Genomic DNA, 144,179 nt, shown 5'->3' with positions numbered 1-144,179 from the left:
TTATTAATTATATTTTGGTTCTTTGACAATTATGAGATTTTAAAATCTTGTGCAACTAATTGAGATTCTTACTTTATATGAAAAGGCTTCTTTTGTGTTATTGGAGCTTTTATTATATGCTAGAGTTTCAACAATGCCACAATATATCTCATCAAATCTGGGCAATAGATTTTACAGGCCAAACCCTAATTTCACATCACTTGAAAGCTGCGAACAAAATATTTTCCTTATCCAATTTCTGGCGAATCAACATACACTTGACAATTAACATGTCATCGCATTTTATTTCTAAAATAAAATATTATTACCTTTCACGGGTCTCTTAAGTGGTTATATCTAAATTTAAGATGTGTTTATTTCATGGAAGATGATTTACAAAAATTATTTCTTTACATTTTCTATGCTTTTTTCATGAAAAACAACTTAATTAACGAAAAATGAGTTATATATGTCAATGGAAAATCATTCGTTTTCACGTAAACCTGATTCACTTATTTAAAAAGTGTAAGTAGTTTATTTTTAGTAATTTTATTTTTATATAAAAAGTAACTTGAATCAAGCCTAATATTGTTATATTATTAATATCTTTTTATTTTAATTTTAAAAATATTAAAATATTGATATCAAATATTATATTGTTCAATATTATTTAACATACATATTTAATTATTTATATCTAAAAATAATAAATATAAATAATTATTTAATAGTAAAGTTTTATTTTAATATATAATAAATATTGAAAATAGTAATTTTAAATTTTAAAGGATATTTTAATATATTATTGAAAAATATTTTATATTAACATTTTAATAATAAATATATATCACAATTTATAAATATTTAATAATTATTTTAATTGAACATTTGTTTAAATCATTCTTAGCTTCATTTATCCTTCCAACTCTAATATACCACTATCTACTCCCATATATGAAATATATGTAATTTAAATTAAGTTTTAATTAGATTTTTTGTTATTAAGTTCATATATGATATTTATTATAAATTATCTTGTTATGAAATAAATTTCGATTTGTTAAAAGGAAATGTTACTATAATATTTGTGTTTATTTTACTAAGAACAATTTTAGAAAATGATTTCAGAAAAATTGTCAAACAACGAAAAGTATTTTACGCAGGATTATCTAAACACCATAAAACATTAATTTTAAAAAATCAATTTACTTTCCCAAAATCATTTTTCAAATTTATTTTCAGTGAAACAAAAACAACTTTATTAGAAAGAAAAACCGTTTAGAATGGTGTGGTTGAAGGAAAAAAGAAAAGAGAGTGGAATAGTACCATACAAAATACATTTTCCACAACATAAAATTGTATGATGATGAACCCTACTTAAATTAAATCTATTTACAGTCAGAGTTTTGGTAACCACAAAGCATGGATACTAACATAAAATAAATATTTTAAAAATAATAAAACAATTTCAACCCTAATAATAAATATTTGCTTTGATAATTTTAAAATATAATGAATATAGAAGGAAAGATATATAGGCCTACAACAATAAGCACCTTTGATATTGGTAACTTTTGACATTTCAACGGAAATAAGAAAATATTTTAAACGGTAGGTTTTTCTTTTTAAGGAAAATGTGCATCAATAGTCAAATCATTATAAATGTATAACATAAAACAAGGATGAAAATAGGTTTACATTATAATATTATATATTATTATAGGTTTAATTTCTTGTGTGATAAATTACATCATATATTACACAATTAGAAAATGACTCAGGCTAGACCTCGCTCAATCTTTGAATGTTTAAGACCAAACTCGATTCATATTTTAATCCAACTTATTTGTTTGTGTGCAATAGTTCATTTTTTAACCTAATATTCCTTGTACAAATGCATGCTTACTTTCTTTCCCATATGTCAAATTTTTATAATATAAACATATGTTAAAAACATTGTAATATATAAAAGAGATAAATTAACCATAATCCAATATTAAAAATGATTACTAGGACAAATCTCCTTTTTACCAATAAAGTGAAGCAGCAAAAGGTGGAATCAATTTCTAAAATAAAAATAACGCATAATGAATTTGAATGTGGAGTTCATTTTCAGAACATTAAGACCTACCCTTTGATACTTTCCATTGACCTACTTCTTCCGAGATTTAAGTATCGCTTTCAAACAAAAAAAAGCCAAAATCATTAGACTAAGATGTGTTTCCCACTGCGCTATGGTTCACGCATCTTCCCTCCGCTACCTAACCAAGAAAGCAAATTTGAGGAAGCATAGAATATGGTACACAAGTGTAACTCTTAATTTAGGTTAATTGCGTAACTCTATTAAACTCGCTAATTAATTTTCTCATTACATCCCACCATAAATCATCAATAAAATAAAATCTTACAGATTATATATATATATATATATATATATATATATATATATCCTTTTCTTTTGGTAGTGTCCATTTTGTGTGGTCATGGAAGGTGCCTATGCTTTGAGATGAAGAATCTCCCTCTTTAGGAACCTATATTTGTCTCTTTTGACTGTCTTTTGAGTTAACCTGATAATGTTGGCTTTGATTTTTCATTTGTTAAAACGAAACATTCATGGATTCCCTCTACACATTAATTTCCTTCTAATCTTTGATTTTCTAGAAGAGTTGAAATCTCTTTCACCTGTCATAAATCTCAAGAACTGCTACCTGGATATCAGGAGAAAATGGAGGATCCCTTTTGCCCCTTACCTACTTTTACAATTATGAAAAAAACCTACCTAATATCTCATCATTGTCAAGCCAACCAAGTCTTTGTAGGATTCACAAGTGTTGAACTTTAAAATCGATTCCCATCAGGCATAAATATCATGTGTGGTTATTTATTTATTTTGAGTTGAAGCTTTTATAATAAAGACTTAAAGTATATTTCAGTTTTTATTTTATTGTACTTTATATTAACTTAATTCCAAATCTAATTGATTGGGCACGTTTTATTCCTAGTTGTACTTATAATTGAAATTATATTTGTGGTCGTACTTGTAACATCTCATTCCCGAAAATTCATGAACTATACATGGGTAATCCATTAAGAAACATGAAGGCCATATCCAGAGTAGTTAGTGGTCGGCAAATTCGACATTGAAATGCATCATTGAGTCCCTTGTAGCCCAGCATAAAGTTGGGATTTTTCTTCAAACATTTACAAATCTCTTCCTTCCATGAAAAATTAAGCAATACTGATAAAACACAACCAGAATTCACTCTTCATTTTGGTGATTAATATTGAATGGAGTGGAGAGCCATTATTGAGTCCAAGCATCACTTCATGAGATGGAACAATTGTCTCCAAATTATGAAGCCACTTGGTGGATGGTGGGTGTCAGAAGCTAATAAAGATAAACCGGTCAGTGTCTCAATAAAATGTCACCCCTCATATCTTCCCTCTATAAGACAGAATAGAAAAGGGTCGTCCTTCCCTTCCTTTCTTTTTCTCGTCCTTTAATTTGTTGCTTCATCAAATTAGATTCTTCAGGACAGAAAGCAATTCCAACTAAATATTAATTAATTATTTTAAGCAGAATTGTTCATATATCAGCCCGAATTACAGAAGGTTTTCTCTGTAAATCCAACCAACCAAGTTGAAAGGATAATTAAAGTTTGGAACATGTCATACAAATTGCCAAAATTTTGTAGATGATTGAGGATGCCACTCAATAGTAAACTGTCATTAAATGCATCCCGTGGGGAAGAAAGTCTTAAATTCAGCAACTTAATTATTATGGATGGACTTTGGGTTGGGAATGACCTGAACATGGTGAACCTGCAGGACAAGTTTAAAGCAACTTGCATGAAATGACATGAAATTAAATGCAAATAGCAAAAACTTTCTATATTGAGTTATCCTTGTAAATAACCTAGCTACACTCCTCCACTACTATACCATCTTGATATGAATCCAGTTTCGCAATTAACAAAAAGAGATTATAATAAAGCCTTTAGAAAAAATGAAAGAATGTGCAATAAAGTTTCTTTGAAAATATCTAGGTTTTAAAATGTTTAACTTCCATGTCAACATGGATATGAAACAAGTTAATGATACCGTATTATTAGTACAATACAATGCAATCACTAATACATATTCAAACAACTATAAAATCAAATTAAGCCAAAATATCTTAATCTAAAATAATTCCAACAAAAGAAAAGCTGGAATACAAAATATATCTAACATTTTATCCAAAATAGCCCAACCTGATTTGACATAATCCTAACATCTCCATATGACGGAATCAAGGCTCCTAGCGCTCAATTGCCCCCACAACTGAAGATACTTTTATGAAGATTGCAAGGAGCGGTTGAAAGAGACAATAAAAGGAACAAAACTCCCAAAACGAAATTCTTTCGGTTTCTCAATTATTCTTCCGTTCTGTTTACCAGGAATTAAGAAACAACAAAAAGCAAAGGGAGAGCGAAAAGGGTATTTAATCTTAATTAAGAAACCAATCTAATTCCCACTTGCTTTCCAATTTTGGGGCATCGTTTTCATCCTTGTTTGTCCCATGTCCTCCGGGAGCGTCTGGAATTGATTTCCGTATACAACCTCATTCGAAAGCTAGAACATGATACACACTAAACTCCAAAGGGATATGGTACCATTACCCACTTTCCATCGCCATCTTTATTTTGGCATTAATGTCATCACCTTTCAGCTTGAATGCGACTGTTGTGCATTGCAAACTTCATGGTTTTTCGCATAGATTGTTATCAGATGGGGGGACCTCTGGACAAACTCATTATTTTGTTCTTGGCCTAAACATCCAAAATTTTATTATCCTAGCGATACTACAAAATATTGGACATAAAATATAATACAATAATCTTCATAATCGATAATGTTCAAGATATGGATGACTTAAAAGTTACTCTAAGATATTTAATCTATTTTTCAAGATCATGATTTATATATTAGGAGTTTTAACTAATTAGTTCATATGTTAAAAAAAACGAATATTTAGTAAATTTAAAATTCTAATTTCATCGTTAAAATCTCTTTTGTTTATCTAAGAAATGTAGTGTACTACAAGTCCAAGCATCTAATACTTTGTTTGTGTTTAAGAACCGACTTTGAAGGTTAGAATTTTTAGAAACTCAATGTTAAAGAGGATAAACCAGACAATGAAAATGATTGAAAGCTTAATGTCATATTGTAACGCCAACGGGGTATGAAAATGATAACATGCGGTCTCAATATCAAGCCCCCTTTTGGTTGTCCATCACACAACAACGAGTGATTCCTACCATATCGTACGGCATGTATTAGAAAGATTATGACTTGAAAAGCCAAACAACCAAAAGAAATTTCGAGATAAGCGGTGGACTTCAAAGGATTTAGATGGAACATGTGATAGTTATTTAATTTTATTTGTTGAAGGAATTTTGATTGCATGTAAAGTGTTGTCTGTCAAAGGTTGATGGACCTTTTGAATAGGTTTAGTATTGAAGTTGAAGTGTTTATGTTCGACTTTATCTTTATATTTTGTCTCCCGCTTTCATCGAGAGTCGTAAGAGTTCATACATGGAAACACTTTCACCCACCAAAAAAATCTCTAAATGGGTGAAATTGTAAGTGAAGGCGCTCTCCTTTGCAAAGTCAATACCTGGAGGTCAAATTAAACATAAAAATGCAGAGTCTAATATCAAACTTGTTGAGAGGGTCCATCAATAGATGATACTCCACATTCTTTTTCCCGAGCAATCAAAATCCCGTCAATTATATTTATAAAATTATATAACCTTTAGTGTCTATCGAAACTTTTAGGTACCATAGGTGTGGTTAAAAGAACGATACTTATCAACAAGTGTTGTATACAGTGATAAGACACATTGCATTCTGAAGGGAAGACGCATGTTTATACCTTAAAGACGACATTATTGGGAGAGTCAGCCATGAACTCCGAATGTATATCATAAAATAGACAAGAATGGTACCAAAAGAAAAAAGAATGATAATGATACTTAAGGATTATAAAAATGAAAAGAATCTAATGTTGGAGTATCAAAAATAATCTCTAGAGAAAATATTATATATGCCCTTCTCCCCACTTTAGCTATAGTTTGGGTGAATTCCGTTCAGTTTTTAAACAAAAATTGAATTGAACCATTCCATTCGATTTTTAACTTTTGAAATCGAAACCAAAATCGTATGGGATAAAAATCGAAATACCTGAAACTGAATTTAGAAAATTTGGGCTTTGTCAAAAAAAGAAAACTGTCACCTTGTTTTGAGCCAAAAAAAATCTAATATTGCGATTCTTTATTTTTTTTATGATAATCATAATAAATACTCTAGATTCATTTATAAATTAAATAATTAAATTAATATCATAATCATTCGTAACACGCCAATTAAAAATCATTTTGAGTTAAGCTATTAAGCTTATAAATAATTTAAAATTATTAGAATTATTGCGTCATTTCTTTTAAATAATTGCTAACTTTAATTAGTTATAATTGAATCATTACATATCTAAAATAATAGGCCAATACTATCAAATATATATATTTGAGAGTTTATGTATATTAATATAAATGTTTTTCATTTGATTTTATTTAAATAAAACGAGTTTTATATAGAAAAATGGGACCCGAAACCAAATCAAATATTACAAAAACTCAAACTGCATCCAGCCAAATACATCGATTTCTTTGCTAATCTTGTATGGGTTAAATAAAATTGAGAAATGTTCCCAGTAATTGGCTTCCCCCATCAGTTTTTGTCTTCGCTTATACTTTTTGGTCAAAAATGAAAAGTTAAAATTGAGATTATTCGATGACAAAATCTCAGGCAATTTCGTATTTGAATTAGCTTACTTCATCATTTTTATTCTTTGAGAATATTAAACTAAAGAAGCTTTGGTGTTTACAAAACTTAGAAAGCAGTAAAATCTTGATTTCATTTTTACTTTTTAAACCTATGCATTATTTTTCTTTTTGAATATGTTTTCCTCTTTCTCTTCTCCGTCTTCCACTTGAAGAGGCTCCCGTTTGATTGGAATTTCCAATTATTTTTTCTGCTTACGTATAAGTATCACATGTAAAAATTATAACGTGAAATCATTTAATTGGTTGAGCTCAAAGTTAAGGTAAGTAGAAGGACGTATATAATAATTTCTCCCATATTTATATACTTAAATGGCATATTTCATATATTTAAATTATTTAGTAAAAAAATTCTATGAATATTCATGAAAGCTCCCCCAAATAATTATTCAAAAATTATTTTCTTTCAGCTGGACAGAATTAAATAAGAATAGTAAAGAAGATACATAACCAAATTCCCCAAACGAAGCACGACTATGACCATTATTTATTAGGGCCATACGACGGCTGGAAAAGTTAGACCAGAAAACATAATTGGTAAACCTTGAAGAAGAGGGAACCGTTACTGTCCAGATATTACTTGGAAAAGGAGAGACAAAAAAATATCAGGGTGTTCAATAATTTGATTTTGGGGGGGTCGGAAATCGGTGTTAGTCGGAGACAAAGGGAGGAGAACATGATCGGATGTTGATTAAGGGAGGGGCACTGACATTAACCTTTGCTGGAGATTATGGATGAAATACGCATCTTTCATGAAAAAAAATAGACATGACCTATTAATGTCTTTACGAAGAGGATGAGGGAGTGCATGAGAAGCTATTATATATATGATGTGACCAAGATTTCGTGTGGTTGAGAAGGGGTGGGAAGAAAGGCCCAGTGGGTGGAGTGATCGTATCAGTCGATGGATTTGCAACAAGAGGAGGGACGCCGACATAGACTCTTACAAAATTATTTACGTAATTGTATGTTAATATAGGCTCTATGATAATGAAATTATAGGATTAATAGAAATAATATAAGCACTCCCTGTGTAAAACAATAATATATAATTTGACTATTAAATTTATTTATTTGTATTTAATTAATCTTCAAAATAATATTTCATTAATCAGGTTAGTACTTCTCCACAAATTAAAAGTATTAATGCAGAGATATTAACGTGATTGTTAAAATACAAGTTTAAGTTTAAGGACTAACTAAATTCAAAAAAAATATTAGAAACCAACTAAATACAAATAAATAAGTTCAATGTCTAAATTATATATTATGGCAAAAAAAGAAGAAGAGAAATGTATATTTATAATTCTTTGTGATCTCCTATTTGCTTAAAAACAAATTTAATCAAAATTTAAAATAATAATATGCATAAAAAAAAAATGAGATGGGGTGAGGTGAGGTGAGGTGAGGTGAGGTGACTGATTTGATTTCACTCCCTGCCTTTGTGTGCGAATGAGTGTGTTTCTGAATCTCATCTCATTTGGTCCCTAAATTGGGGACCCTTTGCCAAGCAAATATTATTGGGTTTGGCTCTTCAGATTGATGCATCTTCTAGTAATTCATAAACTACCCTTATTAATTTTCCTCTTGATGGGATACTCTGTTTTCTTCGGTCTACAACAATATCAGCAATTGGCAATCAATCACAATAAAGGAAGTGTATAAAATAATTACGTTGCATCACAGTATATCATTTTCAGCAAGCAAGTTATGTAATCTGATTTCAACAACTTCATTAAATGACATAATTTAAACGAAGATAATATAGATTACTAACTTAAGTAACTAGCTGATACAATAATTTCTTATGGATGACTTGGTGCCCATTGCACAAGTTCACCACGTGCCCATCCCTTAGATGTCTGGGATAGGTTTAGCCATCCCCCCACTCTATTTATACCTCCATTTTCTCTTCTTTCTTGCCCCAAAGCACACTCACTCATTCTTTCATCTGAATCTGTCTCCTTATACACTTTCTTTATCCCAAGACCAATCACAAAACGCATTTTTGAGTTCTGCCTTCTACCCTTTAAAAGCTATGGCTTCTTCCTCATGTAATTGTGCCAAACCCCAGATTTCCCATCCTCTTTCCTCTGCCTCCTCATCAACGGTACATTTGGGCCACTCTCCAACATCCATCTCCTGGAACAGTCGGCAGCCCAACAGAACCCACAATATCAGCATCATTCACTCTGCTTTGCACTCTCCTTCAGTCCTCCATTTCCCAAAACAACCCTACCAAAACCCCTTAATCCCCATAGAAGACGACTCTGTAAATGTACAAGTACAACCTAAAACCCACCGCCACCCACAGTGGAACCTCCTCCAAAGAGCTGCAGCCATGGCACTTGACATGGCTGAAAGCGCCTTGGTCTCACTTGAGCTTCAACACCCACTTCCTAAAACCGCAGACCCACATGTGCAAATCTCCGGAAACTTCGCTCCCGTCCCTGAACAGCCCGTCAAGCAGGCCCTTCCTGTCACCGGCACTATCCCTTCTTGCATCAACGGCGTGTATCTCCGCAATGGAGCCAACCCTTTGTTCGAGCCCGTTGCAGGTCACCACTTCTTCGATGGTGACGGCATGGTACACGCCGTTACCATTGATAATGGCAACGCCAGCTATGCTTGTCGTTTTACTGAGACACAAAGATTTTTACAAGAGAAAGAGTTGGGTCGCCCTGTTTTCCCTAAAGCAATCGGTGAATTACATGGCCACTCAGGGATTGCCAGACTCTTACTTTTCTATGCCAGAGGCCTTTTCGGCCTTGTTGATCACAAACAAGGCACTGGGGTAGCTAATGCGGGCTTAGTTTACTTCAATAATCGACTTCTAGCTATGTCCGAAGATGACCTTCCTTACCACTTGCGCATCAGTCCCTCGGGAGATTTGGAAACCGTTGGAAGATACAATTTTGATGATCAACTTGAATCTACAATGATTGCACACCCCAAAATCGATCCTTTTTCCAAAGAACTCTTTGCTTTGAGTTACGATGTTATCCAAAAGCCCTACTTAAAGTACTTCAAGTTTCAACCTGACGGCACAAAATCACCGGATGTCGAGATCCCTCTATCCATGCCAACCATGATGCATGATTTCGCCATCACCGAGAATTTCGTTGTGATCCCCAATCAGCAAGTGCTGTTCAAGCTGCAAGAAATGATCTTCGGTGGCTCGCCAGTAATTTACGATAAGAACAAGAAGTCTTCCTTCGGGATTCTTTCTAAAAATGCAAGTGATTCCAAGGATATAATATGGGTTGAATCCCCTGATACTTTCTGTTTTCATCTATGGAACGCTTGGGAAGAGCCGGAATCGGATGAAGTTGTAGTGATTGGTTCTTGTATGACACCTCCCGACTCTATTTTCAATGAATGTGATGAGAGTTTGAAAAGTGTGTTGTCCGAAATTAGGCTCAATTTGAAGACAGGTAAGTCCACACGTCGCCCAATAATCTCGGAATCGGAGCAAGTGAACTTGGAAGCTGGAATGGTGAATAGGAACCGGCTTGGAAGAAGAACACGGTATGCTTATCTTGCCATTGCTGAACCATGGCCAAAAGTGTCGGGATTTGCCAAGATTGATCTTTTTACTGGGGAGGTAAAAAAGTACATTTACGGCGATAAAAAATTTGGTGGGGAGCCGTTTTTCTTGCCTCGAGACGATAATTGTGAATCAGCTGAAGATGACGGTTATATTATTTCCTTTGTTCATGATGAAAATAGTTGGAAATCAGAACTCCAAATAGTAGACGCCATAAATTTACAACTTGAATCTTCGATTAAATTACCATCCAGGGTTCCATACGGGTTTCATGGAACGTTTATAGACGCCAAATCCTTGATCAATCAAGCTTAATTAGACTAGGATTAAAAAAACTAGTGTACAGAGATTTTTACCAGGAGGATCTTGATTCTTATAGAAATTTTACCCTCCCCTAATCTTTTAGGTTTGAAAGGAGCAGCCTATAGCTTTTCAGCATTGTAGCTCAGGTGGATTCTGTTTCCCTCCTCTGCATGAGTATCATTTTTTATCTGTTGAACATTTGCTTCTCTATTTACAATTTTAGAGTGTAGAGGAAACAAAATAAAATTGGACCGCTTCGATTGTCCCCAATTTTTTTTTTTAAATTAATTAGGTTGCATGCTTAATTAATGAGTTTTGAAAATGGAGTTCACATTTCTGGTTTCCAATCCGAATCTAGCACTTTTTGTCTTCTGATTTTGGCGGCTATAATCGACTATATTTTGTTAAAAGAAGATTCTTTTGTCTGCGCATATGGGAAGAGCTCTTTGAGTCAAAAAGGCACATGATGTATTACCTTCCAATTCCATGGTCGGTAGAAGACTTGGAACTTGCATACCAATTTTACAAGAAAAAGAAAACAACACTAACTGTATATTAACAGAGGGATGAATCGATGGATAATATGGCAGGTTGAGATACTGAGATGGATTCTCCAATAGCTTATTTAGTAATTAAAAGTTACCAAACCAAAGGAAAATCCCAAAGCAGCGATTAACGAATCCGCCTTACATCACTCGATTGTGACCGTTGCTACGTCACCTACTGGGTGGCCCTCGGGGATTTGTGGGAAGTTACGTAATTTTTCTGTCTCATGCTTCATTTATTTATCAATTAATTTATTCCAAATTAATGATTTATCTTACCATTTTCTTTGTTCTTTAATTATTCCACCCGAACCACTATCAACTTTTTCTTTTCTAAATTTGGGAATCACATGTACTAGTAAAATGTGAAAGCTCCTGAAAATCTATCTATAAAATAAAATAAGAGACGTAATTTTTTTTTAAAAAAATTAAATTAAAATTCCAACCGTCCATACATCAACATGTTACATAATTATAGAATTTTAGGAATAACAAATTAATTTTAAAAAAATGAATCTCCATAAAGCTAAAGCATGACAAAACCCACAATTTTAAAAAGTTTTCTTCGCTTAATTGATGGCAAATAATTCGGCAACATAAGGATGAAAACCTGTTCAACGCGAGATGTATGTTTGGTTGGCGCACTCACTGGGACTTAAAATGCAAAGAAAATAATAATGTAATATTTTAAAGTGTAATGGTATGAAAAATTTAAAGTCAACAGAAAAATAAATAAAGAAAACTGTCCAAATTGCAACTTATTTTCATCACTAACATGTTTCTTTTTCTGGTATTTTAGCTTTTTTTTAAATGTAAAATTCCGTAATTTGCCGGAGAATGGATATAGGCCATATGTTTTTATAAGAAGGTTGGTTAATTGTATGGAAGATGACGGGTTGATGTTTTAGGGTTTCAGACTTGGCTCATTGAAAAAAATAGAACAAAACAAGTGGGATACCAGACCAAAGTCCCACTTAACTTCGTTGTAAGAATCTCTATCCCCAAGCACGCTTGAATATGAATATAATATATCAAAATTATTTAAACACGGTAATAAAAAGAAAATTCCAAAAGAAAAAACAGTTTTATAAAGAACAAGAGGAACTTTTTTTACTTTTCGTTGTCTCTAGCTTTCTCTTTCCACCGACTTTTTTTGGGGACATATCATGCACGAAAATTTGAGTTGGGGACATAAGCAGTAACTTTAAAAGGATATCAGAAGCTGCTGTTGTCGTTTTTTTTTATGCTTTTGAAATATGTATAGGCCAAGATTTAAGCAATGGTGTATTGGGTTTATAAGTTGTTACAATTTTGTAGCTACATTTTCCTTTTTATATCTTAGAATGCATCTCTAAGAAAATGTGCACGGCTGTTGGCTCTCATAATTATTCTTTTCCGGCTTTCATAACCTCCTACAATGGAATCAAGTCCCTTGAGCACTGAGACATCCATCAATTATCCAAAGCATATATTAAAATTAATAATAAAAGTGGAAAACACAAATATCATGAAGGAGTCCCTTTTTTGGGTGTCAATGTCACTATATTTTTGCACCATGACGAACTGGATGATGCAAACTTGATTCTTTTCCTTTTTTATTCTAATAAACTTCATCTTCTATATTACTACTAGCACTTAGATTGGATATTTGTTTAACTTAGCTGCATTTACACCTAAGCTTATATCACTTTTTTTTTCAGGGAATTCTCAGATTAACACCTAAGTTTATAAAATAGAATATATTTTACTATTATATAGAAAAATATAATTGCTAATCGAACTCTTCTAGAACATCATCTCTTTAATTTCTTTAATTTTTTTCCTGTTGTTTTGGAAATCAATTACTTGAATAACTAATCAAGTTGTAAAGCTTAATACCTTGTTAAAATATAAAAAGTAAAAGGCAGCTTGTAGTAGCCGTTCACGTTAGGAGAAATTCGGAGAATCGTTAAGTCGAGGGTGGTCACACTGTGAGAGATTCAGAAAATCACTAAATCAAGAAATATTCACACAGTGAGAGGTGTAAATTATAGAGAGTTGTTAGATATGTTGGTTGAAGAATGTTGAGTAGATATAGAAGTAGAGCTTCACTGCTTGATGCTTGCTTATCCCTGCTCTTCCGAGAAATGAGGGTATTTATAGGTAGAAAAGGGTTTGAAGTGGGCCCTCGTATTATAATTGTAACAGCCCATTTTCAGTGAAATCGGAACAGTGGTTTCAGGACCATAAATTTGAAGTTGGAAAAAGAATTTATTTTATTATTATTTTATGGTCTACTATATGATAGAAATACAGTATAAAAATTTGATGAAAAGGACTAAATTGCATTTAAGTGCAAAAGTTGAGTTCTAATAGCTATTGATATTAAATAGCTATAGAATTTGAAATTGGAGGTCTGTATATAGTAATTAACTCATTAAAATTCTTAGTAGTTAAGCATGAATAGTCATCATTGGAAATTTCATGAAACATTAGGGTTAATTTTGGAAATTAAGAATAAAGTTATAATAAATCAAATAAAAAATCTATTATCATCATCATCTACCAAACATAAAAAACAAAAAAACAAAACCCTAGCCATGGAAGCTTGAGATATTAGCAAGCTTATTTTTCTCAATTAGGTATATATCATTGTCCCGTTTTTTATGATTTCTATGTTTCGATATCATAATAGCTTAATCTAGCTAGCTCGGGATTAATTTGCAAAATCATTAAAGTATTAGGGTTTTTCCATTGATGAGTATGCTTGAATTTTGAAGTTTTATGATAGAAAATGAAAGGTTGTTGTTAGATAAACAACTTTTGTAAAGAGAATTTTGATGAAATTATCAATTAGGGATTAAATTGAAAAGATGATAAATTTATGGTAAAATTGTAAATTTTATGAAATATATGGGCTGCTATTAATGTGTATAAAAATTGACTAGGCTTGAGTAAGGATTAAATTGTATGAAATTTATTTTCCAAGCCTAGGGACTAAATTGTAATGAATTAAAAGTGTAAGGGCAAAATAGTAATTTTCCAAAAATATGTGTCGAAACCATTTTTTTGATAAACGGGGTCGACTTGGATTTTGAAATGAAAAACGAACATGGGAGTCGCCACCAATCTTTTTTGATGAGGTGTGATCGGGTCACCTCGAAGCGTTGTTATTAACAAACGGTTTAGATTGAAAACTTTGAAGAGTTTAAAAAAACGATCCTTAAAAAAAATTGAATAACATGGATTGAAATTTAAGACTCTATTGTTCTGAAGGAATATCACATCCAGCACGTTAGGATACGATACTTTAAACCCTCGAAACCAAGATCACCTTATGGTTTCAGAAACCCATATTTTGAAGTTTTAAGAGAATATTTGGCTATTTGGTCAAACGAGAAATCGAAACCCAGCACGTTAGGGCACACTTTCTCGAATTTCAAAATGCAAAATATTGCCTTTATTATTTTTTTAGAGAAATCCTCATATCGAGAAAACAACATGTCATATCCAATGCGTTAGGACACAACGTATCGATTTCCCGATACGAGAATACATGCTGAAAGTTTGCTTATTTAAAAGATATTTAGCTATCTAGGGTTTTAAAAAAAGGGTTCATGCCCAGTAAGTTAGGACACGAACTTTTCTTAATTCCCGAGACCGTTTAAAACTTGAGTTTGAAAAGATTCGTGTATTTGGGTTTGTCGAGAAAATCGAAAACCCGTAAGTTAGGACACGATCTTTTCGAATATCAAAATACAAAGTTTTGTTTATTTTAAAATCGTGATTCATGCATCGAATAAAATTGATCTAACACGAAATGGTAGAAATGAAACTAGGTGTTAATATGCGTAATAAAACAATATTGAATACGATGATGTAAAAAAATACGAGCAATAGCAACAAAATAAGATAAAATAAAATAAAAAGGACAAATCAATAACATACAAAATAACAAGTATATAAGTGAATAAAATTAAAACATTCTTCCAAAATGATAATGAAAACGTAAATAAATAAATAAAGAAGATGAATAAAATTATAAAAATGTAAAACGATATATGTGTGTATATATATATGTATATAATAATTATAAAGTATATAAAAATATAAGTATGTATGTATATATTCATGGAAGTAAAGTAAAAACCATGTATATAAATATATATAGGCGTGTATATAAAAATATAAAAAATATATAAGTACGTATGTATATGTGAATAAATTATACAAAAGTATATATGTGTACATATATATATTATGAACATGTATATATATATAATTAGATTTGAAATAACAAAAGGGTATGAATGAATAGATAAATATAATAATAATAATAAGGTAAACAGTAATGATAAACACAATGAAAATGATGGTAATATTAAAAATAATAGCAATAGTAAAAATAATGACAATACCATTGAAATTAATTAATTTAATAGCAAAAACAACAAAAGGGACTAATCTGAACTTAAAACAGAACTTCAGGGGAGAAATCCGTAAATAAATAAGGGGAAGGACTACTCTGAACACGCGTATAATATGGGGGACCAAAATGGAAATTTTCCCTCTCCCCCAAAATGATGTAGTTCGAGTAAGGACTGAATTGAAAGGGTGACAAATAACGGGGTAAAATTGCAAAAGTAAAGAGTACTTAATTGGAAACACAAAGAAAAGTAGAAGGACTAGGGTAGCAATTATACCCTAGTCACAAAACACGCGGATCCTTCAGGTAAATGGGTCGGGTAATCGGGCAAAGTTAAAACGACGTTGTTTTGGCGCCTGAGACTGAGGCCCAAAACGACTTCGTATGGATACACTATAAATAGAATTTTTTTTAAACCCAAAAAAATCATTTCAGCCCTATTTTAAAAAAAAAATCTGCCAAACTCTCTCAAATACTCTCCCCCCACATCCGGCAATAGGGTTTCGGCCATGACCACCGCCGCCGTGGCCGGTGGCCTGCGTTGCGCAAAGGGCGATTTTTATGCCCCTGTTTCAAATCCCTTCGAAGGCCAAACTTCCTTGGCCCGAAGGCCGAGAGAAAGGACCCCTAAACCCACCTTTTAAGGCCGATTTCGGCGACGGAGAGACCTCTGACGACGCGGCCGAGGGGCATTTCAGGTAAGTTTTCCTTCCTTTCTCTTTTTATTATTTATTAAAATAGATTTGTAAAAGAAATAAAAAATAAATAAAAGGAGAAAAGAAAAAATGAAAAAACAACAAGATCTCAACCTTTTAAAATTTCTGTTCTCTTTTGATTTACTAATGCGTGTAAAAAATGTACAACGAGAATATTTTGGCTTTTATAGCCATATTACAACCGTTGATTTTCATCTTTTTTTGTTTTTTTGCTCTTTATTTTGCTGGCTTCTTCTATTGCTTTGCATTCATTTTTCTCTGCAGGTGTCAGAGGCATGTGATGCGTGTGGATGGTCGGTGATAGGCGAGCGGTGGGGGCAGTGGACATGCGAGGAGGCAGAGGCTAGGGTAGGAACGGCGGCTAGCTAGGGTTTTTGCTTTTTGATTGGCTGAAAATTTTTAGTTTGTTGGGCCATTAGGTTTGGGCTTAGGGTTGTTGGGTTTGTTTAATTTTAGGCCTGGTTTTGTTTTTATTTTGTGTTTGGTTTTAATTGGTATTTGGGCTGAGGTCTGTTTGGGTTTGTATTGGTTTTGGGCCCCGGCAGAAATTGGGTCTTACAATATATGCTGGACTAAATTGAATATGAATTATATTGAATTGAGTTAAATTTATTTGTATAGATCCTGATAGACCTAGCATGGAGTTAGATCGAAGCAAAGGAAAAATATTGGATTAGTCGCCTTCATATCTACGTACATTTTTTGAGGTAAGTTCGTGTAATTAAATTGTACATTTATATGTGTTAATTTGATTTATTTCTTATGAATTGTACAATTGCCAAGAATAAATACCGATTGCTTATCCAAAAATTACCGAGTCTCGTTTGAACCTTATGAAATTCGTAGGATACAAATGACATGTCATTAAGATTACCGATTTGGTTGTGGTCTTGCATGTGTTGCGGATACACCACAGCTCTTATGAGCTTCCCGATATTTAGCTCACATGAGTTTCCTGATACTTAGCTCGCATGAGCTTCCCGATACTCAGCTCGTATGAGCTTCCCATTATACAGCTCACATGAGTTTCCCGTTATTTAGCTCGCATGAGCTTCCCGTTATTCAGTTCGTATGAGCATACATGAATATGAATTGACGAATTACAGTCCAATACACCTCGTGTGTACTACCCGTGTATCCAACCATGAGTTTGATATGAATTATTACCGGTATATACATGAAATACATGATATATGATTATTTGATGAATTCAACCATGTGTGTTGGATTTTATATGTGATTTTCATGGCTAATATGTTGGTGATCATGTGTTTAGGCTTTTGGCCAAATTGATTGAGATATGCTATGTTTACTTACCTATTTTGTGGAAATATGGTAAGTTAAATTTTGTATTATACGAACTTACTAAGCTTAAATGCTTACTCTGTGTTATTTTCCATGTTTTATAGTAATTCGGAAGCTTCTTCGGGTTAGAAGCTGGTCGGAGCTATTTCACACTATCCATCGGCTGTTTTGGTACTTTCAGTAAATTAATTCCGGTTATAATAGCATGTATAGGATATTTTGGCCAATGTTGGTATATAAATGTTTTGTTGAGGCAAGCCATTTTAATGGCTTGTGTTTGATATATTTTGATGTGTTTATATATGTGGCCTTAACATATTTAATGTGTACTTGATATGGTTGAATGATGGAAAACTTATAGGTATATTGATAATAGGTTTGAAATAGTATATTTGGTACAATTATGCATATATGCATTTGAATATCTAGGTAAATTTGGATATTTGGTTGACATGTTATTAAGTTATCATTTGAGGTGCCTAAAGGCATATTGGTTGTATGTTGTGAAAATACATGTTTAAGATTTGATTTTGGCTTGATTTGAATACCTTGTTATGACTTTTTGATATGCAAATTGTTGTGTTTAGGTTGGTCCCAAATTGGGTGAGAAATGTGGCTTGGAAATGACCTATTTTTGTCCACACGGGCGTGTCACACACGGCCAGGTGACACGGCCATGTGTCCTGTTGTAAGCCAATTCAGCCCGGGACCAAATCAAAACAATCAGTAGCCCAATTTCCCACGGCCCAAAATACAAAACAGAAATAGCAACCCTAGCCTAGCGTCATAGTCTTCTGGTCACCTGCCCTCTGCTGCCACCTACTCCTCCATTCGCCTGCCACTTGCACCACTTGCTCCTGCAAGAGTCAGAGAAATGACAACAAATATTAAAAAAATCTTGTAAAAATGGCTATAAAACCCTAAGAAAGCAATTTGTAAGGGTTTCTTTTTCTTTTTTGAAAAAACACTGATTCTAAATACAAAAAAAGAAGAAGGAAAGTTTGAAACAGATTCAAAAAAACCAAGGTGCCTTTCTTATTATTATTATTATTATTTTTTCTTTCCGAAATAAATAAAATAAATATTATTGAGTAAAAAAGGGGTGAAATTTGTTACCTTTGGGGCGTAATCGGAGACTCCTCCATCTTGAGGGTGGTCAGGCCAACCGGCTTGCCGAAAGGACCCCACCGGCGGCGAGGGGAAACTGAAGGGTTTTTATTTTTTTTTCTTTTTTTTCGCTTTTGGGAGCCTTTTGGACTGTTTTAACACCAAATCGAGGCTTTGCTCGAAAAAAATGAGTGAAAAGGTCTTTTTTATTTTTCGGCCACCGTGAGCGGCGGCACCTACGCCGGCAACCGGCAGCCGGCATGGTGGCCACAGATGGGAGCCGTGGCCGGATATGGGGGAGTGTTGAGAAAAAAAAAGAAACCTTTGATTTTTTTTTAAGAAAACAGTGGCAGAAATGAGTAAAAAGAAATTTTTTTGACTTTTATAAGGATATAAAACGGTGCCGTTTTGGGCTCAAACCACAGATGCCAAACCGATACCGTTATAGGCCTATCCGTGTGTGACCCGACCCGCTCCAAGAGAGGATCCGCGCGTTTTTTAAAAATGGGTTATTTGCGCGTGCGATCCTTCCACTTTTGCGACGTGTTGCAATTTGGTCATTTCTCTTTCTTTTCTTTTATTTTAATTTTGCCGCATAATTTTAATTTTGTTTCATTTTGGTCCCGCGCAAAGTGACGCGTTTTGTGTGTAATACCCCCTACCCATATTCATCGCCGAAATAGGGTACGAGGCATTACCGAAGTTTACCTAATTAATTTTTCGCAAAGTCTCAAAAATTTTTTTTAATAAAAACTCAATATAATCCCTTTATAAATATTCAACCTTCCCTGTAATTTTTAAAACTGGAACCAATCCAAACCAACCAATCTATTTCAATTATACTTCAATTATAATTATACTATTTAGCATATTCATCACACTTTACTTTAATTCATATTCATTAAACAAGTTTTAGTATTTATATTATCATCAAACTATATACATGCCATATAAATCAAAAAGGAAATTTACAAAAGCTACTAGAGAAAATCTAGATAGTGTGATCCTCAGTGTTGATCCGATCCTCTGTATATTTTCACGTCAATCTACAAGAGACATTGAATACACTCAAGTAAGCTTATAGAAACTTAGTAAGTTCATAGGCATAAAACATAAATCTTATCAAACATTTATACACTTATACATTATACACCATTACTAAGTTTACCTGTCAACCACAATCACTGGTGAGTCCCTTGGTATAAACTCACTACTACTTATCCTTTTACTATAATTCTTTTGGGCCCATTTGTCACTTACCATCCTTAATCAAAATTAGGGAACGGTTACGGAAAATTGAGTACTTCACTTCCACTTGGCCATAATATAACTATGGTCTTACGTATGATCACTTATCACTTGTCCCTGATCAGATAAGTGTAGCTAAGCTACCACTTATCACTTGCCACTTGTCACTGATCAGATAAGTGCAACTGAAGCTACTACTTATCACTTGTCACTTGTCACTGATCACATAAGTGTAGCTGAAGCTACTACTTATCACTTGTCACTGATCAAAAGTACTCAAATCCGACGTTCCGCTCAATTTGATCATTTATTCAGTTTTCAAATTTTTATTTTATTCTCATTTCAAAAATAAATATACTTCATCATACATTATATAATTCATGAAATTAACATTTAATCATTAAATTTCAGCCATATGAACTTACCTAGGTCGATTTGCAGAATTTGTAAAAGTTCAGGGACTAATCAGCTACTTTTTCTTTTCCTCGGCTTGGTTTGGGTTCTCGATCTATCATTTTAAAATCATTCAGTTATCAGTATTAATTTCAACTTCACTCTATTTCACATCCTTAATGTTTATAACCTGCTTATAAGTAACATTATCCATAATTTCACTATTTACTTATGTGTATTCAATGCTGTCCATCCGTGTCATAGTCACTAAATTATTTTTATCTTGAGCTAAAGAACTCCACATTAGGATTCGTAAATTTTTCCTGAAACTAGACTCACATATCTTCTCACCATAAAGTTTTCAGAATTTTTGGTTTAGCCAATAAGTACAGTTTATTCTTTAAAGTCACCCCTTTTCTAATGTTTGACAGTTCCGACCCTTCTTCATTAAAAATTAATTATATCCTCGTACGGGATTTGAATGATGTTACCATTTGTTTCTCCTGAAAATAAACTCATTCAGGATTTTAAATATATAAATTTGATTCTCTAATTATTTTTCTTCAATTTTTTATGAATTTCCAAAGTCAGAACAGGGAAACCCGAAATCATTCTAACCTTGTCTCACAAAATTTACTATATCTCATGATTTACAATTCCATTGCTTACACATTTCTTCTATGAGAAACTAGACTCAATAAGTTTTAATTTCATATTTTATTAATCCTCTAATTCAATTCCCACAATTTTTGGTGATTTTTCAAAGTTAGGCTACTGCTGCTGTCCAAAACTGCTTTAGTGCAAAATGTTGATTTCCATTTTGCCCCAAATTTCACAGTTTATACAATTCGGTCCTTTCTCAATTAACCCCTCAATTGATCTAATTTTTCTCAATTAACACCTTGTACAACTATTTTACACTACTATATAGCCTTTGATATTCAAAATCGCAACACCAAACCCTAATTCTAAACTTTTTCACAACTAGGTCCCTAATATCAATTTCTATCAAAATCACTTAATAAAATCATCATATAATAAAATTAAAACTTTAATTCCATGTTCATTCATCATAAAAATTTAACACTCATCAATGGAAACTCTCAAAATCAGCCATGAAATCAAAAACTAATGAAATAATTAGTTGGACCTAATTGTAAAAGTATCAAAATCACAAAAATTAGAAGAAATAACCAAGAATTAAACTTACATGATTCAAATATATGAAAAATAAGCTTGGAGGGACTCTTAAATGGCGTTCTTGGCTGATAAACATGAAGAACTACCTAGAAACTCTTTTAATTAAGATTTTTATTTGTTAATTTTTACAAAATTTCCAATTTTGCCCTTATTACATCACTTTTTCAGATTTTTTTCTTCTCTTATGCCGTCTCAACTATCCCATATTGGCATGTTTATGCCTTAAGTCCCTCCTTTTTTATCACTTAAGCTATTTAATCACTTTTTAAACAAATTTTGCATTATTTTCAGTTTAGTTCTTTTTAATTAATTGACCACCCAAACGTTAGAATTTTCTAACGAAACTTTAATACCAACTCAATGACACTCTATAAATATTTCTAAAAATGTTTATGGCTCATTTTATGAATTTAGGGTTTCGATACCTCATTTTCGATTCTAATTATTTTAATATTTATTCTTAGTACACTATTCACTATTTCAAAAATTTTCCTAACTTCACATTTAACTTATACTCACTAAATTAATAATATTTTCTACTCACTTGTCGGATTTAGTGATCTTGAATCACCGTTCCGACACCACTGAAAATTCAGGCCATTACATTGTGGGGTGGGATATATTCTATTTCGGTCCCTCCGTTTCATTCGAGTAGTACAATTCGGTCCTTTGCCTTATTTTATTTCTGATTTCTCCCCTGGGATTTTGTTTTATTTTCAATTTAGTTCTGTTGTTGTTATTATTATTATTATTATTATTATTATTATTATTATTATTATTATTATTATTATTTACTCATTTATACCTTTTTAATTTCAAATTTTGTTACATATATATACTTACATATATTTTTCTAATATATATACATATTTTAATTTATATACATACTTATATATATATTTTATATTTTAAAATATATGTATTTTATATATATATTTTATATTTTATATATACATATATATATCTATATACATTTTAAAATTTTATAAATATATATATAAATACTTGTATATATTTTTTATAATTCATATTTTTATATACATATATACATATTTTAATTTATATACCTATATATGTATATACACATACTTACATATATTTTATATTTTATAATTTTAAAATATATATACATACATATATTTTTCATATTTTTATAATTTTATGTATATACACATATATATATTTTATATTTTATAATTTTTATTTGTTTCCTTTATTGTTTCGTTGTTTCGCATGATGTTTACTTTTTGTTTATGTGCCCATTTTATTTTAAAGATATTTTAATTCAACTTGTTTATTTACTTATTATCTTACATAATTGATTCGTCTTTTTATTTATCTTTTATTTGTTGTCATTCGTGTTATTTATGCTTGTATCATCGTATTTATTATTATGTATACCAACAATGTAATTTATTTTCACATTTTTTACTGCAACATCGTGTTTCATTTTTACTCGATATATTAAAATTTGTTTTAAGTAAATAGCATTTCGTATTTTGAGATTCGAAAAAGTCGTACCCTAACTACGGGATTTCGATTTTCCTTGATAAATCTAAATATACGAATCTTTTCAAACATAAGTGTTTTTAAACGATCTCGGAAGATTAACAAAAGATCGTGTTCTAACTTACGGGACATGATCTCTTTTCTAAACCCGAGATAGTTGAATATCTTTTTAAATAGCTAAATTTTGGCATTTATTCTCGCATCGGGAATTCGATACGTTGTGTCCTAACGCATTGGATATGACATATTGTTTTCTTGAGATGAGGGTTTTTCCTAAAACAATAAAGGCAATATTCAATGTTTGGAATTTTGAGAAATTGGGCCCTAACGTATTGGGTTTCGATTTCTTAATCTAACTTAAACAATTGAATATCTTTTTAAATTTCATTGCATGAGTTCTTTTTAAAGGACAAGCTCATTTTTGAGGATCTGAAATATCATGTCCTAACCCATTGGGTGTGACATTTTCTCTCTCTGAAATGAGAGGGCCTTAACATATAATTCGATTTATATGAGTTTTAAATATAAAGATCGTATTTTAAATCTCTTCAAAATCTTCAATTTTCGACACCAAGACACTAATTAATCAACTAGGTACCAATTTTAGGCGTTACGAGGGTGCTAATCCTTCCTCGTACGTAATCGACTCTCGAACCCGTTTTTCTAAATTTTGTGGACCAAAATCGTTGTTTTAATAAAATCAAATCGTTTATTAAAAACAACCACTTTTCGAGGTGACCCGATCACACCTCATTAAAAAGGATTGGTGGAGACTCCCATGTTCATTTTTAAAATCCAAGTCGACCCTGTTTACAAAAAAATGGTGTCAACATGTCCCCTGTATCTTTTAATTGCGCAATAGTATGCTCAACACGGCCTAGCACACGAGCGTGTGACTTGGCTGTGTGACAGGGGCATGAACATGGGCAAGTCAGAGAGTTACACGGGCATGGACATGACCGTGTGTCCCTATTTGGAATGCCCACATGGCCTGAGACACAGGCATGTCTCCTAACCATATGAGTCACACGGTTATATGTCCCCTGCAACTTTGAAAACTTTCAACGTTTTTTGAAAAATTCTTTGAGTACCTGATCTAGTCTCGACTTATTTCTAACGTGTATTTTGGGCCTTGAGAGCTCATATAAGGGACAATATGTTTGATTTTGATTGGTTTCTGATATGAATGCTATATTATATGAAATGTCTGATTAATTGATCTGTAAAGTCTGGTAATGCTCTATAACCCTGTTTTGACGACGAATTCAGGTTAGGGGTGCTACAATAATGGTCTTTTGGTAGAGCCAAATCCTAAGCTCAATTTAGGGTATGGATAGGATTTAATCATTTTGAGATTTGTGAATACGAAGAGTAGAGTAGATGTGACTTTTCTATGAGTTGGTGACCTTAAAAGAGTTAAACTTATTAAATGAGATTAGACTCGATATGATAGTTGTCCTTAATGAGATTTGTGGCGATAGTGTTATGACATTACGCGCTAAATATTCAGGACAACATAAACTCTATTCCTAGAATGTAAAAAATGTTGAAGCGTAGTGTATCTATTTATTTAAGGCATAATGTCAAATTTAGCTCTCAACGTTTACATTTTTGTTAATTTGGTCATTACTTTTTCTTGAGCTAAATTTGACTTTCAACCTTTCAACAAAAGTCGAATTATTGTTTTTTAAATGGAAATATTGACGAAAACGTTAAATTTTTAAACATAGTAGCTCGCATGGAAATCTAGATGTACTCCATGCTAACTTTTTGAATTCTTATGACCTTTTTATAATTTTTTTGAATTTTTTATTATTTTATTATTCTTATAATTTTTAAATTATTTGTTGGAATGACATACAAGACATAGTGCCATGTTAGCATGAAGTATACACGGGTTTTCATGCCAACATCATTAAAAGAATTCAAGATTAATGGTTAAATTTAATTAGAAGAAAAAAAGAATAAAGACCAAAAATGATTAAAAAAATGTAAATATTGAGGGCTAACTTTGACATTAACCCTTTATTTAATCTAAGGTTTCCAGTTAGAGAAAAGGGAGTGGCCACCTTTGCTCCCTCCACTTCCATTGGATAATTTGTATACCCAACCTTTCCTTTGGAGTTTGGATTCTAAAGGATAGGTGAAAGAAGAACTAAAAAAGAAAACCCACTCAATCCTTACTACAATTTCCCTTAGGTCATAGGTGGCCACTGACAGAACACCATTAAAGTTGTTTAAAATACCAAAAAGAAATAACCCAAAGTGTGCCATGCTAGAGGTGGATCAAATTTTAGTTTTATATTCATCTTCATCCCAACTTATTTAGCAACGTTGCATAAAACTCTTTTTTTATTTAATATTATTGTGACGTCTTTAAGATCACTTACAAAATACTTGGAAATATCTTAAGTGTTCTTTCTTCTTTAATCCAAACACTACTCCTTAAATTGAATTTTTAAACTTACATACATGCTTGGCAATGTTTTCTTCATCCACTTCTAGCATTAATTTTCATTTCAGTCGCTATGACAATAAGCTTTTCATTGTGATTAAAGATTTTACTTCAAAAAATAATATAAAATATTAATTAAATTGAATCTATAGACTCAAACAATCTCCCAAATCACACTACATTACATTTGCATTTATCGGAGGGTACACGTGTTTTTAGTGATAAAGAACACATAAAAAATTTGAAGGCAAAAAATCAACTTTTTACTTGCACGTATTTCAAAGTTCCACTAAATTTGTCGACATCTAATCATATAATTCTGACACATTGGTCTTCTCTCCTTACTTTGTTTAGGAGTTGACCTCTGTTATTTTAGCGCAAAATGAATGTCGCACTATATTAGTGCTAGGAATTAAGAAACACTTTTGAAGCATAAATAAAATAGGACTAATCAGAAAAGATTTTCCTCAACCCCATTGTCAAGGAGCAGCCCCCTAGGGTAGAAACTAATGGCATAAATTTTGGTCATTCAAACAAATATATATTAAAATTTCAAACGGGTGATAATGAGATGATATAGTTACCTATTTTACATAACATGAGATTCATCCTTAAAAACATGCATGCGTGGTATCCGAGCATCATTGCAGCATGAAGTGACAGGTGCTTGAAACTCGATTCATCGACGTGCATGCATGCTACTATCCCCTTAACCCAACACAAATGTGTGGCACAATATCAATTGTGTGTCGAGCGTACATTCAACCACGTACATCTCTTTCTAAGCTCTCCTGGATTTCAGTTTGCCATGAACATTTGGTGACCTTTTGCGTTGAAATCAACCTCTGACTCTTCAAGCTCTCATGGGATGATTCAGTGACGACTTCCTTATTCGTTTTCATGTTAATGTTCTAGGATCCTTACGTAGAACTAGAGATTTCTCGATGGTCAATGTACTATTATAACCTAATAATACTATCTACCTATATACATATTTATATCAACCATAATGCACTTCTAGGTGTGTTTAAAATATTGGAAAACAAAAGATTTATATATGTTTTTGCTCTGGAAATGTTCAATATGGCTAACCCCTCGCTATTTTTCATATATGTAAATAATCGAAGACGGCAACAAACGTCATTTTTGGATGTAACATATTTAACATATATGTAAATAATATAAAGGAGGCAAGTTGGAGACCTGACAGCAAAACTATAATATAAAGGAGGCAAGTATATTACTGGCTACCAAGAGATCGGGAAGCAGAGACACGTAGAGGGTTCTTACAATACAGCCGCAAAATTACATGAGCTAATTAATATTGAAGGCAAACTGGTGAAAAACAACATTGTGCAATATTGTTGGTTAGTTTTGCTTGTGCAATATGGGGATTTGGCCCTTGGCGCTATGCTCTAGCCAAACCAATATTTCCTCTTACGTCGAAACAATGGAGGAACACTCACACTCCCATCCCACCTACCTTTTCAGTGCACATAGAGAAATAGCTTTTTTAACTATATTATACCAAGAAACGACTTTTTTTTTAAATTTTTCTCTATCTGCAATATTCTACCAAAAAACAACAGACATAGAGATATATATGACATTTTGAAATGACCACAATGTTATCTGCATAAATGTGATTATGAATGGTATGGATGCTCGTTCATTTCAGTGGTGAATGCAATGGGAAATTGTGTCCGTGAATCTTGTTTTGAACTCTTGGAAACATCGAGAAAAAGGAAAAGAAAAACACATGAGATGAGGGTTAAGGTTCAAACTAGGTTCACTCATCAGCCCTGCTGCATTCGGCTTAAAACCACATGCTTCCCAACACCCACCACAACCACATTATAAATTCACAGGCCCAACGCACCAAATCGGAAGTTCAATGTTTTCATTAAAAAGCACATTCCTTTAGTTCTACAAAAATACAACCCAAAACTTTATAATTTTCGTATTTTATTTTTTCAATAAAAATCACATTTATTTTTATATGTTTTATAAATTTATTATATAAAATTTGATTGTGATAGACATGGTTTACTAATTAATCAATTCAGTCCATTTTTGGCTAGAAAAAAAAGAAAAGAAAAAGGAAACATTTTGCTTTGATTTGATTATGGTATATCAAATAAAATCCCGAAGGAACTAATTAAGGAAAGGTTTTAGGAGTAGGCCATCTTTGGCACAGCGTATTATATGACGATGTCAAACGAATATATTGCTAAAGACAAACCAAGGCAGGATAAAGGGGTTTTATTAATCAATTAATGGACTATTTGTAAGTGCCAAAAAATAATGAAAAGAAAAAGATATCGTATCCAAAGATCTTCTGCAAAGTCATCACATTGTCAATTGGATTGCACGAATCTTCCACGTGGGTAGATTTAAATGCTCAATGTATAGTCATGCCCAAATTGATTGAAAATTACGGACTAAAGAAAATATTTATGGAGGAAAAGAAAGAAGAAGCAATTTTCAATCCAAGAAGCATGCTCGAAGATCATGTTCATGCACTAAGTAGAGATGATCTGATTTGTTCAGAACCCATAAGTTGGCCAAGAAAGTGATAGTAGGCAGTGAGTGTGGGTGTGCAAAGAGAACACGGTACAGCGACATTCATGCATGGATCATGCGACAGCTAGAAGTGAATCATACGACATGTTTAAGCATGTCTCTGACACAAGATCTAATTTTAAATTCAAAATGAGCACGTTTTTGTTTCATTACTTCCGCAGTTGATATAGCTCTTTGCAAGAGTTCAAGTCTAAATTCACTCCCCACCCATAACTCCAATATGTGTTGACTGTTAGACTAATAATTCTCTATTTGTTCTTTCTGATACCAAGTGGCAGAGCAACTAGACCTCTTCATCTTTTTTCTTTGAATATTTATATTCAACATTGATGCATATACGGAGATACGTCTCTCCAAATACATAGAAAATCTAAAATTTAACAATATTCTTTTATCTGACACTCACACATAATTCAAGTAATATAGACAATATAATTACTCTGAGATGAAAAACATTACTACGATGGAGTGCATTCAGATAACAGAAGTAAGTAAGAACATGAGAAATATGTAACACATATAAGATCATACCCCTTCTTTCAATTAATAGAATGCTTGCAGTATAGTAACCATGATTATGCTATATTGTTGATGCACTTAATTAACCCCACCTACTATTGATCCTTTGCTTCTCCTTACTGTAAGGAATAAGACACTCGACAAGTAGTTGTAAGGTGCTCGCTACTTGCAAAAACACCCCCATTATGTCCAGTTGGAATAAAAAAAAACACTATGGAGTTAAAAGAAAGTGTTTGCTGCATTGTCTTCACCAGCCGCAACTCATGGAGTTTCGAGCTTCAGATTTATTGGTATTATTTCTAATCATTCTGGATAGAGAACCTGAAAATTATACAGCCCTAAAGATGGTTACAACTAGCTTTAGGACAGTCGGAACAATCCTACACAAACTGTTATTACTTCATATTGGCGTTGATGAAAAAATTCGAGACACTACTGATCTATAATTGAATAATTTGTATTAATCCTGCATAGAAACTTGGTCATAACATCATGACTGTCATGGCATTTTACTCTGTGAATCATCCTTCTTCCCTAAGGTTTGAGCTAAATTAGTAAAACTTCATTGCCTCTACCTGAGATAAACTACATGAGGCTAGTAGTCTATAGCAAAAAAATCAAGGATATTATTCAATACTTGAAAAAGCGTGTAAATATCAGGTTTTGTTTCCTATCCTGGAAGGCATAGGCACCCAACTAATTAGGGAAGGATAGTGTAGGTTGATGCATCCAGATGCCCACATGCATATGTCTATTACCTGTGACTGAAAATCAAAGCCAACAAAACAGCACCATCATCAGTAGTAACGAGATCAAACCATCTTTGACATTTCAATTAATGCTGATATATGTAGATAGGGTGGCAGCAATTTTTATGAAATTAGATAAGAGAAAAAAAAAGAAGGAAAACTACAACTTCATCCATCTGGATGGAGGAAACCTGCACTAGCTGGGGGGGGGGTTTCGGACATACAAACATGGCTTATCTCATTATTAGGAAATCTGCTACCGCTTATAGATAATTTGATTTTATTCCTCTTGTCTTCAACATGGGTAGATTTGAAAGTAAATCAAGAAAGCAATAGATTGTCGATCTCTGAAATGGTTGCTTATGCATGAAACCAGCTACCATACACATTTGGTAGCTTTCAAAGTGAACCCAAGGCTAGGCTGTTTCATCGGGCCATGATATATTGCCTCTACAAACACCCTTTCCAGGGTATGAAACGTTCACATGCTGAGCAGAATGCCACTGAACATGCTTGTTTCAACCCAGTCACATGCATTCTACCAGACAACTAACCATCTCAACTAACGGAAAAGAAAAAAGAAAAAAAAGTCCTGTTTTAGGGGCTACGGAAATGCCACGATAGCAGCCATCCAAGAGTATTTATGGTCTTGGGAAGGGATGGTAGAAAGCTATTATAAAATATATGTGCTGTGTTAAATTCCAGTGATTCACATGAAATTCTCCTCAATCATCTCATTCACGATTCATCTTATATGATCGAGGAAGGTTCTACGTTTGGCATACACAAACTACTCTCGACTGAGGGCCCAAAAAGGGAAGCAACAATAGAAGCGCGAGTTAGCTTCTGCTCCCAACAAAATGTCATAAAGGCCAAAGCTTGGTTTGTTGGCCCTATAAAATAGGCCTGACCAAACAGCCTATAATTGGCACCTTACTCTTCGTTCAGCAGGACATATTTTATCACTTCCATTCTATTTCAAAGTTGAATCAAATTAATTTCTATTAGACTATTAGACTATTATTTTATGACTGTTTAGGTAAACTTTATTGTTAACTCAATTTTTTTTCAAAATTTATTGAATTTTAAAATATTTTTATTAATTTTTTAGAATTTGACGTAGACAATAAGTTGTCATGTTGGTACAACTAAAATTTTAACAATTAAGCTAGCTTTTCCATCAAGCAAAAAGCAATTTAAAATTTAAAATATCGAAATCAAAATGATAGAAAAAAAAAAACTAAGACCAAAGTGAAAAATGGGTAAACGCTAGGTACTAAATTCATAATTATATCATATATAAGATTTGAAAAATTTAACCTAACGTAATAAATGAAGAAATGTTGGTTTTGGATTTCATTAAAGTTAGTTTGAAACGTACCTTAGCTGGGCTACAATGGCATTAAGCCAGGCAGTGAACGCCCAAATATTTTAGTGTGTTAGTATGTACTTTCTAGTGGAGCCAAGATCTTTTGGAGCATGGTCCAAAAGCAGAAATTTACAGCAGCTACGATGGGATTAAAGTTTGAATGTAAATAAAAAGTAATGAAAGCTACAACAAAACACACACACACACTAAAATATTAAAGAGAATAAAAAGATGTGAAGAAATGAGATTATTTGCACTACCACATTCATAAGAAAAATTTAGACAAAATGAATTACACTGGCTTGTCTCATAAGTGTGTAGTAATGTGACAGCAACTGGAGTGCAGACCTATTTTCCAGTACCCTACCTGTAACATTGCTTAAAGATCTTACTGCCCATTTCAGTCAAAAAAAAAAAAAAACAAAGGTCAAACTAAATGCCTTAAACCCACGAGCAACTCAACAAACATAACACTAACATAACTCGTGAAACTTATATAATCTAAAACAAAGTCGCAAGAGAATGGTTTCAAAATAAACATGACAACACTAACAGAACTTCAACCATGCATCAATATTTCTGCTATTGCAAATTTGCAATTACTGGCAGAGCTGCTCAACGGCTGTCACAATCTGGGCAGGCTGAACAACAGTCACTTCCTCCAGGGTTCCAGCATATGGTGTAGGCACATCCTGTGAAGATAAGCACATAATTGGAGCATCCAAGTAATCGTTGAAATTCTCAGTAATCGCAGCTATCAAGCTAGCACCAATACCACCAGTCCGCATGCACTCCTCCACGATAAGAACACGATGTGTTTTCTTAACTGAGTTCCCAATAGTGTAAAGATCAAATGGTTTCAAAGACCTAATATCAATTACTTCAGGATCATAACCCTTGTTCACCAATGTTTTAGCCGCCTGCATTACATGATACCTCATCCTTGAATAGGTTAGAATGGTGACATGTTCTCCAGGCCTTACCATCTCAGCTTCCTCAAGATTACAGATATAATCCTCGTCTGGGATTCTCTCCTTGAGGTTGTAAAGCAAAACATGCTCAAAAAGGATAACAGGGTTCTCACTTCTGATTGCAGCCTTCATTAAGCCCTTGGCATTGTATGGGGTGGAGCATGCAACCATTTGGATTCCAGGGATTGACTGAAAGTATGACTCAAGACGTTGAGAATGCTCAGCCCCCAGTTGACGTCCAACACCACCAGGCCCACGAATGACTATTGGTATGGTAAACTGGCCACCGGATGTATAATGAAGCATACCACAGTTGTTGGAGATCTGATTAAAAGCAAGGAGGAGAAATCCCATGTTCATGCCCTCAACAACTGGTCTCAAACCAGTCATAGCAGCCCCAATTCCCATGCCAGTGAAGGAGTTCTCAGCAATTGGGGTGTCAAGAACCCTAAGGTCCCCAAATTTTTTTGCCAGTCCTTTGGTCACTTTGTATGAACCTCCATAGTGACCCACATCTTCGCCCATGACACATACACGGATATCCCTCTCCATTTCTTCTTCCAAACCCTCTTGCAGAGCTTCAAAAAGTAAAAGCTCATGCCTGGAATACAATATATATCTCGTTAGATATATCCCTGATAATAGATACTGAAAGGGTGTCAACATTTGTCCATAAAAAAAAAAGCAAAACAAAAGACATGATTATAATAACAAGTATGAATGCAAAAATTTGACAATGCAACATAACTCCATAGCAACACACACAAACAAAGACTACATATATACATACAAACTTATAAGCATGCACACATAGATCCACACATAGGTCTCCGGCAACGGCATTTCTATTCAACATTTGACACACATATCCATGACATCTAGTTGACAGACTGGGATGACTCAATCATTGCACTAATGCCATGCTTGGTAGGAGTATTATTTTCTCAATATGTTTTAGTACATGAGTTAGCAATAAACTAACTTCACTTGCTAATTTTTATCCACTCACGACTTGTTTTTAGCAGAAGGAAGGAAATTATTTTACTTATTTTGAAGAGGTCTTACTTTTTTACAAGAGTTTTCCTCATATTTCTATTTTTAGTTTAACTTTATACTAATTATTATTTATGTTATGGCAAACAATTTTAATACTTATGTAATAATTAAGATTTTCCTTGTGTTAATACACTAGATAACCAAACAAGGCATAAAAGTTGCATGATTGCAACGGAAAAGAACAATGCTTGACATTTGTGAAAAAGCCCAGTGATTTTAGAAAGATGTGAATGGAGTCAAATGCCTGGACCTCACAACATAATAGGAGGTTAAAAACGTTGTTCTACACGCAGCAGAAGCATAGTGCAAGCTAAAAACTATGGCATCGAAGATAATTCTCTTATTTTAGAAAAGTCATACATAAGAAAATCAAAATTGTGATTAAACAAGACAAAAGCAATATTCATTTATTCAGTCAAAGGCTAGAAATGGATAAATCCGAATAGAAAACCAAAATCCATTAACATTCCAAAATAAGACAAGAAAAGAACGAAAAGGAAAGAATTCAACGCTATCTTACAGGAATGTTGTTAGGTGGCAAAGTTGAAGGCATTTTCCAATTAATGCAAATTATATAGTACTAACATCGACATCTTTCATATTTCCACGAGATATAGAAGACTTAAATACTTGCTTTCACTTTCATAAAACTCGTGTTTAACAAATATTAAGCAACTAACTACTATGTAACACTAATTCGAAAGTTAACTCTAAATCGGAAATAGAATCATACCCTGGTTTCGAGGATGAAGAAGCAGCGGCGCTATCAGATTTGGTCTAAATAAAATTAAGAATACAATCAGTAACACAAAATTTAAAAAATAAAAATAAACTTCAAAATCCAAAATGTGAAAGAGAGTCATTACTGCGACTGCATTGGAAATCAATTGTTGAGCCCTTCGGCCCTTAGGGTTCAGATTTACTCTTCCATCGGATCTGACAACTGCAAAGCTCGCTCCTTTCCTCACTGCACAAAATCAAATTGAAAAAAAAAAAAACTTACAAAGATGGAAAGAAATGAAAATAAAAGAAAATCGAAGAAAATCCTAAGAGCAGCGAACCGGAGAAGGGTCTACAAGGAGAGGAAACGAATTTCTTGGAATCGAAAGAATTGGACAGTGAGGATGACAAAGCTGCGGCAGCTCCAACTCCTTGGAAGATCGCAGCCATTGGATTTGCACCGGCGAAAAATACAAACGAAATTTTATTTCAAAGAAATGGGATCGCAAATGATTTATTAAGAGGAGGAGTGAAATTTATACGTGAAAATGAAAAGAAAATGGGCGGAGAATTTGAGGCTGTTTTTATTTTATTTGGTTTATTTCTTGTTTACGTTGGGCGATTTGTTTGAAGTACCCCAAAAGCGAAAGAAATTAGAGCGAGAAACTGGCTAACTGCATGGCGAACGCCACCGTTTGTTTCGGCGATTGAATTTATGACACGTGCAGTTAATTGAAAGGTAGGGAGGTTTGATTGGATGATAATGTGAGTGTAAGATAAGATGATGACCATGGGTTGTACATGATCATGCTATATTGGTGACCTACCGAGTTGCTCGGTAATGTGGATGGGAATCGTAGAGACAATAATCTGCTACTTCTCAGCTTACGATTTCTATGACAAGGACTCATGTTTGATTAACCACATCACATCACATCCATCTTTTATAGTAAAAAAAAAAAATTGTATTTGAGAAAATCTTTTTTATAAATCTCATTGATTGATTGATGATAAAATAGTTTTAAGTTTATACATGGGGTTAAAAGATTATCATGTATTTTATTTCTATATATTTATAAGATTTGTTAAACTCCGCTTGTGAAAATGAAAAATATTCTTTATTTGTGTATTAAATAATTATTTAATTGGTAAATATGTTATCATATGTGTAATATAATGTCAATTTTCTATTTTATATATTGTCCACAAAAAAGCCGCCAATTAGTTTAACCGTTGTTGTTTACGTCAAAATTAAAATTTTGAAATTCAAAAATATAATGACTAATAATGGTCCAATTAGGAAATATTAAGTAAATCTACAACTTTATGCAAAATATAAGACTAATAGCATAATTTAGCCAATTTGTTTTAATCATTATCGTAAAAAAAGTTCATGTTTGGGCTAGGAATGAAATTTCAAAGTTAAAAAGTACAATGATTAAAATTAATCAAATTGAAAAGTACATTACTAAAATTTTATCATTTTAAACATATGGACTAAATTTATGATCAACTGTTCAAGCGATCAGTTCAGTTAACACCTGAACCGAATTACCATTAATCAAATTAATCAAAATTCTAAAACCTTTAACCAAACCTATTTTTTTTCTAAAACCTATTAATCAACCGAATTAATTTCAGTTGAATTGAACTGTTAACCTAATTAACCAAAATTTGTTCATGTTTATTTAAACAATTTTAAAACATAAAAATAATCTATGACAAAAAATTTTCTTTATTTTTAATTCAATGAAATTTAAAAGAAATAGAAAATTAACAAAATAACAACACTAAATTAAAAACATTATTCTTTTTTACTTTTTAATTTATTTTTAAGGTTTTCACAAATGTTTTTATTTTTATATTTTTAAGCCCATTACAATAATACTTATGAATCCATTAAAATTTATATATTGGGCTTATATAATGTATTGGACCTATCTCTAATATGTTGGACTTATATGTAATATAGTGGGCCTATAATATATAATTAATAATTTTGGTTAATTACTCAATTTTAAATTAAATTAATTAATAATAAATTTTAAAATCTTTAACTAACTCAATCAAAAAAGATTTGATGACCGATCGATTAATCGAACTATCTTAGTTTGATTGGTTAAAACTGAAAAATGCATACCCCTAATCTACGTTGAATATAGGGAATAATAGCAAAATTTTTGTTTCTCATTACTTTTTAAAAGTGATTTGGATGTCATAGCCAATGCTAAACTGACACCTTTTGAAGTTAAAAGTGTTTGAGATAAAAGAAAAACATTTTTTTAGCTTTTGCATTTGAGAGAACACTTAAAATCAAATGACATTTTAACACTTATTTATATTTCAATGTATTTTATATAAATTTATATGAAGTAAAAATATGTATTTAAATATTTTAAATTTATTAATATTATAATACTTTATTTATTTAAATTTTTAATGGTTATATTTTTTAAATAATAATTTATATATTCAAATTAAATTTTAAAATATTAAAATTATTTACTTAAAATTATTAAAATTATATTTTAATAGAATTATAATAAATATTTTTTAATTTTCACTAAAGTATTATAATATTAATAAATTTAAAATTATTTAAATACATATTTTTTACTTCATAAAAAATATCAAAAATAAATATTTTATTTCTGAAAAATACTAGTCATAACCATTTTTTGAGAAACTAATTTAAGATAGCAATCGGAGGTTACGTGTCAACGCTATATATAGTAGACGTGGAAACATCAAGCAATCCAAAAGGCAGCGGTGAAACACACGAAGTCACCAACCACCAAGTAAACTCAAAGTTCTTAACGGGAAAATGGAAGTCTTCTATCTCTTATGCTCCATCCTATCCAAATTTTTTACTTCCCTCACACTCTCTCTCCTCCTTCCCTTCCGCTTCCTCCTCACGCGCCACCGTCTTCCTCTCTCCACCTCCCAATTTGAACCCGTTTCACTCTACGAAGGTACCGTATGGCACGACCGTCGCCGCCCCGTCCGCCACTCTTTCCGTTACTCCGTCCGCTATGCTCTCTTCGACCTCGATCACGCTCCCAACACGCCACCCGACCACCTCTCCGCCGACGAGGCTCGTAGGATTACCAAAACTGATGGCCCAGTGTAAGCTCCTGAATTTTCTTACCCTCTCTTTTTGTCAACTCTTTTTTTCTTTTGAAATCTCAATTGTTTTAGTGTTTTGATGAAATTATTGCGACAGTTTTCTACTAACAATTCCTCCAAGCGTGGGGTATGAACAAAATCCGTTGAGTTTATATTACTGCTATGATTCGGAGGGAACCGATAAGCTTCTGAAAAAATGCATTGCTGAGGTTTGTATTTTCTATGTTGAATTTCCCCCAAATGGGAGGAGAATTTTAGGAAACATAAATACGAGCTAGTATAATTTTGCTTTAAAAATTACTTCGAGTTACGTTATAGAAAGTTTTGAGTACGAAAAGTGCCATTTTTGTACGAAAAGTTTTTAGTACTTCGGTTGCTGACATCCTTGTTGATTTAACGTGTTAGGTGACTAATACACCCTGGGGCGAAAGAGTATCATTTGTTTTCGACCCAAATTCTGATTTAGTGGCAAAACCATTGCATGTCAGCCCTTTCATGGTAGGTTCGAGTTTCATCCACTTCATGATTTTGCAGTGTGCGTGTGTCTCTCTCTATATATTTTCACATACCATTCAGAACTCGGAAGTTTGCTCAATTTGTTGGGGTTGGGAATTTATTTAGCGAAACGCAAATAAGGTGTCAACTCAAAAACTTTGTTGGCACTCCACACAAACAGAGTTTGCCCTGTGAAAGTAAATTCGAGTATGAAAGACGGAAAGAGAACATTTAAGCAAGCCTAAAAATAAAATTAAGCATGGTTGCGTTCAGGTGTGCTTATGCATTTGTTTGTACTGGGAATCCTACTGTGACTGACAATAGGGAGATCCATTAAAGTAAGGTTTGCGAAGGTTCACATCTCATAATGACTTCAGTTGTTTCCGTTGTTGGATTTATAAACAAGTGATGCCAAATTCCTCTATAAATTTCATGCCAATTAAAATATATGAAAATAGCGGTTTATTGGTGTAGACTGTAGATGGTTTAATTTTTATGTTCTGGATATTCGATCTGGACATCGATTCTATAGTGTAATATTTGGGGATTCCTTGTTTCATCCTTTGTTTTATCAAGAATTGTGTTTTCTCCAACCATGTAAGCATCTTTGGAAAAAAATGTGCAGGATATGCTTGGGAGTTGGAGCCTTAGAGCAAATGCTCCTGGTCAAAATTTACTAGTTACAATTTCCGTCCAACACCCTGAGCTTGGTGATTATTTTCTGGCCACCTTGAAAGCAAAAAGAGTCTCCCTGGAATCGGTGCATGATCATGCACTATATTTCTGGCTGATGCCTCATAAAGTTGCCCTATGGATATATTGGCATGTAAGTGGAACTCAACAATGCTCAACTCTAGTGCGGGTCGGGCTCTTGACCTTAATATGAACTCAACTTGGTTAATTTGCTTCAGCCTTCGAGTGATAATGTCAGTAGAAATACAGTTGTTTTTTCTACTTTTATTTTCCTTTGTTTCTCTAAATCAATTTTATCAATTGGGCAGGCTAGTCGGGTTTCTTATTCTTGCATATTCATTTTACTTTAAAATAAAACATCATTGAATATGGAATTATCTTATGAGATTGCCTGCTTTTGATCAGTAACCTTGGTTCAATATGTTGCTAGCAATTTTTGCCATCTTTCAATCAGTAACCTTTGTGTTAGCTGCTTTTTTCAAGTTTGAAAGAGGACCATACTCGCTAGTCACAAGCTTATTCAATTGTTTATTTGAACTATAACTGATGATGTTTCTTGATCATCTAAGCTATTAATGTGTAAATACATGCACTTACCTCAAGCCCTATCACCTATGTTGCAACTTTTCTGCACTTCTAGACTCGGCCTTATGATCTGAGTGCCGAGTTGATATAATCAGCATTACTAAATAGCATCTTGAGTGGAAACTACTATGCTTTTGGATGCCTTCAACAGAAGGTTCACTTTGAATGTTTGTCACCAGTTGCTTAGAAATTTAAGATTGGTTTATTACTTTTGCAGCTGGACTCTGTTTTATTTGGATATGCCCCAGAGGTTGAGTGGCCATTGGTTTTTCAGTTCCCATTAGGAACGTACATCCTATCAAGTCATTCAACCTGCTGGAGGTTGGACTGAAATGCATTTGCTAGATGCTTTACAATTTAATCAGTGTGCGCATTCTCGATCACATTGTTTTTTTTTTTCAGGCTCTGAAATTATGGTGGAAAAATGTGTCATTCATACAACATCCAAGGTACACTAACCCATCATACAGGGAGGAAGCTTTGAATCGTGATAGGAAACTGCAATGCTGTCCGGGATTGAGACAGAACAAAGATGAACACATGCAGGTCGGAGGAAGTGATTCAGCAACTGAGGCTGAGAGATATCATGGGGAACGATTTTTTGTATGGAAAGATGCTAAATGGCCATGGTGTTGAACGCTATGGGTGAGCTTTTTTCTCATCATTATGAGCCCATTATGCATTGTTACAAACAAATGTTGAGCTTGCATGCCAAACAAAAGAACTAATGATTCTATTCAAGACTGGTGTTGGATATCGATATGGTAATTAATTGTCATGAACTAGGGCAATTTATAAGCAGAAAAATTTAGCTATTGAAGAGCTTAAATGGCTAAATATAATGACTGTCAAGTTTACTGCTTGAATTTTATGTTAAAAATATTTGTTTTACTTCATAGACCATTGTCTATCCAACGTGCATATCAGAGACTTTAACAGTGACTTAATATTACAGGTTCTTCAAGTTGATTACATATTAGTAATGATAATATAATTATTCTGAAATGCCTCCTATTTTGTCATTTTGAGTTCAGTCAGTATTCTGATTATAAGTTGTAACTTCAAAAAAAAACAAAATCAATATGAACGAAATACTACCATTAATATAATAAATAAATTTCTTTAGGTATAAAAACAACACATCCTGGCTGTGGCAGTATCACCCTTGGCTTCGACATCTTGAAGAGTTGCGAACTTTAGTGATCAAGGTGGTGTCTTCAGCTGTGTGTAATCAAGCAATGCAAGACACAAACAAGTTGGCAAAAGGCATCTGCAAATGGGGGGTTAAACTACAGTACCAGTCATTTATCCTAATTTATTTTATTTTTATTTCAGTGTAGGATGAATCTTTTAGCTCTAATATTCTCTTTAGACTGCTTCTATTGTTATCAAATCAAATCATTTCGCGATAATAAAAAATAAATATTAATATAATGGTATTTTCAACTTCAATCTTTCAAAAGTATAATTTAAATATTAAATTTTGTTCTGGTTAAAGCTGTTTGAGTTTTTGTTTTTAAAATAACATTTCTGAGTTGTAGCATTTTCCATGCAATCTTGCGTTTCTTTTCCTTTTTAGATTATGATGAATTCAAATCTTCTAATTTACCCTCAGTTATTTTATTTAATTTGACACCATATCATTTTCCTGTTAATATTACATACCAATTAAAATGTGACACCATCTCATTTTCTTGTTACATTTAATATTCACTCGTTTATTGTTTGGTTATAATAGTATATGGTCTAAACTCATGATTTTCCTCCTTTTTTTTCTTTAATCAAAATGGCATAAAGTATCAAAGCCTATCCCATTTTATTTTATGTTATAAATATGATCGCATCTTTATTTTATTTTCTTTCATACCATATTTTGAAGTTTTAGATTCAGATTTGGGTGTTATTTTGATCTATATAAATCATTATATTTATCAACAGTGAAATATTAAATTCCAACAAAATCACTAATTTAACTTGGGTGAGGTTTGGGCTTAATTTTTAATCTCAACCCGATTTAACTTGGTTACAGAATTTCTTTTCTTTGAACAATAAAATGAGCCAGGTCTTATTTTTTTTTAAAATCGGATCTTGAGCCGATGTAAATCGGGTCTATTAATACTTTTATATTCCATTAATAACATAGTGAATAACTTGTATTTTCAATGAAAGTGATAATAGCAAAAAACATATGGTAGTCACTGTTGGGTTCATTGAATTCCACGCATTGTATGTCAAAAAAAGAGAAAATTTCACCCAATAGTGATGTTATCATTTGATTTTTTTGGAAAAAAGTGCTTTTTCCCCTCATTTTGAATATAAACCAACAACGATTTCATGGACTCAAGAAACATTGTTAAAAAAACACCCCCAACATATTAAAAAAATATCTTAATTCTTCTTTTCCGTGTAATTGATTACAGCATTTCTCATTTTATTGGATGAGTGTCTTTCCCAATGAGTCTTTTTATTAATATAATAATTAGAGTCAATATCTTAAATTAATGTGGTCCAAAGAAATTAATTAATACATTTCCAAATATCTTCATTTTCAACATCTTAAATTAATTAGTGTAATCAATTTAGTCCAAAAATTAGAGTCAACATCTTAAAAAGCGGAAAAATTAATTTTGTTGTAATTAATACAATAAATAAGCAGAGTTATATATATATATGTTTATTTTGATGAACATTAACAACACCCTAACGTAAACTCATATTATTATTAACAAAATTAAGTAAGGCCTTCTCACTACACTCTATTATTTGTAATTTTATTTTTATAAATTTGTTCTAAACTGTTTTTTATAAAAATCTATTTTTCTAATTTTTTCTTTTTTTATTTATTAATTCTTGTATAAATTAAAATCTGTTTTAAATTTTTATAACTACTGATTTTTTTCGTCATAATTTGTAGTGTTCAACAAAAGATGTCAAATTTTTACGGAAGTAACTTAAATGAAGGCAATGAGATCTCTATGACGACATCACCATTTTTTATCGATCAGGTATAATATTTATCATGATGTTAATATTTTTTTTATCTTCATAACATTTAATATTTGTTAACAAAATTATTTAAATTTTAGGTGTTCGAGTCTTGTGAAGAGTTGATGCAATGGGTGCAAAACACTGCATTCTCTCTTGGTTATATCATAGTCACGAGAAGATCAAAAGCAAAGGAAAATGGTGTGGTGTCTTACGTCACACTTATTTGTGACCGTGGCGGTGAATACAAATTTAAAGAAACAAGTAAAAAGTCTGGTACCAAAAAGACCAACTGTAAATTCTGATTGGTAGATTCGTATTTAAAACAATATGATGGGTGGACGTTTAGGGTGATATGTGATCAACATAACCATCCACCTGCACAACATATGGAGGGACATGCTTATGCAAGGCGGTTGAAAGAAAACGAAAAAAATTTGTTGGTTGATTTGACGAGTAAGAATGTTACACCACGTGACATATTATCGACACTGAAAGAGCAGGACGAGAATAACGTTTCTACACTAAAAATCATATACAATGCACGGCAAAAGCTTCGCTCGTCCTAGAATGTCGGTAAGACTCCGATACAGGTTCTTATTGTAACAGCCCGATTTTGGGTTTAGTCGGAATAGTGGTTTTGGGACCACAAATCCGACGAGGAAAAATGTAATGGCCTGAATTTTTAGAGGTGTCAGAACGGTGATTTGAGATCACCAAATTCGACAAATGGGTAGAAAATATTATTAATTTAGTGAGTATAAGTTAAATGTGAAGTTAGGAAAATTTTTGAAATAGTGAATAGTGCACTAGAAATAAATATTAAAATAATTAGAATCGAAAATGAGGTATCGAGACCTCAGGGATTTTAAACCGAGCCATAAATATTTTTATAAATATTTATGGAGTGTTAAAAAGATAGTATTAAAGTTTCGTTAAGAAATTTTAAAGTTCCGATAATTAATTGAACTAAAAGGACTAAATTGTAACAAATGCAAAATTTTGGGAAATGATTACATAGCTTAAATGATAAAAAGAAGAGGGCTTAAAAGGAAAATAGACCCAAGGTCTATTTGGGCTGGACGGCAAAGGCATGAAATCAGCAACAAAGTCAAGAGAATTAAGGGCAAAATTAGAATATTGCAAAATTTACTTAATAAAGTTAGGACCAAAGTGGAATTATCTAAATTTCTCTTCATTTCTCTACATTCTCTTCAGCTAAAACACCATAGAAGGGTTTCCTTAAGCTGGTTCTTCCTATTTTTACTGCAGGTAATGTAACACCCCTTACCCGAGACCGTTTCCGGAGTCGAGCACGAGGCATTACTTAGCTTATCTTACCAATTCGGAGCATAAAAACTAGGTTTGAAAATTTATTTCACTATTTACAGCAAATCTGTCCAATCGCGCAGCAGTTACTAAATTAATTATAACTTGAGCTACAGAACTCGAAATTTAATTCCGTAAATTTTCCTGAAACTAGACTCATATATCTACTCACCATAAAATTTTTAGAATTTTGGTTCAGCCAATTAGTACAGTTTATTAGTTAAAGTCTCCCTGTTTCACCATTCAACTATTCTGACCTCTTGTTACTAAAATAACTTTTCTCGTTATAGGATTTTCATATGCTATTCCACTTGTTCCTACAGAAAATAGACTCATTAAGGAATCTAAGCATGTAAATTTCAACTCATAACCATTTTTGTACAATTTGTAATTATTTTCTAAACTCAGAACAGGGACTCCAAAACTGTTCTGACCCTGTCTCACGAAAATTCACATATCTTAAAATATAAATTTCCTTTTTCTACACCGTTATTTTCTATGAAAATAGACTCAACAAGCTTCAATTACATATATCATTCACCCTCTAATTCATTTTATACTATCTTGGGTGATTTTTCAAATTCACGTCACTGTGCTGCCTGAATTCTGTTTCTTTGCAAAATTTTATCCTTTCATGATTTCCATGCATAATTTATCACCTAATCTTTCATAACAACAAACACCTTCATCCTTAACCATTTTAATGACCATACATCATCAAATACTTACACATCACTCATTAGCAAAATCATCATTACAAACATACAAAAAACTAAATCCCTATACATGCCATAACTCAAACGTGTTTCGATATAAAATACCGAAGCGGTTGTAGTTGATAGTGTGGACGATCTCCGACTTCTTTAGGATCCTTGAAGTAGCTTTGCAATACTATAAGAGAAAGAGAAATAAAAGAAGTAAGCATAAAGCTTAGTAAGTTTACTAGCAAATAAATAACAATATTTAACTTAAATAATTAAACTCAATGTCTATATCTCTAGTTTACTCTTTAGTTAATCTCATACTAGTTCTCTTACTTGTTTACTTAGAATACTTGTGTGCATAACTTACTCAATCCTTGCTGCATCGTTGAACATCAATTGATAGTATAATAAGTTCTTAAGTCTTACAACTTACCGAGCTTGCCATTTATGCTTTAAACTGAACTTTCATGAACATGATTCATTTACAAGCCCGTTGAGCTACATTGGAATAATAAGGATACTCGGGTCTCTTCGATAATAACATGCCAAAGCCATGTCCCTGACATGGTCTTACATGGGATGTTCTCATGTTGGTGCCCATGCCATGTCCCTGACATGGTCTTATAGGGACCTCTCATCTCAGTATAACGCCATGTCCTGACATGGTCTTACATGGGACCTCTCGTCTCGGTGCCCATGCCATGTCCCGCACATGGTCTTCTGAGGGACCTCTTATGATCTTAAGGATGCCAATGCCATGTCCCAGACATGGTCTTACATGGGATCTCTTTACCCAAATGTCATGACATTCGTATCCAGTACCATCCTTATGTATTAACGGGACTTTTAAATTTTAATTCTCTATCATTTCATGCTTAGATCATCATCAAATAAATTCATAAAATAAATTCATAGTTGCTGGAAAATAACAGCATTGATAATAAATATGAAGATATTGCATTTATTTACTGTAAACTTGATATTGCATTTATTTACCGTAAACTTACCTCGGTACCAATTATAGCCAAGTTCACCAACTTAGTCTTCAACTTTATTCTTCCCTTTGTCTAACCTCGAGTTTCGTACTTCTTGATCTAAAATAGTAAATTTAACTTATTTAATACTCACATTCAACAAAACAGCCCTTGACTCTAACTTTTCAAAATTACAATTTTGCCCTAAACTTTACATAATTACATTTTTGCCCCAAGGCTCGGAAATTAAACTTCATCTCTTATTCTTATGTTTTATAACATTATGAACATTTTTCCTTCTATGGCAACATCAAATTCCCACTCTAACATGTACTTATGAACATTAGGTATTTTACCGATTATGTCGTTTTACTCGTTTTCACTTAAAATCGCTTAGCAAAAGTTGTTTAACATAATTTCTAGCTTCATATTCTATCATAAAACATCAAAATAAACACTTTTCACCTATGGGTATTTTTCCAAATATAAACCCTAGGTTAAATTATTGCTAGAATAAGCTAAATTAAGCTCTAGGGATCTCAAAACGTAAAGAACATTAAAACGGGTTTGGGATCACTTACTATGGAGCTTGGAAGCTTGAAAACCCTAACTATGGCTTCCCCTTGCTGATTTCGTTCATATGAAGAAGATGATGATTTTGCCATCTTTTCCTTTTAATTCATTTTAATTACTAGATTACCAAATTGCCCCTAACTTAAAAATTTTCTATTTCACTTATCTCATGTCCATTTTGTCTACCAAGTTACCAATGGTATAATTACCATATAAGGACCTCCAATTTAAAGTTTCATAACAATTGGACACCTCTAACATGTAGAACTCAACTTTTGCACTTTTACAATTTAGTCCTTTTGACTAAATTGAGTGCCCAAACGTCGAAATTTTCGAACGAAATTTTCACGAAATCATTTTGTGAAATTGTAGACCATAAAAATATAAGAAAAATAAAATTTTTCTCATCGGATTTGTGGTCCCAAAACCACTGTTCCGATAACCTCAAATTTGGGCCATTACAGGTAAGTTCAATTCTTGATTATTTCTTGAAAATTTTGTGTTTTTGTGACTTTTACAACTAGGCCCACTTATGGTATTCATTAGTTTTTGATTCTATGAAAGAAGTTGAAAGTTGCTATGAATACATGCTGGAAGTATATGATGATTTAGCATGAAATTAGAGCTTTAAATTGTTCATATGCTGATTTTATTGAAAGAATTGAATAGAAAGTGAATGTTTGGGACCTAATAGTAAAAGAGTTTGAATTTAGAGTTTTATGTGGAAATTCTGAATTTCAATAGTTTTGAAATAATTTATAATGTCTAGGTAAGGTACTAACTGAGAAAATATAACTTAATTGAGGGGTTAATTGATCTAGAACTGAATTGTATGAACTGTGAAATTTGGGGCAAAAATGAAATCAACATTTTACACTAAAACAGATTTGGACAACAGCAGTGGTATAACTTTGAAAAATCACCAAAAATTTTGGGAATTGAATTAGAGGGTGAATAAAATATGAAATTAAAGCTTAGTGAGTCTAGTTTCTCATAGAAGAAGCGGTGCAAGTAATAGAATTGTAAATTATGAGATATAATAAATTTTGTGAGACCATGTCAGAATGATTTCGGGTTCCCCTGTTCTGACTTTGGAAAATCATAAAAAATTTAATAAAAATAATTATTGGTTATAATTTATATGCTTAGAATTCTTAATGATCCTATTTTCAAAAGAAATAAACGGAAACATCATCCGAATTCTGTACAATTAGATAATTTATTTTTAGTGAAGAGTGGTCGGAACTGTCAGACAACGAAACAGGGGAAAATTTAAAGAATAAAATGTACTATTTGGCTGAACCAAAAATTCTGAAAATTTTATGGTAAGAAGATATATGAGTCTAGTTTCATGGAAAATTTACGGATCTTAATTTAAAGCTCTTTAGCTCCAGATAAAAATAATTTAGTGACTATAACTCGACTAGACAGCTTTGAATTTAAATATAAGTGAATAGTAAAATTATGTATAATGCTATTTAAGTGTGTTATATGCATCAGGGATGTGGGATGGAGAGGAGGAGGAGGACAATAAAGTATATGAATGAATTGTGTATAATTGGTTATATTCTTGATTATAATTGATAAACGATGAAATAGAAATGATGCTTATATTTGTGCATTATTGGTCATGGTCTAAGCTCATGTATGAAAATAAAGTTTCATAGAATGTGTGTATGGTATATTTGGTATATGATTTGGCATGAAAAAAATATATCATGAATGGTTTATGAATTAACACATGTTGGTAAGCGTGATACATGAATAAATATTGTGCTCATCCATGCTTATAATGCTTATGCTATATGTGTATTTTGCTAACATATTTACTGTACATGCTTAGACTTTGGCCAAGTAGTGGCTAGATTATGCCACGTTAAATTTATAAGTTATGCATTGAAATAGTAAATTCATATGACTGAAATCCAACGATTAAATGTTAATTTCATGAGTTATATAATGTATGTTGAGATATATTTATTGTTGAAATGAGAATAAAATAAAAATGCGAAAACTGAATAAATGATCAAATGAGCGGAACGCCGGATTTGAGTACTTCTGACCAGTGACAAGTGACGAAGTGATAAGTGGTAGCCTCAGCTACACTTATCTGATCAAGTGAAAAAGTGATAAGTGGTAGCCTTAGCTACACTTATCTGATCAAGTGACAAAGTGATAAGTGGTAGCCTTAGCTACACTTATCTGATCAAGTGAAAAAGTGATAAGTGATAGCCTTTAGCTACACTTATCTGATCAAGTGACAAAGTGATAAGTGGTAGCCTAGCTACACTTATCTGATCAGGGACAAGTGATAAGTGGTCATACGTAAGACTATAGTTATACTATGGCAAAGTGAAAGTGAAGTACTCAATTTTCCGTTACCGTTCCCTAATTTGATTAAGGACGATAAGTGACAAATGGGCCCAAAAGAATTAAAGTAAATGGATAAGTGGTAGTGTATTTATACCAGGATGATGTTGTTATATAAGCTAAAGTGATATTTTCATTGCAAAATTGAGAATTTCATAAATGTGTTATTGAATGGTATAATCGATAAAAGTTGAGTTAAATGGTAAATACGTATTAGTGTTGAACTTAATGTCATTGAATTGTAGGTGAATTAAATGGAAATTGTTAGTGATATGATTTAAATTGTGAGCATGAGAAATTGCGAATTGGATGAAATGGAAATGAAGCATTAAATTGCATGAGTATGTATCGGGTCTCGTATGCCCTAATTATTATGATTATAATATTTTGAGGATATATTGTAAAAAGTTATAGAAACATGTTAATTATTTTGAAAGTTTTGATTTAGATGAAATTTTATAAGTCGGTTAAATATGTTTACAAGTGTATGTGTTTTGGTAATGCCTCGTACCCTATTCTGGTGTTGGATACGGGTAAGGGGTGTTATACTTATGTTGCTTTTGAATGATAAATAATTTTTTACTGAGTTTTCAGTAAATAATATTTCAAATGAATTGGAAAATCTATTCTTCATTCATCCACGATCATTGGATATATGGCGTGCATTTCCGCACATTTTGATTGTAGACGCAACGTACAAAACGAACAAATATGATCTGCCTTTTGTTCAAATTGTTGGCGTGACTTCAACCAACAAGACATTTAGTATAGCTTTTGCCTTCATCATTAATGAAAAGGAGGAGAACTATAATTGGGCATTAACATGTCTAAAGTTGACACTAGAATAGTGCATGTACCCACGTGTTACTGTGACGGGCAGAGAGTTGGCTCTGATGAATGCATGCCAACAAGTTTTCCCCAATGCCACTCGGTTACTATGTAGATGGCACATCACTGAAAATATTAAAAAGCATTGTAGGTAGTCTATCAAGTCGCAACATGAGTGGGACTCCTTTCGTGCTATGTGGACTGTACTCGTTGAATCTCCAACGTGGATATTGTACATCGAAAACTACAGAAAACTTCAATCAATGTTCAGCGAATATCCAGATACAAGCCTCGTTATTCTATAAATAATTGTTTATAGTTTTAAAAGACTTTTTATACATAACTAACATTTATATAAATTCAAGTGTTTTAAAATATCTAGATCAAGTGTGGTTAAGCAAATATAAGGAAATGTTTGTGTCGGTCTGGATTGATCGGCATCTCAACTTTGGAGAACGAACTACGAATAGAGTTGAGAGCCAGCATGCAAAGCTAAAGAAATACATTTGTGCAAAAATATTCTTCTCTAGATAAATTTGTTGGCTGTATCGATCAGATTGTGAAGTCTCAACTTACTTTGATATATGAAAGTTTTGAAAAGAGTAGAATTGTCCTCAATCACAAACACAACTTACCGTGTTTCAGATTATTGCGGGGTTTTGTGGCACTTGAAGCTCTAGATATCCTAGAAGGGGAACTTCAGCGGTCGAGTAGACATCAACTTGACTCTTCAAACTGTGGTTGTAAACTACGTCATAGTTGTGGGTTACCATGCGCTTGCATGCTATCAGTCTACTTGAATTCAGGTGGTATATTTAACAATTATTTTCTAAATTTTATTTATATATTGAATTTTTATAAACTAATGGCATTTCAATGCAGGTGAGTGTATTCCGTTGGATTCAATAGATGTATTCTGGAGGAAGCTTGACTTATCATCGTCAACTTCTGTGGAAAATGAGGATATTTGTTGTGACGGTGAGTTAGAAATGTTCAAAGAAAACTTCACTAAATAGTCAAAATCTGGGAAAAAAAGACTGTTAAGAAAGTTAAGAGATATATTCCAGCCGAGTAAAACACTCATTAAAGAACCTACAATTCAAAAAAATATGCGTGGACGACCAACCTTGAAAAAACAACAACAAAAACGAGTCGATTCTATAAGTCAAGCTCCCAGAAGACGTAGCCATTTAACCACGTCAAAATCTGTTGGGTTGGATCTGGTAGAGTTGAACAAAGAACCTGCAAGACATAGTTCACATGTAATCGAAATTTCAGACTTAAACCAGGAGCCATCAGAGCAAGCTTCAGACTTCATAGACTTAAACCAGATGCCTGAATCATGTGGCACTCATCCACTAATGAAAGAAATTCCAGATATGTTCCACCCTTACATCACACATGTAGAAGATGTCAGGGGTGATGGAAATTACGGATTCCGAGCAATATCTGTTTGTCTTGGTTATGGCGAAGATCAATGGCTCTATGTTCAACATCAACTGCTAGACGAGTTATTGAGTTCATATGATGTCTATGATAGAGTTTTCACTTATGGAATCGATGAATTACGTAATTCACTATGTTTCACACAATCGCCTGCACCAGCAGAACACTGGATGGTTATGCCTATGACAGGTGTCCTGATTGCCAACAGGTTTGGGGTGATCCTCAATTATTTAACCAAGTAATGTGACATAACTTTCTTTCCTCTTTGGAGAGGTCCGGAACATTTTCAATATCATCATGCTATTACAATTGCACATGTATATGATAATCATAATGTGATGGTACAATTAGAAGGAGATTACCCAATGCCTACCATGTCTACAGCTGGATGGCAAACCATGTATATGTCACATCTGGAATTTTATAGACAACTGAAACCTTGTAACCTCAAAACACCTGTTATAACTATAGAGGATTATTGTTGAATAATATTAATTTATTATATTTTAGCATTTTGCTCATATTTTTGTATTTATGTATTCATTATACGTTTAACGATAATCCTATAATAAAAAAATATGTTGAATAATAATACTTATATCTTTAATAATAATGATAATACTTATAATATTTAATAATAATACAATAATAAAAATATGTTTAACAATTAAATGAGATAAAAAAGTGAGTGGAGAGGTGATAATTAATTCTTAAACATTACAGTAGAAAGATATTAACTACTAAATAAAAGAACATTAATTAATAACTAATTATTAATTATAATAAAGATGTGTTATTTATTGGGGTGTTTTTTAATATGTTGGGGTGTTTTGTTAGCCAACACAACAAATATATTCGGATTTTAAAAATAAATTGAACAACAACTTTTTTGAAGCAAAATATTTTTTAATAATTAATTAAATACTTCAATACGAAATAGTAAATACCTAAACGATCCTAAAGAGCAAGAGAGCAAAGGTAGGATGCTCCTCTTTGTCTCCCCCCATAATTACAAATATATGGTAAATATGGTGACACGTGCATGACAAAAGTAAAAAGTAAAAAGTAATAGTAGTTAATATGTAAAGTCAAAAAGGATTGTATCGTCGCTAAACAGAAAACATAACGCTCGTACAACCTTTTCTTATAATCCGTACAATAAAGCTATTAAATTCAGTTATACTATAAAATATCTAAATTTCATTCGATAATAAGTTTTTGTTTTTTTGAAGAAGAAAATAGGCTCCTTTTTTCATTATTCTAACCATCTATATATATAAAATAATTTCTAAGGATCCAATTATTTTACAGAAAATAACTTATATAAAATAATTTTTATATTTTTATGTTTATTTCATGAAAAATATATTAATTAGTGAAAATAATCTTTAGGTAAACGAAAAACAAACCCCTTGATTGACCTTTCGAAAAGCACAAATCATTTTATCAAAAAGAACGTCTTTATGAATAAATTTATTTTTCTATAAAAACTAAACTTGAAACAAGTCTAAATTTACTATACTATTAATAATATTTTATTTTAATTTTAAAAATTTAAATATTAATATAAAATATGATAATATTCAATATTATTAAACATATATTTAATAATATAATAATTTATTTAAAATTTTAATAAATATTTAATATTACAATTCTATTTTAATAATAAAATTTAAAAATAATAATTAAAAATAATATTCTTAATATATATTAAAATATTTATATTAATATTAATATTTTGTAATATAAAATATGAATATTTTAATTATATAAATATGGGTATTTGTTTAAATCATCCTTAGCTTCCTTTTAACTCTAATGTATCACTATTCAGTCTCATATATGTAATATATAATTGAAATGAAGTGTAATGGCCCAAATTCAAGGCTATCGGAATAGTGGTTTCGTAACCACAAATCCAATTTAAAGAGAAATTTATTTTAATATTTTTGCATGAATATTGGTATGATAGGAAAATCGTATGAAAATATTGATAGAAAAATTTTACCGATTTAGTGGTTAGTTAGAAAAAGAGTATTGAAGAATTGGGTAAAAATAAGGTATCGAGACCTCGATCTCGTAAAATCGAGTCAAAAATATTTTTATAAATATTTATGAAGTGTTAGTAAAATGGTATGAAAATTTCGTTAGAAAATTTTAATGTTTGGGTAGTCAATTAAGTAAAAAGGACTAAATTGAAAAAGGTGTAAAAGTTACTTGAAGGATTAAATAGCTCAATTGTTAAATGAGGAGGGACATAAATTGAAAATAACCCCAAAATGAGATATTTTGGGCGGCAATAGCTGAGAAAAATCAGGAAAATTGAAGAATTAAGGGTAAAATTGGAATATTGCAAAAATTTGCTTTAAAAGTTAGGACTAAAGTGGAATATCTAGAATTCTCTTCATATTTTCTGCACTCTCATCAGCCAAAAACGTCCTAAGGGTTTCTTAAAGCTGGTTTTTCATAATTTTTTCACCAAGTGAGTTAATCCTTGCCTTTTTCTTATAATTTTTGTGTTTCTAAGACTTTTACAACTAGGTCCTATTACTAAATTCATTAGTTTTTGATTTCATGAATGAAATTGAAAGTCACTATGGTTGAGTGCTGTAAGTTCATGATGAATAGCATGAAAGTGAAGCTTGAATTTGTTTATGAAATGATTTTATTAGGTAATTTCAATAGAAATTGATTTATAGGACCTAATTGTGAAAAGGTTTGGAATTAAATTCTAGTGCTAAAATTCTGATTTCCAAAGGTTATAAAGTAGTTTAAAGTGATGGAATATAGTGTTAATTGAGAAAAATCAGCTCAATTGAAAGGTTAATTGAGTAGGGATGAAATTATCATTTATTGAAAGTTTAGGGAAAAATAGTAGTTAACATCATGCACTAAAACAGTTTTGGACAGCAGCAGTAGTCTAACTTTGGAAAATCACCAAAAATTGTAGAGATTAAATTTGAGGATGAATAAAATATGAAATTAAAGCTTATTGAGTCTAGTTTCTCATGGAAGAAACGGTTTAATCAATAGAATTGTAAATCATGAGACAAGGTCAGAATGAATTCGGGTTCCCCTGTTCTGACTTTGGAAAATCATTAAAAATTGTACAAAAATAATTATGAGTTATAATTTATATGCTTAGAATCCTTAATGAGTCTATTTTCAGATGAAACAAACAAAAAATCATCTAAATTTTGTACAATGATATAATTAATTTTTAGTGAAGAGGGGTCGGAACTGTCAAACAGTGAAACAAGGGAACTTTAAAGAATAAACTGTACTTATTGGCTACACCAAAAATTATTAAAATTTTATGGTAAGAAGATATGTGAGTCTAGTTTCAGAGAAAATTAAAGGATCTTGATTTGGAGTTCCGTAGCTCAAGATATAAATAATTTAGTGACTGTGACTCAGTGAGACAACTTTGAATACACTATAAATAATAATGGAATTATAGAGAATCTTACACATGAACATGAAATGTATTAGATTAATGATTAAATTTATTTATTTAGATCCAGAAAGTTCAAATACGAAGCTAGATCGAGGAAAAGAAAAAGTTCGGGATTAGTAGATTTTTTTGTTTACGAACAAGTATCGAGGTAAGTTCGTGTAACTTGAATTATATTCTTAAATGCTTGAAATATATTTTTCTTGATGTGAATATGATTTAGATGTTTATTGTATGATAATTGATGAAGTATTGATATTCTTGATGAAAAGAGGAAATAAATCTCGGTTGAATGAAAGGAAAATTCGATGGATCTCTGAAAAGGAATTAACGGTAAAAAGGATCTAGCCCGGACGGGTGATCCTATTCTGATATAGCCCTCCCGAAGAATATGTGGAAAATGGATTTAGCCCGGACGGGTAATCCGAATTAGGGTCTGAATTTAGCCTGGACTGGTAATTCAGATCCAAGCTCATTAGAGTAATTATCGTTGTAGGGGATTTAGCTTGGACTGGTAATCCCGACAATACTCTATGAGTTTATATTAAAGGGATTTAGCTCGACCGGTAATCCATTGTAAGGATGAAGTTCGCGGGAGTGTGCTCTCTGAAATGGAAATGTGCACACATGAATATGAATTGACGGACCCGGAATTTGTACACTTAGGTGTACCCCTGAAAATCCATCGAAATTCCAAGTAGTTCAACGGGATAAATATGGAAAAATAACAAGGAAATGGAAATCATGGAATTGATGAGCTCATCAATCATGATACATGTAATGGCCCAAATTTGAGGTTATCGGAACAGTGGTTTCGGGACCACAAATCCGATGAGAAAAATTTTATTTTTCTTATATTTTTATGGTCTACAATTTCACAAAATGATTTCGTGAAAATTTCGTTCGAAAATTTCGACGTTTGGGCACTCAATTTAGTCAAAAGGACTAAATTGTAAAAGTGCAAAAGTTGAGTTCTACATGTTAGATGTGTCCAATTGTTATGAAACTTTAAATTGGAGGTCCTTATATGGTAATTATACCATTGGTAACTTGGTAGACAAAATGGACATGAGATAAGTGAAATAGAAAATTTTTAAGTTAGGGCAATTTGGTAATCTAGTAATTAAAATGAATTAAAAGGAAAAAGATGACAAATTATGCTCATCTTCTTCATATGAACGAAATCAGCAAGGGGAAGCCATAGTTAGGGTTTTCAAGCTTCCAAGCTCCATAGTAAGTGATCCCAAGCCCGCTTTTAATGTTCTTTACGTTTTGAGATCCCGTAGCTTAATTTAGCTTATTCTAGCAATAATTTAACCTAGGGTTTATATTTGGAAAAATACCCATAGGTGAAAAGTGTTTATTTTGATGTTTTATGATAGAATATGAAGCTAGAAATTATGTTAAACAACTTTTGCTAAGCGATTTTAAGTGAAAACGAGTAAAACGACATAATCGGTAAAAATACCTAATGTTCATAAGTACATGTTAGAGTGGGAATTTGATGTTGCCATAGAAGGAAAAATGTTCAGAATGTTATAAAACATAAGAATAAGAGATGAAGTTTAATTTCCGAGCCTTGGGGCAAAAATGTAATTATGTAAAAGTTTAGGGCAAAATTGTAATTTTGAAAAGTTAGAGTCGAGGGCTGTTTTGATGAATGTGATTATTAAATAAGTTAAATTTACTATTTTAGATCAAGAAGTACGAAACTCGAGGTTAGACAAAGGGAAGAATAAAGTTGAAGGCTAAGTTGGTGAATTTGGCTATAATTGGTACCGAGGTAAGTTTACGGTAAATAAATGCAATATTTCCATATTTATTATCAATGCTGTTATTTTCCAGAAACTATGAATTTATTTTATGAATTTATTTGATGATGATCTAAGCATGAAATGATAGAGAATTAAAATTAAAAAGTCCCGTTGATACATAAGGATGGTACTGGATACGAATGTCATGACATTTGGGTAAAGAGGTCCCATGTAAGACCATGTCTGGGACATGGCATTGGCACCGAGATGAGAGGTCACATGTAAGACCATGTCGGGACATGGCATTGGCACCGAGATGAGAGGTCCCATGTAAGACCATGTCGGGACATGGCGTTATACCGAGATGAGAGGTCCCAGTAAGACCATGTGCGGGACATGGCATGGGCACCGATATGAGAACATCCCATGTAAGACCATGTCTGGGACATGGCTTTGGCATGTTATTATCGAAGAGACCCGAGTATCCTTATTATTCCAATGTAGCTCAACGGGCTTGTAAACGAATTATGTTCATGAAAGTTCGGTTTAAAGCATAAATGGCAAGCTCGGTAAGTTATAAGAGTTAAGAACTTATTATACTATCAATTGATGTTCAACGATGCAGCAAGAGTTGAGTAAGTTATGCACACAAGTATTCTAAGTAAACAAGTAAGAGAACTAGTATGAGATTAACTAAAGAGTAAACTAGAGATATAGACATTGAGTTTAATTATTTAAGTTAAATATTGTTATTTATTTGCTAGTAAACTTACTAAGCTTTATGCTTACTTCTTTTATTTCTCTTTCTCTTATAGTATTGCAAAGCTACTTCAAGGATCCTAAAGAAGTCGGAGATCGTCCACACTATCAACTACAACTCGCTTCGGTATTTTATATCGAAACACGTTTGAGTTATGGCATGTATAGGGATTTAGTTATTTTGTATGTTTGTAATGATGATTTTGCTAATGAGTGATGTGTAAGTATTTGATGATGTATGGTCATTAAAATGGTTAAGGATGAAGGTGTTTGTTGTTATGAAAGATTAGGTGATAAATTATGCATGGAAATCATGAAAGGATAAAATTTTGCAAAGAAACAGAATTCAGGCAGCACAGTGACGTGAATTTGAAAAATCACCCAAGATAGTATAAAATGAATTAGAGGGTGAATGATATATGGAATTAAAGCTTGTTGAGTCTATTTTCATAGAAAAATAACGGTGTAGCAAAAGGAAATTTATATTTTAAGATATGTGAATTTTAGTAAGATAGGGTCAGAACTGTTTTTGGAGTCCCCTGTTCTGAGTTTAGAAAATAATTACAAATTGTACAAAAATGGTTATGAGTTGAAATTTACATGATTAGATTCCTTAATGAGTCTATTTTCTGTATAAATAAGTAAGAACTTCATATGAAAATCCTACAGTGAGAAAACTTATTTTTAGTAACAAGAGGTCAGAATAGTCGAATGGTGAAACAGGGGAGACTTTAACTAATAAACTGTACTAATTGGCTAAACCAAAAATTCTAAAAATTTTATGGTGAGTAGATATATGAGTCTAGTTTCAGGGAAAATTTACGGAATTAAATTTCGAGTTCTGTAGCTCAAGTTATAATTAATTTAGTAACTGCTGTGCGATTGGACAGATTTGCTGTAAATAGTGAAATAAATTTTCAAACCTAGTTTTTATGCTCCGAATTGGTAAGATAAGCTAAGTAATGCCTCGTGCTCGACTCCGGAAACGGTATCGGGTAAGGGGTGTTACAATACATATTATTGATACGTGGAAATTATTGGACTAATTTGAATGTTGAGTTTGTGCATGATAGGGAAATAATGTATTGAATGGATGTATGAATGTTTATTGCATTGTATAAAAAAAATATATTAGGTAAGTATAATTCCTGTTACATGAGCTTACTAAGCACAAAGTGCTTACCCTATTTCTTTTTCCCCTGTTTGTAGAGTTAAGAGCTCGGAGGTCGGATTTGGTCAGAGACACATCACACTATCAACCTCAAGATCTCGGTACATAAAGAAACTTTATTTTGGAAATCAATGGCATGTATAAGCTAGTAAAGTAGATGTTAATGTGGAATGAATGTACGGTTAGCCATTAATATGGCTAACAAATTTTGGTTTTGGTATGTGATAAGATTATCTTATGAATACGGTAAATCTATCTTGAAAATATTTTGAAATGGATTGGTTGTGTTGGATTGGTCTCGGTTTTAAAATTTTAGAGAAGAGTAGATATTTATAAACGGGTTATATTTAGTTAAAAAAATTTATTCAGTAAAATCTGGTAATACCTCGTATCCTATTCCGGCGACGGATACGGGTAGGGGGTGTTACATGAAGTTTTAATTAAGCATGGCTTGTTATTAAGTTTATGTATAATATTTATTATTATCAAATTAGATATTCTTTATTAAGTTTATATATGATGTTTATTGTTATAAATTATTATCTTTATTAGAATTAAGTGACTCGAATCCTTATTTAAATAAAGTATAGTGGTAAAATAAAATAAAACTAAAATCCCTATAGAATTATAGTTCTTTTATTTTATTTTAGAATAAGGTTTTTTAAATCTTATTAAACTCCATGTATATGATATTGATTAGAATAAGGAGTTTCACTCCTATTAGAATAAGGTTTACAAGCCTATAAATAGGCATAGTCTACTCCTCTTGTAATTAATTCGAATTCGACATAGTGAATTTTCTTCTCTTCTGCCCGTGGTTTTTTCCCGAAAGGGTTTCCACGTAAAATCTGTGTGCTCTTTATTTTCTATTTCTATTTTTCTTTGTGATATATTGTAATTACCGACATTATATTTTTCTCAAATTGGTATCCGAGCTTTCGAGTTATTCATCTCAATCACGGTAATGACGTCTTTGAAGTACGAAATTCCGCTGTTGGATCGCAACACCAGATTTGCATTATGGCTGATAAAGATGCAAGCAATTCTTACACAGATGGACTTAGAGGAAGCCCTACTAGGGGTAGATAAGATGCCTTTAACTTTGACGGAAGAAGAGAAGAAGCGTAAGGATCGAAAGGCGTTAACACAGTTACATCTGCATTTGTCTAACGAAATTTTGTAGGATGTGATGAAGGAAAAGACTGCCGCTGGATTATAGAAGAGGTTGGAACAGATATGTATGTCGAAAACTCTAACTAGCAAACTACATATGAAGCAGCGTCTTTATGCTCATCGTTTGGAGGAAGGTGCATTTGTGCACGAACACTTAACAGTGTTCAAAGAAATTCTCTTAAACTTGGAGGCCATGGAGGTTCAGTATGATAAGGAAGATTTAGGGCTGATTCTACTTTGTTCGTTGCCCCCGTCTTATTCAACCTTTAGAGATACGATTTTATATAGCCGCGAGTCTCTCACAGTTGATGAGGTTTATGATTCTTTAACCTCGTATGATAAGATAAAACATCTTGTGGTTAAAATCGACTCTCAGAGAGAGGGTCTTATTATTCGTGGGAGACAAGATCGGAATGCTGATGATGATCATGGAAGGACACAGGAACGGAATCCTCGCAGTAAATCTAAAGGTAGATCGAAGTCTTCAAACAGAGGTAAAACTTGTAACTTTTGCAAGAAGAAAGGGCACATTAAATCTGAGTGCTATAAGCTACAGAATAAGATCAAAAGGGAGGCTGCGAATCAAAATGGAAAACAACTAGAAAATTCTGGTAAAGCTGATGTTGTAGAAGATTACAGCGATGGTGAACTTCTAGTCGCTTCTGTCAACAATTCCAAAGCGAACGATGAGTGGATCCTTGATTCGGATTGCACCTTCCACATGAGTCCCAATCAGAATTGTTTTACAACTTACGAAACATTGTCTGAAGGTATTGTGTTGATGGGAAATAATGCTTCATGTAAAATTGCAGGTGTTGGAACAATTAGAGTTAAAATGTTTGATGGAGTTGTTAGAACACTAAGTGACGTACGACATGTTCCAGAATTAAAGAGAAATTTAATTTCATTGAGTACTCTTGATTCAAAAGGGTACAAATACAGCTGAAAGTGGGGTTTTGAAAATTTCCAAAGGTTCCCTCATTGTGATGAAATGGTAGAGAAAGACTGCCAAGTTATATGTTTTGCAGGGTTCTACTATTACTGGAGATGTAGCTGTGTCATCCTCTTCCTTGTCAGATGATGATATTACTAAATTTTGGCATATGCGCCTAGGGCATATGAGTGAGAATGGCATGGCAGAATTGAGCAAAAGAGGACTTCTTGATGGGCAAGGAATTTGCAAACTGAAGTTCTGTGAGCACTGCATTTTTTGGAAGCAAAAGAGAGTTCGATTCACCAGAGGAATCCACAACACGAAGGGAACGTTAGAGTATATTCATTCTGATCTATGGGGGCCATCTAGAGTGCCTTCGAGAGGTGGAGCTAATTATATGCTAACTTCTATTGATGATTTTTCCAGAAAAGTGTGGGCTTTCTTCCTGAAGCAGAAAAGCGATGTGTTTTCCGTATTTAATTCTTAGAAAACCATGATTGAAAAACAGACGGGAAAGTAAATAAAATATCTCCGCACAGACAATGGCTTAGAGTTCTGTTCTGATGAATTTAATAAACTGTGCCAGTCAGAAGGGATCATGAGACACTTGACAGTTCGTCATACTCCACAGCAAAACGGCGTTGCAGAACGAATGAACAGAACGATCATAGAGAAGGGTCGATGTATGTTGTCAAATGCCAACTTATCAAAGTCTTTTTGGGCAGAAGCAGCCTCTACTACATGTTTTTTGATCAACCGATCTCCATCCGTTGCCATTGAGAAAAAGACTCCACAAGAGGTATGGTCTGGTAATCCTGCTGACTATTCTGATTTAAAGTTTTTTGGTTGTCTTGCGTATGCTTATGTTGATAATGGAAAATTGGAACCAAGATCTATTAAATGTGTTTTTCTTGGTTATAAAGCTGGTGTAAAAGGGTATAAGTTATGGTGTCCTGAAAATAGAAAAGTTGTGATTAGCAGAGATGTTGTTTTTGATGAAACTGCTATGCTACCTAACTTATCTCTTAAAGATTCTTCCAATAAAGAAAATCAAAAGCAGGTGGAGCATCAGATTGATCTAGAATTTATAACAGAGTTGACTACTAAAGCCAGTACAAAAATTCAAAATAGAGTTGCTTCTTCACCACAATACTCTATCGCCAAAAGAACTAGAAGAGAAATTAAACCTGCAAAGAAGTATGCCGAGGCTGATCTAGTTGCTTATACTTTAAATGTGGCTGAAGATATAGATGCAAATCAAAGGCTATCTAATTATTCTGAGGCGGTTAGTTGTGAAGACTCAGAAAAGTGGATGTTTGCTATGCAAGAGGAGATGGAATCACTACACAAAAATAAAAAATGGGATCTTGTGAAACTTTCTAAAGGTAAAAAGGTTGTTCGTGGTAAATGGGTGTTTAAAAAGAAATAGAGGACTCCAAGAGTTGAAGAACCCAGATATAAAGCAAGGCTTGTTGCAAAGGGTTACAGTCAAATTCCAGGAGTGGACTTCACAGATGTGTTCTCTCCAGTTGTGAAGCATAGTTCGATTCGAGCTTTGCTTGGTATTGTGGCCATGCATGATTTGGAGCTTGAGCAGTTAGATGTAAAAACTGCATTTTTGCATAGAGAACTTGAGGAGGATATTTACATGCAACAACCAGAGGGTTTTACAGTTTCAGAAAAAGATGACTATGTTTCCTTGCTGAAAAAGTCCATTTACGGTTTGAAACAGTCACCAAGACAGTGGTATAAGAGGTTTGATTCCTTTATGACTTCTCATGATTTTAAAAGAAGTAGATTTGACAGTTGTGTTTACTTTAAGAAAAACAGTGATGGTTCTTTTGTGTATCTACTCCTTTATATTGATGACATGTTTATAGCAGCGAAAGATAAAAGAGAGATAAGAAAGGTCAAAGCCCAACTTAGTGAAGAATTTGAGATGAAATACTTGAGACCAGCAAAGAAGATACTTGGTATGGAGATTCTCAGGGATAGAAAAGTAAGTAAATTGTATCTAAGTCAGAAAGGGTACATTGAGAAAGTTCTTTCCAGATTCAATATGCAGAATGCTAAGCCTGTTAGTACTCCTTTAGCAACCCATTTTAGACTTTCATCGGCTTTGTCTCCACAATCAGATGATGAGATTGAGTACAAATCACATGTTCCATACTCTAGTGCAGTGGGATCTCTCATGTATGCCATGGTTTGTTCACGTCTAAATTTATCATATGCAGTTAATGCAGTTAGCAGATACATGGCGAATCCTGGTAAAGAACATTGGAAAGCAGTTCAGTGGGTTTTAAGATACTTACGAGGTACTACCGATATTTGTTTACAGTTTGGAAGAACTAGAGATGGAGTCATTGGGTATGTTGATGCTGATTTTGCTGGGGACCTCGATAGAATAAGATCTCTCATCGGTTGTGTCTTTACAATCGGAGGTTGTGCAATCAGTTGGAAAGCCACTTTGCAAACTATAGTCGCTTTGTCTACCACTGAAGCTGAGTACATGACGATTACTGAGGCTTGTAAAGAAGCTATATGGTTGAAGGGACTCTTTAATGAACTCAATGAAGACCTTCAAATCAATACAGTATTTTGTGACAGTCAGAGTGCCATCTTCCTTACAAAAGATCAAATGTTTCATGAGAGAACAAAACACATTGATGTTCGGTATCATTTTGTTCGTGATATTATTGCTCGTGGTGATATTGTTGTGAGCAAAATTAGTACTCATGAAAATCCTGCAGATATGATGACTAAGTCACTTCCTATAACCAAGTTTGAGTATTGCTTAGACTTGGTTGGTGTTAATTGTTGAAGATAAACCCTTAAGGGGTTTTATGGAAGAGGTGGAGAACTTGTTCATTGAAAGTTCGCGATGAAGAACTTGTTTATTAAGAATTCGTGTCAAGGTGGAGATTGTTAGAATTAAGTGACTCGAATCCTTATTTAAATAAAGTATAGTGGTAAAATAAAATAAAACTAAAATCCTTATAGAATTGTAGTTCTTTTATTTTATTTTAGAATAAGGTTTTTTAAATCTTATTAAACTCCATGTATATGATATTGATTAGAATAAGGAGTTTCACTCCTATTAGAATAAGGTTTACAAGCCTATAAATAGGCATAGTCTACTCCTCTTGTAATTAATTCGAATTCGACATAGTGAATTTTCTTCTCCTCTGCCCGTGATTTTTTCTCGAAAGGGTTTCCACGTAAAATCTGTGTGTTCTTTATTTTCTATTTCTATTTTTCTTTGCGATATATTGTAATTACCGACATTATATTTTTCTCAATCTTATTAGAAATTAATTTTGACTGTTAAAAGAAAATATTATTATAATATTTTGTAGCAACTATATATATGTTGTATTTGTTTCACATCCAACGATTTTTACAAAATGATTTCAAGAAAATTACCAAATATAAAGAATCTTTTACATAATATTAATTTTTCTAAATAACCAATCTAAACTTTAAAAATGCTTTTAATGAAACAATCTCACTCTAAAATTAATGATGTTATAAGCAACGGAGGTTTTTCAAATTCTTTAGTTAATTTGGTAGCTTAGAAAGGCTAATATTAATAACACAACCCAAATGTTAAACAAAAGACCATCCCCAAAAGAAAAATACAACCCATTTCTGTGTCATTTAATTGAATTTATACATCGTTTCCGTAAATGTCAATACTGTCTATCATTAAAAATTTCCCCTCCACAAGGCCGGTATTTTCTTATTTTATTTAATTGAATTAGACGAATAAGTTGAACTGAATAAAATAGGTCCAATTTATTGATTTTGGATTAACTGATAAGTATAAATATAGCATTTTATCTGGTTATTGTAATCTAAAATTTCATTATCAACACATGAAAAGGCAATTTAATTTTCATGAAAAAAAAACATTTTTGTTAAAAAAAGTAATGCCGACTTGTAAAAAAGCAAATCAGGAAAATGAGGTTATCGATTAGCATAGTAGTTTTATTAGAAAGGAGAAAAAACAGGAAAAAGTTGGCGTTTTGTACCTTTGTGAAACAATTAGGAAATAAGAAGAGCGTTTTCCATGTGCTTAAATTCAAGAAATTTGGAGCTGTTTTGTTTTATTTCGATTTCTTAATGGGTTGTAATTGTATTGTGTGTCGCGTTTTTTGTGCATCGCGTGTTCAACATAGCTTTCAGTACCCACCCCACCACCTTTCCTTTATATTTAACCCCTTCTTCATCTTATCCCCCAACATATTCTCATTTTCTTCTTCTCTTTCTATATTCCATCTCTTCAGCTTCTTCCCTAAACCACCCAAAGCTTTTAATCGCAGCTTTAGTTTAAAACAGACTTCTTTTTATATATAAAAATGAGACGAAACTGCAACTTGGAACTTCGTCTTCTTCCTTCTAGTTATCCCAGCGACAGTCACGACATGTAAGTACTTCCCTTTTCTTCTCTTTATATATGTAGGCTGTAGGCATTCGTTTTTCGCATCAACATTGATAAGTGTTTAACGAAATGAATAGTATAACTGATTTCTTTTTCATTTTTTGGTGATTGAAGGATGGAAGAAAGAATCGAAAGCCCAGAAACCCAGCAGCAACAGCTAACAATTTTCTACAATGGAAGAGTTTGCGTATCTGATGTTACAGAGCTTCAGGTTAGGATTCCGTTTTACTTGAGAAACTTTAGGAAATAAATGCATTGGAGTTGGATGAAGAAAAACAAAAGAATGGCGAAGAAGATTTCTATATTATTACTTTTAAATTATTTTTGAAACTACTGGAAATGTTATGTTATATCCACTTGTGAATCATAAAAATCTCTACTTTTTGTAATAACCTAGTTACTTAAATACGAAACTATGATTTAATTTGCCATTGTAATCCTAATAAATTTTAAGAGGATTTCATTTTAATTAACCACGAATTTTATGGCATGACACTTAAATCAGATTTAAAAACTCTTATATTAATTTATTGAATCCTAAATCCATGAACATGATTCAGTAAAACAACTCCATATATATATATATATATATATTCCGAGAGTTATGATATACGGATTTGGTGGGTCAGTTTTGTTAATAAATATTTGCACATGAAATTGCAGGCAAAAGCCATTCTAATATTAGCAAACCGGGAAAGAGTTGAAAGAATGAAAAGTCCGACGGGATGGGAACCGGTGTCGCCGACGTTAAAATCCCAGGTGAATAGCCCAAACACATCACTTTCCATGAAGAGATCGCTTCAACGGTTCCTCCAGAAACGAAAGACGCGAATCCAAGCTACCTCTCCTTACCATTAATATATAGAGGTCATCATCAATGCTTGAAATTTAGTGGAATTGAAGCAACTGATCTATGTTTTCGGCTAGGAACTATTACCCTTTTTTTTTAATTTTGTTTTTTGTTGTAAATTTATGAATGAATAATTACGCTAGTACTTGAAGAGTATGATTTTTTTAACCATTAATTTGTTAATTTACGTCAATTATGCTTAATTATTTCATTGTTGTATTGTTCTTGTGATGGTCTTCCATTTCCATCATTTACAACCAATATACAAAAATTGCAGGCTTCATCTTTCGTCTTGCTTCAAACTAGTTTCTTTCCCTTGCAATGCACCTATTAATTAAAATTATTGAGATACATCAGTTGATCAGCCTAGGTAAATGATAATGTTTTTGTTCTTTTAGGCGTTGAGTTCCAATTTTATTAAAATCAAAATGATAAAATATTTTCTTAATAAATTTAAGTGTTCGCGCTTTACTTGAAGTAAGAAAATAAAACGGTCAAAGTCATTTCCCTCAACAAAAATACATTAAATCATTTTATAATTTTTGTATAATTTTTTTTTTGTAAAAGATGATAAAAGAAATTTATGCATAATATTTCACAAATTAAATATTTTAAAAATAATTAGAATTTTTAATTAACTTTTTGTAATTAATTAGGTAAAATTTTTTTTTTTTTGAGTTGTACATGAATTAATATTAAAATATTAAAAGTGTTATTAACTATTTAAGGTGTGATTTAAATAATTTATATCTTTTTAATTACGAATCCGGTTTTATAAAATAAAAGATGATGATGTGCGAAACAATGTGACAATCTACTTGTCACAAAAGTAACCATTCCATATAAAATTGTTTTCTTAAATGTTTTTGTACCTTATATAATATATATGAGATCTAAGGTTGGGTTTTAACTTTGCTACAATTTATCGTAAATTCGTAATTCGTTCAGTTACATACAAATTTTGAAAATATGTTTGGGGGACAGTTATATATGCATTTTAATCGTAAAACTCAGTACGGATGGTTCTGCAATGGCTGCTAATCTTGGGAGGGCTGAAAATGGGATGCTCCGTATTCCCCGTATCACAAATTTGCAAGCGGGACTATGGGGGTTTATTACTTTAATTCAAAATCAGAGTTCAACTAATCCTTCGTTGCATACTCTTGTTTATGGTTGCATCATTCTCTTTGCTGATTTCCATTGATATCAGTTGAAGTACACGTTTAAAGAAGGTAATCAATGTGTTGCTATGTTGGCTAAATTAGAGAAGACAATGTAATTTAATAGTACCATCACTATAATTATAGGTTACAAAATATTAAAAAATAAATAAATAAACAATAAAAAGCACAAAAACTTTATCAAAATTTGACCAACTATACCTACATCCTTAAACACTACTAACCATATTTTATTGCGATTTGTCCATTATGCGTGCTAACGCATCTATTATGCCATTTTTGCTATTTAACTTATTTCTTTTACTTTCCTGATAATATTAAATAAGAATTTTAATCAATATGTATAGAGTTGATTTCAAATAATTTTCAAATTTTCATTATGCCATAATTAAATTTTACGACTTGGACTAAGATATTTCCACATGTTTTATATCGTCAACATCTCCTAAGAATATTCTCACTACATGGTAAGAGAGAAACTGTAATAATCCTGGAAAATTTGACGGTAATAATTTCACTTCCAATTAAATTATTCTAAAAATATTAAACTTTTTTAAAAAATTTATATTATATGTATATATTCCACTCAATCGGGAATCTGTGTGGTGGAAGGACAAGGCGTGCGATTGGATTAGGAATTGGCTTTGTTGGAACCGATGTCCACTGTGACGGTAGCTGGAGATTGTGTGGTCTGGTCTCAAGGGTATGCAGTAAAGTTGGAAATCCAACAAGTTGGTGAATAATAAAAACAAAATCACGCCCAATTGATTAAGGTGCCGACTCAAAAATCACAATCCCAACAACTTAGAAAATGATCATACAGCTGGATGCCGTGTGTTAGAAAACAAAAATATAGGTAAATGAAATCACCAGGAAATCGTGCCCTCCAGACCCCAGCTGTGTTTCTTCTGGATTTCCCGTTCTTTGCCACTCCAAAATGCCCAAAGAAACTTCCCCGAAGACGCGTATGAATTTGATGCTTAGAAATTTGAGATAATGTCAGGTAATGGGTCACGAAATTTCGTTCGAAACTTCACATCACTAAGTTCTGCATGGCTCAACTAAAATTTTAGCTCATTTGTTAGGTCCATGCTGGACTCGAAAAATAAGTTTAAAATTTTATTTATTTTCGACTTAAATAAAAATGTTAAAATTTAGGCTTGACTCGGCTCGCCCATATTAATTTTTATATTATTTTAAAATATTTATAATATATCAAAAATATTAAAAATATCAAAATAAATATTTTCTAACAAATTGAAAATAAAATTTGAAAAATATGTATACTTAAATAACATTAATATAGATGCAACTTAACAATCAAATGCCTCTAAAATAATAACAAAATTAACAAATGTCTTCAAAATAATAACAAAATTAACAATAAAAATAAGTTTTATACAATATCCAAATAATAACAACAAAATAGTAGCAACATTGTAATACCCCGAAAGTTACTACACTAAGGGTGAGTTTGGATGGACGATTGGGTGCGGTGCGGTGCGTTTAGCTTACTTTTTATCTCACGCTACAGTATCGCTACAGTATCTAATCTCACCGCCACCGTTGTTTTTACACTAACCGCAGCTAAACGCACCGCACATCCAAACCCACCCTAAGAAAGTGAGATATTGTTCTTGATATAGTAAAATAAGGAAATAAAGTGACAAAAAGTGAAATTTAAGTTATGTCAACACTGGAAAGTATATTATGATATATTAATTCAAGAAAGGACTAAATCGTAAAAGTGAGAAAAATTTTGTGGCTCAAGAGTAAATACTCAAAATTTAAGGGGTTAAAGTGTAAAGATTAAAAAGTTGAAGGACCAATAGTGTAAATATTTTAAGGGTGGGATGATCTAGAAACTAAGGAAAATGGATGAATTAGGACCAAATTGAATAAGTGAAAAAAGCATCAGGGGTTAAATCAAAATTTTACCAAAATCAGTGGAAGCATTTTGAAGAATCATAAGGGGCAAAATAGTCATTTAGTAAAGAAGATAATTTTGAAGAGTAATGATGATGTTGGTGATATTTTAGATTAATTAAATAAATAATAGTTTATTAATATTTTGATTTGACTTTTAATTATATATATATTTTTTATTTTATTATTATTTTATTTAGTATATAAGGAAAGAAAGATGATGAGATGAAGAATTCTCATCATCTTTCCATGCCACTAACGTGAGAAGAGAAAAGAAAGAAAGAAATTTTCTTTTATTTATAATTTGGTCCTTTCACTAAAAATTCACCATTTTCACTTAGAAATCAAAAGAATTTTCATAGCTACTAAGAGAGAAAAATAATAAGGAGGCTATGGGGAGTTAGAATATCAAGTTAGATTCAAGAAATGGAAGCTGTAGGAGAGAGAAAGTTAAGTTAAATTTTGGTTTCAAATGAATAAGGTATGAATGTTAAGGTTTTATGTTATTTTTAAGTTTAGTAGTTAGGGGTGTGCATAATTCGGGTAAAACCGAAAAAATTTAGTTAACCGACCGAAATTAAGGGCAATTTTGTAAAAATGTAAAAAATGACCAAATTGCACGAAATGAATTTTTTATTGTATAAATTAATATAATGAAAGAAATTATTAATATCAAGTGGGTTTAGAGCTTTAATTTTGTTGTATGATGATATTATAAAGTGATTTTGTTAAATATTGATGTTAGGATCAAATTGTGAAAATGGTTAAAATATTAGGGTTTAGTATTAAATTTTGTTTTATTAAGGGTTGTATGATAGCCTAGAATATTTGGATAAATTATTAATTGAGAAAAATTAGTTGATTTGATAGATTAACTAGTTAAGGGATAAATTGTAAAAGTTGTAAAACTGGGTAATTGTGTAAATTCAAAAAATTGAAGGGTATAAATTGTGAAATGAATTGAAACTGAAATACATGCTAATGAATGAGTAATTTTATATTTTAGATTAAGATTCCGTAGATACTTGAGAAAAAAGGAAAAATAGCGGAATAGTCCCCGAACTCCCGCAATTATTACAATTCAATTCGTAAGTTTGTATGGTTTAAGTTTAATAATTATATTGAAATGATGAATAATATTATGTATTTAGTATATTATTGAAAAATAGAATATTGTTAAATTATTATGTATTTAGCATGTTGTTGAAAAATAGAATATTGTTAAATTATGAATTTGAAGTGAATATCCGATTTAAAAGGAACGCGGGATTGAGTACAATTATTGTGTGGCGAAAGACAACAAAGGAATAATTGACAGCAAATTACCCAAGTAAACCGAGGTTTAGCATTTGTTGCGAACTTTCGTGTTTAGTTTTTGTTTAGCTCTCACAAGCTTCTGTTTAACTCATATAAGTTTCTGTTCAACCCTAATGGGTTTCCGTTCAGCTCTTATGAGCTTCCGTTCAACCCTTATGGGTTTCTATTTAGCTCTCATGAGATTCTGTTCAGCCTTCAAGCTTCTGAAAGCGATGTGCTAATATTCATAAGTTGTTCTTCGAATGGTAAGTTATCGAGAGTTATCTTGGATGATATATGTATATGAAGAAACAGTAAAAGAATGATATGTATCGTGAAATGTATATATATCAATATCTTGATATGTTGATTAATGGAAATTATGTAAATTGAGACGAGTAATAAATTCAAGTGTGACATGTTGAGATAATAAGGTTATTCATGTTGAAATTATATGAAATATGTTCAAGTGCGCTAACAAGTGTTGTTGTTTGATGCTTAGACAAGTGCCAAACTAATGGTTGAATGATAATATGTTTAATTATAAGATGCATTGAAATGGTAGGTGCTCAAATGAAAATATGCTTGTGCTTATGAAAGAGTGGTAAGGTTTAAGTTATGCAATTTCTTATGAAATGCTTTATCATGTGATTAATTTGAAAAAGGTCTATGTTTAAATGCACTAGCTTGTAGTTATGGTTGAATGATATGCTTATGACTGGTGTGTTATGCATATGGAATGAGTGTGGAAAGTAAAGAAACGCAAATGAAAAGAAAGAAAATTTGAAAGAGTTAAAGTTGTTTTAAATCCTACTATGCTAGGAATAATATGTATCAGTGATACTGTAGATTTATTCACTTAGTGAGTTGTGAAATATAACTTCATGGGTATTGTGGTATCAATATTGGATTATTCTTGATATGTATAAATTTCATATTTAAAAAGAAGTATTATGATTAAAATTTATACGAGCTTATTAAGCATTCAGTGCTTATGTATTTGTTTTCCTTTACTTTTGAGATTATCGGAAGCTCGATTGGGTTGGAAGCTTGTCGGAGTTGTATCACTATCCATCGGTTCTATCGGTACTTTCAAATATTTTGATTTTGGTTATAATGGCATGTATAGGTATTTTGTTTAATGATGGCTTATATGTAATTTGTTGAGTTTAGTCACTTATTTTGGCTTGTTTTGGATGTCTAATTATGGCTTGTTGATATGTGTAATGTTGATTGTAGATTGACACAGAATTGGGTGAGAAATATGGCTTGTAAAATGTCCTATTTTCGTCTACACGGGCACGGACACGGGCTGAGACACGGCCATGTGTCCCTATTTCGAATGCCCACACGGCCTGAGACACGGGCGTGTCTCTAAACCGTGTGACCCCTGCAGTGTTGAAAATTTTAAATAATTCCGAAAATTTTTTTGAGTTTTCGACTTAGTCCCTATTTGTTTCTAATGCGTAATTTGGGCCTCAAGGGCTCGTTTAAGGAACAATATGTATGATTTTGATTAGTTTCTAATATGAATGCTAGATGAAATGAAATGTCTGATAATTAATTTGTAAACTTGTATCAAATCAAGCACTAGGTTTATTTTAATGGAAATATAGACTCCTAGAACTTTTGACCATTTGAAAGAAGCCATCATCACCTTTACAACCTGGGTACAACACGAGGTTCGTCCCAATCGGCAACAATGTGGTTTCGTGTGATCTCCTTTAGTGAGCGGCAACCACTTAATGCCATAGTCAGCTCAAATTCATCGCGTAGCATCTGAAGCACTTTCCTAACACCAGCTTCCCCTTCCGCAGCCAATGAAAACACTACTGGCCTTCCAATCTGAAAATGAAATATCACACGGTTTCCAAATTCAATCAGGATTTATATGTGAATATATACCGCGTGGGTTGTTCAAGAAGGGGTTGCTAGATATGTTCTGGAACAGCTGCAGGGGAGGATAGGCTAATTATCCTATATGTACAAATACTTACAAATATTCCCGATGCACCCAGAGCCAATGCCTTGAAGACATCGGTTCCACGCCGAACCCCTCCATCAAGAAAAACAGGAACTCTGCCTTGTGCAGCTTTAACAACCTGTATGTTAGCTCCACTAAGTTATTAAACTCCAACAGTACTACGCATATAGATTTTCAAAAAATGGCAATTATAGTATATGTTATTCACTGGAAGTATGTACCTCTTCCAAAGCCATAATAGTTGCAGGCACATAATCAAGCTGGCGAGCGCCATGATTGGATACAATGATTCCTGCTGCTCCAGCTTGTATGGCTAGCCTTGCTGCAATATTAACATTGCAGGTTTCATGACAAAAATATTGAAACGAAGTAGTTTCATTAAGATGGCTTTAGATCAGCTTGCATACCATCCTCAGCAGTAAGAACACCCTTAACTAGAATAGGCAACGATGTTATCGTCTGGAGCCACTTTACATCCTGTTTTATAGACCATAAACACAATTTGAGAATTTTTTCTATTTTATACAGTCCCAGAAATGTAATATATATATTATATACAACATCTTACTTTCCAGCTCAGTGACCTATCAATTTGACCAGCAACATAAGAAGCTAGTCCAGAGTCATCGGTCTGCCAGATAATCTCCACAATTAGATGAACAAACAGATAAAGTAAATAGATAATGAATGACTGAGACTGATTAGGGATAAAATAGAATTTACCTTATCCATTTTGCCAAGGTTTAAACTCTCAAAGTTTTTCAAAGTCAGAAATGGTGGCAAAGTAAACCTGCAAGCGAGTATGTGCAAGAAATCCAATACTGTCATATTCTTTGCACGGTGAAACAATGAAACCAAAACTAAGACCCTCCTTTCCTTCGCCCACTTTCAGAAGTTAATTTGCTTGCATTTGATGTCTCACCTGTTCTTGATATCAGCTTCCCTGCGGCCAAGTCTTGGAGTGTCCACCGTAAGGGCAATCGCCTTGAAACCAGCCCTTTCGGCTCTTCTCACAAGCTGTGCAACCACATTCCTGTCTTTGTATACCTGAACAAATAAGCAGTAACCATTGATCATTTGATGATTCAGACGATACAACACAACACTAACAAGCAAGACAATATGCAAAAAGTGTAAAGATGATTTCTCAAACTCACATAGAGTTGGAAAAAGCGAATGCCAGGTCCCGTTGAAGCAACCTCCTCAACGCTGGAAGTAGCCCACGAGGATAGTGTCTGAAGGGGAAAATCATAAATAAAAATCTAAAGCAGCAGACTGCGGGAGGCAGAATACAAGCTATGCATATACAAATTCGGATTTAGAGTAAAGATAACTTAATAGTGAGAATCAAACCATAATTGTTCCTGCAGCTGAAGCTGCTCGGGCTGTTGCGTATTCTCCTGCGTAAAGAAACACACTTTCACATTAAGACAGAGATACACGAATTAAAACAAGTACATAATATACACCTACAATCTTTAGTGTTTCAGTTAAAGACAACAAACCAGCTCCATAAATGAATTGAAGATTTCTAATTTCAAAAAACATTCAATATTTAAGCTGATTTGTTTGACTTCTATGGCATAGTCCATGAACATCATAAGTAAGAGTTGATGCTATGTCTGCATACGAAAGTTAAATTTTACATTTTATTCACTCCTTCGCATCTGGAAATCATTCGTATACAAATTTGTTCTGTTTCACGAAATATCCAGAGTTGCAATGTAAATCATCATGCAAGTCTAAGCATACTCAGCAACCAAAGACGACTGTGCTCAATCTGATATGTGAACATTAGTTGCTCAAACAATCTCATAACAAGGGTACTAAAAAACCAGAACATTCATACCTTCAGGGTGAGCCATTTTCTGCATAGCAGTCGGAGCAATCATGATAGGCATTGAAATCTTGAATCCCAGGACAGTGGTGGTCATGTCAATCTTGCTAACATCAATAAGAATGCGGGGTCGAAACCTATCATAAAATAAATGAACCAGAATAATTAAATGAAAAGATAAAACTAAAACTACTATATAACCCACAAAGAAAAAAGATTGCCAGAAAACCTGGAAGTATGGTTACGTTTTTCATCGCAAGTCCACAATACAAAAGCTATTCATTTGTAAAGTAACAGAACTTACAAAATCCTGGAAAATGCATTTCGATTCTCCTTGAGAGTCCACTGGTCCTCTGCACCTGATGCATAGTAGTCATAAACCATCTTGGGTAACTTCTCTTTTGCAATGGCCTCATATTCAGTGACATTAGTTATCTCCATTTTTTTTCCTTACAGATAATTTTTGCTATCCCAATGTAATCTGAATTCCAGGAAAAAAGAAAATACGTCAGACTGATGTCGTTCAGAGAAAATAGGAGAGCTAAAACAAAGGTCAACTACACTATAAGATCACCGCAATCTAAACCCCTGCCTAAAACTCCAATACTAGAGTGGCCAGCATGGCAGAATCAAAAGAAATCCGTAGAGTACTACTTTTTTTTTTTTTCTTTCAAGGCCAAAAAGTCCCAGCAAAAGGCAATTAGGAATGATTTTATCACTTTTCTCCAACTTTTTTTCAGTGACTCAAAAGTTTCAAATCCACTTAAATCTTCTGTCAAAATAATTGAACTCCACAACATATAACTAAAAAGGAGTATAGTGAAAACGATCACACGTTAGTTATTTAAAGCTCATGATTGTAATATTACACCACTAGATTAAATTTAGGATGTTGACGGGAAAGTTCAAATTAAATCCACTTCAATGAAAATAATCGCAAAAAGAAAGGTTGACAAGTTTCGATCATTCAATAATTACTCGACCAAAACCAGAAATCAGTTCAAACCCATAATCAAACATACAAAGATGATGACATACCTAAGGTTTTAAGAGAAAACTATAATCGGACAGAACATTATAAAGAGCAAAGAACAGACCTTGGCTACGTCCAACAATGGAGAGCGAGAGAGAGAGGAAGGGGGGGGGGGAGATGAAGTGAAAAGGATTGGAAATAATGGTGGAGAGAGAAGTAACCAAAAAAACAAACAAACAAGTGACATGGTGTGGAGAAAAGATGTGAGAGAAATATATAGAGAGCATTATTGGGATTGGCCTTTCAAGGCGAGCATTTGAAGCCAAATCTGGGTCATGGAAACGTCAGAACCTGTGTAGTGATCGTTTTCCTTTTATTCTCATTGCTCCAACCATCCCCATCTAATTTGCATTTGAATTTTAATTAATGTGTCTTTCGGTTAATTTAATTTCTCTTTCGATTTTAATTTGATTACTCTAATTTAATTATAAACAAAAGTTTCAATAATATATTTATCATTTTGAAATTAAAATTACTATCAAACCCTTCACCTATATCTGTGGAAATAAATTGTAACAATTTTTTTCCACCCATTTATAAAAGATTAAATCAATTGAGTCTTAACTCGATTGGTATTGGTATTATTGTTAATATAAAAATACGTGAATTCGGGTGTGTTGTTGAGGAGTGACTATAAATAATTCTAGTCATTATATAAAATAAATATAATCATTTTCTATAATAAAATTATTAATATCAAAATATTAATTGAATTTTCAACAAGGCATGAGTTAAATCTCCATATAAATTAAATGTGATCAAATATTATTAAAACAGGAAGAGAAATGGATGTTTTATCCTTTATTTTCCTCCTCAAGATAAGTATTCCCCCCATAAACTCTAAACAAGCTTTGTTGTAAACGATGGGAGTGTGGCGAGTGAGAGTCGTCGCTTTCTTATGTTGGGATGGTGCTCCTCACGGACATCAAATGCGTGTGATCGTTACAAGCAACTGTTTGACGTGTGATGAGAGTCGCCCAACCTCACAAAATTCAATGAAGATTGAGCTTCATTTTTCTTTAATGAAATTTCTTATCAAATTTTGACCCGCGATTGCATGGCTGACGGCTTATGTGAGAAGTTAGATTTTAGACAATAACTAATTATTTGGAATTTTATTAAAATGCATCTTGCAAATTAAACACCTATTTATGCTTCAAGTATAGTTTATCAATTTCTTCTCCTTTTTCTCCCTTTTGGTAATTTTTATGGAAATAATACAATGTCCATTTTTTATAGTTAAGTAGAATCAATTAGCAGAGTATTGGTTACAAATTATTTAAATAATAAAAAATATTTGTCTTGTTAAACTTAAGAAATCAATAATGTTGTTAATAGTGAATTAAAGCATATATTCTCTGACGCAATCCAATCCAAATTATTGGGTTTATAAAATTGAGCAAGTGCTGAGATTCATCAACATTTTCCAAAGAAAATGACAAATTCTGGATATCTGCAATTGGGCTTAATGAGCTCTGCTGTTGCATTTCCATTTCCGTGGGCCGAAATTAAAATTGTCTGCGACACTGTTGGTTTTCAGTAATAACATGACAATTAATTAAAGTCAAATGGGATTATTGGAGAAATAAAAATTGGAACTTGCTTTCAATATAATTTCACTTTTAATAAATTATCCACCATGCATGTGACATAAGAGACAACTTACTTGTTTACGCCTTCCAATTGGAATAATCAAATTAATTTATGACTTTTAATAAATCTAAAAGAAGTAAATAATGAGAGTACAAGAAACCAATGAGATTTTAGTTGAAATGTCTTGAGAATTTTGATGGTTTAAGTTTAAATTTCACTTTGTGTTTCGGTTTAAATTATTTTATATAAAAATATTAATAGTAATATTTGCTTTTTAAAAAATGTTTTAATTTTTTTCCTAATTAAATTTGTAACTAGTTAAACCCTAATTAAGTTTTTAAACATTTGATTTTATAGTTTATTTAAAAAACCATCCAAGTTTAAACAATTTCTGTCCATCAAATAAACTAGTTTAATATCACGTGCATGCATGGTTTTATATATTTATTTTTGATTTATGAAATAATACATTTGTTTAGTCTCAAGATAATATGCACTTATTAATTAGATAATAAAATAATAAAATAATATTTTTAAAATAGAAAGCAAAAGTTTAGTAATTGTATAAAATAAATAAACTTAAAATTTATTAATTAAAAATCTAAACTAAAAATAAATAATTTAAATAGTTAAAATTATATTTTTCATAATAGGCATGGCATTACTTTTGTTCCCTAAATTCATCATTCTAATAATTGAATAGTGAAATCAAACCTCTTAAATAATGGAGTGAACATATTTGTAAATCATCTTTTATTATCAATTATATATTGCAATATGCGCTATTATTTTACAATTATTACTCATTATTTTATAATTTTTATCAATATTTGTTCTTATTTTTCTATTAGTTTCTAATTTCCAAAAAAATTGAATTAATATTATTATTTTCAAAAGTTTAATTTTAGAAACATACCATTTAATGATCTATATTTGTGAGTTAACTTAGAAAATTAATGTTACAATAGCCATTTGTAAATATTTTATTTTTATCAACAGCTTATGCAAATTCTGAAATTTTACTGATACAGTTTATAATTGTTGCCTTATCTATCATAATTTATTACATTGATAGGAATTAATTATTATTTTTTATTTACTATAATATTATTATGTTATTACAATCATTTTAATAATTTTAATAAATTAATTGCTTTTTGTAAACAAAACAACATTAATGTGATAATAAATAAAATTTATTAATTTGAAGTTGTTTAATATAATGAACTCTATTTTCAAATATTAATTAATTTAAAATTAAATAAAACAATGAAGTTATATATATATATGTTACACTTATATATAAATAAAAATAAAATTCAAGTTTCAGCAAAAGTGGGCTAACATTAGGTCATTCAGCCCAAAGTAAGGAACTTTTGAGAGTGGGCCTTTCCGCAGTTGCTGAAGTAGAAATGTAGCCATCTTGTTAGGAAAGATCTAGCTGTACCTCTAGAAATTTCAAAACACAAACGAACGGGGCGTGCTTTAGAAGAAGCGATTTGTTATCGAGCCGTTTTATTAGGAATAACGAGAGCATCTCTGAACACTCAAAGTTTTATATCTCAAGCAAGTTTTCAAGAAACTGCTCGAGTTTTAGCAAAAGCTGCTCTCCGGGGTCGTATCAATTGGTTGAAAGGCCTGAAAGAAAACGTTGTGCTTGGGGGTATGATACCCGCCGGTACCGGATTCAAAGGATTAGTACACCGGTCACGGCAACATAACAACATTCTTTTGGAAACAAAAAAAAAAAAAGAATTTCTTCGGGGGAGAAATGAGAGATATTTTCTTCCACCACCGAGAATTATTTGACTCTTGCATTTCAAACAATTTACATGATACATCAGGCATCCTCGGTTGATTAGAAAAAACTTTTAGGACCAGTTCTTCATTACTTAAAAAAAGTACTTCGGACTCCAAAAGTACTTTTGAAAGAAAATCTGTGAAGAACAAACTGCTTTTGGCTGAAATTTTTAACTTTTTAGAAGTATTTTTCAAAAGCATTTCTGAAAAGGAGAAGCTAAAAAATAACTACTGATGGCCAAAAGGAAAAGCCATACTATTTACAAAGATATATTTCTTGTGGTTTTTTTTTCTAGAGGAGGAAAAGCATAGTAAAGAAAAAAACAAATAATAATGTTAGTAGAACAACAATCATTTAGCCTCTTTTTATAAAAAAAAAAAAACCAACTTTATAAATCAAAGAATACATGAATGTAGCATCAAGTTATATATGGTGGATTTTACTTTTTGTCCATATTCTCACCGCCCCTAACCAAACCCTATACGGCCGCCGTACCTATCAAGCACCACCCAAATGACAAATAGATTCCACCCTTGAGGATTTTGGGCATGTTTTCTTGTAGTTGTGTTTTTAAGATAATAAAACGTTTTGTATAAATACCTTCACTTTTTATTAATTCTCTTGTTTCCTTCTTTTTTAGCGCCTATCAATTTCTTCTATTTATTGACTATTGTGTGTTGGGTTAATGTGACCATTTCTTTCAGCTTGTTATTCATTTATTCAAGAATTAATAAGAGGTAGTTTCCATGATAAAAATACACGTCACCATTACAAAAGACTAAGCATCACCCTAAACAGGGTCCATAATATATGTGATTATGATTAACAAATACACCTCCATCGCTTTCTAGCGACCACAAGAAAACCCAAGTAGAAAAGCCTAGATAATCCATGACCGTTCATTCTTTTTTAAGCCAATTTTTGTGTATATGAAGTTGCTACAAGATCTGGTGTTATTCTTAACGTAAAAAAAGCTTAGCTTATTAATCAGATTTGTTCTTTTATGATCTAGAATACTCTTGTCGCCCATTAAATATTGAGGTTAATAAAGATGAAAGTAGCCGCGCTCTGCTACCATGAATTAAGCCATCTCTTCCGTTGAACCCAAAATCAATTAAGAAATTATAAATGAGGAAGCCCACGAAACTGGTCTTTGTCTTGCTGTCTTTGGAGTGTTCCTCTGGTTACTACAAAACCCTATTCCATAAACATATTTAATTTCTTGCAACAATCTTGTACTCGATCTTATCACGCAAGAAAGAGAGACGATTAACCAATCATCATCTGCCATGGGATTCTCAAAATCTCCTTCCCCATACCCTAAAAATTTTATAATAACAAGCTATTAACAAAAAGGAGGGTAACATTTTTCAAAAGGGCCAAACTTTAAAAAAAAGAACAATAGAAGATAGGATAAATCTCCATATTTAAAGTAAATTTGATTTGATGTAATTATACACATAAAATTTTAATTTTGATTTAATTATGCATATAAATTATATATAAATTTAAAAATTAAATCAAATTATTTTAGTGTTACATAAATATTATTTATGCATGCAAAATGTAATTTAATGTCTCGTGATAACACTTTTTTTTTTGAAGTTACAAAAATACGAGTAGAATGAAAATGTAATTACAAATAATATATGAATAACCATAACCAAAATTAACAATTACAAAGTATACTTGAACTAATAATCAAAATATATTGAGATAATACTCATACATGGTGATACTTAAACCAAAATAAAATTTGAAGAGAACACTCACATGATTTAAATAAAATATAACTCAAATTTGAGATATCAAAATTTTTGAACTCTCGTCTTTATCATTAAATCAATATCTCGTTAATCACATATATGATATTTCAAATTAAATTATATGTGTATAAAAGCATCACATTTCATATCATGTCAAAATTCTTAGTTCTGAATTTATAGTAAAAAAAGAAAGAAAGTGAAATTGAGTATGGCGATCAAGAAGATGAGTCCTCCACAATTATTATAAGTGCAAAAGATGCGATAAATATAGTTGTAAACTTTGTCAAAATAATAATCCCATTTTGATCTTCAAAAAGTTGGTGTTGTTGCACCTACACGTGGCTAACATCCAAGTGGGATGGGACCCAACACTTGGCGGCTACAAAGAAGAGATCCTTTCCTTGGCGGGTCCCCATCAAAGATTTGTATGCTACCATGTGTAAGATTGTGGCAAATTTTGCAAAATTAAAAGGTGACAAACCGTGGTCCACCACCTCTATTATATTATACATCTTAATATATTATATTATGCTTAAGATCAGGATGTTTTTGGTTTATATTTAAGGGGAATGTACATATTTACTCCCTAGATTTGGTAAATTTTCAACTTAATCTTTGATTTTTTTTTTGTTTATATTGAATGAATTTAGTAACTTTTTTCAATTTTGGTCTATTTAATGATGTGGCATTATGAGAATGTGCCATGTTATCACCTAACTTTTAGGTGATAATGTGGTGCTGCAACATCACATGAACCAAAATTGGAGAAAAAAATTGTTGAGTTCAAAAATTAATGTGAACAAAGGAAGTTTAAGGACCAAATTGAAAAAAATTGTCAAATTTAGAGACTAAATTGTTGTTTTACCCCTTATTTTCAAAAAATTTTGGAGAAGAGAATGATTAGAAAATTAAGCATACACTTGAAACTAGACCTGTTTATGGGTCGGGCTATATATTCAGGCTTGAAGGTCCGTTGAAATTTTAGAGGGTTTGAGTAAAAATATTAGGCTTGAAAAATGGGCTTAGGAGAAAAATAGACTCAGTCATAATATGGGTTGAACTCGGGCTTGAATATTTAAAGCTTGAGCTCGGCCTGACCTATTTTTAAGTTTATAATATTTTATATTATGTTATTTTATATGTTATACAATAAATATGTACTAAATATATAATACTACAATGTAAATATTAAAATATATTAAGATAGCTATATAAAAAATTTAATAAGTAAAAAAATAAAAAAAATAAAAATGATATAAAAAAATTAAAAATAATATGGATGGGTCTAAAACGAGTTTAAATTAGTCTTTTATAAATATATATGAACTTAAGTAAAATTTTAAATCTATATTTCGAGTTAAGTCGAGGTTTAAATAAATATAAAATATATTAATATAATATTTAAACCTATTTAAACTCGACCCGCCTTGAATAGTTGTAGTTGGAACTAGGGGTGGCTTCTTATCCAACGTATTTTTTTTAGGTTAAAAAAGTTCAATGATTAAGCAATCAAACAAAGGAAACTCCCATTTACATTGCACGTACATGAAATGTCGTGGAGGGCACATAATCATGAAGAAAAGATGGGCCTCCAGATCCCACCCTTTGATGATCATTAAAAAGAGGGCCGGGGTTTGGGATTGTGGGTCCTCAACAGGGAAATTAACACGTGGAATCAATCATGTTTTAGCATGGGGTATGGCTGTGTGGGTGTAATTTCAATTTTTAGTCTTGTATTATGCGCGTTGAAGTGTGGTCCAATTAACAGTGGAAAGTTTATTAAGAGATGAACGTATGATTGAGAGAAGATTGTGATGTCGTTTTGTGATGATAGATATAAGGCAAATATTATTTGACTTGGTTTACAGTTTGACTTCAAATCGATGAATTGGATATTATATTATGGTAATCCGATCATAATTGTGCCGGTGATGTGAAATATAAGTGCCAAAACATGCATTCTTGGCCATATTAACGGTGTTCTTTTTCTCTCTTTATTTTTTTATTTCCAAAGTCTACAACTCAGAATGAATGTAACAAATGACTAGGATCACACTACAATTTAATAAAACCAAAGTTTATAAGTTGTTGGCTCTTATCGACCCCTTATGAAGTTACGTGTTTTCAAGATTAATTGAAGTAAAAAGGAAATTGTTTGCAATGATTGCTTCATATCCAGAAAATATCATTTTCTTTTTATAGTTGATGAGACCCATATCTAGGAAATTTTAAAGTTATATATGAGATTTTTAAAAAGGTTTATTTTAATTGTCATCTCCATTATGTTTTAAAAATATAAAAGTATTTTTAAATGATGTTTTAATTTTACAAGTAGGTAATATTTTATTTTTAAAAACTTTAAATGAGACATGGAATATTACTTTTGGAATTTAAATTAAACTTTGTTACCAATGTGTCAAAATTTTAAAAAATTATAAAATTTATTTGATGCAAATTGAAAAGATGAGTTGTGTAATGGAAACATTAAATATTTGAACTTTAGCAAATACTAACCCTAAGTTTGTTTTCATTAAACATAAATCACGTAGTTATTGAAAAGATGACAAGAAAGGTAGTAGGTCATACTAAGTAAATACAATGAAATTGTAGGGGTGTGTTTGTGATTTACAAATGTGATGGTGGTTACTTCAATTATTTCCCAACTTAATTGAGACCCCTATAAAAGGCGGATTTGAGCTTCGGAACTTCTCCTACTCCGATTTCAAATCCCCAAGCCTTGCTCCTGCTCTTTCAGTCTTCAAATATTATTATACCCTTCTTCTCCCTCTTCCATTCCCTACTCTTAGCTAAACTCTCTAACTGCAAGTCTAATGGAAAATCCATTGAAATCCCACAAATCCAGAGCCTATCGAAAGGCAAAAGGAAAAGGAATGGTGGCACCCTTTGCCTTTCTTTTCTCCATTGTGTTTTACTTCTCTATCTTCTACGTCTTCAGCTTTTCACCGTCCGCTCTTTTCAGCGATAACAAGTTCTGGTTCGTCATTTCCAACACTCTCATCCTCATCATTGCCGCTGATTACGGTGCTTTCTCTTCCTCCAAAGACCAGAAGCGTGACTTTTACGACGAATATTACGCCTTGCGTAGCCAAGCAGCCAGGACGACGACTACTACTGTTGCTCCTCCATTTGTTTCGCAATACCCCGAAATTGTGAAAAAGAACATTCCCGTGGGAGAAGAGATTACTTCGAATGAAAAGAATAAAGCAGATGATCATGTAATCGAAATTAACAATGAAATTATCCCGGAAAAGATATTGGAAATTGTCAAAATTGAACCTTCAACTGACAATTTCCAAGCAAAGACTACTCAGCAGGACGAAACTCCTATTAAAGCAGCTGATAATGGAACTTGTTGTGACCACCAGGTAATGATCAACAACAAGAGCAAGAAGAAGAAGATTGAACCAAAAACTATCCGACGAAGCAAGTCTGAAAAAGTGAAACATGTTAATAAAGCACTTGACGACAAGAAAGGTGCTTTACATCGTTCAAAGACGGAAAAGCAGCATGAACATGAGGAACCAAGTGCCAAAGACGACGAGTTTTCCACCATGTCAAATGAGGAACTTAACAGGAGAGTCGAAGAGTTCATTGAGAAGTTCAATCGCCAAATTAGGCTTCAAGGTGCTAGAAATCCCCAACTTTTGGAATTGGAATAGGAGATACTGTAATAGTTATACAACCAAAAAAGAAAAAAAAAAGAAAAAACCTGTCAGTTTCATTGTGGTTTTGATTGGGGGTACTTTGTCTTCCCACTTTGTTTTTGTTGTCTTCCATTAGAAAGTACGGTAGCTGGTGGTCGGTGTAAATGGTTGGAAGTTTAGTAAGAACTAAGAAGAGTTATCTTTTTCAATTCCCTTTCAACGATTTTCGTTTTCAAAAGGACTCCTTACATTTTAGCCATGCATGTCTTGTATCTTCGAGTTGATTAGATTGTACAAAATCTAGGTGGCATAAAGTGGAATAATTTTCCCTTATAATTTGGTCTGGTACGGTGTTACTATCATGATTGAATACATCCCTATCTTGGGAATGAAGATCAAACCACTAGTCTTACTAGTATTTTCTTCCTAAATTGTTATCAATTTTGTTCTATTAATAGAATAAGTTTTGAGGATTAATAAAATTTTTAAAAATTATTAGTTTAATGAGATTTTTTAAAACAAATTTGGAGTGTAATTGAATTTTCTGTGATATTAATGAGAATTTTCAAAAATTTTAAGAAACTTCAAGAGAGAAACTAAAATATTCAAAAAAAATTTTGAAAAGCCTAATTAAAACTTTTTAAAAATTTAAAGAGAAAAATCAATATTTTACCGTTTTTTTGGGGTGGCTAGTAGAGGTGCTCATGGGCCGGGTGGCCCGGCCCAGCCCGACGGCCCGCCCAAAATATGGGAGGGTTTGGGTAAAAATATAGGCCCGAAATATGGGCTTGGGCAAAAAACGAGGCCCGTTTAGAAAACAGGCCGGGCTTCGGGCACCACTTTTTCAGCCCGGGCCCGGCCTGGCCCGATATAATAGATATATTTATTTTTTTTAATTTTAAAATATTTTTTACATACTTTTTTAATTTTTTTTAATTTTAAAATATTTTTAAATTTTTTTTAATTTTAAAATATTTTTAAAATACTTTTTTTAAAATTTTTTTAATTTTAAAATATTTTTAAAATAATTTTTTTAATTTTTTAAAATTTTTAAAATAAAAATGGGCCGGGCCCGGGCTTATGATTTTTTCTCGGGCCGGGCCTGGGCAAAATCTTAGGCCCATATTTCGGGCCGGGTCAGGCCGGGCCTGGGCCTAGGACCCGGGCCAAAAAAATTTTATGGGCCAGGCCCGAACCCGGCCCGGCCCATGAGCACCTCTAGTGGCTAGGTAGCCAAAACTACCTGCCTCTGAACATCACATATCAAAATGCCAAAACATGTATATATATTAAAGAGTGAGTCCAAAAAATTATTTAGGGAGACCGGAATTGGATAATATAAAATTTCGAGAGATCAAAACATAATTTTATAATGTATTAATTTATTATTTCATCCTTTTTTTGAAAAGATTAAATATAATTTTATTTATTTTATAGAGAACTTAAATAAAATTTTCCATTTGAAGGGGTCAAAACCTTTACCTATCCATTCAAATTAACCAGTATATATTTATTCCTTTCTAAGTACATTAATGATGCATTATCTAGCACCATTATACATAAATAGTGCAAATGAATAATTTATATGTCTAATTTCATAAATAAAAATTTGGGTGCTAAGAATACAAATTATCATCAAAGTCAAGTCTAAAGAAATAAAATATATATCCGAAAATCTTTTGAGCTTTTGGATAAATATAAAAAACAAATCTGGAACAACTAATCAGGATGAAACATTAGAAGTTATGGCAGTAGGGCCAACTACAAATTAAAGCACTAAATTTACATATACTTCAATTAAATCATGTTCGTCCATGCAATTACTTTCCATTATTGCATGCACTTCACTACTTCAAAAGATAAGGCATATAAACTTCAACTGCAGGAGACATACAAAACTATCATAATTTTGCTACATACAAAATAATTTATTTTTTTAAAAAAAATTCAATAATTTGGGAAGTCCCCAATTCCTTTTATTCAGAGGAGGGGTCGGTTACTAATTTGATGAAGGATTTCAGGGTAAATGATTGAATAGAATAATAATTCATATTATGTCAACGTATAAAATAATAATGCAAGGAGAAACATGATTGATGCATGTATACCAAATCCTTATTCTTGATAATATTATAAGTTGAGTCGTCGTCAACAATGATTTTGCTTAAATAGTATTATTTATATTAGAATTTTAAAGGTGTGCTCTTCTTCTTCTTTTTGTGGTATTGTAATTATCATATAGCTAATTACTCCTAACTTTTGTCTATAATTAATTGATAGAGTCTGAAGCCCTTGAAATTACTTGGCAAGAAAAAACCCTTAACCCCAAGTTACATATTGCATGGTTTTATTTATATATATATATACACATCAAGGACAGATTTATTGGGATGTTGTGTTTCACATGAGTTATAAGCCATTGGATGAAAATAAAATATAATAATCTTCTTGTGGTAGGGTGATGAGGACTTTTCAATTAACTGTAATGAAACCTCTTGGATAGATTTTATAGACTCCCAGTTTTGAGGTGGAAATTGCATTATCATGCCTACTCAAATGTAGCTGAATTTATGTATAAAATTTTTGGTAATCTCTTACCTCCAATTAAAGAAAAAAAACAAAAAAATATGAAATACAGAACAAAAGGTAAAGTAGCTATGGCAGTGCAGCATCGAAACAGAGCCAAATTAGAACAAAATCAAAATGAAACATTATCGATGGCCAATGTGGGATCCTAACCTAGTAATTGTAGGGTGTATGCTTCCCTGAAAATGTTCTAAAAAGAGATATTGGAGATCAATATGTTAAAATGAAAATTGGCTGTAGTCTTAAATAAAAGTACAGTTGTCTTATATCAAGAAGTAAGAACATGCAGACGGCCAATCTTAGTAGGGTTTTGTCTATTTTTAATTAACTTAAACTTAGCCCTTTGATCGTGACGTGCATAGGGTTGAAAATCCTTTACATCAAATAATTGAGGAGAAATATTATTGCCAAAGGTCATTTCCACATCTATAATAATTTATTTTAAGATTTAATGGTATAAATAAAGAAAAAAACATAATTAATGAAGTATTTCCTTCTCCATTTCAGTAAAATCAATAGATTAAATGAAAATTAATTAAATATTCAAATCATTCTTAATCACCAATGCTATAAAGCCAATAGCCAAGAGATCCGGGTTCCTATTACTTTCTTGAAAGAAAGCTCAAAAGATACACAAACGCACTTTAGGTTTTGCCCTCACCTTTTAACATCATCAATAGATTTAGAATCTTGCTTGGTGCCATATTTGTAACATAAATATCATTATGAAGTCTAAAAAGCAGAAAGCTAGAGATTCTTCTTCTCATTCATTAATCTCTTCCTCAACCTAAATTATAGCCTCTACTTTTTCTTTCTAATTTTGAGTTATATCAACACCGTTGGGAGAATGGGATAGCACCCCTCCTTATTCATTGAATGGTAAATTATTCTTTTGTTTGGTTGAACGTAATACTCATTTAATGGAATAACAAAACAAAATAAATTTTTTATTAGTCCTTTAAAACTTAGACTCAAAAAATATAAAAATAAAATATTTAAAATATTTTATTATAAAAATAATTATATTAAAATATAATTAAATTATTTATTTTTTTATTAAATTATATTTAATAATAATCATATTAAAATTTATAAATAATAACAATAATAATTTACCTAACAAATTCAATAAATCAAACCTGCCTAGAGGTGTTCATGGGCCGGGCCGGGTTCAGAAAAATTTTTTGGCCCGGGTCCTAGGCCCGGGCCCGGCCCGAAATATGGGCCTAGAATTTTGCCCAGGCCCGGCCCGGGAAAAAATTCATAAGCCCGGCCCGGCTCGTTTTTAAATAAATACCAAAAATTTATTTTAAAAATTAAAATAAAATTAAAAAGTATTTTAAAAAATTTTAAAATTAAAAAATTAAAAAAGTATTTTAAAAAATTTTAAAATTAAAAAATTAAAAAAGTATTTTAAAAGTATTTTAAAGTTAAAAATAAAAATAAAATATTTATTATTCGGACGGGCGGCCCGGCCAAAAAGTGGTGCCCGAGGCCCGGCCCATTTTTTAATCGGGCCTCGTTTTTTTGCCCAAGCCCATATTTCGGGCCTATATTTTTACCCAAACCCTCCCATATTTCGGACGGGCCGTCGAGCCAGGCCGGGCCGCCCGGCCCATGAACACCTCTAAACCTGCCGTCAATTTAAACTATTTAAACTATATGTAGAGTACTCTGATTATTTAAACTATTTTTTTCTTATATTATTACATCATCTATTCAAATTCAGTAAATCAAACCTGCCGTCAATTTTATTGTTTGTGCAACTTAATTAATGATCAGAAATTGAATTTAAAGAACAGTTGAAGCACAGATCTGGTCTTGAAGTGTGGCAAGAACCTAGAAAGGTCTAGAGAACGAAAATTAGCCACGTGTGTCCCAGTTGTTGCCTAAAAGATTTTTGGACCGAAATCTTCATTCTGCACCACACATATATATAATATATGTATAAAAAAGAGCTTTGGTTCTTCAGTTCAATTATAATATTTTGTTACGACGTATGTGTGATGGAATAGTTATATATTATATTGTATTATATTGGATTATAATTGTCTCTTTGCTGTCGTTTTGATGAAGTGGAAACATTTCATTTCATTTCTTTATTGTTGATTTTTACCGATTGATGATTTCATCGCTTCACTATAAGTTATCGTTAACTTTGAACATTTTAATTGTATATGTTTAAATAATTCTGTTCTAAAATAAGCTCTGAACTGCCTCCCACATCGATCACCCATCTAATCTCGGCCGGCTTGAACAAGATAGAGTTTGGAACTTGTCATTTATTTAAAAAGAATTTTAGCAAAATAAAAATAAAAATGGGAGCAATCTTATCAATAAAATGAAATGCCAGTTAGTGAAGAGAAACAACAAGAATAACAATGATTAAAGTTGATGAGGTAATGGAGTCTAACCACGAGGTTGCTATGCTACTCCAACTGTGAATCAAACAAAGGAAGACATGTTCCAACAGATAACCTAATGATTATTTGGTTGAAACTTTGATGCATTTGGGAAACCTGTCCTTTGCTCTTCTAATTAACACACGTCCTAACGATGAACAATCAATCTTACGAATCTCCATATTAAATCTATTCTATTTTGTGGTATACGTAGTTTCAACGTCAAAATGATGAACTTTGATGGTTGTCACTGTTGAAGACCTATTACTGCATTAATTTTGCTTACGTATCGACTTCAATTTCATTGTTTGGCTCAAGTTTTTGCAAAATGACACGCAGACCATACTTAAACAGCTCATTTATTAAAATATTTGTTGTTTAGGGTGTGTAGGATGCAGGTTTTTTCAAGACCATAATGGATGTTTTGCATCTGTTTCCGAGTTTCAACACTCTTTTAATTACAGACAATGACAGAAATAGGTTTTATGGGCCAAATTCAACTTTGTTTGTTATCTAACTTAAGATTTTGAGTATAATAATATTCTATTGTTGTTAATACTGTATATAATAATATAATTTTTTTGTAATGAAATAAAAATAGTTTATATATCATAAATAAAGTTGTGCATGTAAAATTTTTATACGAATTCAAGTTTTATTATTAAAAAGTAATAGTATGAAGTGAAATGATTTATCATAAAAATATATTACAATTTTTATAAAAATAGGATGTCTGTGAAATTCGAATATACTTTAAAATTATACTTATTATCATTGTGAATAAATTAAGTTGCCCACTAGATATCTAAATCCACATTTCCAGTTTTTATTTTTAAATAAAATGTTTAAAATCTGAATTCAGCCCCTAGTTTCGGAGGAACTCAGAGTTATTAATAGGACAATACACGTACCAAACATATGGATGTAATTTGTCGGAAAACAAACATCCTATTTCAAAATTGATTCTTTCAAGAAAAATCTATCCATATTCATAATTTATAATTATCTTTTTAATAATTTTATCTTTAAAATTCCTACTTACGTTTTACCATTGCATCACTAAACCAAATTAATGTAACGCTTCATTTAGATGTCACGATGAAAGCAACTCTTTCTTCTTGCTAACTGATGTTGTTGGATTTGACTTTGGACACGCTCTTTTAAGTTTAACAGATGGGCTTCATCTTTTAGGACAAAACCAGGCCCATTTCTGCATGAGTTCATAATTGGGTTGAAGTGGGTTTATGGTGTCATCTGAGTTCAAAATCATTTCAAACACTAATAACCAATTAATTAATTGGAATTTATTCTAGAATATCAATTTAACTGAAAATAAATAAACAAGGCTGTTTTAAAAAAAATACATTTCTAGTTATAAATATAATTAATATATATTTAAATATTCATAACTAGAATTAACTAAGGTATGTGCAACTAATAATTAGAATATATTCAAACTTGGATCAAAATTAATCTAGATAAGACGATGAAATTTAAATCAAAATATATTTTGAATCAATAACCAAATAGTGGTTTATACAAGATGGGCTCACATTTGATCTTATAATCATATGTGACATCATCGGTTTTATGGTTCGAAGCAAGAGTGATATTTAGTTGAAACGCCTCTCGACTATGTTGAGTTTAAGATTCGAACTTAATTCAAATATTAGGGAAAAGATCTGAGTAATTGATATACTACACAGCTATTTACATATTGCTTTATAATGAAGAAAAATAATTTCTTCCCCTAGCAAGATTGAACTGCTTGGCAATTGGCATGGTTGCAAAAAGTGGAATAGGTAATTTTAAATGAGTTCCATAATTTCATAGATAGACTATTTTGGATTCTGTTTTAAAACCAAATCCTAAAATCCAACTTACAATATGATATTCGTACAATTGTTTTGTTTTTTCTTAAATTTTCTTCATTATATAACAGTCTGTGAGACTGGCAGAGGACGTGCGTATCAGTCTTGGACTTTCTGCCTTGCCCCTTCGGCAAGAAAAACTTGCTCCAAAAGAAGAGCCTACTCCTTGTTGAATCAAACCTGTTTATAAAAAGGTTCGTGTTAGTGTTTGACTTGTGTTGCAGTTGTATGGTGGCGGGAAGAAGATATGGATGAACGAAGGGGAAGAACTAGGAAAGGGGAAAATGGAGTTCATAGAGAACTTGACGCTATTGGCAAAGCCTTACTTTGATGGTGAACTTTAGCATTGAAGCAGAGTACCCATGGCTGATCCAATGGGCAAAAAGGGTGCATTGAAATTGATAGGGTAGCTAACTTCCTTGCTGATTTATGAATTTCTTTTCGTAGTGAAGAGGAAAATGGGGTTGGAGTAACTGAATCAAAGGATATGAGTAAGGGTGAGAACCATTAGAGAGAGATTAGATCTGGTCCGTCTGGTTTCCTTATGAATAAATTTTCATCATTTTCTATATCATTCATTGCATTGCTATAAACATTGCCTCGGATCATACTGTCAAATTTCACCCCAACAATCTGTGGCTATGTCAACCATAATTAACATCGAGTTTTGCTGACAATGGCATAAATGAAGGTGGGAGAATGATGGATATACCTAATTAAGCCTCATAATTTCACATGATCCATAAGTATGATTCATGAAACTGGTTCGCAAGTCAATCTCTTAAAAGCCTTTAGCAGTATAAGTTTCCAGGAAATTTAAAAAAAAAAAAAAAAAACCTTGGAAGAAAGCAAAAAAATTGAGAAAAAATATCCCCTTCAAAGCTGTCACATATTTCATGGGTTTTACACAAGAAGTACCAAATTACATAGTTACCATTTTCAGCCATATAAACTATATTAAACGTTTATCTTCTTCATTAATCATCTTTGAAAGATTTAACATCCCTGCTGATTTCATCATTAAAACTTGAGCAACATGTAAACAAACAAATATGCTTGCACTACATAATTTCACAGCAATGATGCCATTTACCAGTATCAAACTGAGTCATAAACAAGTCTTAACAGATATTCTCAATTCTGATCCACCTACAAATACAATATAATATATGTATATGTTACATCGAAGTTTCTGCCTTGTGGGATAAGGAATTTTGATTATATAATATTATTAAAAAAATACTTGAAGATTTTGGGTTTCCTAATGAAAAACAAACCCAACTTTCTTTCTCAGCAAGTCACAATCTGAACCATTTTAGGATCAACATTCAATTAGTCATTGGCTAAGCTATAATTATAAAACTAACAATCCCCTCATCATATGTTTAGGGTTCAACCCAAAATAGGAGATCTAGTTTCCCATCTTATGTTGGCCCTGCTATTTACCTTTGAGTTGTTACATCATACTTATGATAGCTACTGAGGTTACTAAGGACCACACCAACCCTACTCATTGGTTCCATATTTTTATAATTAATCGTTCAATAATTTCTACTTATTTGCATTAAATCAACATTATTAAGTTGGAAGAGAACTGAATCTTTAACAACCAACCCCCCCCCCCCAAAAGAATAACTACCCATAAATATTTTTAGGATATTTTAAAGTTAGTTCAAATATTATTTTTTCTAAGATTAAGAAGGTGCCAAGTGAAACAATACAACTTCCATTATTATTGTATTTTGTTATTAATTCATGTTTATCTAGTAGAGAGAGGAAATCTCCAACATCCACATCAATAGCTTATTATCATATAATACATGATTTTGATTTTTTTTCATTTCTTTAAATTTGGCTTCAAGTGAAGTATATATACATCTCTCTTGTCATTGTCAAATTATTAATAAAATTGGGACATTAATTATAGGAAAATGCACAATGTAACATCATTTACCTAATAATCTATCATAGTCATGCATGACAATTATGCTTAAGTGGTACCACACTTATCGAAATTAAGATAACCTTCTAAAGCTGTCATTAAAACTAGTGGTAAGGCAATTAAAGCCACACCAATATCATCGACAACACTTTTAAAATTGTCCCAAAATCAATGTAAATTAAGTTCGAGTTTGAGAAATTCCAAAGTATTATTTCTACTTGATTAATAATGACTTTAATCATGTTTATGAGTTTGTTTGGGTTATTTGGAGCATGATCTGTTTGTGAAGTAAAGAATAGGTAAATTCATGATTTTTTGAAGATTTTTAGAGGCTAAGCTCACTATAAAGATAGTTGACCTATTAAACATAATGATGAGTACTTAAAAAGTAGATTAAGTTGGAATGGGACTTTCCTTATCACATTATTTATGGTTTTATTAATTAAAAATAAATATAGCATTTTTTCACATCATCAATGATCTTCCTCTAGTAACTGTACATATGTGGGAAAAATATAATGTATTTAATTTTAATTGATTGAGCCATGAATGATGTGATAAATAGAGTTCATAAAATAATTTCTCTAGGAAATAATAATTATAACTAGGGCCAAAAACACAACTTATAATAGTTTTTCTTTTCTTTTCTTTTTCTGCCCATGCTCATTAATCCTTTAATTTAATTTTTTTAAATTGGGTATTTTTTCTCAAATTTTTAGTTATTTTGTTCACATTAGTCCGAAACTAGGTAATTTTTCTTAAATTTGATCATTGAACTTGATTTCATTGACGTGTGATGATATGACACTCTAAAATTATATTATGTCATCTTATAAAAATTTTAATATATATATAATCTAAATGAAATTCAAAAATATAAAAATTATTTTACAAAAAATTCCGAGTGATGTCGTGGCACAAATTGACACTAAATTCAGAACAATTATCAAGTTCCGAGACTATAAGTGAAAAAATCTAAGTACCAATGTGAGAAAAGTTGTTAAGTTCAAAGACCAAATAGTGCATTAACATTTATTTCTAATTAAACATGTAATAGGTAAAGCTACAACCCAGTGTGACTCAACTATTAGCAAGTTTACACTTTGATTACTTAATTTTAAAAAGTTATAAGTTGGTCATTAAACTATTAATAAGTTTATAAGTTTAAACTTTGCTTACTCAATTTTTGCACCATTACTCCCTAACCTAATAATTCAAACAATATCAACAACAACTCAAGCACCAAACCCTAACAAAACCATTGACAACCATGCCTCGCCGTTAACCCTACCAACTTCATTTCCTTTTTGACCAAAGTCATAGCCTAAGATAATCCACAATCAAGTTATTCACACACTCTTACCTTGAACTAGCAACCAAATATCATCACAACTATAGTCAACACAAACAAAAATGCTAAGAAAATTTTTTTTTAAAAAAAGAAAGAAAATCCCCTACTTCAGTTAGCCTCAAACATGACCTACAAAAGCAAAAGGGACTGAATAAAATCAGAGAAAATGGAATAAAATATAAAAAAGGAAACTCAAACGTACTCGATTCAGCCAAGAGTTGCTCGAGTGTTCTAGGCAATGAATGTTCAATCCAAATGGTCAAGGACAAAGCCTCGCTACTGAAAAGAATATATTGGAGTCAAACGACCAATGATGATGGACGAAGATTGACGAGCTTCTTCGTTAGGGCTTTGGGTTTAAATTAGTGGAGTTTTCAACCATTTTAAGAAAAATTAAACCGTGAAGTTGAAAGTGGAGGGAAAAAAATTGATTCAATGTGTTCATTTATCGAAGGAGGAGGTCGAACAGTGGTGAGAATGCTGAAATACAACTATGAAGGAGGTTCCTGAATCACTAAAACATTCGAATAGTTTAACGACCAACTTGTAACATTTTCTTTAAAAAAATTGAGTTACCAAAGTATAAACTTACTAATAACTAAATGATTTCAAGTGTAATTTATCTTACGATGAATAGTGAGTAATAACCAAATCTAACATCTATTACCAAATTAATAGGCTGGTGACTAAATTATAATTTTTAAAGTTAAGTGACTAATAATTAAGTAATAATTGAATAATCTTTTACCAGAATGTAATATAGGGGAAGAAAAGAACTTCCATTAATGTTTAATGAATTCAATAAAAGTAATGCATTAAATGCAAATACCAATTAAATCAACCATTTGTTAAATTTATTTTTCTTGAGATGTATTGCTAGAAAAAAAAGATCCAAATTTATTTGTCAAAATAAAACCTCTTATAAGTTAATTAAGAGGATCCATCAGATGTTATCTCGATTTAGACAGTGGAACATTAGGCACACTTTTAGAGAGGATAATAAAAAAGCTGATCACTTGATCAGTTTGGTCCAGCATGGAACATATAATTTACTATTGTCTGAGACATCCCTGTTGAGGGGATAGTCTAGTTTTTGTAATTAGTTTAAAAAAAAAACAAAGAAAAAAACAAAACATCTTCCAACCAATACCAAACCTAATTCTTCTTTTGCCATACATTCCTTTTTCATCTTTGTAAGAAATATATATATATATGTATTTTTTATGCGTTCGAATTAAGGATGTTTTGCACAAACTTTACTCTTTTCCAGAAACTAAATGAACATATAGGAAATACGGTTGCCAACAAATTTGAGTTCGTTTATGCTTAATTGGTACATTTGGAAGATGGCACCGAAAGCAGGGTCGCTAAATGAATTAACCACTCATTAAGCTTCCTTAATCACATTAACCCCATAACAAGAAACCACATGAGATGTGACTTAACGCCAAAAAAATTATGCCTACATCATGTGCTTGCTTTTACTTGTACATAATATATTAACTCAAATCGTATTTGGTGTTTGACTTTTAATTTTCGTTTTATATTGATGAGTAGAATTTTTAGATTTTAGACATAGTACCAGAATTAAGAGGTTGACAAATATCTTATAAAAGTATATTAATCGTTTATATATATGTGATATGTTGAGTGTGTATAGAAGTAAAAATTTAGTCGGTTGATTGAATGGAAACTTGATAAGAATCTTTTGCATTACTCTACCTGATGCAACATAAACGTTTATAACTTTTAAATTGACTGCACATCTTTTATTTAAATTGATTATATTGTTAAGAATTTCAACTCATGAATTTTCTTTTTATCGTTATTGCTATACCAATCACTTAATAAATATTTTTTTATTAAATTTTGGGGTACTATAATTGAACTGGTAAATTAACATATGTCAAACTTTTTATCAGTTAAACATTTTGGATATTTTGAAATGCAAAATATACAGATGAATGTATGTATTGCCATATATTGTGAAAAGAAAAAAAAGTGTGGAAAGGCAAGAATAAGCTATCTTATGAAATGAGTAGGTAAATTAGGTCATTATTAAGATTTAAGAATAATTTATTATTGTAAAAATCTATCTCATCCCCCAAATTAATTTTCCCAGCGCTCTTCAACTCACAAACAACGACATGACACCCAAATTTCATCCCTTTCCAATTCCACCCTACCTTTCCTTTCCCTTCCCTTAAAAACAACCAGCTTTTTCCAGTTTCCCCCCAATTAACCATTTCTCTCCCCTCTCAAACCCACCTTTTTTTCTCTTTAGAATTCCGTAGAACGGATACTTCAACGGGAAAAAAAAAAAAAAACCCAGATGTCTTCGGTTTATTCAGATCCGATCCATGGAACCCACCCGGAACCAATCGATCACTTCGACCGTCTTCCCGATTCTCTTCTCCTTTTAGTCTTCAACATGATCGGCGACGTGAAAGCGCTTGGCCGATGCTGCGTTGTTTCGCGTCGTTTCCACGCCCTCGTCCCTCAAGTTGAAAACGTCGTCGTTCGTGTCGATTGCGTCATCTCCGACGACGATTGTTCCCCTTCTTCCTCTGTCAAATCACGTGCCGCCGGTCCATTTTCCACCCTCTTCCGTCTCGTTTTCGGTGGCATTGTCAAGCCCCTCCAAGCTTTGGGCCAATTCCTTGGCCCCGAACGCCCCTCTCTCAACAAAACGCTCAATACCTCTTCATCTTCCTCTTTATCTGTCGGTCTCGGCGGAGGTGAGGATGGGGAAATGGACCAAGGTGGGGTTACCCATCATTCTCCGACTCAAGTGCTTAGAAATTTCAACGAGCTTCGTTTCCTCCGAATTGAATTGCCCGGCGGCGAGTTAGGGATCGATGACGGAGTTCTGCTGAAATGGAGAGCCGATTTCGGATCAACCCTTGATAGCTGCGTAATCCTCGGAGCTGCTTCCGTTTTTAACAATGTGCATTTCCAAGTACCAGGGCATGGGAACGATGGATTTTGCATCAACAACGGTTCTAATGTCGGCAACGGTGATGATAATGGGAGTATCCCTGAGTCGTTTTATACCAATGGAGGCTTGAAATTAAGGGTTGTTTGGACTATTAGCTCGTTAATCGCAGCATCAGCGAGGCATTATTTGCTTCAATCCATAATTGCAGAGCATAAGACGCTGGATAGCTTGGTTTTGACCGATGCGGATGGACAAGGGGTGCTTTGTATGAACGGTGAGCAGCTTGAGGAGTTAAGAGTGAAACCATTATCAGCTTCTGCTGCTTCAAAAAGGACGCTGGTGCCGGCTCTGAATATGAGGCTTTGGTATGCTCCTCATTTGGAGTTGCCTGATGGGGTTGTTTTACAAGGTGCCACTTTGGTTGCTATCAGGCCTAGTGAACAATCTGCTTCGAAAAAAGAGGTTTCGGATGCTTCTTGGTTATCATCTGCTTTTGAAGAGCCTTATGGGACTGCAGCTAAGATGCTGGTTAAGAGAAGGACTTACTGTCTGGAGATGAACTCGTTCTGATGCCTGCTTCCTGTTCTGTAAAGGTAAAAGTTTCTTATTTGTTGGATTTACTTGAAGATGTTGATTAATTTGCGAGAAAACTGTTTGATGTTCGAACTGTTCATGTCAGTATGAAGATTGTTTTGGGATTCACTTATTCACTGTTATACCTTTTTTAATTTAAAGGTTCTGAGCGACGAAATTACTCTTGATGTCTTTTGCTTATGCAGATGAATGTGTTGGAATTACTTTCTTTCTTGATCATTTTGATTGTTAAAATTTTTTAATTAAATTACAGGGGAAAGCAAGCATGATTATAATTTATGTTTCCGTCTTCAGTTGCAAGAAAACATCATGGAACGCATGTGGTGTCCCAAAACTAGCATATGCCTGGCATTGTTCATTCTGTTTTTAGTTTTGGATATGCTTGCATCACAATTTTAGTTATGCATCTCTTATGAAATTCAAATCCAATTTTGCTCATTTCAGGGAAAGCTGCACCATGGTCAAGGGGATAGAGGTGATAGCTTGCTTTTGGAAAGCTGATAATCAGACCACAATTTTGTTACATGTTGTTGCTGATTCTCAGGGCAATATCGTTTGAAAGCTAAAACTTGCTTTGGATCACCAGTGAGGGCAGTCCATGCTTGTTGATAATTCACTGCTAGTGTTTGAGCTTTTGTGCTTCAGCTGATTACCGAAATGCATCTGCTGCTTGTTTTTTATTTCAGGCATATGCTTTTAAGAGTGCACACCTGCAACTAGAATGATGTTGTAAGAGCTTTGAGTTTGTAGTCTTTTTAATTCTATAATCCCTCTATATGTGAATATTGTAGGTATGAAGATCTCATGTTTTATGTTATATACATGTAAAGTTTTATCAATAAAATGTAGTCTGCACTTAGCTTTTAAAGTCTCTTCCATAAATTTACCCTGTTTTTTGTCAAAATTTCATGGATACTTTGATAGGCTTACCTTTGCAAATTGTTTAGGGTCTTTGACGCACCTGATTTATTGACGCATGGTACCGATCAGAACTCAGATTTACTTGCTGGGTCTATTATTGCTTTATTTCTTGGGCAAATTCAATCAAGGGCGAAGTTACCCAGCAAACAGGATGCACGTTTCATCAACTTCCAAGGTCCTGTGAGTTTTTAGTTTCTCATTATTGTTCAGAATGATTTGCCGTCATTCATTGAGCTTCTGCAACCTTGTTTTTCCCCCTTCATTTTTGGGTTTCCAATTTCCACCCATTAGTTTATATCTTTAAATTAACCCATTAAGATTATACATTTGTTTAAGATTGAGACTGTTAGTATAGTACTCTCAACACAGTTTCCTTATCATACATGAGAGAGAGAGAGAGAGAGAGAGAGAGAGATCATGAATGAATGCTATTATATACTTTTCATTATTGATTTCTTTAATGCAACTTTTCATAATTGATTCAATGCGGTTGAATGGGAGAGTTTTATATGGCATTTTTTTAGCAATCAATATTTTGGGTGTGAAGCTGTATCCAAATTATCAGTTGCCAATTCACCACCTGTTTTATAATATTGATTGAATGCACATTATTATTTTATAGGATATTTTTCCTTTTCTTTTTATTAATTAGCTTATTTTATCTGTTGATCACATGAGGGTTTTTATTTCCCTCTACACTCTATGACTTGCTATCAACTATGGATCCTTGCAATAAGCTTCAAAACTTAAACCCCACCCTTGACTTGGGCCTTTTTTTTCCCTCAGTCTTTCCTTGCATGTTTATAAGCCAAGCCTGCCTTGACAGAATTGATGAAGATGTCATGTTCGGCTTAATCTATATAATATTCAAGTTATATATCTAGTTAAAGAAAGAGGGAGAAATTAAAATATGAGGAAGAGATGCACAATGGTTGTGATTTGCAAGCAGGTATTGTTGTGGAAGATAGATATTAGATCATAATCAATATTTTATTATAATAAAAACACACTCAAAAGAAGGCAACTCACTCACCTATTGAAAATTTTCTTTTCTTTTAAATATTAAATGCATACCTTCAAAATTTGAGTATTTTAATATGTTTTAAAAGTATTAATTGAGTCTTAAAACTGATATTATTATAAATGCAAAAATATGTGAGTTTACATGTAGAAATTTTTTATAATTTTAAGAAGTTGAATAAAATATACATTAAAAAAACACATTTCCTGTACACAAACACAATCAAGGTAGAATTGCTAACATTTTATTCTCTCACTCCAACAATGAATTATTATTTTAGTACATCATCTTTAATACTAAAACCAGTTCTAATATCAAATATCATGGTACAACTGTCCAAGCATACCTGCAAAGTATTGTTCATTATATCTAATTTAACCCTTCCATTTTACATTTTTATTCAACAAGGCATTTCATTTAACCTCTAAAAACAATCTATATAAAATTCACAATTTCTCCCTGAAAACCACGAGGCAAAGCCGTGAGCTCTTTTTAACTATTTTCTTTTTTTTTTCTTAAAAATCTTATTCATGATTTAGCTCTTAAACTATCCTCATTTTCTCATATTGGTACTTAATTTTTTAAACCTATATTGATACTTGAACTTTTCTTTTGTTATGCTTTTTAACCTAAAATTCAAACGTCTTAAATAAAAAGACTTGAGGCGGAATCATATTTCAACACATCTACCACGTCCAATAATAATTTGATAAATAATATTTTCGATGTGAATATGAAAACTTTAAATTAATTTTTAGTGGGCAACATGATAATGGCCTCAAATGCTATAATCTCCATTGTTGTTCCAGCATCCCTCCAAACTCAAATTCCATCAAATCCAACAGCTATTCCACTCAAAAATCCCCACTCTAAAGTTAGTGAAAACTCAACAATCGATTTCTCAACCAAGAAATCATCCAATTTCAGATTTGTTCAAACTACATCATTTTAGTAGAGCTTTTTTTAAAAATCTCAAATTGTGTGCAAAAAATGAAACCAATAAAATCCCTAAATCCTTTTAACAGTTAATATCCACCAAGATAAGCAAATCCCCAACTCTCAACTCAAGCACTACTTATAAATAAATAAAAACACACAGAAAACCCAAATCCCTAAGTTGGCCAAACTATATGGATGGTGATGTGTATGAAAATGGCACGTGGGATGCTTTAATTGGGTCCACATGGTTGACCGTCTTTTTTTAACCAGTTGACATTATTATACAATACCAAATTTCATTAACCCTGATTTTCACTACTTTATTTCTTCATTCATGCTCTCACTCATTTTAGTATTAAGGAAATGAGGCTTGATGTTCTGAAGAAGCATGGGATGTTGGGCTTTATAAAGCAGATAATTAATTCATTGGTGATGCCCAATACAATATAGACAATTTTCAGAATGGTAGTGTAGCATAGGGAAAACAATAACTTCAATCCAATTGTTTGTTGGAAACACACCACGATTAAACCCCAATACGCCAATGGATAAACCACAAATACTAACAATATTCAGAAGCACAATAATAAAATGTATTTATCACCCAATGCAGGGGGAAGGATCGCATTCACTCGCTGCAGCTTTTTCTTCTATCTTCTCTTTTCTACATCCAAAAAAATTTGCAACAAATATTAGCATATATATGCTTCAAAAAGGGAAGGTCAAAGGAACTGCATGGTGTTTCTGCATCAAAAACTTGGGTACTTGGTAAAAATAGGTTAGGACTGCAACTGTGAAAACAAACAAGAATGACGTTTAATAACAAAAGCTACTTCACATGCATTGCTCTCTGCTAAAACGGCTAGCAATGCTTGAATGTAAAGCTGCAGTAAGATGGTTAGGTTTTGGATGGGTTAATAGGAATTCATGAAGAACTGACACTAGTTAATTGAGAGAGCAGTACGGATTACTTAGTAAAGATACCGCAACTAGCATAAGCATAACAACATCTATTTTACTAAATCAATTTTGGAATATATATCTTTGTTCAGCCAAATGACTTAATTAGTGGTGAGTAATGATAATAAAGTAGGTTGTAAACTTTTAAATTTGTAAAATTTTGTTTTTCGCTATAATTTTAGCTTTGCATGCCTAAATGCCTTAAACACGGCAGAACGATATCATCTGAGGGCGAGTTGTGTGCACCATGCGTAGTATCATTAACAAAAGTAGAAAACTATTTGGTCAGATATTGAAGCCCTACAACACCCTAACTTCAAACCTTTCATTCACTTTCAAATCCAAATTATAACAATTTTCAGCTTATTTTGTGACTCAAACAAATATGAAACTACTAACATTCATTATCAGTTCAAAAGCTCAAGCAAATTTAACACAACACGTAAGAGCTTCTGTTTTAACATTATTTTAATCTTAATATTAAGCCACTGCATATTACCTAAAACACAACACGTATGGTCTTATTCCATGGGAAATATAGCCAATCTCAATCAAGAACATAGGCATGCAAGCTAAATCTATAATCTCATTATGTTCCTTTTTTTTTTTTTTTTAACATCATAAAACACTACCCATAACTCTACCTTCAACACTTGAAAACTGGTGGCAGCAATTTACAGAATTCATCAGCATAAAGATTATGCTTAGGGAAGTAGAACTATAGAATCTCCCTGGAAGAATATGTTGTAGATATAAACTGTTAGGAAACACCATCCTCATTTCTGTTATCCATAAACCTAATAGTAGAAGAGGTACCATTTTACATTTTATCCCTACAATTTACACTCCTAAATCTTCATAGATATAGAGATTAACTCTAATGGGATTTGTGTAGCTTATGTTAAGCAAAATTAAGAGGAGCGTCCAATATGAATACGTGATTTTTCATATACATCAATTACAAATATCTTTGCTTATCCTAAAATCTTAGTTTCTGAAATCTTTTTTATTTTTAATAATTGAAAACACATTTAATAAATACAAAAAAATATTTTTAATAATGAAAATATGAATACATATTTGGTAACTATTTTCCTTAACAAAAATAAATTAAAACGCTTACATTTGCACTACATTTAATATTTAAAATGGTTGAAAAATGAGAATAATTCTATATTTGGACCTGGGCCAACTCATCTAAAATTAAAGACATTTATTTACATCATTTTCACTTTACAAAGCATTTTTATTTAAAACAATTTTAATTTTGAAAGAGATAAAACACTCAATTTAACTCTAATTAAATTATTTTAAAAATACATAATTAAAAATTGCAATGTTCTACTAGAATTAATTCAACTACCAAAGGAATCAACTCAGCCTGTAAAAATAATTATAAAAACATTAACAATGGAAGTCATAAAAACTATAAATCGGTTGCAATCGAGATACGAAAATTAGAAAGACTATCCTCAAGCTACGAAAATCTAGCAATTATTTTACCAGCAACTTTATTTATTCTTCAACTTTCAAGAGAGAAGATAGCATAATTTTTCTTTGTTTTTAAGGAGAAATAGGCCTTTATTTTTAATCTGTTATGATATTAGGTTTACTTATTTAGATTGTTGTATGTTAACGATGACCACAACTCAACATTTAAATTGTTAACTATGAGTTCACAAACTTCTGGGCTTCGTAATTTCTACAACTTATATCATTGTTTGCTGTTCTATCTCATTATGAAAGTCTGGTCATTTTTATTTCTGATTTGATGTTAGATCTTACAGATTTATAATTTTAAGGTCATTTTCACTGCAACCACAGTGACAGCTCATTTTCAATAATATATAAAAATTAAAATCTGCTTTCATTTCATGCTTTCTAAACCTAGAAAAACCATTTACCTTGCCAGCAGCCATTTGTCTTGAAGTTTGAGAGCTCGAGGCCTTATGTGCACCAATATATATATTTTCCTGATCTAGTCTACCCTTAATCATATAGAAAGTTTAACTAATCACAAAAAAAAAAAACCCCCCCGACAGTTTAGCAGATCCGTTGCCAAGTGGTACAGTTAAGGTTAAGAAAGTCGCACCCTATTTGAAATGTAAAGTTTAAACGTTCTATTCAGTGCCCAGAAAGGCTTGGCCATCAAGAAACTAACACCTGGCATGGGTTCACATATGTTAGGGGGAAGGGAACCAGAAAGAGAACAGACAAGGAGACAACCAGCCGATCCTTAATCACAACAACCTAGGCAGGGGATCATGTGAAAAGACAAATAGCACTAATAATGGTCCCATTGCCAGATTTCTTTATTCTAACCAAGAAAAATGAGTGATTCATGGTACTATGCTATGCACTAGCACATCACGGAAACCCAAAAAGGAAAGCCAAGAAAACCAAAAAAAAAAAGAAGCAAAAGACATAAACAGCGACAAAAATAGAGAATCTAATTAGGAAGATTAAAGCAAGGAAAGATAGATTTGATTGTCAACTACTATTCATCGTAAACAACTTTTAATTAAATGAGGGTTTTGACCGTTGAGCTTACCAGGAAAAATTATGGGGCCAAGAGGAAACGTTTTCAGAAACCGAGCTGCAAACGGCAATCTAATCCAACTGGAAACTAATGGTGGTGATGGTTCTCCACTGGTGGTGATCCCTCTATAGAAGAAAACCTCTGGAGGTGATGAGGCAAAAAAGGAGGAGAATTGGACTGAAGGGTCCCCCTGTTGAAACCAGCAATGCCGGAAGAGATTGCGAAGTTGAGGTTGTAGTCACTCCCTAGCACCGGTTGTGCTGTTGCCACCGGGATCATATGGTCCGTGTTGGGAACAAACGAAAAATGCTGCAACTTTTGATTGTTTTCACCCGACACAGTAAATGGTGGTATCAGTATCGGTTGTGGCTGTTGCATTTGTCCTGGAAACCCTGAAGATTGGTTTCTCGAAGAAGAAGGTCCAAGGAGCCCCATTGTAAAGTAATCCATTTGAGTGACAGGCCACTGCCTGGGGTTTTGACGAGCTGAAGCGGTAGGACTAGGACTAGTGTGATTGTTGCTAACACTGCCAATGCCACAGGTTAGTAACTCAGTGAAGGAAGAGTTGTGAGAAATGGGGTTCACATTTTGTTGATGTGCAATGTCAGTCTTTTGCTCTTTCCCCTTTTCTTTTGCTACTCTTCCCCTTGCCCGTTCCCGGGCTTTTACACGGTTCTCAGACCTGGAAAGGGATAAACCCGAGTTCTTGCTAATCTCGGACGTGCTACTGCAAGCTGATTTGGACAAGGAAAGGTGCTGCTGACTTTGGTTTTCTTGGTAATTATTCGGATCGCCATCTAACTCTACTTCAGCCGAGTCAAACCCTTGTTCAGTTCCATCATCACTCAATTGCCTTGGGGTATCAGGAAATGAAGTGTTAAGTGAAGGAAGCTCCGCAATTGCATCAGCAGCTGCTTTAATCAGCCACTCTATTGCTTTACTAGGCTGATCATAGCCCAACCGGTCTTGTAGATCATAAAACTGTATAGCTGTGGTGACAGATAACCTTACCCTCCTATCCCTCAACCCTTTTGAAGTCCAAACCTTGCTGTGCCGATCTTTCCCACCCGAGGCTCGAGAAACCCTAATAATTCTCGAAGAATGGTGCCAGCCTCGAAGCCGATTAGCAGCAGCGGTGTCAGCTAGAGCATCACCTCCACCTCCATTTGCACTAGCCCTTTTCATGACCTCTCTACCTTCTTCATCATCAGGGTAGTAGTTGTCACTACCTTTCTGACCCATCCTGCTCGACTCACTTCTCCCATTACCAACTCTTGAGAACTTAGAACCTTGTTGTGTCTGAATCTCATCTATCTCCATACTACTTTCATTGCTTTCTCAGAAACTCAAAACCTCACCTACCCCAAACAATATACCTTCTATCTCAGCTTTAAAGAGAAAGACAGAAAATCTGGGATTTTGGAGAAATGTTAGAAAGACGGGGTTGACATGTCCTATGCATTGATGACGATTGCATAGACAGTAGTTCGGCTGTGTTTAGTGATAAAGGACCTTTCTTACGCTTTGATATACGGTCCAAGTCAGGAGACCAGCCTTCCCTCTCTCTCTCTCTCTCTCTCTCTCTCTCTCTCTCGTTTAAGCCTTTTGCAGCTTCAGTACTTTCAAAAGCATAGCCTGAAAAATGGCAGCCACAGTCTGCAAGAAAAAGCAAAAGAAAAGAATTTAGATAAGGTAAAATAATCCGATGCTTCAAAATATGCACTTCGCTTCACCGACTCATTTGACCATCGCAACACATACAAGCCCTTGAAACCTTGAGCTGAAAGATATCTGACATTTGGTTGTTTATATGTACTTAAGGGACTAAAAAGAGTTATAAAAACAAAAACTAATGTCTCTTCTAAAAAACCGATAAATGCCTTCAACAAAAGTTGAAAATAGAAAGCCCATCTCCACCTTGCCGCTGTATTACCTTGAATCTGAGAAAGAAACCCTTTTTTCTGCTTCACTGTTAAGTTAATGAAAAGCAATAATTGCTGAATGTTTGATGCCGATCTGAAGCCAACCCCCTTTTTTTCTTTCTTTCTTTCTCTCTTTCCTCTTCCTTAAATTATTTAAAGCTCTCTCTCTTTTCTTTTTTTTCTTTTTTGCTGCTGACCCTAAAGATGGTAGATACCACCACCAGCATCACTATTTATCTTAATAAAAGGACTATTAAATGACAAACCCCCATTAATAAATCAGCTGTTCCTGGATTAGCAACAAATTAAAAGCTGTTCCTGGAATTACCAACAAAGAATATAAACTCTCTTTTTCAGAAAAAAAAAAAAGTTTTATGCTCACTTTGAACAACGTTGGTTGTTGTTATAGGAGTCCAGTTCTCAGACAAAAAAATAAAACAAAAACAGATGTTTTATAGAATCCAAAGCCACACAACAGATCTGCAACTCTTCCAACAGCTGCTTCGATCGAAGAAATTAGCTTCACTTCTAAACAGATCGGGTACCTGCAACAACAACAAAATACCAACTAATTATAACTCCTTGAAAGATTAAGATTAGATTCTCAAAAAATGTCAACTGTAGTATCAATTTTCCATCTCTAATTAAATCCTCAGAAAATAAAGCTAATACCCTTTGTATCTGTACTTTTCAGCTCATTTAAACAGATAGGTACGTTAGATCAACTCTCCTTAATTCCAGAACAAGAAGTACCAAAAGATTTTATTTTTATACGTATATGTTCCCAGATTGAAAAACAAGCTTTATAAAATCAAATTTAATTTTTTTTAGCTTAAAAAACAAACAACTTAAGGAGAAATTAAACAGCTAAAGAAACAAAATTACTCTAACTAGATAGATAAAGAGACAGGAACGAGTAAAGAACCTTGGAATTTTCTTTGGCTTTCAAAAAGAGAGAGAGAGAGAGAGAGAGAGAGAGAGACAGAGAGAGAGAGAGAAAGAATGGTTGCTAGCAATTCTTTGTAATTTTTTTTTCTTTTACTTTTCCTTGGTCACATCTCCATTTAGCTAGCTCCCTACAAAGTAATGAAAACAAAGAAATAAAACACAGAACTTTCAATAAGCAAAAGCTAATGATTTCACTTGAATTTTCATACCAAAGAAAAAAAAAAAAGAGATTTAGTACACCAATAAGTAACTTACAGCAAAACTAGGGTTGAGTTGTTAGAAGAGAAGTTTTAGGACAAAAAATGGAAAAAAAAAATCCAAGAAAATTGGAAGTGGTAAGGAAGGAAGAGAAGAAGATATTTGCAAGCGAAGGTGTTCTTGTGAATATATGAGAGGCTTCAAGTGAAGATATCGGGAACGACAGACGCTGCGCCGTTTCGTTCAAGTCCAATCCTTTAATATGTGTCATTCTCCAAACTTAGGGCCCCAGCTTCTTCCTACATTTACTTCCTTGCCATTCATCTATTTTTTTAAAATGTACAACCCTTTAGTTAACTTTTAGGCTATTGCAATAACCTAATTTTATCTTTTTTTTACACAAAAATAAGACCATATTGATATAATGTATAAATATTAAGAGTTAAACTTGCTATTATCTCAAATTTAAATATTATTATGTCATCTTTCTATTAGTCATTTAATAGTCAGTGGCTAAAAAGAAAAAATTAAATATTTGGGTGATCATTTTATAGTTTTTAATGGTTGGGTGACTAAAACTGAAATTTACTAATAGTTGGATGACTACTAGTATAGTTTACCTTATTTTTATTGGGCTTTACTATAAAATTTGCCTACAAATTATACTGATTTTCTCGCTTAAGTATATAAATTTTGTTTGATAAAAAACAATACTTAAATTATCAAATTAATCTCTTTTTGTCCCAAAGCAAAATATCGACCAATAAGTATGTGACACATGGCATGTTATTTGATGGATGAAAGATTATAACGCAAGTGCACGTGTTACCTAAGTAATAAAGTAATAAAAAATATGTAATTTCCACGAGAACCAAATTCTAAGTTGTTAATTACCAACTATTCAACTCTATTTAATCTATATCAATAAAATAAATTCTAATTTCTATTTAACTTAACCTAAGCAATCTGTGGATATTTCATTAAATTAAAACAATGAAAACATTTAAGTTTCTCAATAAATTTTAGAGACTTGGAACTCTAACTTCACCTAATCAAGTTAATCAATCATCTCTCGTTTAATTATTAAATCTATGTAATTTACTAACTCAAGATTCAATGCCATTAACTAGACCATTTAGTATCAAGCAAAATTAATCCCCCTTCCTTACTAGCTATTGGGTTGAAGTTGGGTTGATTAGGGCATCACGTATTGGGTAGGGTGAAGTCACTAAGAACAAACTTATTGGGTTGATTAGGGCACCACTTATATTTCTATTCTAGTTGCAAATTAACTCGTTCGTCAACACTACTAAAATTAATCCTAATCTATTCAATCTAGATTCAAACCTTAATTTCTCTTCCAAGACAAATCAAGATTGTAAAATTAATACAATTTGATGATCAGACAAGTAGATTAAGCACAAGTCTGAATAAATAATTAATAAAGATCAAAACAATTGAAGAAAAATAAATTAATTAACTAAAAATGATACATCATCACTCCAAAAAATAATAATTTGAGTTCATATTGAGTTGAAAAAACAACACAAAAAGATATCCACAACAGACCTGCATTAAACAAAAGAGATAATCTAGAAAGAAAATAGCTAAAAGAATTTATGTGGAGCTCTTTGAATTTCTTTTTCTTCTTATCCTTGCAAGCTTGAAGTTTTCCTTAGTAGAAGAGAGTCTTCCTTTAGTCTCCAAGTGATTATTTTTCTTTTTTAAATTTCGTTATCCTTGTTTTTAGGGTTTCTTCTCACATTGCTCCACCACATGCAAAAGTTGTTGTGGAGCAGACTACTTGCTTCCAAAATTTTTGAATTGAAGAACATGCTCCACTACACTAAATTAAATTCGGTGGAGCAAAAGGCTACTCTTCTTCATTGCTTGTATTAAGCTCTAAGTATTTCATTCTTCACCCAATACCTACAATGAGAAAAAGAAAGTAACAAATTCGTCCGAACTAACTCTAAAAATGATACAAATTAAACAAAATTGAAATAATATATAATTAATCCAAAAAGCTATAAATCTAATAAAACTCATCTAAATGTTAACATTACATCCTAAAATGCTATGGAAACTCTATTAAATTGACTCTAAATATGAGGGTTATCATTCTTATTGAATATTTTACACCTTTTTTAGATAAAATGAGGAAAATTTGATAGTTTAAGTACCACTTTTAACTCGCTAAAAAAATAACACTTTTAACCAAAAAAAAAAACTTTTTAAGTGCTTAAATAGGAAAAACTATATAATTTCCAAGAAGTTTGCATCAGAAGTATCAATAACATTTCCAAAATTGAATATGCACAAAGCAAACCAATATATATCTAGATTTTCCTTTTTGAAAGAGCACAAGTCAGTTTGCTCTACGTTCAAATTGATGTTTTGACAGATGTTCGAGCACAAGTTCGAACAAAACAACAATAAGCAAATAAGAACCAACCTGTTAGCTAAAGTCTAATCTACCGTTACTGTAACGACACAAAAGTGAGTGGTGTCAGAAAACGTGATTCCTAGACCCTGTTTCCGTAAACCAAACATGTAAATATTTAATATAAATATTTACGAAGTTATATAGTAGATGAATTGAATTTTGGATAGGTAAATTTATCGAAATAATGATTAATTAAGGTATAGTGACTAAATTATATAGGTGGTAAAAGTTCAATTGCTAGAGAAATTTTAACTGGAATTTGAAGTAGGGCCTCCGCTAAGACTCAAAGTAGGTTATCGTTACTCTGTCTTTGCATCTATGCCTACCCATTCTAGGTTGACTGGCACTAGTTGATTTTGTACTGGGCGCCGTCAGATTCTATCCTATCTTTTCTTTTAGCGGAATGATCGTTGCTGAGTATATTGTTATCGGCATCATTTTTGGATTCTCTTGACATTTTAGCTATAAAACAAAGAAATTTAATCATCAACATCTAAATTTCGACTCTGACTCGACTTTGGCATGTACCTCTAGACTCAATTCTAAGCTCGATTTAATCTAAGAATCGACTAAATCTATGACTTTGATAGACTAAAAGTAACACCCTGATAACCGATACGATCGTCGGATCCGAACTACAAGATGTCACGTTCGTTGCTGGAGCAACTATGGTCAATCACAATCAATTTATATTAGTTCCATCCAAAAATGGCCATTTCCTATCTACCAAGCTCAAACACATTCATTAAACTCACCTAAAAAAGCCAATCAACATTTCCTATTAAAATTCCAATCTCATACCATCCTACCTATTCATAGCATATCACTTATAATTCATTCAAGAGTTATTAAGTATACTTACCTAATTCACACATCATGAACACCATAACACATACCAAATAGAGGAAGTACAACAAAATAACCATAAATCTGATGGAAGTGTTAATGAATCCAGTCGTCTTCCAAACTCCTAAACATAAAGTACATTAACAAGTAAATATACAGTACAACATAGCGGTAGAGGGCGGTTTCAGTTTTGCAATGAAGCGACTGTTCCGAGATTTGATTTTAAAGCAGAAACTTGGTAATTAATTAATAGCAAGCATCACATCATTTCTTAAACATCAACTATGCCATGCCTTGGCTGGTAGGCAAATGATACAGTTGTTTTATTTATTTCTTATCTTGATTCCTATACAAAAGTTGTGACCTCGCCTTTTCATTATTTGTCGGCAGCACCACAATTCACATCAACTCTTTACGATTAAAGTAAAATAAATCCACCCGCTATAATCATGAAATTGCCACCACATGCAAATGAAATAATAGATAGCTGATCTATGTCTCTCTTACCACATGAATTATTTATTAAGATACCACTGGAAAGTGAGGAATATCCTTGCCCAACCCATATGATTAAATTAACAAAGAAATCTATTTTAACTTTTTATTATGTAAATCATATCAAAATGGATAAAGATTTTAAGTTCCTTTTGATACTTGTTGAATACCTAATTCAAAACCTTTTTTCCTAAATTTTCCTATTTGTATGAACAAGAAAATGACTGTATCAATAAAACCTCATAGCCAATACGTTACACATGTAAGCTAGTAAGGCATGAAACCAAACCAAATATAAAAAGACCCGCCAAAAATTGAATCATTTAAAACCTGAACCATACTTTTGAGTTAGCTTAGCTAGAGTGAAGCTCCATTAATAACTGGAGAGTGCTTCAAATCAAAGTGGCAACCAAAGCCATATGTATATATATTAAATTAGTATCCAATAACTAAAAGCAAAAGCATTAGGAATGTCTCAAAGATGATGGCCTCCATTATTTCTGCACTGAGTACGAACCCATTTTTTTGTCCATATAAAAATGATGGGTAGGGCATGGAAGTTGGTTAATTAATTAAGCAAAGGCCACATGCGTTGGTGTTGGATTTGATAAATTAATTAATTTTAAACCTTATGATATATGGGGATTAAGGAAAGAAATGATGATTCTGGTTGTACCATAATTCTCATCCATTTCGTAGTTTATGTCCCCCTCCCTTCCAAGTATCAAAAACCAAAATAATATTATAATATTGTTACTAATGAGGCAAAATGAAAATTCGTACCCGCAGACGTGTTCCTCGCAATCCAATGTCGGTTAAAAAGAAGCCAACCCTTAATCTAATCACCCTAGCAGTAGCAGAGAGCTACTCTCTCTTAATTGCATCATTTTAAAAGACTGTCTACGTTTTAATGTATATTTACATTAAATTAAGAAAGTAAAAGTGTAATGTTTGAGTAGTTCAATAGAAATGACTGGGAAAGAAGCAAAGGCACGTGTCATGGTTACAGAGGGCGTGCAATCTAGCTAATATCAATGCATTTGGGTGACTTCTCGATGCCACATTCTGAAAGCGAAAACAGAAACAAATAACACAGTCATGTTATTATTATTGTTTTCTAGTTTGATGAGTCTCTGTCTCTCCACCACTTTCTACTCCGTTGCAAGCGTCATGGTCTTGATGAAAAAGGGGTAAAGAAAAAAAAACAGTAATCCAGAGCTTTGAGCTTCCTTTCACTCAGGGTTTTCACTTTTACCTCAAGTTTTTACAGTTTTTTTTGTTTTACCTGCCTGCCTTGGTCAACACTTAATACCGCTCCGACATCCCATGACACCATGGGCTAATATTTGCCAAGATTTATACTTAAAATGTACCAGATAGCTAGGACGAAGCACTAAAATAGATTGGGATAAAAATATAATTATACTATTATATTAATATGTAATTTAATAAAAAAAATTAAGAGGTTAACAGTAAATTTATCATTTTTAGGGGCTAAATTACTATTTACCTCTTTATTAATTGTTGTTACCTTATCGATACGCATCATATCAATATTAAATCTATATAAAAAATCATATTTCCTACCATAAATTGAAGGCATGATATTTTGCCATGGTTCAAATCCGAACCACAATAAAGAATTAATCATCATTTGATACAACTTGTGTGTTGTGACCATGAGAAAAAAGGTTGAGGGAATTGTCGAATGATACTATATCATCGATGTCGTCGATGCATTTGGGCAAACGAGAACTTCATGTTCTTTATGAACATATCAGGCTTTGCTAATGAATCCATTACAATATTGTTATTTTATTGATCACTACATACCATCATCTCAGACATAAAAAACAACTACATAATACCCACCTCTTCCTTTAGTAAATAAATAAAAAAACAAATCTACTTCAAACTAAATTTACTTATGAATCCTATTTCTTCATTTTATTCAACCTGACATTATTCCTAACCATTATGCTAATAGAATATTACGATGGAAAGAAGACACATCTCAGTTGGAGTAATTGAGTCATTATAATGGATTGGTTTGAAAAATCATTTGGTCATCTTGTTAATTGAGAATGTAAGATATTAAATTATGAGCAATAGTAACAAATTTAAGAATTTTTAATAAAAAAACACTAATTATATACCATGACAATAAAAAATAACATAACATGTAACATTTTGAAAAATGTTAATTTTTTACTTGATGATAATTTAAATTTGAATTAATTTTTATTTAATTAAAAATGTTGTATGTTATAAATTGATTAAAAGTGTTGGAGTTAGCGATGGGTACCTAAAGTAGTAAGGAATAAAACTTTAAATACCTAAATGAAAAAAATTATATAATTTAATTACTTATTTTTCATATAAACCCTAAATAAAAAGCTCGGCCAAAACAAATACAGCGAAAACGTGAATGGTTTTGATATAGATATAATTTTAAATGAATCTCTTCCAAACAACAACTAAAGTTTAAAAGGAACTTTCTACTTTGAGGAAGGGTAGTAAACGTTAAACTAAACATGTTTCGTTGTTGTGGGAGATAAGATAAATTTGTTGATTGCTCACCAAACACCCTAGCTTCAGACTCCAAAATAAGAGCAGAATCAAAGATCTTTATATAATGTTAATCATCAGGGGATGTAGCTCAAAGGGGTAGAGAGCTCGTTTTGCATGTGAGAGGCATTGGCTTCAATCCCCTGCATTTTCATTGTATTTTATTTTTCTATTAACAAATATTGGATGTGAATAGGTGTTTGATATATTATTTTTGGGTGCAACAACAAGACGAATTGTATTATTAAAGAAATTATTCGAGTTTAACCTTTGAAGATAATATTATTAAAAAGGATAACTATGGGTTTTGAAAATTATTAATAATTTTATGAAGAGAATTTGGACATAAGAGGTATAGTGTGTTAGGTGTTGGCTTTTGCAGTGAAAGAATGAAACATCTATGCCCACTCTTTAATTCAAATTAAAATGATGATTTGAAATATATATATATTTATATATATATATATTTATGCACCTAATTTATTTGTTTAGTGTGTAATTAGATGGCACGGGGAGTTCAAACTGAGATTAACAGACTTTTTCCTGTTGTTTTGAACAATCAGTTGTTAATTTGCAGGCAGGGGTATCTAGGAGAGGTAGCCACTTGCTGGCTTTGGTTGAATGGTATAATTTAATTTAAGTACTTCTCAAATATATATTATTTAATTTAAGCCCTCTTAGATTATATTTAAATGGACAAATTGCAATTTTGGTCTTTCTTATAAGTTTACAATTCAATTTAAAACATTTAAATATAATTTTTTTAGCTTTGACCCCAATTTTTTTAAATTTTATTTCGACACTATCATATAATTCCTGAATTTGACTTTGTTTACAAGCTTCTGCGTGTTATAATTTTGTATGGAAAAATGAAAATTATATGCTGATAACTTGGTAGTTTGGAAGATGTTCCCAGGCTGAAGATACTGTTTTAAAGTTAAAAAATATATTTATATTTATTTACCTAAGTCGAATCACTAACATTGCGGGGAACTTCACACACACTTGAAGCTTACAATGTTACCAAAAATATGCAAAAGAAATGGGTAATAAATATTGTTTCCTGGTGGTGGGTGGGGAGGAAAGCTAAAATTGAGAAGTGAGGGTAGCTATGCTATCCGCCACAACTGTAACAGTGTAACTCCATTAACAACTCTATAGGTTTTTTTAATCTTTGCCCACTTCTTTGCATGAGTAATTTATGATGTCGACAAACTTTGATGACGTGATTCAGTGAGGGCAGGGTTTGATTTCGTAAGAATGTTCATATCTAATTCAACATCAAGAATTTGTTTTTATTTTCATTGATGGACTGTTCAGGGAAAAAGGGAAACCTTTTTATATGAAGTAATTATATATAATGCGTTGGGCTAGTCCTACTTAAGCTTGAGCCCAAACCCAATCTCCTTCTTCCTTCAAGTCCCTACTTCCTAGTCCTAGGGTTCTAACTGTTTCACTCATTTTCCTCTTTCCCTTGTTTAAGGCTGTCGAATTAAGTAAGAAGCGGAAGATGGCTGCAAGCTTAGCTTCCAGATGCTCCAGGGGTATGTCATGTGATTTTTTCTTGGTGTGGGCGTTTTTTGTTTTTTTCGAAGGGTTTTTGTTGTCCTTTCTTTCTGTTAATGCACATTTTCAGATTACCAGCTCTTCTATGAATAGCTTACAGAGCATTCCGATCCAACTATGTCCATATGCATAAAGTTTAAGTTTTTATTGCGTAAGTTTTTCTTTGATTGATATAGAGGAAAAATTCTTCTAGTTAGCTATAAGTTTGGACCGAAATGAATAAAGGTTTTTAACCATTGAACCCTGGAAATTCAACGATATTATTTTTTGGAGGGGTTGAGATGGGGTTTGGTGGAACTTATTGAAGCTTATCTAGTCTCAATAGTGTTGCTTCTTGCTCATCTTCATATGGAAGTCTTTTGGTGATTCGTTGGCATTTTGTATTCCGTCTACAATTCTGTGTTTGGAACTTTTTTCACTGTGTTTTATGATTCTTTTAGTCACTTGTGTTTCGTTTGATGACGATAGCTTTAAGAAGCCTCTTAATATGTGGGATTTTAGGATGACCTGTTTATGAATTCTGTTTGTATCTATTCTTTCATGCTGGGTTTTTTTCCCCCTCTTCTTTCTTGTTTACGTCTTCTACGTAAGTGCCGGGAACCATTGGTTAGGTTCTTAATGCTTGTAATCTGACTATCCGCTGAACTACATTGGTTTTGTTCCTCCCACAAGTGATGTAAATATGTTTTTGTATCATAAAATTAAAACCTATATGTTCATAATTCATTTTGTATCTAGTCTTGTTTCTCTAGCTTTTGTTTGACTCTATGGTATATGCAGTGGGACGTTCATTGATGGATGGCCTTCGAAACAACTTCTCTAATTTACCAAGCACATCAAGAGAGACAACATGTGGCAGTTTCCTGTATCAGGTCAGCAAGGTTTTCTAGCATGATGTTTCTTTTTAAGCTTGGACTGCAATAGATGGAATCATTCACGTGGAGCACATGCTAGTGTTCATGCTATATTAATATTATCCTTGGAAATTTAGATCAAGTTCCCCAAATCTCCGGGAATAGACAAGCCTGTGGGAACAGCTTTGACAAGGTTGGTCATGATGTCATTTTTTATGGTCTGAAGTTATGCATGTCTCATTAAACCTAAATGGTTCAAAGGGATAAACATATTGTTAATGAGCATCAAATTTTTACTAAACTTTTCCCTTTTCTTAAGCATCAAACATGTATAAGAAGTAAGAACCATTGAGACAGCTTTTGAAGAGCTGCATATGAGCCTGATAGGATGGCAGCCTGAACTACTTAAATATGATTTCAGTGATGTTGACAGGAGTTGAACCTATTGTTAATGAAAGTTATATTTTGAGTCTTATGTTAGGATCCACATAGCTATTGGAATAGGATAATTATTCTTGTAGCTTGATGTGAGAGTGATAAGAGTTTTGTTGAATGTTCAATATTGTAAGTGTATGGTTTAAGTCCTGATAATATTCCATGGTTCTATGATAATTGCCTTTGTGGTATTTTCTTTGATAGGTAACCCTTATATTTCATTTTATTCTGCAGCAACAAAGGACTTTCATACAGATGAGAACTGTTCTAAAAGTAGTGGACAACTCAGGGGCAAAAAAGGTGATGTGTATACAAGCATTGAAGGGGAAGAAAGGGGCAAGATTGGGAGACACCATAATTGCATCTGTAAAGGAAGCCATGCCTAACGGAAAGGTGAAGAAAGGAAAGGTGGTATATGGTGTGGTTGTGCGTGCTGCCATGCAGCGGGGTCGTTGTGATGGGAGTGAGGTCAAGTTCGATGACAATGCAGTTGTTCTTGTTGACAAGCAAGGCCAGCCAATAGGGACCAGAGTTTTTGGGCCAGTTCCTCATGAGCTGAGGCAGAAAAAGCATGTCAAGATCCTCACTTTGGCAGAGCACATTGCCTGAGGCATGGATCCATCATATTTTTTCCCCCGAACATGACTTTTTTTAGCAATCCAAGCATTTAGATATTTTCATGTTGTCCCAATAGCAGGAAAAAAAATGGGAAGAGGGAAGAACTAATCTGTTGTTTCTATCACAATCCTGAGCAATGATTAGTAGATGTTTGCCTTATCTTTAATGAGAATGCAATATATCTGATAAGACAAAATTGCATTGATGACCTCATGCTATTCTTACCTGGTTGAATAATTAGGAGATGCTCAGAAGAGTCTTTTTGTAGAAAAAAAAATTTATGATATTGAAAAGTAGTTCGCAGTTACAGTTGACAGTTAATTCATGCCCTTGAAGTACTGCTATTTACCCTATAAAATACTTTATACTTAGAAATGCCTTAAAGAAGAAGCTTCGTACGGAACATGTATGGGCATTTTCTCACACTGAGATCAGTTCTGTAGAGAGAAAATAGAGAAAAATAACAGCTTTGATTATCAAACTAATTGAAGATGCAATGCCCAAATTCAAGCGGCTTGGCTCTTCTCATGTGGTTTGTTACCTTTCTCCCAGAACTTGTAGTGTAAAGCTCTACCCTCCAACATCTTCTCAATCTCCTCGATAGGTAGCCCCTTTGTTTCTGGCACATAGATGATCACAAAGAGTAAAGCCATCACGGAGATTACCCCAAATATTAGGAATGTCCAAGATGCTCCTATTGCTTCTTTAAGTGATAGAAAGGACTGAGCCACTATGAGATTCGAGATCCAGTTAGCTGTTGCAGCAATTCCCCCACATAATCCTCTGAACCTGAGTGGATAAATCTCAGAGTTCATTATCCATGGGACACTTCCCATTCCAGGTGAGAAGAATATGATGTAGAGAGCCAGACCAATCAGCGCGAGCCATCCATATTTGCTTGGACATCCCCTTGTGTACCATAGCCTAGTTTCTTTATGGCACATATCCTTCACTGTGTCATTTGAGATCAGACAAGCTCCTGGCAGCAACTGAAATAACGAGAACTGATTAATGAAGGCAAAACATGCGACTTTATCGAAAGTTATATTTGGATTTTTTGGTTTTCCATGTGATTTACCTTGTTTGTTGGTGAAGAACAGAAACCACAATCTGGAGATGAAGCCTTCAAACACGTCATGCAATCCCAAGCACCGGAGTTTAAAGCTGAACTATAATCCGGACATGTAATGTTTGAAAAGTGAGATGTTTCAACCCTGCTAACCATTGGAGAATGTGTTGTGGTCTCATGGAAAACTCCTGATAAAACACCAAGTGAAACCACCACTCCAGTTAAACTAATTATTAGCAGCTTCTTCCTCCCTGTCCTGTCAATAAAGTAAATGCTGACAATGGAGCCAAAGGCATTGAGGCCTGCAGTGAGAAGGGAAAGGAGGAGAGCTGTCCGGTTAGAGGCAAAACCAGCTAACTGAACTATGGTCGGACTGTAATACATGACTGTGTTTATGCCAACAAATTGTTGGAAAACTTGGAGTCCTACGCCAGCAGTGAGCCCTCGCCTCACTGCTTTGGTTTTCAACAGTTTAATAATGTTCATCTTTTCGGAAGATCCTTCTTCCTTGATTTCAGCCTCCACGGATTCCTTTAAATCTTGAATTTCTTGTTCCACTTCATGAGCTGGGTAAATTTTCCTCAATATCACTTTGGCTGCTTCTTCTCTTCCCTGTATTTTTTATTAAGACGACAAAGAATCAATATTTGGAAGCTTGAAGACCAAATACATGCGACATTAGAATTCAGGGAACCTTGCGGTATAGCCAACGGGGTGATTCTGGAAGAAGTAACATTAGAATGAACTGCAAAAGTGCTGGAAACCCTGCAACTCCAACCATCCACCTCCATGTCCCTGGTGCCTGAACAAAAACATTTATTCAGTTTTTTTGGGGCGGGGGCTATAATTTGCTAACATGTTTTGGTAGCTTACCTTGGTAAAAGCCAAGTTGATAAGGTAAGACAGGAACTGGCCACCAGTGATAAGAAATCCGTTGGTACTAACAAGGGCACCACGGATTTTGGCCGGGGATGCTTCTGAAATATATAGAGGAGAAGTCATTGACGCCATTCCGACACCGAGTCCAACAAAAATTCGGCCGACAATCAAAAGTGCAGCACCAGGAGCAGAGGCCATGATTACAGCTCCAACAAAAAACAGGAAATCAGCAATGAGAAGTACTCTTCTCCTTCCAAATCGATCATTCATCCACCCACCAACTGCAGCTCCAATGATGGCTCCAGCAACTGCCATGCTCACTATGCTCTCCTGTTACATGTATACATCGACAAAACTGGTCATGTAATCAAAATGGCTTAAGTAGCTAGTAGTAAATTAGTTGCTACATGGCGATGGAAGGACCAGAATTCGTTTCTGCCAAGTTGCCTCGGGGCTTGAACGAAATCCCCTGATAGTAAACTGTTCCGGTTTCAAGGGTGTCTGGGTTTTCAGAACATTCTCTTTAAGCTCAGGTTTGTATTGAACAAAAGCTCAATCTCAAACACCCCAAGTCATGTCTTTTTTATTTATTTATATATAGTTTTATTATATATGTGCAACTGAACTTTTCAATACAATTCACACGAACTGCAGAAATTTGTTGAAAAGGTTCAAATGTCAATTTTTTGAAAAGGCAAAAATGATTATAAAATAAAATATTTCTGATGAAATCCAAGAAAACGTTGACGATAAACAGTTTTAGAAGAAACAAGCTTGGGACAAGGACTTTACACGACACGAAGGCCCCAAAGACTTGTACTTAGCTATAGAGAGTTTACAGTGTTTAAGCCAACAATCCAATGGGATTATCACCAATTTACCAGTATTTTTAGATGAAACAATGGTAACCGATTGCTTAGCCAAAGGCTAGTTCAGCCATTTCAAGGGTCTACGTAAGAGCGGTTGGTGTTGTATTTACTTGGGATAAGTAAAGACAGATTTCATTAAACGGACAATCATTGTCCAAAAATGGACAGATTTACCAAGAAATTTAGACAAGAACCTGGAAACATTTACATAAAAAATTTCATAACATGAAAGTAGAAGCAAAATATGTAAAGTTATGTGACCTGTAGAACAGTCTTTCTATCCACAGACTTGAAATCATCTCTAATGTAAAGGAGAGCACCAGATATCACACCTGCAAGAAAAAAAAAAATATATATATATATATATATATATATATATATTTCCAGTGTCGTACAAAGAAAAAGGAAAAATTATATTAAAGAGATGCATAAAAAAAAAGGAAGAAAAAGAACCAGTGTCGTAGCCAAAGAGAAGGCCACCAATTCCAGCAGAGAAAGCAAGGCGAAGAACATAAGGGTTTCCCCATGTTAGAGAGAGACATTCCTTGAAAGCTGAGGTATCAGTGCTTGTATGTATCCCTCCTTCCATTTTCTCCCCTACAAAGGCTAAAAGATTTCGCAAATTACTTCAATATTCTAGCTCCCAAAAACACACCAATATATATATAGCTTATATTTTCCAATGGAATTGTTTGGATGGGCAATAGAAAGATAGAGGGAGTCATACAATGGGGTTTTGTTTTGTTTTTGGTTTACTAGAAAATTAGAGAGAAAGAGAGGGCGAGTGAAGAAGCAAAGAGAAAAATGAGGGAAATCGGGGAGATAAGAAGGATTTGTGTATTTGAACATCTCAGCCTAAGTGAAGACTGAAGAGTCGACCAACTTTTTCGTCTGCTTGCTTAAGTGCATGATCCTTGTGAAAACAATTACAAACGCTAATTAAACAAGCTTAAGCAACACGCCCTTGATTGTTATACAATTTATTTTTAGAATAAATTGCACCAACCGTCCCTAAACTATGCCTCATGTTTTAAATTGGTCTTTAACCTTTAAAATATTCTAATTACATCCCAAAACTCTGGAGGTCATATCAATCAAGTCCTTCCGTTACTAAAACCGTTAATTCACCATTAAGTGACACCTCATATCCTATGTGGAATAATTTGAAATTAAAAAATTAAATTTATTATCCAAGTAAATAATTTTTTAATTAACCATTTTAAAAGAATTAAAAGTTCACTTGTTTTCTATTGATTAAAACAAAGTAAAGCGAGCCATCCCAATCTACATGGTTGACAAATATTTTCGGAGACAGCAAATTCAGAATTAGGATATACTAAACATTAACATCTCGAATATGACTTCAATCGTCTTTTTCCTTTTCTTCAAAAAGCAAATTATATATAATCCCAGCTTTTATATGGAAAGCATATTTTAGAATATTAATATATTTCTATAATTAAATTTAGATAATAAATATTTTTATTGATTAGATGATGACCATCGTTGAACCTTGCTCTGGAATATTATGTTTAAGATCAATCATTGAGTTTTCAGCCTTTTTTTTAGTATAACTAGGTATTAAGATCATTAGGTCCATATATTGAATAAATTGAATTATCGATGGCATTATTACCAAATAAAGCTTCCTAGTAGTTTCCCACAAAATAAGATTATGAAAAAGAAATTCACTTTCCATCTTCGAGCTTTAAAAAGAATCGACCAAGGGATACAATTTCTGTAGTTCATTCATTAAGTCACATGATCAGCAGCACGTAGTGTGAAGGAACTTTGTAATGCGGTCCTTGGATGTTCAAAATGGACGTATGCTATTAAACTACATATTATTATCATCATTCAACTTTAGCTATGACAAATAGCAAATGACATTGGTTCATCATCCAACCCCAGTTGCCATGTATATTATTGACCTAACAATAGCAAATGGCAAGTTGGATTTTTCAGTTTAATGGAAGAAGAATATCGAAGTCCCAGATTCCTCTGCCTTCTTTTCTTAGCGTGCTGGTATTCAACTTTTAAGGGATAGATCAAAGTTTCAGTCCTAAAACCCTTCTAATTTGTAAGACAAAACATGTCCCTTTCATTTGCCTTACTTTTTATAAAATGACTTTTCAGCTATTATCATGAAATATACATTTTATACACTGAAAAAGTGGGGTTTATGGTAACTTTTGCCTTGTCTTGTTCTATGATCACAGAGACAGATCAAAGTTGCTAGGCACTTGCGGGAAAAAATGGATCAATCAGGCATAAATAGAAATAAAACTACACAAAACAAGAACCATATCATTATTTGCTAAAAACCCATGCATGTTAACTTGCATTTGATTTGAGTAAATCCCAAGCAATAATTCATTTATAATGATTAAAATTCAAGTCTTTTAAAAGGAATTGGATAGACAATTCAAAAGGATGAAAAAGCAAAAAGAAAAGAAAAAAAACCATTTCATTTTGAGGAATATATATTCTTATGCAATTCATCTAGAGTTAAAAGCATGTAAATATACTTGGGAAATGTTTTACTATGGAATTAAGCCTCTCTCAGAGAGATTCTTCAACACAATCATGGTGGGTCACTTTCAATAATATTTTCTTAGCACATGCCGATGTCTAAAAGTGGAATGGGAACCAACACAGCTTTATTTAATTACATGAGAGCTCTGACAGTTTTTATGTATGGATATGATATGATTCAGGAGTATGCCATATGGGTATCCTACCATCTCACATCTTTCTCTTAATCTATTCATTTAATGTTTATTAATTTTTGCATGTTTGTTGCACTTAAATGATTTAAAATATTAGTATTGTTTAGATTTAAAAATAAAAATATTTTATTCTCTAAAACATGTCTTTCTTGTTCTATAATGTAAAATTAGTTTTCTTTTACAGTACAAATGGACTATCCAAGTAATCACAAAATAGAATTAAACTATTAAAGTTGATGAACTGAACTAATTAGTAATTAGACTAAAACCCACAAATAACAACTACACGTGATAAAACTCAAGACCGTATATATATTATTATGTATGATAAATCTCAAACTTAAATACTCAAGTTACATAAAATAGTTAAAATTTTAAATCACCTTTCTTTACCATACACGTGTAAAATATTTCATTTTACTACGGATTACAATCATGCGAATTAATTTACTGGCTATAAAGGTCGGAATAGTAAAATGTAATTATATTATGGGTTAATGTCATTGAACTTGTTTTGGTATATTATCAAAAGGAAACTATTTTGGTTTTTTTTTAAAATTTAGTCCTTGATTTTAGGTTTCAATCTCAATTATAACATATCCAAACTTATATTCAATATTTTTTATTTTATATATTTGAAGAATCATTCCCCAAATTACATTCGAATATGTAAAAGAATTAAAGAAGAAACATAAAGTAACAGAAAAGGTAGATAAAAGAGTGTGTAAAGTTGATTCTTTTCTGAATCTACCGCTACTATGTTAGTAATGTTTTCCTAAATTTGTGATGCAATATTGTGGACAATTCTTAACCTTAAACTGTCAATACCAATCAATAAAAAGGAATCTCTCTTTTTTAAGATAATAATTTTAATATATTTTGAGTCCCAAAAAAGAGAAGACTACAAACCAATCCATATAGATGCTTATATCCAATCATTTCAATGTGAGGTGTAGCCCATGACCCAGAAAATCAACACAGGCTAGCTCACTAGACCCAATAACCTTTTAGTGATATACTGTAGAATATAACTTTCATTTGTATTAATAATATATATTTTATGCTTATAAATAAAGATTAGTATGCATAAACTTGTTAAAATTATATAACAAAAATATTGAAATCATAAATAATTTATATGTATTAAAATCTAGACTTTAAATCCCTACAATGTCATTCATCTTCACCTATTTGTAATGCTTATAAGGATAAATAAATAAACCATTTCTATATCACAAATTTAGTATAAACAACCTGCGCTTTATATGTTTTTAACCACAACATAATTTTATTTAATTGAGTAATAAAATGTTACATATCAAAGAAGACGATTTTTATCTGAGCTTGAATACATTTTATATCGTGGTATTGAAATAAACTTTTATAGAAAATTTTGGGTCTAAAATCATAGAGTGGAGCGACAAGTGGTTTTGGATAAAAGGTAGAAAGTTTACTTCTCCATATATATTACTAATGTAAAATTATCATTATTTTAGTTTGGCTCTTGTTCAACCCTAACTAACAATTTAATTCTTTTACATCAATGTTGAAAGAAACTCCATCCAATTATAAAAAAATATATATATATATATATATAATTATTTCTCCTTGTTGACTTCGTTTTCATATTCGTCCTTGCAAAAGAATACTTTTACAAATATATTTATATTATTAAACAATATATTTAATTGATTGGGGTGCACTTTGAGCCATAAATTGATTTAGAATCCATATATGACCAAATGATGGAAAAAACTACTTCCTATGTGAGAAAATGTTTTCAATTTATTTTAACCTATAATAAATAAAATTATAATTAATATTATAATATTTAAATAAAAAGATCATAAATTTTATTTTTATCTCATTTAATAATATTAACTTTAAAATATTCATTATTAATTAAAATATTAAAATAAAAAACCCGTAACAAAGTTATGGGCGGGTTATTTATTAATTGAGTGGGATTTTGATTAAGCCTAAGCATAATATCAATAATATATATGGTTGCTTAGATCTAGCATGAAATATAGATCTAAAATTTTACTCAAATATGTCTGTATTTTAATAAATTAATTCAAGTCGTTTAGACCCATATTATTTATACTTGTATGGTTCCATGCTTCACAATGGGTTTAATCAATTTTTTTTTTAAATCTGACCAATAGTTGAACCAGTCAGCCACTGATTCATTAGTCCGATTAAAAAAATTATCAAAATTAAAAAAAAAAATTGGTTCAATCGCTTCGTACCAATTCTTAGTCTAGCCAATTCAAAGCTACTTTTTGGACTAGCCCCCGCAATCGAATCTCTATCCAACTGGTCTAACTTGTAACAGCCCGTTTTCAGTGAAATTGGAACAGCGGTTTCGGGACCACAAATCCGAGTAGGGGTGAGCATTCGATCAAATAGAATCGAATCGAATCGAAAATTTTCGACTTAATCGAGTTTTCGAATCTCATTTTATCATCCTAACTTTATTTGAAGTTTTCTCGAATCGAGTCGAGTGAGATGGAATTCGAATCGAATCGAATCGAATATATTTGTTCGAGTTAAATTTAAAAAAATAATTTTGGGTCATTGTAACCATTGTCACCCATCGTAATAAAATTTGTCCACCTTAATCAAATTTTTTATTAACTTTCATCACTTCATAATTTATTTATTAATTTTTATATATTGGTTAGCTTCTTTGCTTGCTTAGTTGTTTCAATTGTCTTGATTCTTGTCACTATGTATTTTAGAATTAAAAATATATTAAATGTAAAATATGATTTTTTAATAAAATTTATTTTAAAATAAAATGTAAAATTGATACCAATATAAAATTTTAACACGAATATTTTATGGCATAATTAATAATTCAATAATATAAATATTCAATATGACTAAACAATTCAATAATATAAATAATATAAAATGTGAAATTTAATTTAATAATATAAATAGTAGATATAAATAAAATTATTAATATTTATGCTTAGTGATTTTTTTTGGATAATTTTGATTTTTTATTTGAGAGTAAAGGGTGATAAGTAAAAGTTTAGGGGAAAAATAAAAAGTTTTGGGAATAAAAGTTTGAGGGAAAGAAAATAGGGGGAGTAAAATTTTAGAGGGAAAATATTAAAAAAAATATTGGAGGGGGGAGGGTTTGGGATAGATGGGAGGTGAGATGGAAAGGGAATAAAAGTTTTAGGGGAAAACTGGGAGGGAGTAAAAATTTTGGGGGAAAATAAAAGGTTTTGAGGGTTTTTGAGAGTAAAATTTTGAGAAAAAATAAATGGGAGAGTAAAATTTTGGTGAGAAATGGATTTTGGGTAGATTAGGGGGTTGGGAGGGGAGGGGAGTAAAAGTTTTGGGGGGAAAGTGGGAAGGAGTAAAAGTTTTGAGGGAAAAGTAAAAATGTTTGGGAGTTTGGGGTAAAAATGTAAAATATTATAGTTTGATATTCGAATTATTCGAGTTATTCGAATTCGAAAACTCAACTCGATTCGAACTCGAAATTCGAAAAAAAAAATTCGAGTTGATTCGAATAACTCGATTCGTTTAACTCGAAATTCGAATTTTTTTCGATTTTTTCGAGTCGAATCGAGTTTTGCTCACCCCTAAATCCGAGTCTAGAAGAAATTATTTTAATATTATTGCATGGTTTGCATTATGATAGGAATGTCTTATGAAAATCTTGTTAAAAAAATTTTACCGATTACATGTCTAATTAGATGAAAAGGACCAAATTGCATAAAAATGCAAAAGTTGAGTTCTAGTAGCTATAGGTATCAAATAGCTATGGAATTCAAAATTGGAGGTCATTATATGGAAAATATACCATTAAGAGAAGTTAGTAGATAAGTATGATAATTCATCAATGGAAAATTAAATAAAGAAATGGACTAAATTGGAAAGTAAAAGATAAGAAGATTATAAATAATAAAATAAAGAAAATATCATCATATTATCATCTTTCCTAAAACAAAAATATGGAAATTGGTTTTGAGCAAACTTATTTGGCTCAAATAAGTATGTTTTCTTGTCCCGCTTTTAGTCATTTTTATATTTTCGAGATTGTAATAGCTTAATCTAGTTATCTCGGGATTAATTTGTAAAGTTATCAAAGTATTAAGGTTTTGCCATGGATGAATATAGTTGAATTGTGAAGTTTTATGGTAGAAAATGAAAGGTTGTTGATAGATAAACAACTTTTGTAAATGGAATTTTGATGAAATTATGATATAGGGACTAAATTGAAAAGATGGAAATTTTATGGAAAAATTTTAAATTTTGTGAAATAATGGGCTGCTAATGTTATATGTAAAAATCGACTAGGCTTGGAATAAGGATTAAATTGCATGAATTTTGTTTTTCAAAGCATAGGATAAAATTATAATTAATTAAAAGTATAAGGGTAAAATGGTAATTTTACATAAGATATGAATTGGATTAAATTGAGTATGAATTATATTAAATTAATGTTAAATTCATTCATATAGATCCTGATAGACCAAATACAGAGTTAGGTCGATGAAAAGAAAAAGTGTCGGATTAGTAGATTTTGCGTACACGAACACTTGTCGAGGTAAGTTCGTGTAACTAAATTGTACATTTATATGTTTTAAAATTGAATATTATGTATGTAAATTGTGTATTTGTCATGTATGAAAGTCAATCACATGTTCGACAATGTCCGACAAATATTAAGTCATGTATGAATAAATGAAATTCGATGGATACAGGGTTCCCGAATTGGTTGTGGTCCTGCATGTGTTGTGGACACACCTCATGTAACACCCCTTACCCGAGACCGTCGCCGGAATCGAGTACGAGATGTTATCCAATTTAACTTCCCGATTCGGAGCATAAAAATTTGCCTTTAAAATTAAATTCACTGTTCACAACAAAACTGTCTACCTGCGTGACTTTCACTAATTTAATTATAACTCGAGTTACAGAACTCAAAATTTAAATCCGTAAATTTTCCTGAAACTAGACTCATATTACTACTTACCATAAAATTTTCAGAATTTTGACTTGGCCAATTAGTACAGTTTATTCATTAAAGTATCCCTGTTTCACAGCTCGACAGATCTGACCTCTCGGCACTAAAAATCAATTATCTCTTTGTACAGAATACATATAAGGTTATCGTTTTTCTTTTGAAAATAGACTCACTAAGAAATCTACACATATAAATTATGACCCATAATTCTTTCTGTACAATTTATAATGATTTTCTAAAGTCAGAACAGGGACTTCAAAACCATTCTGACCCTGTCTCACTAAAATTCAAATATCTCAAAATACAGAATTCCTTTTCCTACATCGTTTCTTTCATATAAAAATAGACTTGATAAGCTTTAATTCCATATATAATTCACTCTCTAATTCCATTTCTACTATTTATGGTGAATTTTACATTCACGTCACTGCTGCTGTCAAAGAAACTGCTTCTTTGAATTAGTTACCATTTACACATACATAATACCAAAACATAATCTTTACTAACCATTTCAATAGCTAATCTTAGCCATATCATTTGAACATGCTCAAAATGATTAAGACTCTATACATGCCATAGTTCAAACATTTTGAAAAGCACATAATACCGAGATGGCTATGATAGTGTGATACGACTCCGACGGTCCACTATTCGATCAAGTTCAAATCACTATAAAACAAAGGAAAGAAAGAGATGTAAGCTATAAATAGCTTAGTAAGTTACATGTAAACAATAATTACTCATTTAATAATTAACACTTTTAACATATAACTAATCAAAACATTTCTTAGCAATTTCAATCACTTACACATGCACAATCTTACCAATTCACTTGCATATACATTTTCACACTTAACATTTCATATTCACTTTAATTCATTATTAATCCCGTTGAGCAGTTGGAATATACACGGATACGTAGAGATTTAGCACATAAGTGCCACATCGATATGTAGCCGGCTACCACTGAAATGTAGCCGAAGCTACCACCGATCAATAACACCGAAATGTCCACGGCTGCTCACACAAAGCTGTCGTGTGTCGCAACACATGCTAGATCACCCAGCACCGGGACTCACTGTAACATCTTGTAACATCTGTAACATGGTCTCTAGTGACATGTCACTTGTATCCAATTCTATTCCTAAGTTCAACCGAATTTACACTTAACACTTTATTACTTGAATAATTCATGAACAATTTTCCTTCCACATTCAATATTAATTCACATATCAAATATAATTCACAATTTATACAAATATAACTATTATTTACATATAACTTACCTCGGATGCAAAACGACTATTTTTGTAATTTAGTCGATAACTTTCTCTTTTCCCGATCACTTCCACTATTTCTTCTTTCTTGATCTATATTAACACAATTTAATACATTTTATCAACATTTCATTCAAATACAATTCATACACAACATTTTGGCAAATTTACATTTTTCCCGAAACTTTTCAAAATTCCACTTTTGTCCCTAAGCTCGTAAAAATAAAATTCACTAAATTTTTAAATTTCAAACTTCACTAAATCATATTTCATGCTCATAACAGCCCTCAATTTCACAAAATCACAACTTTATGCACACTTTACCATCTTTCACAATTTAGCCCTTTTCAACATTTTCATCAAAATTCATCTAGTAAAACTTGTAATTAACACTTCAAACATTCATTATCTAACATCACTAATCAATTTACAATTATATCATGAATGGGTCAATTTTAAACTTTAATTTCATTTAAATTAAATGGTAGAAACATGAAATTCAAGCTTCAATAAGCATAAAATACGAAAATAATCAAAAGCGGGCAAGAAATCACTTACAATTGAGCTTAGGAAGTTCAAGAACCCTAGCTATGGTGACATGAATTTTTGGCAGCAAACATCTGATTTTAAGAAGATGAACACTTGTTTTCATCTTTATTTTGTCTTTTATTCAATTTGGACAAAATGCCCTTGACCCATTACTTAGATATTTTTCTAGAAATACCCTTTTGTGTCCATAACACTAATTCATGGTCTAATTGCCACATAAACACTTCCAATTTCATGCAATAATTCAATTAAGTCATTTAATCACTAATTAGACACACTTTGCATTTTCTCAATTTAGTCCTAAAATTCAATTAAGCACTAAAGCATTAAAATTTTCTATCCATATTTTCACACAATATTTCAATCAATCAGTAACTAATAAAATTTATAAAATTAAACTATTTCACTTGGATTTGTGGTTACTGAAACCACTATTCGATTAGGCCCTATTTCTGCTATCACAATTCTCCCCTTAGGGATTTTCGTCCCGAAAATCTTACCGATGAATAAGTTGGGATCTGTTTCCTCATAGTCTCCTCGGTTTCCCATGTTGCCTCTTCCACTCCATGTCGTTGCCATAACACTTTCACTAAAGCAATTTCTTTGTTTCTCAACTGTTTCACTTCTCGTGCCAAGATTCGAATCGGTTCTTCTTCGTATGTCATATCCGATCGAATTTCCACTTCAGTCGGTGAAATCACATGTGATGGGTCCGATCGATATCGCCTCAACATAGAAACATGAAACACATTATGAATTCTTTCCAATTCCGGGGGTAAAGACAATCGATAAGCCACTGGACCAATTCTTTCTATCACTTCATACGGACCAATAAATCTTGGACTTAATTTACCTTTACGGCCAAATCTCAGAATTTTCTTCCATGGAGACACTTTCAGAAATACTTTATCACCCACTTGAAACTCAATCTCTTTTCTTTTCAAATCCGCATCGACTTCATCGATCCGATGCGACTTTCAAACAATCACGGATTATCTTCACTTTTTCTTCAGTTTCTTTTACCAAATCGACTCCATGTAACTGATTTTCATTAAGTTCAGTCCAATATAATGGAGTCCGACACTTTCGTCCATACAACGCTTCATAAGGTGCCATTTTTATGCTAGATTGATAACTATTATTATATGCAAACTCCACCAAAGGTAGATATCTTTCCCAATTACCTTCAAATTCCAATACACAACATCTCAACATATCTTGAGCACTTGAATTACTCTTTCAGATGTCCATCGGTTTGGGGTGAAATCTTGTACTAAAATTCAATTTAGTACCCAATGCCTCTTGTAATTTCTTCCAAAACCTTGAAGTAAACCGTGGATCTCTATCGATATAATAGACGCAGCACACCATGTAATCGAACTATCTCAAAGAATATACAATTCACTAACTTGTCAAGTGAAAACTCATTCACAGAATGAAATGAGTCGACTTAGTCAATCGATCAACTATTACCCAAATTGAGTCTTTCTTTTTCGGTGACAATGGCAATCCGAAACAAAATCCATAGTAATTCTATCCCACTTCCACTCGGGCACCATAATAGGTTGAAGTAACCTCAAGGTACTTGGTGTTCACTTTTACTTGTTGGCACACAAAACACTTTGTCACATACTCGAGATATCCCGTTTCATACCCGCCACCAATATAATTTCTTTAAATCATTGCACATTTTTACACTAATGGGTGAATCGCTAGCGACTATCATGTGCTTCCCGCAAAATTTTCTGGATTAAATCAACATTTTTGAACACATATTCGTCATGAAACATTAAACATCCATCCGAATCAATCCGAAAATCGAATTATCGCCCATCGCATTAATCGAGTCTTTTTTCTTTGTAATTCATTATCCACTTTCGAGCCTCATAAATTTCTTGAAGAAACAATGGACTAGCTTTTAACTCGCAAGCAATGATCCATCTTCATCAATGTTAATCTTGTATTCAAAGCTCTCAAAGCAAAGAGAGACTTTTCGCTCAAAGCATCAAGAACTATATTGGCTTTTCCGGATGATAATCTATTACAAGTTCATAATCTTTCATCAATTCCAACCATCTTACGCCGCAAATTCAGATCTTTTGTGTCATAACATATTTCAAACTTTTATGATCTCAGAAAACATGACATTTCTCACCATATAAATAATGACGCCAAATCTTCAAAGCAAAGACAATAGCACCAACTTTAAATCATGGGTAGGATAATTTCGTTCATGCGGTTTCAATTGTCGAGAAGCATACGCTATCACTTTTCCTTCTTGCATCAATACACATCCAAGCCCATTTAACGACGCGTCACTATAAACAACAAATTCCTTTCCGACTCGGGTTGCACTAACACGGTGCCTCGCTTAAACACTTCTTTAATTTCTCAAAACTTTGTTGACACTCTTCATCCATTCAACTTAACATCTTTTTGCAACAATTTTGTCATCGGTGAAGCTATCATCGAAAAACCTTCTACGAATCGACGGTAATATCCCGCTAAGCCCAAAAACTCCTAACTTCGGATACATTTCTTGGAGGCTTCCATTCAACTATTGCCGATATCTTATTCGGATCCACTCGAATGCCATCTCCGAGACAACATGTCCCAAAAATCCAACTTCACCGAGCCAAAATTCACTTTTACTAAATTTAGCAAATAATTTCTTTTCGCAGAATCAGTAGCACAATTCTTAAATGTTTAAGTGCTCACTTCACTTCGAGAATAAATAAGAATATCATCTATAAACACCACCACAAATTTATCCAAATAGGTAGGAAAATCCGATTCATCAAATCCATAAAATAGTTGGAGCATTAGTCGGACCAAAAGGCATTACAAGAAACTCATAGTGACCATACCGGTTTCGAAAGCGTCTTTGGCACATCGACTCTTTAACCTCAATTGGTAATATCCGGATCTCAAATCAATTTTGGAAAACACTGTGGCATCCTTTAACCGATCAAACAAGTCATCTATTCGGGCAATGGATATTTATTCTTTATCGTCACTTTATTAAGTTGACGATAATCAATACACAATCTCAATGTCCCATCCTTTTCTTCACAAATAGCACGGAGCACCCACGGAGAATAACTTGGTCCGACGAATCCTTTATCCGTCAACTCTTGCAATTGCACTTTTAATTCTTTTAATTCATTGGTGCCATTCAGAAGGAGCAATCGATATTGGAGCGAGACTGCATTACTTCAATACCAAACTCTACTTCTCTAATCGGAGGCAAACCCGCAACTCTTCCGGGAACACATCTAAATATTCACATACCACTGCATCGATTCGATCTTTGTTTGAGACACTTTTGTATTCAACACATAAGCAAGATATGCTTCACAACCATTTTTCAAACATTTCGAAAGCGGACATGGCGTAAATCACAATTGGCATCACATTTGACTTATCTGTTTCAACCCAAGAACTGTACCACTACTACACTTCAACTCAAGAATTTTCGACTACAATCTATCTTGGCCTTATGCAATGTCAACCAATCCATCCCCAAAATAACATCAAATTCATCAAATGGCAACAACATCAAGTTGGCGGAAACACCGACCTTGTATCATCAAAGGACAATTTTGCATATTTTATCAACTATCACATGCTTGCCTAAAGGATTCGACACTTTAATCACATACTCGGTCAATTCAACACACAAATTCTTATCGGACACTAAATTCATACATACATACGAGTGAGTAGAACCGGGATCAATCAATGCAAGAACATTAGTGTCGAAAGAGAAAATATACCGATGATCACATCGGGAAGATGTTTCCTCTCTAGCTCGGATGGCATAAGCTCTTCTGGAGCTCCCACTTCAGATCTTACAATCGTGTCTTTTGTTACACCTTTACCACTAGTTCTAGTCCCCACATTTCTCGATGGTCTTCCTCTAGTAGTCACACCGCCGATCTCACATTTTGAAACTTTTCTATCTCTTCTCTTTCGGACAATCTTTCACAAAATGATCTTGAGATCCACATTTAAAACATGCTCGGTGATTAAATAACATTCCCTAAATGTCGTTTTCCACAATGTTGACATTCCAGTCTAGTAGGTTTAACACTACCTACACTTGCCATAGAAGTCGCTTTGAGCTTTGGAACACGAATATTGTCTTCCTCGATCTCTTTGAAAATTCACACTAGAAACATTCGATCGAGTATTCATTTCTCTAGACTTCTTCGTTTGAAATTGAAATGACTTGCCCATTGATCTTTTTCTTGCATCTCTTGCTTCACTTTCCACCTTTCTTTTCTCTTTGCTCAATTCTTCAGCCTTGATAGCTCTTTCAACTAGTACCACTAACTCTTTAATTTCAAGAATTCCACTAGCAATCGGATATCCTCGTTTAATCCATCTTCAAACCTTTTGCACAATGTAGCTTCATTAGATACACACTCTTGGGCATACTTGCTTAATTTGACAAATTCTCGTTCATATTCGGCTACCGTCATGCGCCCTTGTTTCAATTCAAGAAACTCTTTCTCTTTTGATCAATGAAACGCTGACTCACATACTTCTTTCGGAATTCTTCTTGAAAGAAATCCCATGTAACTTTCTCTTTAGGCACCACTGACACTAAAGTTTTCCACCAATTATAAGCTGAATCCCTCAACAATGAGATAGCACATTTGAGACTTTCTTCTGGAGTACAAGATAATTCATCCAACACTCTGATGGTATTATCAAGCCGAACTCGCTCTTCAGGATCATCATTTACATTAGCTCGAACTCTTGGCTCCATACTTTCGAATTTTGTCCACTGGAGGCTTTGACAATCTTAACACTTCAGTTTGTTGAGGAGCTATGGGAACAGCTTGAGGAATAGGAGGGGGCGGAGGAGGTTGAGCATTAGGATTAGCTCTAACAAACTCAGTGTACCAATTGTTCATCATTTGGAGAAAAGCTTCTCGAGCCTCATCTCCTTGACCCTGAGTCTCAAATCGACTTTCAACAGGCACATTACTTTGAGCATCATCAGCTGTATCTCGGTTAGAATCCATTACTAAAAAAAAACATTTTAAGATGTCAGGAGTCGTCACACTATCATTATTCAATTATGGCATGTATAGATAGTCTATTACACTCGCTACGTTAGTCCGAGAATCGATTAAACCGTAGCTCTGATACCACTAAATGTAACACCCCTTACCCGAGACCGTCGCTGGAATCGAGTACGAGATGTTATCCAATTTAACTTCCCGATTCGGAGCATAAAAATTTGCCTTTAAAATTAAATTCACTGTTCACAACAAAACTGTCTACCTGCGTGACTTTCACTAATTTAATTATAACTCGAGTTACAGAACTCAAAATTTAAATCCGTAAATTTTCCCTGAAACTAGACTCATATTACTACTTACCATAAAATTTTCAGAATTTTTGACTTGGCCAATTAGTACAGTTTATTCATTAAAGTATCCCCTGTTTCACAGCTCGACAGATCTGACCTCTCGGCACTAAAATCAATTATCTCTTTGTACAGAATACATATAAGGTTATTTTTTCTTTTGAAAATAGACTCACTAAGAAATCTACACATATAAATTATGACCCATAATTCTTTCTGTACAATTTATAATGATTTTCTAAAGTCAGAACAGGGGACTTCAAAAACCATTCTGACCCTGTCTCACTAAAATTCAAATATCTCAAAATACAGAATTCCTTTTCCTACATCGTTTCTTTCATATAAAAATAGACTTGATAAGCTTTAATTCCATATATAATTCACTCTCTAATTCCATTTCTACTATTTATGGTGAATTTTTACATTCACGTCACTGCTGCTGTCAAAGAAACTGCTTCTTTGAATTAGTTACCATTTACACATACATAATACCAAAACATAATCTTTACTAACCATTTCAATAGCTAATCTTAGCCATATCATTTGAACATGCTCAAAATGATTAAGACTCTATACATGCCATAGTTCAAACATTTTGAAAAGCACATAATACCGAGATGGCTATGATAGTGTGATCTGAGCTCGACGGTCCACTATTCGATCAAGTTCAAATCACTATAAAACAAAGGAAAGAAAGAGATGTGTAAGCTATAAATAGCTTAGTAAGTTACATGTAAACAATAATTACTCATTTAATAATTAACACTTTTAACATATAACTAATCAAAACATTTCTTAGCAATTTCAATCACTTACACATGCACAATCTTACCAATTCACTTGCATATACATTTTCACACTTAACATTTCATATTCACTTTAATTCATTATTAATCCCGTTGAAGCAGTTGGAATATACACGGATACGTAGAGATTTAGCACATAAGTGCCATCGATATGTAGCGAAGCTACCACTTGAAATGTAGCGAAGCTACCAGCGATCAATAACACCGAAATGTCCACGGGCTGCTCACACAAGTCGTCAGTGTATCGCAACACATGCTAGATCACCCAAAGACCGGACTCACTGTAACACTGTAACATCTGTAACATCGGTCTCTAGTGACATGTCACTTGTATCCAATTCTATTCCTAAGTTCAACCGAATTTACACTTAACACTTTATTACTTGAATAATTCATGAACAATTTTCCTTCCACATTCAATATTAATTCACATATCAAATATAATTCACAATTTATACAAATATAACTATTATTTACATATAACTTACCTCGGATGCAAAACGACTATTTTTGTAATTTAGTCGATAACTTTCTCTTTTCCCGATCACTTCCACTATTTCTTCTTTCTTGATCTATATTAACACAATTTAATACATTTTATCAACATTTCATTCAAATACAATTCATACACAACATTTTGGCAAATTTACATTTTTCCCAAACTTTTCAAAATTCCACTTTTGTCCCTAAGCTCGTAAAAATAAAATTCACTAAATTTTTAAATTTCAAACTTCACTAAATCATATTTCATGCTCATAACAGCCCTCAATTTCACAAAATCACAACTTTATGCACACTTTACCATCTTTCACAATTTAGCCCTTTTCAACATTTTCATCAAAATTCATCTAGTAAAACTTGTAATTAACACTTCAAACATTCATTATCTAACATCACTAATCAATTTACAATTATATCATGAATGGGTCAATTTTAAACTTTAATTTCATTTAAATTAAATGGTAGAAACATGAAATTCAAGCTTCAATAAGCATAAAAATACGAAAATAATCAAAAGCGGGCAAGAAATCACTTACAATTGAGCTTAGGAAGTTCAAGAACCCTAGCTATGGTGACATGAATTTTTTGGCAGCAAACGTCTGATTTTAAGAAGATGAACACTTGTTTTCATCTTTATTTTGTCTTTATTCAATTTGGACAAAAATGCCCTTGACCCATTACTTAGATATTTTTCTAGAAATACCCTTTTGTGTCCATAACACTAATTCATGGTCTAATTGCCACATAAACACTTCCAATTTCATGCAATAATTCAATTAAGTCATTTAATCACTAATTAGACACACTTTGCATTTTCTCAATTTAGTCCTAAAAATTCAATTAAGCACTAAAGCATTAAAATTTTCTATCCATATTTTCACACAATATTTCAATCAATCAGTAACTAATAAAAATTTATAAAATTAAACTATTTCACTTCGGATTTGTGGTTACGAAACCACTATTCCGATTAGGCCCTATTTCGGGCTATCACACCTCAGCTCGATAGAGCGTTTCGTTATTAGCTTTCATGAGCATCCCGATAGTTGGCTCTCACGAGCTTCCCATTATATGGTTCTTGCGAGCTTCCCGTTAATAGCTCTTCGAAGCATCCCAATTGGTTGTGATCCTGCATGTGTTGTGGATACACCACAACTCTTATGAGCGTCCCAATATATGGCTCTCCGGAGCTTCTCGAGTAAAGGCTCTTTCATAAGCTTCCCGATTAATGGCTCTCTGGAGCTTCCTGATATTGGTTCGCTTGAACTTCCCGCTTACAGCTCTTATGAGCTTCCCGTTACATGGCTCACATGAAATTCCTATTATATGGCTCAAGAGAGAGCTTCCCGTTTATGTGATCGTATGAGCATTCCTGAATATGAATTGACCGATTACAGATTTGTACACTTCGTGTGTACTACCCGTGTATCCATCGATATTATAAATGATTCAACAGGCAAAATTCTGACATGAAAAATTATGAAATTGAGACCAATTGTTACGAGTATATACTTGAAATACAAAGATATGATATGTACATGTTTCATGGACACTTGATGTGATAAATATATGTATGTGGAAATTGAATATTGATGAGCTCGTACATGTTTCTTGTTATTCATGTGAATTACATGACTAACATGCTTGATGAGGATATGTGTTTAGGCAATTGGCCAAATTGGTTTGAACATGTTTATTTGTTTACCTTAAATGTGAATTAAATGGTAAGTTAATTTTCTATTATACGAACTTACTAAGCTTTAAAACTTACCCTATTTTATTTTTCCCCTGTTTTATAGTAATTCGAAAGCTCGTTGGGTTGGAAGATTGGCGGAGATCACTCACACTATCCAACGGTTCGTTTCGGTAAAAATAGCAAACTAATTTTAGTTATAATGGCATGTATAGGTTAAATAGCCAATGTTGGCATGTAAATGTTGTGGTGGTAACTAGTCATTGGAATGGCTTGTGATGGACATATTTTGATGTATATATAAGAGGCAATATCATGTTCAATGTGAGTGTTTGGTATGGTTGATAGATGAAAAACATATAGGTATATTGGTGATTGATTTGAGATAGTATATGGTAATATAACATGTATAAAACTTAGTTTTTGCTTGAATTAATTGTCTTGTACTGGTTTGTGAATGTGTTAAAGTGTTAATGTAGGTGGAAGGCAAATTTGAGTGAGAAATATGGCTTTGAAATGACCCTATTTCGTCCACACGGGCAGAGACATGGGCGTGTGTCTCAGCTGTGTGTGACACACGGCCTAGCACATGGGCGTGTGTTTTGGCCGTATGTCCCCTGCATCTTTAAAATTTCAAAAGAGAATGCTCATAATTTTTCACACGGCCTGGCACACTGACGTGTGGCTTGGCCATGTGACCCTTGCACCTATTTATTGCAAGTCATTATGTTCACATGACCTAGCACACGGGTGTGTGACTTGGCCGTGTGACCCAAGTCAGAGAGTTACACAGGTACAGACACAGGCTGGACACGACCATGTGTCCCTATTTCGAAAGCTCACATGGCCTAGCCACACGGGCGTGTGTCCCCTTCACATTGGAAAATTTTGTTATTTTACGAAAAATTCTCTGAGTTCCCGGTTTAGTCCCGACTTGTTTCAAATGTATAATTTGGGCCTCGAGGGCTCATATAAATGACCATATGATTTATTGTAATTGTTTTCTATTATGAATGTTTAATGATACAAAATGTCTGCATCTGATCTGTAAATTTCGGTAATGTTCCATAATCTTGTTCCAGCGATGGATATGGGTTAGGGGTGTTACATCAATCGTGTAACCTTCAACTGATAATACCCAGATCTAAGGTCTATCTTCGAAATCACTCTAGCGCCTTTTAGTTAATCAAACAGATCATCGATACGTGGCAAAGGGTATTTATTTTTAATTGTGACCTTGTTCAACTGTTTGTAATCTATGCAATCTAAAAGAACCGTATTTCTTTTTCACAAATAAAATAGGTGCACCCCAAGGAGACATGCTCAGTCTGATAAACCCTCGGTCTAATAACTCTTGCAACCATGCCTTTAATTCCTTTAGTTCAGTTGGTGCCATACGGTATAATGTTACTGATATTGGAGCAGTTCCAAGAATCACATCAATTACAAACTCAACTTCACAACCAAGTGGTAAACTCGACAATTATTCAAGAAATACATCAGCAAATTCACTAACAACCGGTAATTGATCTAGCTTCTATTCTGAATCCTGAGAATCAAGAATGTAAGCTAGAAATGCCCCATTACCTTTTCGCATCAATCTCTGAGCAGAAAAGGCTTAAATAATTCTAACAATTTTCGGATTCTTAGACTCAACTGAAATCATCTCTCATGTTTGACATGTCAAATCAATCCATTTATGTTTGCAATTTACCACAGCATCATGCAAAGATAACCAATCCATTCCCAGAATAATATTAAATTCCCGAAAGTGTAGCAACATCAAATCAGTAGAGAATTCGTAGCCTTTCACTTTCGGTGGACAATTACGACACACTAAATTAATTATCACACTTTGACCTAATAGATTAGTAACTTGAATACCTTAATCAGTAGATTCAACAGGCAACTTCTTTTCTGTTACTAATGCAGTGCAAATATAAGAATGAGTGAACCCAAGGTCAACCAATACATACATAGTAAAATCAAAGAGATAGAATGTACTGGCAATCACATCTGGAGCCGTAGCTTCTTCTCTTGCTCGAATGACATAGGTACGTGCAGGTGCTGTAGCCTCTGACCGAGCAGCAATACCTTTTATTCCTAAACGAGCAGTCCCAGTTGTAACAACCCGATTTTTAGTAGTGTCAGAACAGTGATTTGATATCACTAAATCCAATGAAAAAAGTTAGAAAAATTTATTAATTAATAATTATAAGTTAAGCGTGATTTTAGAAATATTTTTGAACTAGTGAATTTTGTGATTTAAAAGAAATTATTAGGTAAATTGGGTCGAAAACGAGGAATCGAGACCTCGATATTATAAACTGAGCTGTAAATATTTTTATAAATATTTACGAGTGTCATTAGGTTAGTATTAAAGTTTCGTTAAGAAATTTTACGTTTCGATGGTTAATTGATTAAAAAGGATTAAATTGCAATAGAGATAAAAGTTTAATTAAAGATTAAAGAAAAGTTAAAAGGGCCAAATAGACAATTATGCCTTTTTCTAAAGTTGAGGCGGCATAAGTAGACTTTTAAAAAAATCTAAAGTTAAAATATATTATTATGATAATAATATTACTTAAAAGTTAAGTATAAATATTATATTATATTATATTATATTATATTATATTATATTATAAAAGAAATAAAAGATAGGAAAGAGAATAGAAACAGAATTGAAAAACGAAACAAAGAAGGAGAAAGGAGAAAGAAAAGAAAATATGAGAATTGGGGTTTTGAGGTTCAAACTTAATTTGGTAAGTCAATTTAATTCATTTTCTTATAATTTTCGAGTTTTGGAATCCTATAACAAAATACTACTCAATTTAAGTTGAAATTTTGAAAGTTAGTAAATTTTTAGATGTTGTTCATGTTGAATTAATTGATGAATTAGGGGTTAAATTGATTGAATTTCAAGTTAGAAGTTAGTAAAAGATTGATTTGTAAAATAAAACATAAGTTTTGAATTAATAGGGACTAAATTGAAAAATTTTAAAATTAGAGATTTATGGTGAAATTAGAGAATTAAATTAGTTTAAAGTGGGAATGGAATGAGAATATGAAATTAGTTTGAGAATAAAAATTAGTCTCGGTTCAGGGACTAAATTGGAATTTAGGCAAATATTGAGTAAAAATTGAAATATTTAATGTGAGATTGAATGGTGTTGTATTGATGATTTTTAATTGTTTTAATTCCGTAGCAATCGTCGTACCGAAATTCTCGACTAAGAAGGGAAAAAATATAGTCGACGAGGAATAGCTCGGAATTCCTAATTTGTATTTCTATTATTCGAATCTAATTATTAATTGTTGTGTTTTTAATTAAATGTTATGGTAAGTGATTGAGGTGAGAATTATTGTTTTTTTTTTTTTTACAATTGAAATGGATTGTCTTGATATGTGATGAAATTATATTGGTTGAATTAAAGTGGAATATATATTATGAATATATATGTGTAAATGTGAAATTGTGCAAATATGATAATTGAATTATTTTTTATATGTATAGAATTCAGCCTTAATGCCCAAGTAGATGGAATTTAGAACTACTGGGATATTAGTGGCATGCCATTAAGGAATTTTAGCGCGCTCTTTGATTATTAGCACGTTGGTGCTCTCTGATTACTAGCAAGTCAATGCTCTCCGTTTAGCACATCTGTGCTCTCTGTATAGCACTTTAGTGCTCTCTGTTCATTAGTGCATAATAATGCACCTCTGTATTTGTTTCGTATATCCGGTGTGTTCTATAAAATCTACTTTGGGCTAAGAATAAGAATATGAGATAGTAAACTGAAAATAGAATGAGAAATATGTTGTAAATACATAGAATACACGAGTTATACACTCATAAATTGATTGTAGAATAGATAGTGCCATTATTTAAATGATACGTGAATAAATTATGGAAAGGTATTATATATAGCAAGTGATGAAAATTGAGTATTGTGTGATTTTAAATGTTCAATTGTGCTTAACATTTTATTATACATATTTTATTGTTTTATTTTTAAATATTCGGATTATATAAATACCACTGAGTTTTTACTCAGCGTACGGTTTTGTTTTCCTTGTGCTGGTTAAGTACTTAAGTTTGATCGCTGATTCAGCATCCAACAACGATCCCGAACTCAAATATGGTGATGTTTATTTCTTTGTGTTGGCATGTACCTAGAGTGTCTAAATATTAGTTATTTTATGGTTTGATTGGAAATGAAGTTATAAGATCTATCTTGGAGAGTTTATAATTTGGATTAAAATTATGCTTTGATGACTTGTTTTGATGATATAAAATGTTTGAGATTTCTGTCTGTTTGATCTGTAATCTCCAGTAATGCTCCGTAACCTGGTTCCGGCGAGGGATACGAGTTGGGGGTGTTACACCAGTGGCACTATTTCAGCCCAAAGGCCTACTTCTCTAAGAAGTAGCCAATTGTTTTTCTTTCTGCTCATCATCCTATTTTTGCATTTGAGGACAATTTTGGATGAAATGATCAGTTGCTCCACATTTATAACAAGCCCCCACTTTATTTCTATACTCACCAATGTCGTATTTCTCACAGTATCTGCATTTGGGCTTAGGAGTATTTTGCACACTGCTCACACTAACAGTAGGTCTAGTAGATATCCCAAAATCTTGTTTAATTGCCTTATTTTTATTTGAACGTTCAAGCATTGAGGTGGCTCGACTGAAATCATCTCTAGACTTTTTCGCTGGTAATGTTGAAAATGATTTAGAAGAACATTTTTATAAGAATCTCGATTCCGTCTATCTCATTGCATTTTTTTTATTGTACACCTCTTCCATCTTTTGTGCACGATCTGAAAAAATAATAAATTCTAGTATTTCAGTGCCTCCAATCATCATTCGAATTTCATCATTAACCCATCTTCAAACCGAATGCACATTTCTTCTCCAGTTGGTACAATTTCTCGAGCATATTTACTGAGGTATACAAATTCCCTCTCATACTCGGCTACTGATCTATTTCCTTAATGCAATTCCAGAAATTCTATCTTTTTCTTGTCTAAATACCTTTTGCCGACATATTTCTTCTTAAACTCAGTCTAGAAGAATTCCCAAGAAATTTTCTCATTTGGCACTACAGCCACTATTGTAATGGCCCAAATTTGAGGTTATCAGAACAGTGGTTTCGGGACCACAAATCCGATGAGAAAAATTTTATTTTTCTTATATTTTTATGGTCTACAATTTCACAAAATGATTTCGTGAAAATTTCGTTCGAAAATTTTGACGTTTAGCACTCAATTTAGTCAAAAGGACTAAATTGTAAAAAGTGCAAAAGTTGAGTTCTACATGTTAGAGGTGTCCAATTGTTATGAAACTTTAAATTGGAGGTCCTTATATGGTAATTATACCATTGGTAACTTGGTAGACAAAATGGACATGAGATAAGTGAAATAGAAAATTTTTAAGTTAGGGGCAATTTGGTAATCTAGTAATTAAAATGAATTAAAAGGGAAAAAGATGGCAAAAATCATCATCTTCTTCATTAGGACGAAATCAGCAAGGGGGGAAGCCATAGTTAGGGTTTTCAAGCTTCCAAGCTCCATAGTAAGTGATCCCAAGTCCCGTTTTTAATGTTCTTTACGTTTTTGAGATCCCGGTAGCTTAATTTAGCTTATTCTAGCAATAATTTAACCTAGGGTTTATATTTGGAAAAATACCCATAGGTGAAAAGTGTTTATTTTGATGTTTTATGATAGAATATGAAGCTAGAAATTATGTTAAACAACTTTTGCTAAGCGATTTTAAGTGAAAACGAGTAAAACGACATAATCGGTAAAAATACCTAATGTTCATAAGTACATGTTAGAGTGGGAATTTGATGTTGCCATAGAAGGGAAAAATGTTCAGAATGTTATAAAACATAAGAATAAGAGATGAAGTTTAATTTCCGAGCCTTGGGGCAAAAATGTAATTATGTAAAAGTTTAGGGCAAAATTGTAATTTTGAAAAGTTAGAGTCGAGGGCTGTTTTGATGAATGTGATTATTAAATAAGTTAAATTTACTGTTTTAGATCAAGAAGTACGAAACTCGAGGTTAGACAAAGGGAAGAATAAAGTTGAAGACTAAGTTGGTGAATTTGGCTATAATTGGTACCGAGGTAAGTTTACGGTAAATAAATGCAATATTTCAATATTTATTATTAATGCTGTTAATTTCCAGCAATTATGAATTTATTTTATGAATTTATTTGATGATGATCCAAGCATGAAATGATAGAGAATTAAAATTTAAAAGTCCCGTTGATACATAAGGATGGTATTGGATACGAATGTCATGACATTTGGGTAAAGAGATCCCATGTAAGACCATGTCCGGGACATGGCATTGGCATCCTTAAGATCATGAGAGGTCCCATGTAAGACCATGTCGGGACATGGCGTTGCAACGAGATGAGAGGTCCCATGTAAGACCATGTCGGGACATGGCGTTAGACTTGAGATGAGAGGTCCCATGTAAGACCATGTCTGGGACATGGCATTGGCACCGAGATGAGAGGTCCCCTATAAGACCATGTCTGGGACATGGCATGGGCACCAACATGAGAACATCCCATGTAAGACCATGTCTGGGACATGGCTTTGGCATGTTATTATCAGAAGAGACCCGAGTATCCTTATTATTCCAATGTAGCTCAACGGGCTTGTAAATGAATCATGTTCATGAAAGTTCAGTTTAAGGCATAAATGGCAAGCTCAGGTAAGTTGTAAGACTTAAGAACTTATTATACTATCAATTGATGTTCAACGATGCAGCAAGGATTGAGTAAGTTATGCACACAAGTATTCTAAGTAAACAAGTAAGAGAACTAGTATGAGATTAACTAAAGAGTAAACTAGAGATATAGACATTGAGTTTAATTATTTAAGTTAAATATTGTTATTTATTTGCTAGTAAACTTACTAAGCTTTATGCTTACTTCTTTTATTTCTCTTTCTCTTATAGTATTGCAAAGCTACTTCAAGGATCCTAAAGAAGTCGGAGATCGTCCACACTATCAACTATAACTGCTCGGTATTTTATATCGAAACACGTTTGAGTTATGGCATGTATAGGGATTTAGTTATTTTGTATGTTTGTAATGATGATTTTGCTAATGAGTGATGTGTAAGTATTTGATGATGCATGGTCATTAAAATGGTTAAGGATGAAGGTGTTTGTTGTTATGAAAGATTAGGTGATAAATTATGCATGGAAATCATGAAAGGATAAAATTTTGCAAAGAAACAGAATTCAGGCAGCACAGTGACGTGAATTTGAAAAATCACCCAAGATAGTATAAAATGAATTAGAGGGTGAATGATATATGGAATTAAATCTTGTTGAGTCTATTTTCATGGAAAAATAACGGTGTAGCAAAAGGAAATTTATATTTTAAGATATGTGAATTTTAGTAAGATAGGGTCAGAACTATTTTTGGAGTCCCCTGTTCTGAGTTTAGAAAATAATTACAAATTGTACAAAAATGGTTATGAGTTGAAATTTACATGCTTAGATTCCTTAATGAGTCTATTTTCTGTACAAACAAGTAAGAACTTCATATGAAAATCCTACAGTGAGAAAACTTATTTTTAGTAACAAGAAGTCAGAATAGTCGAATGGTGAAACAGGGGAGACTTTAACTAATAAACTGTACTAATTGGCTGAACCAAAAATTCTAAAAATTTTATGGTGAGTAGATATATGAGTCTAGTTTCAGGAATAATTTACGGAATTAAATTTCGAGTTCTGTATCTCAAGTTATAATTAATTTAGTAACTGCTGCGCGATTGGACAGATTTGCTGTAAATAGTGAAATAAATTTTCAAACCTAGTTTTTATGCTCCGAATTGGTAAGATAAGCTAAGTAATGTCTCGTGCTCGACTCCGGAAACGGTCTCGGGTAAGGGGTGTTACAACTATTGTTAACCAACAATTGTATGCTTCCTCTTTCAATAAAAAAACAACACATCTCAAATAATCATCAGGAGAACAAGCCATTTCTTCAAAACTCTTATTGTATTATGAAGCCAGTATTCAGGTTTGACTGGATCATTATCTGACCTACCCCGAAATTCTTTAGTGCCACACTTTCTGAGTTTCTTAATCGGAGTTCGTTGAATAGATTCAATCACTGGAGGAGGTGGAGGTGCAACCGGAGGCACTACAGGTGG

General features: G+C 32.5%; 9 protein-coding genes and 2 long non-coding RNA genes across 21 annotated transcripts; 6 read left to right on the top strand and 5 right to left on the bottom strand.

Annotated features, from left to right (window-relative positions):
* Nucleotides 1-8,730: 8,730 nt before the first annotated feature.
* LOC105771210 (9-cis-epoxycarotenoid dioxygenase NCED2, chloroplastic) lies at nt 8,731-10,980 on the top strand. The gene has a single exon (XM_052630792.1). The coding sequence runs from the start codon at nt 8,899-8,901 to the stop codon at nt 10,720-10,722; it is 1,824 nt and encodes a 607-aa protein (XP_052486752.1). The 5' UTR covers nt 8,731-8,898; the 3' UTR covers nt 10,723-10,980.
* A 20,067-nt stretch (nt 10,981-31,047) lies between these two features.
* LOC105769508 (pyruvate dehydrogenase E1 component subunit beta-3, chloroplastic) lies at nt 31,048-34,193 on the bottom strand. The gene is made up of 4 exons (XM_012590193.2): nt 33,902-34,193; nt 33,707-33,807; nt 33,574-33,617; nt 31,048-32,385 (listed from the first exon to the last, which is right to left on the bottom strand). Exons 1-4 carry the CDS (start codon nt 34,008-34,010, stop codon nt 31,413-31,415), a joined length of 1,227 nt encoding a protein of 408 aa, XP_012445647.1. The 5' UTR covers nt 34,011-34,193; the 3' UTR covers nt 31,048-31,412.
* A 2,114-nt stretch (nt 34,194-36,307) lies between these two features.
* LOC105770247 (hypothetical protein) lies at nt 36,308-39,905 on the top strand. 4 transcript variants are annotated; one of them, XR_008196343.1, is made up of 6 exons: nt 36,308-36,686; nt 36,784-36,895; nt 37,092-37,184; nt 37,807-38,107; nt 38,677-38,780; nt 38,862-38,996. XR_008196343.1 is itself a non-coding variant. In XM_052631707.1 (6 exons), exons 1-6 carry the CDS (start codon nt 36,385-36,387, stop codon nt 38,866-38,868), a joined length of 819 nt encoding a protein of 272 aa, XP_052487667.1. In that variant the 5' UTR covers nt 36,308-36,384; the 3' UTR covers nt 38,869-39,106. The 4 variants fall into 4 exon arrangements, 3 of the variants coding, with proteins under 3 accessions (XP_052487667.1, XP_052487668.1, XP_012446811.1); XM_052631707.1 differs by having other exon boundaries at nt 37,807-38,007; nt 38,862-39,106; XM_012591357.2 differs by lacking the exon at nt 38,677-38,780 and adding an exon at nt 39,586-39,905 and having other exon boundaries at nt 36,309-36,686; nt 37,807-38,007; nt 38,862-39,104.
* A 3,647-nt stretch (nt 39,906-43,552) lies between these two features.
* On the bottom strand, nt 43,553-45,074 carry LOC128041252 (uncharacterized). The gene is made up of 3 exons (XR_008195973.1): nt 45,033-45,074; nt 44,485-44,571; nt 43,553-43,664 (listed from the first exon to the last, which is right to left on the bottom strand). It is a non-coding gene; the product is annotated as an uncharacterized LOC128041252 (long non-coding RNA).
* A 9,242-nt stretch (nt 45,075-54,316) lies between these two features.
* LOC128041251 (uncharacterized) lies at nt 54,317-143,081 on the top strand. 2 transcript variants are annotated; one of them, XR_008195972.1, is made up of 3 exons: nt 54,317-54,358; nt 54,822-54,908; nt 142,972-143,081. It is a non-coding gene; the product is annotated as an uncharacterized LOC128041251 (long non-coding RNA). The 2 variants fall into 2 exon arrangements; XR_008195971.1 differs by lacking the exon at nt 142,972-143,081 and adding an exon at nt 55,695-55,751.
* Nucleotides 63,152-64,375, top strand: LOC105771299 (protein TIFY 5A). The gene is made up of 3 exons (XM_012592722.2): nt 63,152-63,342; nt 63,472-63,568; nt 64,021-64,375. The coding sequence occupies exons 1-3, from the start codon at nt 63,275-63,277 to the stop codon at nt 64,213-64,215; spliced, it is 360 nt and encodes a 119-aa protein (XP_012448176.1). The 5' UTR covers nt 63,152-63,274; the 3' UTR covers nt 64,216-64,375.
* On the bottom strand, nt 70,151-73,685 carry LOC105767964 (glycolate oxidase). 2 transcript variants are annotated; one of them, XM_012587592.2, is made up of 12 exons: nt 73,529-73,685; nt 72,736-72,912; nt 72,444-72,568; nt 71,948-71,994; nt 71,752-71,829; nt 71,517-71,641; nt 71,318-71,384; nt 71,163-71,225; nt 71,002-71,071; nt 70,816-70,916; nt 70,608-70,712; nt 70,151-70,455 (listed from the first exon to the last, which is right to left on the bottom strand). In XM_012587592.2, exons 2-12 carry the CDS (start codon nt 72,870-72,872, stop codon nt 70,270-70,272), a joined length of 1,104 nt encoding a protein of 367 aa, XP_012443046.1. In that variant the 5' UTR covers nt 72,873-72,912; nt 73,529-73,685; the 3' UTR covers nt 70,151-70,269. The 2 variants fall into 2 exon arrangements, with proteins under 2 accessions (XP_012443046.1, XP_012443047.1); XM_012587593.2 differs by having other exon boundaries at nt 73,470-73,644.
* Nucleotides 94,560-97,389, top strand: LOC105767963 (F-box protein At5g46170). 2 transcript variants are annotated; one of them, XR_001125684.2, is made up of 3 exons: nt 94,560-95,972; nt 96,418-96,702; nt 96,921-97,389. XR_001125684.2 is itself a non-coding variant. In XM_012587587.2 (2 exons), the coding sequence occupies exon 1, from the start codon at nt 94,774-94,776 to the stop codon at nt 95,947-95,949; it is 1,176 nt and encodes a 391-aa protein (XP_012443041.1). In that variant the 5' UTR covers nt 94,560-94,773; the 3' UTR covers nt 95,950-95,972; nt 96,418-96,841. The 2 variants fall into 2 exon arrangements, 1 of the variants encoding a protein (XP_012443041.1); XM_012587587.2 differs by lacking the exon at nt 96,921-97,389 and having other exon boundaries at nt 96,418-96,841.
* Nucleotides 99,231-105,646, bottom strand: LOC105767961 (transcription factor TCP2). Of its 4 annotated transcripts, XR_001125681.2 has the most exons (5): nt 105,479-105,646; nt 105,201-105,351; nt 104,658-104,820; nt 102,366-104,009; nt 99,231-99,518 (listed from the first exon to the last, which is right to left on the bottom strand). XR_001125681.2 is itself a non-coding variant. In XM_012587586.2 (4 exons), the coding sequence occupies exon 4, from the start codon at nt 103,671-103,673 to the stop codon at nt 102,441-102,443; it is 1,233 nt and encodes a 410-aa protein (XP_012443040.1). In that variant the 5' UTR covers nt 103,674-104,009; nt 104,658-104,820; nt 105,201-105,351; nt 105,479-105,646; the 3' UTR covers nt 102,361-102,440. The 4 variants fall into 4 exon arrangements, 1 of the variants encoding a protein (XP_012443040.1); XR_001125682.2 differs by lacking the exon at nt 105,201-105,351 and having other exon boundaries at nt 105,479-105,644; XM_012587586.2 differs by lacking the exon at nt 99,231-99,518 and having other exon boundaries at nt 102,361-104,009.
* Nucleotides 113,160-115,408, top strand: LOC105769673 (50S ribosomal protein HLP, mitochondrial). Of its 2 annotated transcripts, XM_012590452.2 has the most exons (4): nt 113,160-113,320; nt 114,123-114,214; nt 114,334-114,389; nt 114,866-115,408. In XM_012590452.2, the coding sequence occupies exons 2-4, from the start codon at nt 114,193-114,195 to the stop codon at nt 115,238-115,240; spliced, it is 453 nt and encodes a 150-aa protein (XP_012445906.1). In that variant the 5' UTR covers nt 113,160-113,320; nt 114,123-114,192; the 3' UTR covers nt 115,241-115,408. The 2 variants fall into 2 exon arrangements, with proteins under 2 accessions (XP_012445906.1, XP_012445905.1); XM_012590451.2 differs by lacking the exon at nt 114,334-114,389 and having other exon boundaries at nt 113,164-113,320.
* On the bottom strand, nt 115,509-118,891 carry LOC105769674 (probable inositol transporter 2). The gene is made up of 6 exons (XM_052630874.1): nt 118,520-118,891; nt 118,328-118,398; nt 117,192-117,527; nt 117,013-117,120; nt 116,328-116,930; nt 115,509-116,238 (listed from the first exon to the last, which is right to left on the bottom strand). Exons 1-6 carry the CDS (start codon nt 118,653-118,655, stop codon nt 115,756-115,758), a joined length of 1,737 nt encoding a protein of 578 aa, XP_052486834.1. The 5' UTR covers nt 118,656-118,891; the 3' UTR covers nt 115,509-115,755.
* Nucleotides 143,082-144,179: the final 1,098 nt, after the last annotated feature.

Source organism: Gossypium raimondii, chromosome 5, assembly GCF_025698545.1.
Source record: "Gossypium raimondii isolate GPD5lz chromosome 5, ASM2569854v1, whole genome shotgun sequence".
In the NCBI taxonomy this organism is placed as follows: Eukaryota; Viridiplantae; Streptophyta; class Magnoliopsida; order Malvales; family Malvaceae; genus Gossypium; species Gossypium raimondii.
Note: the sequence above shows the minus strand (reverse complement) of the source record. Positions and strands in the feature narration are given on the sequence as shown.

Bases quoted from the DNA above. Each gene is read 5' to 3' on its own strand.
- LOC105771299 (XM_012592722.2), top strand. From the start codon at position 63,275: ATGAGACGAAACTGCAACTTGGAACTTCGTCTTCTTCCTTCTAGTTAT. The intron at 63,343-63,471 runs GTAAGTACTTCC...TGGTGATTGAAG, and splicing joins CCCAGCGACAGTCACGACAT to GATGGAAGAAAGAATCGAAA. The intron at 63,569-64,020 runs GTTAGGATTCCG...ATGAAATTGCAG, and splicing joins CTGATGTTACAGAGCTTCAG to GCAAAAGCCATTCTAATATT.
- LOC105771210 (XM_052630792.1), top strand. From the start codon at position 8,899: ATGGCTTCTTCCTCATGTAATTGTGCCAAACCCCAGATTTCCCATCCT.
- LOC105767961 (XM_012587586.2), bottom strand. From the start codon at position 103,673: ATGGAGATAGATGAGATTCAGACACAACAAGGTTCTAAGTTCTCAAGA.
- LOC105770247 (XM_012591357.2), top strand. From the start codon at position 36,385: ATGGAAGTCTTCTATCTCTTATGCTCCATCCTATCCAAATTTTTTACT. The intron at 36,687-36,783 runs GTAAGCTCCTGA...TTATTGCGACAG, and splicing joins ACCAAAACTGATGGCCCAGT to TTTTCTACTAACAATTCCTC. The intron at 38,008-38,861 runs GTAAGTGGAACT...TTTTTTTTTCAG, and splicing joins CCCTATGGATATATTGGCAT to GCTCTGAAATTATGGTGGAA.
- LOC105769508 (XM_012590193.2), bottom strand. From the start codon at position 34,010: ATGGCTGCGATCTTCCAAGGAGTTGGAGCTGCCGCAGCTTTGTCATCC. The intron at 33,808-33,901 runs GTTCGCTGCTCT...GATTTTGTGCAG, and splicing joins TCCTTGTAGACCCTTCTCCG to TGAGGAAAGGAGCGAGCTTT. The intron at 32,386-33,573 runs GTATGATTCTAT...ATTGTATTCCAG, and splicing joins TCTTCATCCTCGAAACCAGG to GCATGAGCTTTTACTTTTTG.
- LOC105767963 (XM_012587587.2), top strand. From the start codon at position 94,774: ATGTCTTCGGTTTATTCAGATCCGATCCATGGAACCCACCCGGAACCA.
- LOC105769673 (XM_012590451.2), top strand. From the start codon at position 113,287: ATGGCTGCAAGCTTAGCTTCCAGATGCTCCAGGG. The intron at 113,321-114,122 runs GTATGTCATGTG...TGGTATATGCAG, and splicing joins AGCTTCCAGATGCTCCAGGG to TGGGACGTTCATTGATGGAT. The intron at 114,215-114,865 runs GTCAGCAAGGTT...TTTATTCTGCAG, and splicing joins GTGGCAGTTTCCTGTATCAG to CAACAAAGGACTTTCATACA.
- LOC105769674 (XM_052630874.1), bottom strand. From the start codon at position 118,655: ATGGAAGGAGGGATACATACAAGCACTGATACCTCAGCTTTCAAGGAA. The intron at 117,528-118,327 runs GTCACATAACTT...TACATGTAACAG, and splicing joins ATAGAAAGACTGTTCTACAG to GAGAGCATAGTGAGCATGGC. The intron at 117,121-117,191 runs GTAAGCTACCAA...GTTTTTGTTCAG, and splicing joins TCAACTTGGCTTTTACCAAG to GCACCAGGGACATGGAGGTG.
- LOC105767964 (XM_012587592.2), bottom strand. From the start codon at position 72,872: ATGGAGATAACTAATGTCACTGAATATGAGGCCATTGCAAAAGAGAAG. The intron at 71,830-71,947 runs GTTTGATTCTCA...TTTCCCCTTCAG, and splicing joins CAGCTGCAGGAACAATTATG to ACACTATCCTCGTGGGCTAC. The intron at 70,456-70,607 runs GTAAGTATTTGT...TTTCATTTTCAG, and splicing joins TGGGTGCATCGGGAATATTT to ATTGGAAGGCCAGTAGTGTT.